General features: G+C 42.1%; 1 long non-coding RNA gene across 2 annotated transcripts in view; it reads right to left on the reverse strand.

The window, feature by feature from the left end:
- Window positions 1–143,838: 143,838 nt before the first annotated feature.
- The window catches only part of LOC125179966 (uncharacterized), a 6,180-nt gene continuing 5,839 nt past the window's right edge, over window positions 143,839–144,179 (reverse strand). For both annotated transcript variants that reach the window (XR_010830930.1, XR_010830931.1), the window contains exon 5: window positions 143,839–144,179. This exon is cut by the window's right edge and continues 1,446 nt beyond it. This is a non-coding gene — a long non-coding RNA (uncharacterized lncRNA).

Raw genomic sequence — 144,179 nt, forward strand, 5'->3', positions numbered from 1 at the left:
AACTTATCTTCCAACTAGAAAACTATCCACAAAACAACCTGAGCTGAAGCTGAATGTTTCCTATGAAAAATTTTAATGAACTTGTATTTTCTGGCTAAAAAAAACAGTTTTCTAAAATACTAATTTTTGTATGGGACCTGAAAAAAAGCCATTGACATCCTTTTCCCTGGGGATCATATAAACAAAATGTGTTAGAACAAGACAAAAATAGAAACACAACGTGGGAGAAACTCAAATATTTAGGTTTGTTTCTGTGAGAAATTCAGAAGAAAAACACCATTAATTTTCAGTCCTTCATCTCTGGACGTACAACATTCCTTACTCCACCTCTACACAGTCTTTTGCAGAAGATCAGATCTTGGCTCTTGGTTCTGCCATCATGCACTCACTGCAAATAATGTCAACCTCAAGCGATGTCACAGATTGCTGTGCTGTTCATTTTTGTCAATGGGCAAAATGTAGACGATGGCTGAGAATCGTTTTGGAGACAGATTTTCTAGGGACAGGAGTTAGAATTGAGATGTCCTTTCAGAGCCTGCAAGCTCCACCGACCCCTTCAGATGGATTTTTCATCTCTCTCTGTTGAACCATGTAGAGGGCCATTAAAGCACTTGCCAGGTTTCTGGCTACCATTTGGATTTCAAAAGTTATTACTCTTTTTAACTTTTAACTTATTAGAAAATAAGAACATAGTCCTTTCAGACAGAAATTCCATCAATATGTGAGAGTGTTGGGGGAGGCCTACGTGGTCCCTAAGGCCGACAAAAGCACAGAAATGGTCATCTACAAAGGGACTAGGGATGTGACATTGCAAAACACTTGAGGGCAGTATGATGTTTGCCTCTTGGAAATAGGCAGCTTGTAGCAAATACTCTTAAATGATTGCTTGCACCTTATTAAAACATGTTAATACTTGCTCCATTTCAGGTTGAAGGAGCTCAATGTTTTCGTTGTTCTAGATCATGATTACCATGATACCCAAATTCTGATTGGCATTGTGACCATATCTCCATCCAGGATCCAACCCCAAAATATGGGGCTGAGTGCCAGGCTGAAAAAATGTTCAGAAAAAAAAAAAAAAATCAGCTGGTGGTTTTGCTGAAACTTGCAAAGTAAAAACATTTATCAGTTCATGCTTAGTTGAGTCTGAAATCAAGTTCAGGCCAAACTTAGTAATTGCTGAATAAGTTTTTTTTTTTTTTTTTTTGTCTGTTTGTCTTAAATTTACTTTGCAATACAAAATTATGAGAGAAATCAGATTGTTTTAGACAGGGTGTGTGTGTTTTTCTTTCATGCTGTTAATTTTGCACTTTATCCAGATTTTCTGGCTACCTGAGAACCAGGTAACTCAGTGATTCTGTGGGATCTGGGCAGTTGCAGCTGACAGACTCTCCCTTGAGCTGTGCACACAGCAGCTTGTATCAGTATGACATTTTTGAGTCTTGCAAAAACTAGCGAGCTGATCTGGCATGCTGCTCACTATCTTACATTTCTAGTTCTGCTATATGACCCAACCCTCTGTATCGCTTACACAATCCCCTAACTGATATTCTCCTCTGCAGTCTGGCCATCCATTCCTCTTGGTTATCAATGTCTGTTTCTGCGAGAAGACTGTTATACTGGAAATATACTTTAAAAAGTCAAATTTCCTGATGCGCTATCTTTGTTTGCCATTATTTGTTTTATTGCGATATCCTGTGCTCTGTTTTACCTCTTATAAGAGTGAGTATGCATGGGAAGTTGTGGTCCTGAAGGTAGATTATCCTTATTCCTCTGTGATTTTTCATTCATTTGAATATTGCAAAATGTTTTTTGTTTTGTTTTTTTTTGCTGTACAGCTTGTATGTTTATTCTCTAAGAATGCTGAGCTTCCCCAGACATGTACAGTACATACATTACTATTTTGCCCTTCATCAGTTCTTGGACTCATAGCTGGAGGCAAGGATGTTAGGATTTGCTTGAGCTGAGCAATACAATATTTTTGTTCAGCTGTGAAGTTGATTAATAATTTGGAAATTAAATCAATATATTCTTTGATTTTCATTACAGTAGGGTTTGCATGTAAAAGTTTTGTACTGGCATTCGCATCCTGAGTAGTGAAACATGGGGAAATTAAGTTAACAGGTTTGGTATCATCTTCCCTGTGACACTGCAAAAATAAAATGAAACTCCAAGGATTAATAGCTTTATGATAACTTTTGCTGTTTAACTTCCTTGATTATTCTTGATAATCAAAGCAGAAAAGGTTTTGCGTGCTTCCAGTTGCAGTGTCAAGTATGAAGCAATTTACTTATTACAAAATTACTGAGGCCTTTTTTATCAGATAATTGGGATCCTTTCAATGGGTCATGAAAAATACAGCTCCAAAATTCAATGTCTGACACAGCTTTTTTTTTTTTCATATTTCCTGCTGCTCATGCTTTAATGATACAGACATATACCATTATTTAAGAAGTGAGCATACCAAGAAGTCACTGCATGAATAAGAGCTGACTGTATTTTCAGAGCATCGTATAGAACTATTTTGATATTTTGGTAGGACACCTAACCAAACTGATATAATGCATTTCACTTGCACCTGCTTTTGTGCCAGCAATGTTCAGGATGCTCTTCAAAGTAAATGCAAGGGACTGCAGCATTCTGATGTGCCAGCTAAAAGCCTGGCTACAATATGTAAAGCAGTGAGCAGTGTCTAAAATGAGGTACTTTGTTGTCTTTGGATGGATAATACAGGCTGGTTCTTAGAGTCAATGTGTGCTCTGATTGTTCAGCAACTCTGGAAAAAAAAAAAAGAAAAAAGAAAAAAAATCTTAAGAATTCCATCCAAAACTCCATTGAAATCAATGTGGAGACTGTACGTTTCAGAAGACTTGTGGTAAAGTCCTATGTACTTGATTCTAATTAAAGAGGCTACAATTAAAGGCTTTGACTTGAAATTTTTGGTGGTGTAATTTACACAGCATGCTTTCTGTACCATTGCAATGGGAAAGCCCTTCAGACCTTGTAAACATTGTATGCTCTCAGAAGGATCCTTCAGGTTTGAATCAGACATGAATTCCCTGTCAACAGCCAAAGCTGGGACAGTCAAAACTGAAAATTTCTGCTGCTCCCACTGTTTGTTTATTTGTTTTTCCTGCTGCCTTTCTGTGTTTTCAGAAATGCATGGTATGGAGCTAACCTGGGTACACAGCAAAAGACATTAGACAAGCTTTGCAATGTACTTTACATAGTTGACAAACAAAGTTTACTGCAGTCACTAAATCTCACAGTCCCTGAAGGACATAGGATTAGGATGCAAGATGTACAGGCACACTGACAGGACTGACAATATTTACATCCAGCTCTGATCTTATTTGACTTCTGCTTATATGGCATTCAGTGTAACTTTAGTCTATATTCAGGCTTTAAAAGTATCAGATTACTAGAAATCCATTAAAAACGCTAGCCAGTCTTTTCAACTTTCAATCTGAACCCAAATGAATGTCCCACTTTCTCTCCCATCAGTTTTCTGAAGCAGATTATGAAGTTCAGGAATTGAACTTCCAGCTCAGCAAATGGTGGTCTATTTGGAGAGAGAAAACCAGAGCTGTTTCTTACACCATGATGCTATTTCCAAGTCCCACCAACTCCTTCAAAACTACCTGTGAACACTGGGATCTGGCAGTTTTCCTACCTTTTGGCCCAAGAAAATACTCCAGTTGTACTCTAGCTCCATGTTGGAACAAATTCCAGGGGAAGAAATGGGACTGCAGTATAGACCCTTAAGAAGTCATTGATTTAGAAGACCAGGCCTCTTAACCCAATGTTTTTGTAACATATGTCATTTTATATATATGTTTGTAAATACCCCTTCTAGTTCAGATAGTGCTTTAAAAAAACTGTGTGTACAAAGCAACCAAGAAAACTCATCTCCCACTTGCCTCTGAACACAGCTATAAGCAACATCATCGTACAGATCTACATCACTCATTCAGGTTCTGCAACCAACCAAGAAAGCCTTTTATGAGACAGAATCTAAAATAAATTTATTATGCTTGGACCGAAGTTATTCAGCAGCATCAGATGCGCAATTATACTTACTTTTATGAAAGTGCAAATTTCTTAAATGTATTCTAGCTTATTTCCAGGCACTTTAGTGGCCAGAGCTACATATAGAATTAGCAGTATTTCAGATGCTGCTCCATCACAACATACTGAGATGTTGCTTTGCCAAAACCTTGTTTAAGTACTTTGTTGTAGAATATTCCTCTGCATCCCTAAAATTAGTCCAAAGTACACCAGGAGCATCAAAAAGAAATGTAAAGCTGCAGTGTACTAATTCTCAAATGTCTCTTAGACATTTGAGAATCTCTTAGATGTCTTAATTAAAGTCTCAAATGTCTTTTAGACATTTGAGACTTTAATTCTCAAATTAAAATGTTGCTAAGTTTTTCCCATAGTAATTCATCCTCATAGATGTTTATGATAGCTGAGAGTTAGCAGGTTGAGCTGACATTTGCTCTCCTCTCTCTATAACCTTATACTACCAGACTGAAAACCCAAAAAGAATATTCAAGGCTGCATTTGGATGATCTAACAAAATGGATTTAGTTGCTTAATACAGTAGGTAAGTTCAAGAATGGGATAAATAATTCAAACTGACTCCATATCATGGAGCTTTCTATGCAATAAGATGAATCCTGCCTAAGGAAGTGTGAGCTGTGCTATATTAGCTACTTCGTTGGCCTACCAGTTGAACAATGAAATTACTGTACAGGTTTGGGAGGAAAGAGTGTGCCAGTAGTCTCTGGGTAAAATAGATTGATTGAATCAAAGGAACCAGGTTATTTTCAGATTTGGGATGACTGGTTAGATTAGTCTGACAAGCTGAGATCCTGCTTTTATTCTCCTGTGTTTATATTTCACCCTATCTCAGCTGTTCACTTAAAGTAATCCTTCCAAAATGTGAACAATACAATAACATTCAAGGTAGGATTGGTTATATTTACAAATATCTCTGAAATTGATTGCCAGTTTGCTTACCTCTTTGGCTTCCTCCCAGTGTTCCCTAACATGAATATCTTCCATCTAGAGTTTCTGCATGTTTCTCACTTATTGTGCTAATAGTTTTCTCTTTCATTTGGGTGGCTTCTTCAATCTTCAAGTCTCCCTCTGCTCACATCATCACAATCATTCAGTCAAGAGAAGGTTGATGGGTAAATGGTGTTTGTTACTACTGATAGCAAGCAGACTTCACCAGAAGTCCATCCAAAGAGTTCTAGGTAGGGCCTTAAAATTTAGGCATAATAGCAAATGAAAGTATATGTGTTCCTCTTCTTTTTCTTAGGCTTTGATCCTGCGCTATGACCTCCAAGATCCTTCACGGGGGCAGCCCTCACTGTGCAAAACACAAAGACACTCCTTACTGAGGTCATTGCTATATTATAGTCCCCTTTTTATGCCTTGTCCAGAGGAGATTTGAGGCTTACAAGTCTCACAGAAGTTATCTGGTTCATGCTGTAGCAGCTCAGCCAGCTCCCTGTTGTAATCCCCACATTTACGTGAGACGGTGGTACACACCATGAGAAGCCAGGGGATTGAGGATATTGATTTTTAAGGGCAAAGGTGGTATCTTCGCATGTGCGTATGCAGAACCCAGCGCTACGGGGCTTTGATCCTGAATGAGATTTCCAAGTTCTGTTGTAATACAAACAAAAAATAATAATAGAGAACGGGTAAAGGTAAGGGGGGGAAGTCATGATTAATTTTTATCAGACTTTCTTCAGCTTTCCACAGTGCAGTTCAATGTGAAGTCAAAGTTCATTGACACGTTCTCTGTAGTCAGTGGGATGATTGTTTTATATTAGCCATTGACTTGGCCTGCATTGATCCTTGAGAATGTATCGCACAAATCATTTTGCACTAAACTGCTGAATCAATGAAGAAATCTCCTGGAAAATTTATATTAAAAGTCGCTGTTTGCCTAAATGAGTTCCCTGTGCCCCATATTGAATATTTTGCTGATGAATTGAATGAGTTTAAATTTGAACATTGCAGACCCATTAAAGAATGAATTCTTAAATCAACTTCTGCCATTTATGATTGAAATGAGATTTCCCCTGCAATAGACTAGCTGTTATATAAATCAGTTGTGCATTTTATACTGTACCATAAACAAGATATAATTCTTCTAAATACACAACAGGTGCCTTAAATCTTTTGATGCATCTTGTATTTATCTGATGTTGATTTTAGTATATTTACAGCAGGTAACTAACATGGGTTTATAATAGAATATAGTTTCTGAAGGTTAAAGAAGCCATAATCTTTGTTTTTAAGCACAACTGAGTTTTCAGTTATTATACTCTACATCACTGTTCACAGCTGAGATCTAAATTTAATCTAAAATAAATAATTGTCCCTTGCATTATAAAAAAGCAAGCCAAGATTATGATTAGAGCAAACCTGACTTTTAGTGTGACTTAGAGGAACATTTTTTTCTGCTATCTAGTTTTTAATATTGCAGTGAATAGTTGAATTCCTTCCCTTTATACTGGGACTCTGCACCTTAGGTGACCTCTGTATTGATTGGAACAGGTAGATGACTTAGGCTAGTATCAAAATGTGTTCATGCACTGGTCCATGCACATGGTAAGTTTTGAAGTTATCCCAGAAAAAAGAGTTCTACTGACAGTTTGCTGGAGTTATTAATGTTAGAGAGCTGGTACTTCACTTTCTCTACAAATAAAAGCTTCTTACATAGATCGCATTCAGAATGAGAGCTGGTTGCTTCCTACTTGAGCTCCATGAGGAGGTTACTGCTGGCGTCAGAGTTGATGAGGATGTCATCAAGATGAGGATCTCGCAGGATGTTCCGTATGTTTTAGCATTTCCTGATCTCAAAGCATGTTCCTCGTGTTTCAGAGTTTGGACCAGATGGGTCACAGAGGAGCAATAACACTTCAAATCATTCTTCTACAGGGAACAGTTTCAAAGATATGTAAACCAAGACTGTGAGGGTCATCAGCAGCTGGAGTAAATGAGTGCATTTTATGTGATATCTAGGAATAGTGCCAATGGGGGCTTTATGTACTCAGCAACTTTTGAATAGATGATAATTACCAAGAAATAACAGGGAGCTTCAATGAGCTACAAGTGAGGAGTAGCAGCTGCATTGTGGATTAGTGAACAGACAGGTCTGGAGGTTAATTTGACATTGCTCTTTTCCTATCTAGATAATGTGGTGCTTAGAAGAGCTCACAGTATAAAATAGGAAAAAAAATGCCAGACCTAGATGAGAGACCATAATGAATATAGGAAATTCAATAAAATCTGGAAGCCAAATGAGAAATTAATGTTTTGGCCATCCATCACGTCAGGGTAGTGTATTTCTTCATTGATGTTGTCTCAGACACACCCTACAAGGCAGTTCTGGGCTCCAGTGCATGGACAGAGATGAGGCCTCCAGACTAACCCTTCTCCAGTGCTTGTGTAAACCTTCCTCAGCCCACAGCTGAGCACTTGCTGGATTTGCCCCGTGGACTCACTCAGCAGCCATGTCCCTGATGACAGGACAAAGTCATACTTCAAGGGATGCTGCAGCCACTTCTGCTGAGTATGGATCGGACCCCTTTCCTACATGCATGGCACTTTCCCTCTCTGGGCTGGAGAAGGAGTGGGTACAAGGTACTACTTTCTTAGAAAAAGAAAACCTTCCTTATGTTTGTTCCCTTCCTGCCAGTAACAGGGTTCAGACACAGCTTTCAAGGTAAAGGTATCATTAAATCACGGGTCTGGGAAGGGCTGGAATCACTCACTTTAACCAGGTTGTAAAATCTCACTATTGAGGCCATAGTAACTAATGTTTCATCCCATGGCTGCTAATGTTTTCATGTCTCTGTGGGACTCTTTCAACCAAGGACAAACATCAAGGGTTTTATAACTATCAGTTGATCATTTCTGCTAAAGTAGGGGAGGTGGATTCTCAGTAAGATAACAAAGGTGTTATCTCTATCCAGGGAGGATATAAAGGATATTGGGAAGATAACATCTAATTGAAGATTCAATTTTCCAAGTGTCAAATTGTTTTGATGACTAATTGATTTACATAGTCTGAATTTATCCACAAAGCAAATATTTTTTAGATCTTTCTGTCTTCTTCTGTGTCAAGAAACAGGAATTACTGTTCATTAAAAAAAAATATAGTGTAAGTTTGGCATAGATGATGTTCCTGAGTTTCAGCTCTTTATCTTCTAGGCCACAGTAGGTTGCTAATGTCAGTAAAGGTGTGGTTTAGTGATCCAAGCCCATGCCTAGAAGCCAGGAAAAGTCAGGATCTAATTGCTCTGCCTTGGTGCTGAGAGACCAAGAAAAAGAACAGAACACGATGGCCTCAGGCAGAGCTCACAGGACCTCTTTGGCTCGGTTTTAGAAGAGGTATAATGGTGTTTACTCACTTCCCTCTGAGGGATATTGTGAGAATTAATTACTTAATGCTGGCAAAATGTGTGAAGGTCAAAAATAATACATAGTGAGAATGCAGGATGAAGTGGTGTGAAAGATAAATTGGGATACATTTAGGATAGCTTTAAAAGTGAGATCTGACAAAAACGGTAATGAATCCTGCTGGAACATGCGGTGAAGCTGTTTGCACCCCACCTCAATAAATTGTCCTGTCTTTAGAGGCAACATTTTCAGAGCAGTTTCAACAAAGTCTTTTTAACAGGGATTCACTTTCAAGTTCCTCTGCCAGTAACACCAGGACACTTTTCAGTCCAAACTTAAATGTTGCCACAGCCAGCAGCACCTTTCCTAGCACCTTATCATATACCCGTATGCCACCCTTGTGCACTGTATGGATGATCTCAGCTGGGGACTTCTGCATGGAAGGGTCAGGTTCTTGGTGTTGGCTTGATTTTTGTGCCTTGAAAACTCTGCCGTTATTTTTTTTTTTCTTCCACTCTTTTATTTTGGGGCAAGACACTAGTGTCAAGATTCTTCAGTAGAAGGAAAACCTTGTTTGTCCATGTTGGTAGCACCACTACTGCTTTGCTGCTCTGAGAGGTGTAGATGAGACCTTAGTCTTGCTCCTATACTGTAACAAAGACCTGCAGTTCTGTTACTGCACCCATCTCTGAGCACTGAAGCAAAGTAATTTTGCAGTGCACATTTGGGTAGTGTCCTTCCTTACGGCATTGTGCATGGTAAAGTGTTTGGTACGACTGATAGTTTGCCTCGATTAAAATACATATAGTTCAGAATATATTTTTATACGTCAAGGTTTCAATAAAGGAGATTTGAGCCTTATCCTGGAAAAAAATGGTGAATTCAAAATACCTTGAATTTTCAAATTTTGAGAGAATAAAATTTTTTTGATTTTTTTCAGACAAGGAGCTCTTTGAAAATTTTCAAGCATCAAAATGTTTTGATGGAATTTGATAATTTCTAAAAATATGGAATACCACTACTGCATTTTCAAAAATATGTTATGTGTTATGAATTTTGAAAGCTGTGCACTTAGTTGATCCTGTTCAATTTTACCCAACTCTGCCTCTCTTTTTCTAACAATTGCTCACCCTTTATCATTAAATAAATTATATACTTATGGTATGAATGACATTTCTCATTATTGGTGCAAAATTAATTTTTAAATGTTGATTTACTTTTCACTGTACATATCGGGACCATATTAATGGTCACACAGGAAATAAATTTTCCATGTACCTGCTGTAGTTGGCAGAATCAGTGTGCTTTACATTTGCACATTTTCATTTTAATTGTCTTGTTCTCACAAAAATATTGTCATGTTTCGGTATAACTTCCATCAAAAGAACGTTCCTATTTTCATCATTGTAAAAAAATTGTTTCATCATTAAAACATTTGTGCTCTTTCATAGACTTCTGAATTACTGACTGCATGTATTATGATCACAGATCTTTAGTATCTCTGTCTTTCATATTTTTATTAGCATACACAAAAAAATAATAGTGTTTCATTTTAGCTTTAGAAGAGCACATTTCTCCAAAAATAATGAAAGGACATTTTCAATTTTTGAACCTTACATTTCTTTCAAACCTTAAATACAACTGCACCCTTTAAAAATATTTTCATGAGAGTTGTTAGGCACAGAGCTATAAAAATGATACATTTGTGTAGAGACAGACTTGATGAAATTGAGCATTATAATGTCTTCTTCATTTAGCTGTAACTAAACTGTAACTTATATCTAATGTCTTGACCAACAGATAATACCAAGTGTACCAGTGGATGGTTTGGATGGAGATCAGCTGAGGTTGGCTTGAGGCCACAATGTTCATTTCATTTGTAACCAAAAAGCTACTCAGCCGAAAGTTCCTTAGAAAAAAAGCATAGAAAAATCAATATGCTCGTCCCACTGATGTTCGTACAATTTCTGCTTGTACACCAGCTTATGTGTTTTAGTTCCAATTATGCACTTTATCTTTGTTTGCATTTTTCAATGAATTTTTACACTGGAGAAAATGTCAGAATATGATAAGAGTGATAGTGTGTCAGTGTGACACTTTTCCAGTAAAATAAAACGCTTTTTTTTTTTTTGGTAAGTTTAAAGAATTTTTTCAGTTACTTTATCACTTTCTCAGTGCTAATTATAGAAAGAAGATGTGTTTTCAGAAGGCATGGCTGACAAAATTGCTTTCACAGGGTAAACCTAGTATTTTTCCTTTTGCCATTTCACGTTTCAAATCATTTTACATATAGAGAACGTTTGTGTCTAATTGGATGAAGGATCTTAATTCTTGTTAAAAAAATACTGTTAAATTGATATTACTTCATTGATTTTAATAAAGCCTTTGAAGATCTGAGAACAAAGGGGCCTATTGGTTCTTTAATTAGTAAAGGATTTATTCAATAAGTTATCGGACAAGTTAATTTACAGGACTTAATTTTGCTATTGAAAGGTTTAGCCTCCTTCCCTCCAAAACTGGGACGATGGACCATTCCAATACTGTGAAGGTGATGACCTTGTGATAACCTGTGTGTTCATCAGTCAAATTACTGTCCCCAGTAATGATAATGCCAAAGCTCTGGAACACTGGGGCAGCTAATCTGTATTCAAATTACACTCAATGAAACAGCAAGCACAATTCGAGTAATAACTCACTAGCACTGAGAGGTGAAGGGAGATGTTCAGACCCCTTCATGCAGATTGGACATTATCATACATTTCTTAGGTGTTGGACAGGTCTGCATGAGAGGGTTGTTAATGAAAATATCAATCAAAAACTCTGCTGACTTAATGGTCAATTTAAATTAATTAATTGGAAAGGAAAAAGTTGAGAAGGACAGCATTGATTGTTTAGCTCAAAGCAGTTGGCAGGTGAGGAGAACGAGGTTGCCCAAATAAGACAGTGTTTCCTTGTGTCAGCTGATGCTGTGTGTAAAATCTCGAGTCTGAAAAGATGGGGAAAAACAGTAGGGATGCTGTAATTTGAACACTTTGATACTTTGAATCATGGTTCACTGGGTTTGGGGATGGGGTGCTGAATGTAATGGTATAATATCGGTCTGGGGAAGGAAATCTTCACGAGAGGTAGAAGTGGGTCAGTATGCACCAGCTGAGGATTTGACCGTCGCTTTGCAGTCACACGTAGGAATCCTTTCATTCATGGATTTTTTATCCTCACAGTTTGTAATTTCGAGCTCAGAACATGTTCGTTAGTTGTACCTTAAAGGCTGACTCTCTGGAGGTCACTGGAGGACTCTATCGATTCAGGGGAATGAAAATTTCAGGCTGCATCTGCAATGGGTCTCCTCACAGGTAAATCTGTGTTTCAAGAAAACATTTAATGCCTGAAAACATTCATAAGATTTTTCCTGTTAATGAGAAAGGAAAATGATCTGATGTTTTCTGAAAGTGATGTAATGTCACAGATGGGTAAAGTATTAAAACTATATTTTTACTTTATATTTTGAAAATCAATACATTAATTGAAGATACTTCCCATACTTATGTCTGTATTTATACCCATATGTGTAAATAAATATCACTAAAATATCACAGGAAAAAAAAAATCCAAGCTATTTTAAAGTACATTTTGTTCATGGCATAAACAAAGGTTATAGCAAATTGGTGTAGGAACAAGCTTGAGATCAAATCAAGATCTTGTATCAGATTCTTGTGTTTTGTACCCAAAACTCAAAATTGTTTTTGAGCTCAGTGCTAAAGAAATACAGCAGGGTTTAGTAAGTCCTTGAAATTTTAGCTGTCTGAAGCACAATCCAAAGTTCCTATCACCCACACCAGTTCTGATGTGGGTGCAATATAAGATCTGAGGATTCATAATATTTCCTGAGATTCTGGGAAATCTAAAACCATTAATCCAAAACTTGTGGTACCCAATCACTCTGTCTTAAGTCCATATCTACCTTCAGCCAGCTGTTTTGTTTTGAATTTGTTTCCTAATTCTGCTGTTTCTAAATCACGCATTGTCATTTGCATCAGAGCAGAATATAGACATCAGCTCCAAGTATAATGCAGCAGGAAATAAATGTGAGATGCAAAATGAAATGTGTATGCAGCAATTTTATTGTGGGAAGGGTCTGATAGGCAGCATTGGAGATGTTTCTGTTATTGTTATCATCCTTTTAACTATTGCAAAAAAGATGTAGAACAGTAAATTGGCCTAGTGAGACAGAATGGAACCAAAATAAGCAATTAGCCACTAACATAATATGGTGATTATATATTCAACTAATTAACAACAAGTGGAACAGTACATGACACATTTTATGGAAAATAAACTAGACTGACTTTCTATTCTTTCTTGCTCCGTCTTTTATTCTATTTTGTTCCTCTATCTATCCTTTCCTTAAAGTAGTATTAAAGTGATAACAAGGAACTCAACTAAATGTGTTCTCAACTAAATGTAACTTGGTCCTCTGTAGACTTCAGGGGCAGGTCTCCAACTGGATTTCATACCTGACTTCTAGGAAATGGTTAGCACAATGGATACACAGTGGGTCAGGGCTGCACTGCTGCTGAATGTGCTGCAAAGAAAACATACCAAGGCTCAAAAAGCCCCAAGGAAACCATGGTTGTGTTAAGACAATCACCACAAATCTCCCCACAGCCGCACTGGAAATTTCACTTTCAGAAGCACTGAGGCCCTTTTTTAGATCTATCCAGCAGCCAGCACTCACCTTCTCAAAGCTATCTCAGGGAATATTTCACCCTGGTCCCACGAGAAAATGGTAGGTGGAATCAGCTCTGACACTGGAAGGGCAAGCAGCACACCAAGGAAGGCCCACGGTGGCATGACTTTTTCAGCAGAGCAACTCAGCGTGGCCCAGACCTGATGATTCTGCAGTTTTAGGCTGTGCCTGGTTGAATCAGCTTCTTTCTTGCTGGACTGTGTTAATATAACGGCCATACAGCTAAAATGTAATCTCGATAAATGGTGTTTGCTGCTTGCAAATGTCCTAGCTTTGCTTTCAAGTCTGATCTCCCACTAAAGCCATGCAATGTGGCTTTGACTACTCAAAACCCTAACAGCAGTTTAACCCCTCTGGGCATGGTTCTTCTACCCTAACATTCAAGCCTTCCATACAGTTGTGATTATATCCCTATTGGGTTATATAGCAGCAGCTACAGAAGATCTTCTTTGTTTATAAGTGTATGAGTGGCCTTTATGCAGATGTAGCTACGTCTACCCCTGTATATACTATACTGTTATACCGGTGAAGTATTTTTATGTAAGAATGAAACCTGTCTTGAAGAATGTGAATGAAGAATAGGTCAGAGAGTATATTCAAAAACATGGCTACTGGTACCTTCATCCCAGCTCTGTTACAATTTTCTCATTTAAGAGGTAAAGACAATAACCAGACCACAGAGAGTTTGCACTTCTAATCCCAGCACTGATTCTTTCTGTGATTCTGGTCAAGCCACTAAGGATGGCTACATCATTTCACCATCTCCAAGAGGGAAATAGCACTATCTAATGCTCTCACTGTTCATAGATGTTCAGACTTCTTCTCAGGACCAGCTGTCTTGTGTGCAGTGGAAGGATTGGACAAATCTGCCCCTGCATTGCTGAGTGGTGCCTTGCTTGGGGGGATGGATTCCCAAGCAAAGCCCAGTAGCCTTACTGGAGCAATTAGGGTTGTCTATGGGATCTTGTGATAGGTGCCAATTTTTCCCTTTGGAGGGAGAGTAATGCAAAAATGTGTACAAACTATTTTTAGGTGGGCTTTAAAGAGGGAATTAAGCTATCAGAGGATATAATTAGAACACAACCACTGTTCTAAATTTGGGGATTAGATACTATGCCTGTGTAATTAATCAGGATGAATCAAGTCATCCTGGAGCATAATTACATGGACCATTTTATTATTCTTCTGTCTCAGGGTAACAGATTCTGTAAGTACTTACGAAGGGCAAAATAGTGTAGTGATGGGATCGAGTCAGGAAATGGTCACGGGCACTACTGGAGATGCCAGGTGGGTGCTTGGCCCTGTAGCACTAATATCACCCCCAGCTCTTTAGGCTCCATAAAATCTTTACCCCCTCTTCTGCAGAACCTTACACCTCCATAATATTGCCCAGCACAAAAGGCAAAGCAGGCACAAGAGCTGTTAGAAAAGATGGTCTTTGATACAGACCTTTGTATCAGGACCTGGCCATGAGTGGAAAGTATTAATACTGTTTGGTTTTCTTATGAATAACAATAAAATATCACACTGACTGCAAGCTTGATGTGAGAGCTAGTAATATTATTGCTCTTGTAGTATTTAGTTTGCATGTATTTTCCCTTGACTCCAGATGGATTTTAATTTTGTGTATGGTAGCTACACAGTGTGCATGTAAAAGCTTTAATAAATCTGCTTGTTCAAACTGAAATAGGCATTTTGTATTATGAGACTGCCTTGCTCCAAAACAAATCCACATGATTAGAGTAGTGGATTTAACTAATTGTCCTCCAAGCAGCTCCTATGGGAAAACAAAATGTTGTCTATGTTAATAATGCCTCAAACAGGAATCAGTCCGGATCAGCAAAAGCATGGTATCATGTGCTTTAATATTGTGTTGTTTACCAGCTGGTAGGAGGATAATTTACATAAAATCATTATCACTTGCTTTAGGGTAAATAGCATAATAAAAGCTGGTATCTGAACTGAGTCCAAAATCCCAATATGTAACTACTGTTGAATTTCTAGAAAAGTGCACTTTGGCATTTAGGTTCCAGAAATAAAGCTTTGGATTTTGTCCTGAGTGATATCCTGAATTGTGAGGGATCTGCTTTCCAGACTACACCCCAATGCAGTTGTTCATGTGAGATATTACACTGACAAATACTTTTCAGAGACTTCTTCTCTGGAGGCCAACAATATCTATTATTATTAGCAGCAATATTAACTAGATTATTCCTAATGACAACATCACCAAAAACAAGTTGTTGAAACGTGAGAACAAATATCTAAAACCGTTCAGATGAGCTGTGCTTCAGAAATGCCTCATGGACTGCAAGGGGAGCCCAGTGTTATTCGTTGAGGTGCAGATGTCTGTGTGCTTTCTACTTAAAGGTAGGTGACACAAGTCCAGCTCTCGGTGCTTCATTTTCTCACTGTAAATTGAGAAAAACGCTGCTCTGTGTGAACTCTGATGGGGAGATACCATGACAGGAGAAAAGGCTGGGTCATTTCCTCCACTCACTCAGTGCTTGTTTTCAGCAGGGATAAGGTAGCAGCATCACTGGAAGGATTACTCCAGGACCACTGTCTCTAGCACAGGCTGTTTATCTATTTTAGAAAGGGGTCATCTAAGTAAGTTTACTTTGTTTGCATGGCTGACCCTTCACATTGAGCGGTGCAAAGTGTCAGGACACTGAAAGGCTTGTTTTCATTAATGGCATAACCATAGGCAAGGAAAATATATGGAGGCACTGTTAACTAAGAAACTCTCTGGCATCATGGTGAGAATTGCTGGCCCAATATTAAAGTAGTGTGATGAGGACATGCAAGGTGAAAACAGACCCAGCATTACTGCAGAACCCGTCAAAGAATCACCCAAAAGTATCTGGGAGGGTGCAAGAGAAGATAAATGGCTCTGGAGATGATCAACAGAGACTTCTGTAGGTCTGATCCTCCCATAGGCCGGAATAGTGTTGCTGCCTAAAATCAGCGGTCTCTATCCACTGGTCCTATACGCATTACTGCATAATCCTGCTGCTGAGCTGACAGGATTAAAGAAAGATATGGATAATTTTGCCTGCTGTGCTTAGTTTCTAGACAATTTAAGGTTATGAGTCTCCAGGGCTATTAAATTGCCATCTTCTGTGATTACTCAGGCCTCCAGGGATGGTTTTCTAAAGTACCTAAATATCTGAATTTCACTGGGATTTGAGAATGCTATTTTGTGATACTCCTTTGAAACTATGTGCTTGTATTAACACTAAAATTGCAGAGACAAGCAAAATTTTGTACATTAGTTTTTCATACTCTACATTGGTAGATACTTGGTATTTGTAGGTCACTTTGCATATTCTGGAACGGAACAGGTAAAACTAGTGTGTAACACACTCCAATATCATGTACTCAATGACCACTGAAGCAAATTGCAATTCACTAGTAAAATTTCCAAATTAACATTTTCTTTTTCTTTCTTTTTCAAGAGTTATCACTGTTGGAAGGAGGAAAAGCTGTCCTTTCTTTCTTCCCTGAGTCTATCACCACTTACATTTCTTTCCAATACAGCTCACTCCACCTTCACTTGGCTGGCTTCAACGTTATGTTCCTGTGTCCTTATTGCACTGATTATCTCTTGCTCTGGAGTATCTACTGGAAGAGTGGTCAGGGTGCTGCAGCACCCATATTGTGCTCATATCTTGCTGCCAAACTGGTGGTTCCAGTTAATATATATCGGGTGCCATAGGTAGGTGAAGAGCAACGAATGCAAGCTCCAGAGCGCAAATATCTAAACAAAAAGTCTATGTATGATACTGGAGAGCGTCTAAAAATCAGGGGAAAACCATGACAAAATTCCCTTGGCATCTAGGGTGAGACTCAGCTGATCTAAATTAGAGTGTGGATAGCTAGATCTGAAGCAGTCATCCTAGAGTGCCTCCACAATCAGCAGAGATACAATCAGAGCTGACTCCATCGATGGAGCTGTTCCCTCCATTAACTAGAAACCTGGGAACCGTGCAGGACCCTGGAGCACCAGCTCAGCCACAGAATCCTACTTACAGACACCTCAGATGCTGTGGTTGAATCCCTCCCAAAAGCCACCCCAGTGTCCTATTTAGGAACCCTCTGTGAATAGAGATAGTTTGTCCAGCCAGTTTTCATCACTGGCAGTTTCCAAGTGGGTCATTAATATGCTACGTAATTCTGAACTAACTATTCTAATGTGCATTGATTTCGTCTTATGTGGGAAAAAGTGCTCATTGCTTAATATTGGTTGTAATATATCTCCATGGAAAAGGTAAAAGCTAGCCGCTGGCCTCACACAGATGCCTGTTAGAGGAGTTGGCAGAGCTTGCTGGAAAAGGAGCATCACCACTGAACACCTTCCAGCATAGCACTGGGAAGGAGCAGGGCAGGATGAGCTGAATTAGGGGAAAAATGTGAAAAGAGCAACAGCCACTGGCTGTGCATGGGTTTGGTGGTGGTGCCTGCCTACTGGCCCAACGTTGTGATGGGTTTCTGGGTGTAGGCACCAGGAAGGCTTTTCTGGGGTTTCTGCAGTGACAGAAAGCCTCCTGCTACTTTTCCATGGCTGCCAAAAAAAAATCATACAGCATCTGGAAAACACCTCTGGGATAGAGACCAAGAGAGTCACAAATGTAAATATAACAGTAGAACACCATTTTCTGGATCCTGAATATTGTCTTTTCCATTAACTTACAGTCCTATCGTTGGTTTTCTTATGCAAATCCTTTCTTCTTTTTTTACGTCATATCAATTTTTATATTTTATGAGATGCTGCTATTGAGAAATTTTATAAGCTCTTCTCTGTGGAACTCAATCCTGCCTAAACAGAACCACAGGTTTTTAAAGCAGTAACTTATAACCATAGCTGATGCCTTATGTGGACTTTGGGAGCTCAAAGAATTTTGGCATGTGTGGGCAGAAAAGTAAGGACCTGTGAACTTTCTGGACAACTTCACAGACAATTCGTGTGACCATTCGTAGGTCACCTCCACCCACATCCCCTGTTCTGCCAGGCTGGGAGGAGAAGTCAGTCCCAATGTGCGTGGGTACAGCCTCGGTGCTTCAGCATCCACATCTCACCACTCTTCACAAATGCTAAAAGAGGCTCCATGTAAAAAAGCCTCCTTGTACCTCCGCAGAAAACAATGGAGAAATACAAAACAGAAATAATGATGCCAGACAATATAATGTAAAGTAACCCGCATGGTCTTTGCAGGGTTAGGCTTTTGACCTTGCAGGTCCTTCCATGACATGTGGCCCACATCTTTTCCCACCCCACGTACAGTAGCTAGCATGCCTGCAAGGCTCTTTTCAGACTAATTCCTGCTAATGTCATGCATGGCTAGTTAACCTCCATTTGATCTGTCTTTTAGAGATTTATTCATCAATAAAGGCATTATTACTCCTTTGATGATAGTTAGTATCATTTATATGAATTGTCTATTGACGGACACATTTAACAAAGGGTGTTTATGTGCTGAACAATCACATAGTTTATTTATCCAATAATCACATAATCGATTTGAAAAAAAATTCAAGTTGAAGGACTTCTTTGAGATTTAAAGATTTCACAGTTTCCGTCTGTGTCTAAGATGTTTAATCTGTGTTAGTTCTGTATTACATTTTACTAGCACTGTTCCTGCAATGGGATCTTATAGATCAACTTCTGACAGCTCTCAGGTAAAGACTGAACCTGGCTAGCTTGTTTAAGATGATTGCTTGGGTATTTTTAATCACAAATGACAGTATAAAAAATCTGAAATACTGTGTCTTGAAGCACTCTCAGAGAAAGTTACCACTGATCACAGCTGCCTTCCAGAAAAAGTACTGTTGCAGCACTAAGACTATCATCTCTACAGTGGTTACAGATATCCACTGATGATTCAAAGAGAAGAAGTCTATTTCTCTGACAACTTTCCTTGGCTGATGTTGTTATTACATTATCACAAGGCATAACATTGTTCATATATACTCAGATAAAATTCCAGAGTGAATCAGAAACCTTTCTCGTCTAGTAAGTCCTGTAGGGCTCCTGTTGCTCTCGAGTTGAAGCATCGTTAGCTTTTGTGTGGGAGGGCAATGCCAGCCCCCAGCAGGGGGCATCCAGTGCTCAGATCCCCTGAAACCACCAGAACTGGCACCACAGTGTCTCTGGGAAGCCGAGGAAATGAGCTTGGTCTTGAACACTGGACCTTGGTTTCTAGTGACCCACATTTATATCCCAGTGTTTCCCAAGCCCTAAGGATCAGTTTATCCATCACCATATTATATCTGGCTCCTGATACAGGTATTGCAAACATTCAAGGAGTGTCTGCCAAGGTTGAACTCATTGGTGTAGATGGGAGAGTCTGACGTTTGCCTGAGTTTAAATGGAAGATGTTTTATTTTCTAAGGTCCTGACCCTGGCAGTTGTGGTCAGTGTCAGAAACCACAAGCTTGCATTAACTACCTGCAGGCCCACAATTTTCTATAGGTAGGAGATGAGGCTCGGCTTTCATCCCGCAAACAATTTCCCAGTTGTGCTTGCTTGGAAGCCCACGATTTGTTCTGGAGGAGTACAGAGTCCATTAGATGGGATTAGTTTTCATGGGACCTGGGCTGCACTGTGCAAAGCCCAGCAGGGGCCTTTTAGAAGACTGGCTCACAAAATTGACAACAACTTTTATTTATTTATTTATTTATTTATTTATTTTGGTCAAAAAGCTTTTTCTTAAGGCAGGGAGCAAAGACTGCAGGCATGCAAGAGAAAAATCCCAAGGAATCCAAGGATCACAAGGCTGTTGAGCAGTTTCAGAAATCCTATTTTTTCACCCTTATGTGCCAAAGCAAGCAAAAACTGAGTGGTCCGGGTTTATGCTGGGACCTTATAATGGGCAGGGAGGCTCTGCTTCTGTGATTAGAGCCCAAGCCCACAGAAACACAGTCACAGTTCTCAGCTCAGGGATGTCTAGCTGTGGCACAATTCCCTGTTAAAATACCTTCATGCGCAGGAAGGTCTAAAAGGGATTGGTTTGCTATTATTAGCTACTGGCCAAAAGCTTCTGCACTCTGGTTTGAAGGAGTTTTTGATCTTTTGATTTTACAGGAGACTGGAATTGATAATCCGGGTGATTTCAAGGGCTGCAGTTTCAATCAGACCCCCCTCCCTGCTGCCCACCCCGGAGACTCTGACCACAGGGAAGGACAGGTCCTGGGATTTGAAGGTTTAAGCTGGGGCCACCAAGTCCCCATAGCTTGAGCACTACCAGTTTCGTAACAGCATGGGCTAAGCTCTGGGAGCATCAGTTTAGCTGGCCGACATCTCTGTTAGATGTGCTTGCAGGTAGTAGAGAATAAAGCCCTGATCCTGCAAAAAGTGGTAGCTGGGGGCAGATGGCTTTCGGCACTGAAGCAGTGTGAGTAGAACGGTGAATGCACCCCTGGAAGACGACAGAGCACATCTCCTAACCCTGCTTCAGTCCCACTGAAATGTGGATTTTCTTCTTTAGCACTGGTTCAGGTGTACTTGCTCAGGAGGCACCTTGAAATGCAGGTAGTCTGACTTGCTGCCCACCAGAATTAGGGTTAGCTTGTCCCCCTTTCCTGAAAATAAATGCCTAAGAAAACTTTCCTTGAGAAAGGCAGGAGGCAGGAACTGGTAAAGACAAGACGAAGCCAGATGTTACAGGCTCCTCCCTGCCCTCTTTGCATGGTTCTGAGCTCCCTTCCCGAAGGAGATGCTCTGAGCTGGGCACTGAGCTCAGACCTCCAAGTCTGAAGTAATTTTACCTTCAAGTCCCTGTGGTATGGCTAAAACCTGCTTTAGTCCCATACTCTTAACTAGATGTTAATTTTCAAATGATTTATATGTGTTGGGTTTTTGTTAATTAATTCTCTCTCTTGAGTGAAAACTGAGTCATGTTGAGATTTTTTTTTTCAACTTTCTACTTTAGAAACAGAATTCTCTTGCTCAGGTGCTCTGGTAAAGTCTGCAAATAATTTGAACAATAACAGTGACAGCAAAGAGAGACCTGAGACTGCTGGGACCCAAACCTGGGCAGTCACGAGCTCATCGGAGCCGAGACTCAGCACCTGCAGCTGCAGTTCATGTTCCCTTCCCAGGAAAAGTGAAGAAACTTCACACCTCAGCAAGCCGCCAGGCTGGAAGTGCAGGGCAGTTCTGTCACCAGAGACAAAGCCAGCACTGTGTTTTATATATTTACATATTTATGTTCCTGCGTGCATTATATATTTCTGCACATGCATGTGTAGGTGTAGAAGCATGTACACATGCTTGTGCATGACTAGCCATGTACACGGGGTGAATAAGCATGAGCATATCAATAGTGCTGTGCAGGTGTTTCTGCAGTACCAGCTTTGCCTTCATAGTGACTGCACTTTGTACACAGAACCGTGCAATAAAAGCGTTATTAAATGCATGAGTTTTTTTCATAGGAACCAAAAACACAAAACAGCTTTTTGGGCTGATAAAGATATAACAGCAGAAGGCTTCCCTGTATGACATTTTCTTGGCCTTGAACATACCTCAGTATTGGTGCCAAATGTGCCTTTTATGTCTGGGACCATGAGAGCTGGTATTTGTGATGAACTTCTCCAGCTCAGTATGTTGCAGAAAACTTCGTAAAAAAAAAAAAAAAACAAAGAAGAGATCACCAAGTCCAATGGGGTATCTGAGAGCTTACCCCAATCACTCAAGCTGTGGAGGAAGAACAAATTCCTTGGGCTAGTTATTCCCTAAAATGTATTTGTTCAGGGCTATGATGGCCCTGTGTATAGGACAGGGGTTGTCTGTACTGCCCAGGGAGACAGCAAGAAGGAAACACCTCTGCACTGCAGACTTTGCGGTCCCTTTTCCCTTGCTTCTGGGAAGAGCTGTAGATCTACCACCGGGTCACCACAGGCAAGCAGGACACCACAGCTCCAGAAGAAGCACAGAGCCGTGCTTGCTGGCAGGATCTGAAGAGCAATGTCAAGGGCCAGAAATGGTGATGAATCCAGCTTTTCAGAAGGCCAGTGCTGTCATGGACAATCCAGGTCCTTTCAAAGAACAAAATGGATCTGCTTTTCCCACTTACAGCCCATCTTTGTACCTGTGCTTTCCTAGATAAATAACCTGTTGTCTGGGCTTTAAAGCCTGGAAGATTAGAGCTGTATCTCATGATGCTCAAAAGCAGGGTCGCTCCTTTTCTTGCTCCCCCAAAAGTCACATCATGGTCACAAAACAGCTGATGGCATCTCCATCTGCCTGATCCATACCCACAGCTAATGAGTGAGAATGGTGGGTACTGTAAGCGTCACTTCTAAACATGCGTTGGGACTAAACTGTGCTGTGTTTCACTTCTACAAAGGTAAGTGGCTCCTGAGAAGTGCAACCCAGTCCTTCACACAGACGACTAATGGAGCACGGAGGGGAGAGTGAAGAAAAATGGAAACTCTCTGACAGGTGAGAAATCCCACTGCCAGCTTCTGAGAGAGGTTTTGTGAATGAATTCAACACTGATTCAGCACGGGTTGAGTCCTGGAGAAGAGCTGACGGACACCACCTGTATCGCTCTCCCTGAACCTGATGCTGGGATACCCGGGTCGCTCCCCGGTGTCCCCGGGTGCTGGAAGGGTGCCGGAGGTGTCTGGCCGTGGGGGCAGGATGCCAGCACCCCGAGCTGATGCTCTCCCTCCTCAGCCTCAGCCCCACCTTGCAGCCCGGAGGCCTTTCCATGGGCTTTGGTGCCATCAAGTGGCTGCGGGCTGCAAGGAGAGCAGCACTCGACCTTGGCTCCTGGGAGATTTTGCAAGAGGAGCCTGAAAGCGAGATTGAGGTTTTTTTCCCAAGTTAGTATGAGACAGTGTTAGTGCAGGGGCCAAAGAGATGAACAAAAACCCTCAACACTTCTAACGATGTTTTAACCAGGTAGAAAAGTCATCTTTTCTATAAAAAGGGGGAGGCATGGCTTTGGGAAATGATTAATACAGCTGGCACCACATGTGGTGGAAAATAATGTCAATAATCTCCAGACTTTTAAGTGTGCTGGGACCTGAGCCAAATAAAATAGCTGGGTCCTCAACTTGGGCAAACTACTGAGACACAAAGTCAGTGGAGCCAGACTGATTCTACCAGACTGAAAGTGATCCTAAAAATTTTAGCCTAATCTGAAATGCATAGGGCTTTGGTGAATTGCATAGGGTTTGATGAATTGTGCCTTTAAAAACAAAACAAAACAAAACAAAAAAGTATTTCAACATAGCTTCTGTGAATTAATCGTTAAAGGGGATTCGTGGAGTTCACGTTGTCAGCATATCAAGTGCATCAAGTCCTCTGCCAATAGCCTGCTTGGCTCAAGATTAGCATGGCCTGAGGAAGATTAAGAATAAGAATTTGCTTCAATCGCAAATTCTTTCTTTGGATCTATAAAGGGATGGAAAAGCAATGATCTTTTCTTCCTATCTCCCAATAAAAATATCTAGCTAGGAAAAACAGATTGGAAAAACATTAAGTAACTGGTATTTGGGTGTTGTTTTTTTTAAGTACTTTGCCTGCATATCTCCTACTTAAGTACAAATTTAAGATTTGTATCCAACATGTCTCAGCAGTTTATGTTTGCCAGAGCTGAATAAAGGTAGCCAAATTGTTGTAACCAGGACACAAATAACTAGATTTTGGCTGTGGGTGAGAGGCAACACCCTTGTACCCGGTGGGCCTATGTCAACAGATTTTACAGAATGCACATGCCAAGACAGTTTGCCACTTTGGGATATTTTCTCCCTGAGTTCAAGGAAACTCTGTCTGAGATTGCATGTCAGAACTAACATCCCCATGCCAATATTGCTTTGCACTTTTGCCATCATGCTGCAGCTCAGTGGGGCTGTCAGTTCCCCAAAATGATGACACCCCATGCTGCCTTCCCCTCTCGAGCAGTACCTTCAGGGTAGCACAGCCCAATCTTTAAAAGAGAGATTACCTGGAATCCCAGGGGCTTTCTGTTCTGGCTCCCCATGTGTGCCAACACCAGCTCCTTGATTCTGCTGTCAATGCTGCCAGATTACTTTATTGCAGGCTGTAGTCATACTTTTGTGATGCAGCAGAGCTATATACAGTGACTTTCCAGGGCCAAAAGTGCTGCTGAATCTCCCCTGTTGCCTCTAGGCTTTCTGGCTTGTGTGCTAGCATGTTGGCTTTCAAATCCTCTCTCTCTGTATTTTTGCTTGTTAAGAGATTATTTCATCCTTAATATTCCACCACTGGAGCTGTTGAAAGTTAGCAGGGGATTTTTGTTAGAAGGCAGCTTTTGTGGAATTGAGCTGGCAAGCTGACTTCCTCAATTATCAACTGCTGAAACAACAAAAGCCCCTTAGACTTTCACAATTTTCTCATCAAAGGCGAATTTGTTTAAGATGTCCCTCAGTGTTTGCCTTCTCTCCCTACATGCTGAATATTTGCATTGCTGTAATTTGGAGAATCACCAGAAACACAACAAAGGCTGCAGTTTTTCCAGAGATGGCTTTGGGACCAGCAGGCACGCAACAACTGGGCAAATCACTTTGTGAATCTCTTCATCTTGCATCAAAGCTCTTTCCCAAATGTCCTGTAAAAAGCAGAAATGCAAAATCTAAAGGCCCATTTACCTGAGCAGCATTTCCAATGCTTGCATTTGAGACCATTTCTAAGAGCATCACTGACACTTAGTGGCACGAGCAGGAACTGCACATCCCTGTTCCAGATGTGCAAGATGCCTTTACCCATCACTGTCCCTGCGCTCACTCAGGCTTCTTCCAGCTTCCCAGGATGATAAACCAAAGCACTGGAGCCAGAACTGGTGGTTCTTTCTCTGCCTGTTTCTATTTCTATCCATTGTCCTTAATTTGAAGGACATTGCTAAATAATTACATGACAGTTATTCACAGAAGAATAAAGAACCTTGAACTAATTTTCTAGAAGGAGATAGTTGCTCAGAGCCTTCCTTCCAATTTGGGTCTTTAAGCTTCAAAAGATAAAGGAGATCCCCAATTCAGGCAGTGTAATATCCTAATCTCTGCCACAGTGGGCTAGTTTAAAGAGCAATTGAGCACATCGGAGACCAGCAAGCTCTTCTGGAGGTGTGTATTTATCTCCACGCATAAAATGAACCAACATCAGGTAAATATCTAAATCTGGTCCCTTTGTTAGATGCCTCAGATTAGGTAAAATGGCTGCATCCACAGAAGGTTAGGCTTATTTCTCAGCTTATATATAGATGTGTGTGTAAAAGAAAAATTTTTTTTTTTAAAAAAAGAGAGGTTCAATTCTCTGTGTGTGAAGAGCAGAGCACTAAGAACATCTTTTATGTCTGCACTCAGAATTACAAACAAAGTAATGGGCAATGGCAATAACAGTGACAAGAAATAAATCCATAGTGGAGTCCCATAACCATCAACAATTTGGCAAACACTGTCGTAAAAGCAACAGCAGCTAAAAGATGGAAAGGATATTATTGGACTCAAGGCAAGGGGCAGTGGTGTGGAAGTGCACAGGAGGTCAGGCCAGATGCTTGATGCTCTCTCAAAATCATTGAATATCTGGACCCTTTAAGAAGGACCATGTAAACCCTGTCTAACGATAAGTAATATTAAAATTCCCTTAATGTTTTTCAGAGGATTTATGAGCTTTCCATAATTTGTCCTCTCCACACAGCTGGTGTAGCTTTTCTCCCAGCCAGGCCCAAATCAACCTTGGTGGGAACCATAAGTTTTGTAATTATTAGAAATTAAATTACGGGTCCCAAAGATTGAATGCAGCTAATATTCACCCTACACATGCCTGGTGGAGGGTTCACTGGACAGGAGTACCATCATAACAAGGGCAAGAGGAGGAAAAAGTCTTTGGGATCTGTCAGTTAAGGATCTGGCCTGCAGCTCAGTGCTGTGGTCCAATTTTTTCTTAACTTGCATGTGTCTCTGGCTTGTATCCTCAATATAACTTTACATATTACAGTCTTCTGTAGGTCTGTGTTTCCATTCCCCAGCTGCAAAATCCATGCAGCATTTTTTTATTATTATTTCTTGCCTATTTTTCCCATTTGCAACATAGCCGCTGCGTAAGCATGCCTTTCTTCCACGAGATATGAAAGCCCCTTCAGCTGGAGTCTTTCAAAGTGACAAAAGATAGTGGCTTTTACTACATGTGTGGTTCATAGGAGACCTGACTCTCCATGGGAACAGTTCAACATCATTCCGAAGAGTTGGCCACACTCATTTCCCTTCTAAAACAAACACAAAACTCCACCTAAGTCTGTTGTATTTCTGCCTGTGTGACAGTTTCTTGTGTTCACAGCAAGAGAGCACTCGGAAGGATTAGCTTTGCTTCTGCTCTCTGCCACTGGCAAAGTCTTGTGGTTTTTTTATGCTTTATGAGCAGCAGCTTTGCTCTGTAATCTGGATTTGCAACAGAAAACACAAGTGCTAGATGGCGTGCTTTGTACCAAACGTTACAGAAGTTGCACTGCTCTTGCTAGCAGTCATATGGCAGCAAAAGGCAGATTTTAGCTGTCATGGCTGGTGAACAAGAAGCCAAAATGGTGGTTTTACTGTTGTGGGGGATCCTGGGTGCAAATTCCAGAAAGATGGAGCTGCAGCTAGTGCAACAACTCCAGGCAATGGTTGTAACTGAGGAAGAAACGTGCTCTCCGCCACTAAAGCAGGGGGATTTTCAGCTCCTCATGCTTCAGTTGGATGCAAAGAGCTCTTCCAGCAGCTGCCAACAAAATGGGAAATGAGTTTAATGGCCACAGGACTGTTAAGCATAAAGTTGAGCTTTATGTTCACCCAGCAGTGATAAATGTTACAGACACTCCAGCACTTTCTCTGTACCATGAATACTCTAGAGCAGTACCTTTCACCTCTCCCAGGAAAACACTCATGTTTAAGAGTACTGCAAAAACCAGCCATCTTCAGAAATGCCTCAATTTATAAAAAGAAAGAAAAAATTATTTTCCTTCAGCCTGAACCTGTCTGGACAGTGTTTCTTTCATTTAGAAATGACTCAAAAATACTAAATGCTATAATAATAGTGTGTGATATCTTGTTTTGTTACTGTGTTGTTTTGTTTCTTTCTTTCTTTCTTTTGCCATCTAGCTTTCTAGAAACGAAAAGAAAGAAAGAAAGAAAGAAAAAAAACCCACAGGTGCATATCAGACTTCTAGGATGAGAAACTACTTTCAGTATCAAACTGATAAGGATTTTAAAGGTGTTAGTTCTACTTTTAGGATCCTAGTTTGAATTTAAGTAGATCTGAGTATAAGTCTTACCTCTTGCAGTGGGTTTCTAGCCTATGCTTGATCAAATGTTTGTAATAGTATTTCTGAAGTGCTCAGCAGTGACCTAACATTATTTCCTTTGAAGTCCAGAGGAATTTTTCCATTGACTTCAGTGAGAGCAGAGTTTAGAGAAAACTGAGATCTTTTGAAAACGGTGTGAAATTGTCCATCCTTCTCTCATTTTTGAAGCTCTTTGCTTCCTCCACTGCTTATTTATTTAGTCTTTTTATGTGGTCAGTCCTCAGTGTCTTTTCTGTCATTTTGTATGTTTATATAGTATCAAGTGTGGCGAACTTTGACACTGGTTGATGGTCAGGAGGTACTACAGCAACAAAACCAATAACAACAACAATAAATGCCCATGGTCAGGGCTATTGCCCATGATTTGAGAGTCTTCCTCTTATCCTCCGTACACATTCAAAGCTCCTTTTATTTCAAAATGTCTCCTGACATGGAAAAAAAAGAAAACAAAGCTGGAAGTTAGGCCCCATCTGGGAAGCCGCCTGCAGAGAGTCTTGTGGCAACTAGTCTTGAAATGAATGGGATGTCCTGGATTGATGTGGAGTAGATAGACCTGGCCTACAGATGACTGGGAAAACAGCAGGAAATTCTCCAGTTGTGCAAGGCAAAGAGCAGCTCCACCTCTTTGTGCTTGAGGCTCATGGCTATGCCTGACTGCACACGGAAGGAATTTGCATTGCCAACAGGAGCTGATCAATAGGAGCTGTCTGGGAAAGCGTCTTGTTACTTTTAGACAAGCAAGGGGTGGCAATGAGAACCGAGTGGCACGTGGTCTGGGTTCGTAGGGAACTGTAATGGGTTGCTTTGTTTTGACATAACTGTAATGGCCTTTTCATGTGCAGCTGTATGTAGATAAGACAATGCCAGGATAATACTGGACATTCAGATGCAAATGAATTGCATATGTAACTGTACATTGAGTTATCTTTTCTTACAAGGATTTTTGGACGACTTTTTCCCTGAGAGCTGTACTTCCCCCCAGACATGTAACCTAGCTTGCAGCTAAGATTCTCGAAAAGAAGATTCCTATTTTCAGGTTCTGAAACTGTGACTACCAAGGAGAGAGCATTAACATTGAGTCTTTTTAACAAGTAAGACATTTCCAACATTTCTTCCTCTTTGTGAAGTTTGTTCTTTTGTTTGACTCAAGCTGATGGGGAAAAGGAGGAAGTTCTGCATGGTGGAGGTGGGATTTCATATCCACACAATCTGAAAAACTTGTTGACTTCACTGGGAAGCTTGGGAAAGGACATGGTAGGAAGGACAGGGAGTGAGAATGCTGGGGTGATGTCTGTAAGGATGCTGTAATGTTTTAGATTTGGGGCAATGAAGCCACAGGCACTGTAAGAGGATGAAGAGAAGAGATCGGGGTTAAGATTAGCATGGGAGACGAAATCAAAGCTATGCCACAATAGCAGGAAGCTTCTCAACGTGTTACCTCAGGCTTTGTATGTCTAAGAGTGACTTATTTCCATCATCTTGCTGCTGCAATACTTACTGTAAACCACCACAGGGCTGATGTATCTTAAAGGTACAGCTCTGAAAAGGTGGGAATAGGTAAAAGCCCCTCCCTTCTGTTTTCCAATACATCCATAAGCACACACACTTTTTGGACAAAAACAAACAGACAAAAAGAACGCCTGGGTTCATGGATTTTCTGTCAGTTTGACAGTTTTAATTCCTTAGAGGTCTTACTACCCCATGAGCTGTCTTAAGTAGACCTATTGCGGCTGACAGTCCAAGTTGTCCCATCATCCACAACCCATAGAGACTTTGAAATTACTTTTTTCCAGGATTTTTGCTGCTTCCACAGGTGGGAGCAGGGATTGGCAATGAATTCAGATTTTATTTCAAACAAGAAAACAGGAAATAAAAGAAATCCTTCTCACCACCACGTTTCCATGAGTACAGTACAAGGCTCTACCTGGCAAGGCATCTTTCTTGAAGGAATGCTGTCAATGCATTATTTTGAGACATCAGGGAAGAAAAGCATATTTTTGACAGAATAAGGCCATCTGTATATGACTTCCTATCCAGCTTTCCACACTTGCCTCCTTGTGGTAATGAAGGTGACCAAGACCTTGATCCAAACCCAGTGACAACTTTTTGTTTTATTCCAAGGTCACCACTGACCTGGTCATCATCTGAAATGTGGAAACCTGAATGATGACTTTCTGTTTCAGCTGGTTTTTATGGCTTTTGATCTTCTCTCCCATACAGGGCTTGAAGAAGATGGAGGGAGGCTCAACACAATTACTACTTACTCCTTTACTCCCAGTTTTCACTCTTTCCTTTTGTTTGATCTACTCACTTCACATCAGGCCTGATTCCCCTCTCACCAGCAGTGGCTCAAAGCAGGAACAACTACTCTGACATCATCTACCAGATTTTTTCTTTAATTTGACATCACCTACCAGATTTTTTCTTTAATTTACCCCAATTTTACTACATTGTTCTTTAAAGAGTTGGAGTTTGTCCTTTTAATGGCTATTTCCTAAATAGCAGTGTGATTTCTTTTATTTAAGTATTACTGATGAACAATCTGATGCACATTTTTAAATGGAAAATTTTCTTCAAAACACACAGACAGCCCTCCTCCTTAAAGCCCCACTTTTCATGTTCCAGACAGTCCCGAGTGCTATTCACATTGCTATTCAATCCTGTCACTTGTTGGGAATAAAGCTCTTCAGAAACAGAAGCATGATTACAGCCTTACTAAAGAAACCATGAGACCTGTTTTCCAGCAAATATTTCACCCAGCTGATCGGCCAGGACAGAGAAGCCTTTTCTGTGTCTTCTCTTTCCACCTTTGTTCCTCATGACCAAGCACTCTGCTGTTAACACTCAGCCCAGCTCTCATCCTCCTCTGATGATTGAGTCTTTCAGCATCCTGCAGACATATGTGTTGACACTCTGCATGGTCTCTGGTCTGCACTACAGCCCTGCTATGGAGGAAACGTCTTGCACTATGTCATTTGCTCTGTTTTCGGTGCCAGCTCCTTTCTGATGTGCAGTGGCAGAGAGATTGATGGCTCTTGTTCTGGCATACGTGAGTCTACAGTGTGTTCCTTGTCTTGTCTCCTACAGGATCCAGGGGCTTGCCAGGTCTCTGAACAGAAAGAGTGTGCTGAGGCTCATCTGTTTTGTGGCACGTCGCCCTGGGAATTCAAACAGTCAGGCACCTGTGAAGGGTTTTTGTGGCAGCTTATGCATACCAGGAGCATTGCTCATTGCATTTACACAGGTGGCCCAGGGACCAAGTCTGGGTGATACAACGAGGGACACATTGCTTGTCTCTTGCAGACACTTTACTCGTGCAGAGGAAGGTGCACAGGGTCTTCCCCACTTACATCCCCTTGCCAAGGTGAGCACAGTGAGCGTCTTAAAAGCCTGAGCTTTTTGTCAGCTTCTGAGGCATCTTTTCTGATGTAGATGGGCAAAATGTAAGATGGAGATCCGAAGTTCTGCTTTGCATCATGGCTTACCTCCTGTGATGGTGCCCAGAAGGTTAAAAGCAGTAAGAGCTTGCCTAAGGTGAAAACAGACCTTAATTCAGGTAGTGACAGCATCTGAGGCTAAATGGACAGTGAACAAGCATTGCTTGAGCGGTGTTGTTGGGTCATGATATTTCTTCAATACATTCTGCAAGTTGGCAAAAGGAAGCTAATGTAAGCTGTAAGAAATGGTATGTTATTTATTCCTCACTGCGACCATCCTAGCACAGAGACCTTGAATGCACCTGCTACAGAAAAGATAATTTTAGCCACTGAGCATGTTGGGAACAAAGAACAGCTTCTTCCTCTTGTGGAAAACACCTGGAGCCCACTTCCTTCTCCACAGCACCCAGGGACAGTCAGGTGGAGCTGGCTGTCTCTATAGGAATAAATGAAACAGGCCAGAGCCTGCTCTGGCCCTGGGGAGAATTGGCACCACACGGCTCGTGTCTGCATGCCTCAGCTTTCTCTCCCTCCAAAATACGATGTCCTCATCTGCAGAGCTTATTGGGAACAGGCTGTTTGGGAGCAGCCTCACCCATGCCGTCCCTCAGACTGCGCTCAGGCACGTCTGGGGCAGCATCGTTCGGGTCAAAATGGCAATTAAAGAGCATGGGTGATTTTCAGGTACTCCTCAGGCCCATGGCTTGATCCTGGATATTTCAGTGGCATGTAAATAAATACTATGACCCAGACAGCCTGAAAAGTGTATAAAACGGATCTAAGAGTTCAATATAGTTAGCACCACGTAACAAATGTGTCAGTCTTGATTATTTCTCCCAAACAGGAATCAGCACTAATATGGATCCTGCCCAGTTTTTCCCTGCCACGTGTCAAAAGTAACCCCTAGACAGGCTCTAATCGTGAATAGAGTCCACATCCCCACCACTACTCTGTTGTATGGCTGGCTGCCAAAACCAGGCTAATGTAATTAAAAGAAAATTGCATCTCTGTGGGTTTTCACTTCCTTGGTCGCAGCAGGTGCCTGTACTGGGTGGCAAAATGCAAGTGCAGCTGCTACAGCTGTTACTCTGGCACCAGAGCAGGAGTCCAGCTAAAACCCAGGAAGGGTAAACTGTGTTCAACTTGTAAACCCCGGACAGCAACTTGCCACCATTTCATTCCAGGGCATTTACTGAAATTAGCATGTGGTGGCTGGGGGCTCTGTTTTTTTTTTTTTTTTTTTTTTTTTCAGTCTTGTCTTTCTTTCTTGTCTTTCTTTCCTTCCTTCTTCCTTCTCTCTTTCTTTCTCTCTTTCACTCTTACTATTTTTTTTCCATTTGTTTTTTTTTTTTGGAAGGGTAGAATGGGATTGTTTTGAGGGTTTTGTTGCAATCCACTATCTGAGGAAATTATCCAAGCGAATGGCATTGCCAACTATTCTCCCTGCAGAGATGGCTCCTGGTACAGTGTGAGGTAATGAATGACACATGCGAAGAGCACCCGCTCACAAAATACTGGGCCCACTGACAGCAGTCAGGCATTTGATGTAATTAGAAACCAGCTCGCTGAGCTAAACGAATCGTTTGAGTCACCTTTAGACAGCCAAGTGCCAAAGCACTGTCTACAGTGTAATTTGCTGGTCAATATTTTTCACAAAAAGTTCCCCCTCGGTGCTGCCTCTCACTCCTTTGTTCGCTGATTATAACTGCTAGCAAGTTGCAGTAGCCTGGCAGCTTCTTTGGCATCCAGTGATTTGCTCTGAGAAACTTGTAAATCCATAGCAAGGCTTCTGGTTTTCTTTCAAATTGTCATTCACTGGGGTGATGAGGGGCAGAAACAGGGCTCTGTTGCAGAAAGAAGCTTCTAAAGACCTTTAATGTTGTAAGTAACTGAGATTATATAGAAAGAAGAGGAAAGAGAGAGAACTGGTCTATCGACAGTGCTGGAATAAAGCCAGTTTTGAAGCATAATTTCCCTTTGAATAAAGAAGCTTTTGCCCTCTACACCCTGCACTTCCACAGCCATTGAATCAACAGTTGCCATTATACAGCAGCAGCTTTTTTCTCCATAATCAGTGCAGAGATAGTTTTTAATACTTAGCATTATAATAGTATCTCACCTGTCTCGTTCTGATGCATTGGTTCAGCTTGCCTGTGAGCTATAGTCTGGGAAATGTAAAAATGTGAAATAAAAAGATAATGGTCAGGTCGTTGGCTGTGACAGCCCAGTTTCTCTGCAAAAGCTGACCAGAAATGGAGAAAGAGCAGTAAGAAGAACAGCAATGGTAAATGAGAGCTCTATTGACCTCCATATTCTGCTCTTGCAAAGAGGAAGAGCTAAAATGTCTTTTCTGTCAAAATAAGAAGAAAAGAGAGCAATGCTGTGCAAAAGCAAAGCCAGGGGACAGAGGAACCTTCAGCAGTTGCGACAGCTGTGCCCATCAGGAGTTGGCTTCATGGACAAGTCCTTGTTTGTAATTATATAAAAAATGAATTACATAAAAAAGAAGGCCTGTCTTTGGGTTGGGAACAAGATAATAGAACTACTCCATAGGAAACGAGAATCTCAGATATTGTTTCTGTGGGCATAACACCAACTGCGTTATAGGGGTGGTCGTCAATGAAGGGGTAGGCTGGTTCCTCTGAACAGCATACTCTTTCAGAGATTTGTGCCCCACTTGTGTTGATCTGAGCAACTCTGGTTTTTGGTAGAGGCTGCCACTGAAACCTCACCCACTTTCTGTCGCTGAGTCTTTCTGAATGCCTCTTGCAGGAACAAAGCCCCAGTTCTTCTTCCATTCCCTCCAGGGGGTTTCTGGAAAACTGTCTTTGCCATCCCAGGGAGGAATCCCAGATAGGATTGTTTGGACATCTTAAATGACTCCAAGTCCCTTATGTTTATGCAACCTTTTACTAAGTTTAATATTTGGGCTTAAAATCTGAAGTTAGGAAAAAAAAAAAAAGCTTGGGAGACTAATGTACTATTGGTGCCTGAGGTCTCATTTTGGTGTTGTACAGCTTGAGCATTTGTTTCCTGGGCTACTTCCCCGAGCAACATGTCGTATTATTTCAATTTGGAAAATGGTTTCTAAAGAGTCCTGCTGCTGAGTGGCCACATTTACTGACGAGAGCCACATTCTCAGAGCTAAATCTCTAGATGTGACATTGTTTTGAATCTATTCATCTCTGTAACCACACATCTCTACTTGAAATTTATTAGGGAGTTGCAGGTGGATCTTACAGAATGCAGGTGGGAGTATCATTTGCTTAATTTTGTTTTCCAGCTGTCCTAGAAACACTGTCTTTGTGTAAAAGAAAATCCTGTACCTTTTGTTCTTTCCCTGACAAGGACTAACATTGCATCTTATGAACTGCTTATGTGCTGCTTGCAGTATAGACATACACACTCTGTTTGGAGCAAAACCTGTGAAATGTGTAATCTGACTTCACACTTGCAAGTGAAACTTAATTTTTTTTTTTTTTAAACAACCTTTCGTATTGAAATCTACCTGTATGCCTTCCAAACAAGATGAAATGCTTAATATCATGTTATCTTTTTTATGGCTTTTCATGGCAAAAATGGAGATGACTTCTAGACCTTTGTGATTTTTTTTTTCATGGCTTGAGACAAATGAGAGATGAATTTAATTGATGGTCTGATTTTTTTTGTATTTGAAAAAAATACATAAATACCTCTATTTATAAATTAAAAAAAATCAAAGCTTTCACAGATAATTTACTTGAACAATTAGAATATTTTTGCCTAGATATTCTGCTAATCTGCCTTACAACACACTGTAGACAGTGATCCAGAACTTTAGTTTACACAAATTACTGTAGGTCGGAGGACATTTATTGAGCTACTTCAGTGTGCTCCCTTTGGAAAGTTTCTGGCTCGTTCTTAGTTCTTGGTCCAAGTAACTTTCTGAATATGTCCCTTAAATATTTCAGAAGTGGGCTATAAAGGTTTGGTTTATATATTTAGAACCACCATTGCATAGCTAACTTGCAACTTCTCCAAATAAAACAAAGTTCCTCTTTCAGGTTTGCCCAACATTACTCAAAAGACACATTTTTCTCTTCCTGTACATTAGTATCAATGGGACTTAACTGATATCAATTGGATTTTCATGAATCAGGAGCTGAATTTTGGCCTTTGGAAGGTTGGGGTCTAAGGTTATGTTATATTATGTTACATGTGATTTTAATTTTGCAATAAAGCTCTAGATTTTTATTCTTTTTTTTTCCAAACTATAGATGATCTTCAGTGTGAATATACCACATATTTCATTCAGAAATGTAAAAATAATTTTCTTCATCAACCATTCACATAGATTTATTTTGCTGACTGAAGGAAAACACCTTAAAATATCTCTCCATATAAACTGTTTCTAAAAGAGTCAATTGAAATTTCCTTTCTTGTATTTTTTTGTTTGGAGTAACCATAGCATTTATTTTTCTGATATGTTCCAGCCAATTGTTGTAATCACCGTGGTCTTGTTAGGTTATTTCCTTGAGAAAACGGCTGCTCCCTTTTTTCCCTGTAGAATTCTTAGAATGAAAACATCATTTTACTGTCAGCAATGTGATGTGTTTCAGGGGAAGGAACTAATGACAGGTCACGACTCTCTTCAAGAAGGAAAAACAAGCCTTTTCCAACGTACAAAAAGGCAAGCTGATTGCCTATTCAGTGTCTGGGGATATTTTCTAAAGCCAAAGGATACGTGGTGTGGTTGTCATATTCTTGCAGTCATGGAAACGTAGAGTGTCTTAAAAACAGTGACCTTTTGCTCTCCATTTCCCTCTGAAACAGCCTATAAAAGACAGCCAAACTGAAGGAAATCGGTGCAGAATTCTCCATGCCTGATCACTCTCTGCAGCACGTTAAAGTTTGCTGTTCTACATTTCAGGGATCACATTTTTCAGATACAACTGTATTTTTTGGCCTGCTGCTAACCTTACTTTCTAAGCATAATATTTGCAGCGGCTCCTCTTCCCTACACACACCCACACACGCTAATCAAAATTAGCAAGGTGCCCAGCACAATCTGACACAACACATCACACATTTAGCCAACAGAATCGATGTATACTTTCAAAAATGCTGCAGCACCTGCATGGGAAAATAATTGTACCGGAGCAATGAGACTTTGGCTAAGATACCTTTAAATCTGTCTGAAAGTCTGATCAGAGACCATTCTCTGGTCAGGGTAATGTAAATCACAACAGTGCAGGACTCACATCTTGCTGATGGCCCAAGCCCCAAGATGAAACACAGCCAAGCCCTGCTCCCATAAATGTATTTCAACAAGTGACAGAAGTTGCCGTGGGAGGAGACAGCGTGTCTCCTCCATCCGCCATCTGTTCCCTCACCCATGGCCATGTGCACACCAAGCAAGCTCATTCCCGCCTCATTTCACCTCAGATGCAGCAAACTTGCTGTCGGTGGTTATTTCTCATGGCCTCCATCATTGCAGGAGGTAGTTTGCTGGGGCCTGGTGGAGCAAAAGTGAATTAATCTTATAAAATGCATCCTACAGACCCATCTTTGATAAACATATTCTGGTCCAAGAACCAAGAGGTGATTACGAAAGAACTGCTGCAGTTCAAGAGTGTTTCTGTTGTTCTTGGTCCAGTTTCAGAAGAGTCTGCCTTGTTCAGATCGGAATGGGGTTTGTGTTTAGCAGTTTGACGTTATAATTTGATGAGAACATTAACTGTTTCTTGCTCACTGGAGGAAATAATGTATACCCTAGACTGTTGCAACAAAAAGAGAGTGAGGTAGCCCAGTTACCTCCTTTCCGTAGTCTCACTGGCCAACTAAGGGATGAAATCTCACAACTGGTCAGCTAAGGGGTGGAGGGGGCTCACAGCCAGCACAAGGTGGTATTGCCTTCCACCGTGCCTCCTGGACCCATGTTGTCCCCATGGCATGTATCCAGCCATATTTATGCTATCTGCACGTCTGCTGGCCAAAATACCAAGAAGGATGGGAAGAAAGCCCTTACATTCTTCCAGTTATCACCCATCTTCCCCAAGGGACCTACAGCCACCCACAGCCCTGGTGCCAGGGCAGGTCTGCAGGGATTCTCAAGGTGAGCAACCTGTGATTTGCAGGGGACTGCATCCCTTCCTAAAACAGCCTTGATACAGAACCAAATCTGGAGCTAAAAGCACCAAACTTGTTGGCATTTTACTGAGTGGAGAAATTCCTTCCTCACAGAGCAGTGCAATGAGATGGGAACACCTCTGACAGCTGTTCGTAAACTCATTCATGCCGCTCAGTCTTTCCACTGTGTGATAGAAAGACAATGTGGTATTTCTTTCTGCCTGAATTCATTTTTTTCTTCTTTTCTAATTCTAGAAATCCTGATCCCTATTACCTAACGTCACATAGCAGGAAATACCTCATGGCAATTTATTCATTGGCTGCTTTTTTTAATATGTATTTGGGCTTGGTTATTTAATTTTCAGCTGTTGCTATTTTATTTTATTTTATTTAACTAAAGAATTGACCTACATTTTTTGTAAGAAAAAATCAGAGTTGGTGAATGTAGTAAAAACCATTAAAAAAAAAAAAAAAGAATAAAGTTCTGTGAGACCAGGGAAGAATTGCCATGTGTTACCACAAATTGGTAAACTCTACCTCCCTATCTAATGTCCAATTGCTCCATTAATATCCAGCAGTAAATAAAGTCAAAGGATCAGAAGATTCAGCTCAGATGTTTTTTTTCTGAGCTTCCCAGACTATGCAATTTTCTTACACTCTGCCTTTATGTCTAGCCGAGGCTCAGGTTTTAGTTGATCCTAATCTGTTAATTATTCCAGATTACGTGATGGTTGTGTATTACGTAATAAAAAAGCAAAACATTTCTGCTTGCTAGCTTTGATCTGAACTCAAGTTTCTTGAGGGCATAAATCAGACTGGAGCTGGTCACCTGTTCCCCAAGTTATTATTTTCCTAATTTAGCTATATATAAGGCATGAGTCTATATCCATGACTTCTTGGCAATAACAGGGTAACCTAGAAAGAAAACAAACAACCTACTGTCTAAAAATCTCTTTTTGTTACAGACTTCATTTTTTTCCTGAAAAATTCCTTCGACATCCTTTCTGGTAGGGAAATCCTGTGCATATGATTTATGACTTTTCCAAGATCAATTTCTTCCAACTGGCCAGACTGACTGACAAGAAGCTTTGTCCAAATCTAGCCGTCGTCTGTCTCACATAGTGGGGAAATGCACTATAAAACCTTCTTTCTGGGGGTGGATGCAATGGATTTGAAACTCAGGTTACCCTTTTTGAAGTACTGGCAGAGCGGGCAACTCTTTAGTTGAGTCTAATCAGTTTTGTGTAACCCAGGGTCAATGAAATGGGAAATTTGAGTTTTTTTGTCATCCAAGTTGACACTGAGCAGTTTCTTCTGAGGTAGAACTTGAGGGTCAAATCCACCTTTGATTTAACTGCAGACTCCTAGCCCACATTCAAACAATTCATTATTTAACTCTACCAAACAGAAAACATTCAGACATACATGGTGAAATGTCATGACGTGAGTGTGTCTCAAATGCCCTTTGGATATGCCCCACACACTGGCTGTCCATCAAGTTGAAATTTTGCCTGGGTGATTTACTAAGGACAGACATAATCAAGGGCCTTCAGCTCAGTTTATGCAATCTCTCTCAACCCCAGTGAATATCCATAACCTCAGTCCACTTTGTTTGAACAAGTATTGCTGTCCAAAGAATTTTTAATAATGTACGTAATAAAGTTTAATAAAGTATAGCAAGCAAACATGTTTAAACGCGTTAGCAGTATGTTTAAATGAAGTGTTTATATTTTTGTGTGTCCAGTATTGCTATTCCAAAAAAAAATATAAAGAAAAAATAGGGAAAAAAAGACAAATACGTGCCTGATACTATTCTTTCTGGAGAAATTACTTGGAAAATATGTTTCTAGTTATGACATTAGGTTTATATTGTGAATTACAGATTTCTGTGCCTGTCCAACAAATGTTTAACTCCAAGGCACTTCCACAGAAGTTGTGTGGATTTCTTCCTTGTTTTTGACAGGATATCTGGTAATAAGAAGTCCTTGCCTCTATATCCAACATAAAGAAAAACATCAACTTCAAAAATATAGTCATGCTTCCAAATTCCTGTTGAGAATCATGTTTCCTAGAATGATTCTTAGAAACAGTCTTTTTTTTTTCTAAGAATAAAGTCAAAACTAATTGCAAAATTCAAGGTTAACACTAGACTTTTGGGACATCTAGACTGTTTTTGCTCCTGCTTGTTTTTTTTTTTTTTTTTTTTTTTTTCCCAATCCCTTTATTTAGTATGACTGTCTCTTTGGGCCATACTCTGTTTTCCAATGTCTCTTCAAAACACACACTTAATAGTATTCAAAATAGCAATAATTATTGTGACACTTTTTTTGCAAAATATCACCAGTTCCAGCAGGAACTGGAAAAAAAAAAAAAAAAAAGACTTAAGGTACCTTTAGAAATGAATAGTTTAGTTTGGATAACAGCATGGATATTCATCTTCTAGCATTTATTCCAAACAGAGAATTTCTCCTCGCTGTTCCATAAGCCTGCTGATTTCTGGGCAAGTCCTGAGGACTGATGTGGTTGGTACATAAACAGTCTATTCCCCTGTTCATCTATCCTTGCAGTTGAGAAATGGGACCTTCTCTTTTTCATTTCTTCTGCACTCTGGGCCCTAATTCCCTCTCATCGCCAGCATACATTAATGGAAATAAGTAGACAAAGGAATAATAATGGCAGAAGTGAGAGCTTTAGTTTTGTTGCCTGATGTGTCTTTCTGCCTTCAGGCTCCTCTCAGCTGCTGCTGTGCCTGTGCTTGGCTCACCCCATCTGTCAGGGACCTGAACCTCCCCTGCTTGGACCCTGTAGTGGCAACAGCCTTAGGAGCTCAGGTAGATTTACTTCTGTGGGTTGTCATGCATGGGTGTTAAGGGAGATGGCCTCCCTGTCACCTTGACCTTGTGGTGGTTGTTTGTATGAATGATGTTCAATCCTGTGGAAAAGATCACACCATAACCGACCTCATCCAGCTACCAAATAGATGGATTGTCCAGCTTTGTGTGCAAGGTGGTGAATCACCCAAAAGCCTTAGCCAAATTATGAGAAAACAAAGCAATTGCTTACCTCATCTGTATTTTGGACATAGCCAGAACAGTGAAAACTTTTATTTAATGCCAAATAATAGGTGACAGTCTATTCTACTAAGGTTTTGGTACTACATTCAAAGACCTAATATCTGGAAGATCTTCATTTAAAGCCACCTCAAATTGTTGGCAGAAAACTTTGCGTTATTGATTTTTAAAATATTTTTGTTTTCTGGTAAACAGGATGTTTTATTCTTAATGAAGCTTAAAAGCCCAACTAAGCAGACACACTGCAAACAAATGTTGCTAAAATGATTAAGGAACACACAGATGGCTTATACGTTCCTGTGTCAAAGAGACGGATTTAAAAATGAAGCATGTGTGATAACTATTTATGATTTATTAGAAAAAAATACTGAGTGTTTTTTAAGGAAACATGCTTTCAAAGAAAAACATAGACCAACTCAATTAAGAGATTTAACATCCAAAAAAGCTGTCTAGCCCAGATGCTCGGTAGCAGCTGTAACCTTGTGAAAATTGACCTATAACATAGCCACAGGGTTCTTGATTCCAAGAAGAATCTTCTCTTTAAGAAAATTGATTTGCTTTACAAACCTTGACCTCTCACTATTTTTCATCCTGAATCAGCCCCTGGGGCCCACTGACCTCACTGCAAGAAGTCGCACATATGAGACACCCCCCCTTCAACTGAGTGGAAAGCTTTCCATGTAGGGTTTGTTGGGCCAAGGTTCATAGCAACAAATCTTTCCTTGTTCTGCTGCAAGATTAAGTCAAGATGACTGACATAATTGGCCAAACAGTTTTCTAACTGGCTTTTTACTTTTGAGATGACCTCTGTTTCTCCCATTCGGCTGCTGATTACAGGTCAATAATACTGTCAAGGAGAGATAAAATAATTTTGTCACTTAGAAATATTGTAATGGGATAAACCCCCTGGCTTGTCATATCACTAAATTTGAAAAGATAATTGACCTGTCAATTTAAATATCAAACGAATGCCTCTATGCAGACAGTGTTAATAAAAGCCAAGAGGCAGGTAGGGATAAGCTCTGCTGGCAGGTGAAGGGGGAGGAGAGCAAATTTTGATGTCTGAGAGCCCAGAAGATGGGATAATTTTTTAAACTTACTCTAAATTAATCTGAGCTTCTTATGTCTGAGACTACACTGGGTGCATTTATTTTGTGAATATTCTTTCATGCAGTCCTTGAACCAGCTACAAGTGGGAAATGATCTTTATTGAGAATGTCATTTCAGCCTGCCAGCTTCTGCACCTACTAGAAAGTGTGGAGACATGAAAAATAGATTTATTACCAACTCTTTGTTATATCTGTCTAGTGAATATTCCACCCAAAGGTTGCTAGCTTGTCCAGATGTCATCAAAACAGGGATCAACATGCATTCCATAATGCCTACTGTGATGTTCATATGTAATGCAAAGTTTGCTTCCATTGCTACAGAAATTATTACTCCTAATGGACTAAAATGATTGACTGCAACAATGAAGGCCTGAGGAAAAATGTGTGCACTGGGCTTCAGTTACTATTTGCTATGAGTATTCTGTTCGCTGTATTTGACAGTCTTTTGCATTTATTAACTGAGTTCTGTGATGTGCTTAGCCCACATTTCTGCTGTTGAATTGCTCTCAGTTCTCCCTGGTAGATCTCAAGTGTTACACTGGTATAAGGGAGAAGGACTCATCTGAGGACATCCAACTGTAGTGAGATCACACAAGGAATTCTTAGCTCTGTTTGGTCATCCAATCTCAACTGGGAAGATGCACTGCTATCATCAACCATAATCAATATAATTCAAAAGCAGGAACTGTATGGTGAGAATCATCTGGTATATTTGAAGACTTTTATGCCTGGACCCAAAGGTTTATAAAAAATATAAGTTCAGGGTTGGCCACAGAGGTAGCGACATGGACTAGGAAAGAGAGGCCAATGTGTTTGTCTCTGTGGAGTGTAGAGAGAAGAACAAATTTACATCATAGGACAGCCAACATTTATAAACCGAGCATTCAAGCCATGGCTCATATGAATGAATTATAGCCTGTCTGAAAAACAACATCATTGTACAGAGGCGTGAATGAAAAGGACTTTTCTTTGTGGAAAGAGGAAAAACAGTACATCGGGATCTACAACCATGGAAGAGTAGACAGCATTTATTTAAGGATGGTGATACATACGAGTAAACTCCACCAATTTCCATGGTACAAGATGACTGCAGCCCAAAAAATATTCCTGATCAAATCCCAATCAACAGCAGGTTCCCAGAAGTCTTTACATTTGAGAAAATAATCAAATAGGGCATTTTCACTGTATACGTATCTTCTTCACTTCCATATTCAGCTTTCAATGCTGGGGCAGATTTTAATCAGTGGTTTTACAGCTCTTTGGGACACAGAGGCTTTTCTATCAGTTCATGGATTTTATTACACAAAGTTTTCTTTGTACATTGGAAGGCTGTTGAATTGGCTCCATGTGAGCCTGTTGAGTTTATAAAACCTGTAAGCACTAAACTCTGTTGGCTTTCCTATGAAAATAAGTGAGATCCTGGAAACCTATGATCCTGAATGAAACAGAAAATAAAGATATATAAAATCATCTTGAAACAGGACTGCCCCATCCAGCCTTCGTTCATATAACTCAGTGGTAAACACCAAGCATTCAAAAGTCTTAAATCAGCCTCCAAAACTGTGAAATTATCCTTAAAGTCATATTCTGTCAAATAAGTAAATAAATAAATATGGGTTTTTTTTGTGTTTTTTTTTTTTTTTTTTTTTTTCTGTTTCTGGGTCATTGGTGACCACACTTTCAAATTCTGCTCTTCAATGAAGAAATCTATAAACATAGTCTTTTTAAAATAATAGCCGAGTATCTTACAATCAGGTGACTCAAGGAGCTGTGGGTTTCAAAACCCATGACATGCCAAGCCTTGCCACTCATTCAGATTTGCTTGCAAAATTTACTCAGGGAGCAGGATGGATGAAAAGCAGATCCTGACCCGCTCAGTCATGTAAACAATTGTCTCTTCCTCTCCAGACGTTAACAGCTAGTTGAAACAGGAGAGCACTCACCCTGAAATACTAAACAGCTTTTGGCCCTGAAATGGTTATTGTTGTAACATGTGAAACTGCATCAGAGCCTCAGTATCTCTGAAAGAAATCCAAAGTTTAAATCCTCCTGAGTACAGCCATAGCTGAGGGGACAGATTAAAATACTTCAATGGACTGAAATAACATTGGGTTTCCATTGTTTCTGCTCAGTGAAGGATATCTGTGTACTTATCCTCCTTTTATCTACCGGTATATCAAAACTACCAAACAATGGCAGCTGTTACGAGGACTGGTGGCAATGGTGTTGGGCTGCGGCCTACCCTCGATTCCACAGGAGTGTTTCCACGCAGCAGCGTGGGCCTAACCTGGCCTCTCCCTAACCTGACTGCTGTGCAGGCACGTGGCCTGCTGCAATTGCGTCACTTTCCTTGCTGAGATCCAGACCTTCCTGTGTGACCCTCCTCCTGCCCCAACTGACTTTTCAACCTTTGCAGTTTATATTAATTTATTTGGGTGTTTGAAGCTGGTAGTTGTTACCCAACTGTCCTGGTGAAGGTGCTTTCACAGTGGCTGCTTTGAACAACATGTTGGAAATGGCACTTTGTGCTGCTTATGCATCAGGGGCTCGCTGTCAGAAATACCCAAAATAAGAACTTTAAATAAATAAATAAATAAAGATGTACTTATATATAGCCTGGCACTCTCTCCCCCACCAAGGTTGTAAAGACCTATTTCCAGTCATCTTCAGATCCTTCTGATTTCAGCAGCATTTACGTGCAGTCAGCATAACTGAAAGTTTGGCCCCAGTGTAGGTGGCAAGCTGGTTTCAAACTCTTGGCCTCTGTCTTATGGCTTTTCTTATACTTCAGTGTGTAGTCACAGCTGCCTTACCTTAGGAGAGAAGCCTTTTACCAAGCAAACCACAGAGAAAATTAATTAAATCCAAATGAAGTCACCCCCCCCCCTTTTTTTCCCTTCAAGCCCACTCACATCTTAAAGCTGCACAGTGAAGTAATTAAATGTTATAGGAGTTGCAGCTTCTTAAATGAAGATTTGTCGTATTAAATACAGCAGGGATAAGCATTAATAAGGTATTAGCTTGGTCTGAAAGAGCCATGGGAACCAGCAACCCCTAAATAATAAGCTTGGTTCTAATACTGATAGATTTTTATAGCCAAATGATTTACCTTCTTTGCCTTCATTTTCTCCTCTGTATTATGAATATTGCATATTCAGTATTGCAATGATGGAGTCACATTCTTTTGCCTGCTGGAAGGTTGTAGCGTCTTGGGAAAAGGGAAATAATGGTCTGAGAAATAATGAGAAAGATTACTCTTCTAGTGTCAACTGCCTTTCTTGTGTGGGAAGTTCTTCTGTCACCTCTTCTTCTCAATGTTATTTATTTTCCATATATGATCATATGCTGGTCATACTGAGACTGGCTTCACTTCACTTAAATTTAATCAACTAAAAATGAACCATCCAGCTCAAGCAGGTATCCCAAGCTCTCTTTAGCCAAAGGAAAGAGACAGACAACTGCAGAAGCTCTGCCTGTTTTAATCACCTGTTGGTGAAGTGCCCTTTGGAGATGGTTATAGGGGAGGTGGACCAAACACTTGTCTTTTAGATGGCCAAAGATGAGTTCCCATTTGAAAGCCTGTCTGGAAGTTTTCTTGATTTCTCCAAGCACTGAGCAGAGTATGCAGCTTTGTAAAAGATAGCAGTGTCTGATCAGGTTCCCTGGCTTCTTTGCTGTGATAAGATAGCATTAACTTCTCCTCCCAAAGAATCAGTAAGAGTTTCCACTGGTCTGAGGCAGTGCAGAGAATGTGTTTGGCTTTCTGCATAGGGACAAGTTTCTTTCACCATGAAATTAAAGACAAGAATTGCTCACATACCCTCACACACACAAGCAAATTAAAAATGGACCTTGGATATATAAATAGCAAACACATTTGCCTTTCTAGTGACGGAAATAAAAGAGGACTCAGGGTACAGGGAAAGTCCGGGAAGCTGGTCAAGGCTCATAACCCATATTTCTCAAAGTCAGCAGTTAGCACTCAGCCAGTCTAGGAGATGGTGAAAACTCCCACCATCTGACAGCTGCTTGGCAGGTTTTGAGAACTGAGTCATCAGCCTTGACCCAATTTCTATCAGACAGGTGCCCCAACCACAAAAACCACCATCACAGGTGTCACTGTTGTCAGTAGTTTCAGCAGAGGGACCACTAACTGATTGTGTAGCACTCAAAAAGGTCATGGAGCTGCACTCTTTTATCAAATATCCCTCTTGGGCAGTTTTATGCCCAAAGCCTATGCTTTACTATGGCCAAATCTGGTTAAACCTGTCCAGTTTTCTCTTCATTTCCTAAGGAATACTCACTAGATTATTGGTGTGAAAGTCCTAGAAGGAAAATCCATAGACACAGAGCCTGTGAGTCTTAATATATTAAAGTAAACTCTGAAAATAGCCCCTCTCTATGGACTACAAGAAGGAGATTATTACTCACAGAAGCTCCAGGAGTTAACACCACACAGCAAGTGTGGTGTTATTGCCCTGAAATGAAGTGTTTCATGTTAAGAGCTGTATCTTTGCCTGAGTATTGGGAAGCAAATGACATTTACTCATGACTCATCTGAAATCTTTACTTAATGAAAAGCTGTTTATCATCGCATATTTCCCTGCTCATAGCTGGCACTGATTTAATTGCTGTCCAAGTCGGCACAGTCCCGCTGAAACCAGTGTCCCTAGTGGCAGCCAGAAGTCTGATCCCAGAGTTTTAATGCATACATGGTGGGGCTCTGGCACTGCTGTCTGAGCTGCTTGAGACTTCACACATGATTTGTACATAAACCACCTTTTCAAAGACAGGCTTTCTAATAAAACAGCCACTGTTGACACAAATAATCCCAAATCTCTGATTTGCATAACCTCTAGGAAGCTAGATAGCAGAGGAAATAAGCAATAATAGCAATGTAAATGGCCTCAGTGAAAGCATATCAGTTATAAAGTACCAGTTCAGTCTATGAAGTTCAGTTTATGCTGGTGGAAAAATAAGGGGGGGCATTATGTCTTCATAAAAGCTTGACCTCAAGTGCTTCAGCAGACAGAAGAGACTACATTCAAGGCAAAACAGACTTTCTGTGCACAGTTATTCTTTAAGGGACTTTGCTAGGGTTACACACACCCTTTGCTTATGAAATGGGAGAGGAAAGGAGCACCTAACAAACGAATATGTGTAGCTCAGCAGCCCCAGCTGCCCCAGTTCCCAATATATTTTGTTTGATAAACAGCTAATCCCTGAGTATAGTGTGGCTTGCATTCCTCCAAACTTATCATTAATCATGGAAAAACCCAAGTTGTCCTTGCACTGCGTGAACGCCTATGAACAGCTCCTTTGATAAGAATGTTTTTACATGCCTAGAGGGATTTAGCTTTTTGGACCTCCATCCTATAAGTAATAGGCAGACCTTCCTTTGCATGTGAGCCTGCTTTCATTGCTGGGTTTCAAGCCACAGAGACTTAGCAGGGATGTCTGAAATGAGAAGTTGTACTGTGCTCATGTTCCTCCATTGTATTTGTGCTCTTTCATGCCATTGTAGCATGGTATAGTATTATAATTTCGCACTTTTAGTGGCCAGAGAGGCGACAGGGCAACAGAAAGAGGAGAAAATTTCCAAATGGAAAAAGGACAAAATTAAATGCTGGCTTTTAAGTGGCAAAGCATTTAGTCCCACAGTTATGTTTTTTGTTTATACATAAGACTAATAGAGCAAAGCAATAAATTATTTATTGTCTTGTAATTGTCCAAGCAATGGGAAAAATAGCTGCAGATCTTTTCCCCAAGTATATAGCAGATGGATTGTCTTTACCATAGGTATAATTGAAAATAGCCATAAAGTATATTGCTTTTTTTCCCATAATTATAGTGCACACATCTCCATCACATATCAGACAATTTGAGTAGTCTGGACTCTGAGCCAGGGTGGCTTATTACAGGCACCTGGTCTGAACTTGGGCATGGGAAAGACAAACCATGACTACGTGATGGAAGCCCAGTGACTTTCAGCTGATATAGCACCTTTTGAAAAGGTGAGTCTGCCCACAGTTGGAATGGGCAAACTCTCACACCATTAAAGACACTCTTTATTAGTTTAAAATATGCAACTGCAATAGGCGGTTACAGAACTGAAGAAAAAATTCTAAGAACTTTAGTAGAACATAGTCCTAAGATTAAAAGGGTCTTAAATATGGGCAAATTTTGTCTTAAAGGCTCACTACCAGTGTGAGAAATTTGGCAGGCTGACTGCCCAACCTTTACTTACATTGATGAACTTTTATGCAAGGAAGGTTAACGAGGTGGCATCTCAGAAAAAGAGGGCTTATGGCATGTCCCCAGTGATCAGCCGCCCCTCTCCATGCCCTCACATACCCGCAAAAGCACGTACTCTTGCATGGGCTATTCAGCTTGTGAGCAACAGAGATGAGACAAAATAGCCGCAGTTCCCCAGCTCCATTCCCACAGCAAGCTAGGAGCAGGACAAGAGCCGTATCAAGTGAAGGACTGTCGTGACTTTATCCCTCCTTGGAGAGCATGTGAAGCAAATATGATACTGGAATTCTCTGAGGTCCCAGGGCCAGAGCAGTTCCTGAGCAGTGTGAATGCAGGCTGGCCCTTTCACATGGTCATTCTCTAATGGCTCCAGAGGTCTTGGCTGCAAATAGACTGTTTAAATAAGACATCAGGGCTGGTGACTTGCATCTTTTAGAGTCAAAGCAGAGACAAAAAACAGTAGAAGGCAAGGGAATAGGTAGTAAACAGGAAAAAGTTACACAGTAAAGGGAACACTGGGTTTATCCACTGTTCATTTCCATATATATGAATGCTTTGGGATTTGTTTTTACTGATTTTTTGCAAATAAATTAATACATGGCTTGATGTTTGCTAGAATTATACATACCATCCAGTTAGCTTTCCTTCCTTTTACATTGGTATTTTGTCAGGTGATATGTGGTCAGGCCTGAAAAATACTATTTTAGTGAAGCCAGAATTAAAACAATCTTTCGAAACAGAAACACTGAAAGGAAAATGGATTTTTTCAGTGCATGTGCTAATTGTAATGACTTTGGTCATTATAATTGGAGGAACAAAGACATAAGTATTCAGAACCCAACACTGTAATTCTGAAGCATTTTCCAAATGAAAACTCAGTTACAGAGAGGCAAAAAGTCTCCAAAGGTTCTGGTGACAGAGACAGACATCCGTCTGCCCCTGTGGTAGGTCTTTTCCACTACAGAACTATAGTGACTTCCCTTCTGCCTGGGAGAGTGGATGGTTTATGATAGTTATCTAAGAAGCTGAACTTCAGGATTATTTTTAGTGTGATAATTAGTGGTATAAACATAAATGTCTGAGAAAATGCATTAACTGTAGTGTTTTTCAATTTGCCGAGTACTTTAATCTGTGATAAGGGAATGCAGAACAGCACACCCCTTTGCTGCACCACACAGCAACTTAATTACCCCTTTATAACACTGTTCTAACTAACAGAGCTGCATCCTTTGCCACAAGAGCCACGACTGGCATAAAAAAAATAATTTTGAAAAAAATTCTCAACTAAGATGAAAGTCCACTTTGTGCACAACAGCAAGCAGATGTGGGTTAATCCCTGCTCTCAGTTTCATCATTTTTGGGCAGTGTTCTCTGGCCTTTTGGAACGGAGCTGACCAGAGTATATATTAGTTCCTGGGTATCTTGGAAGAAAATAAAGTCAGTCTCAGAAGTATCCATTTCCTCTGGATTAATTTCTGGAGCCTGGTAGACTCCTGTCAGCCAGTTCCAGGCTGGAATTGCCATTTAAATTTCTCTTTAATTTTAGGAAGTGCTGGAACTTGGGGGTTGGAGAAAATCAGGGCATTGCTTTGATTTCATGTCCAACAGGACAGCTAAGCAAGTGAGCAAACTTGTTTGGTACCAGTTTGGATACTTAACAGCTTACTGAAGACAGTTCAGGTTTTGTTTGTGCTGCTGAAATGTGTAGGAAACAAAAGCAAATCTCCACTGCTCACAACCCAAAAACTCTTGTCTGTGACAGACCAAGGATGACAAATCAGAGCACAGAAGAGGAACTAGCAAATGTGCCTTCAATGTCAGCCTCAAATTTGCTGCCAGTGAGCAACCGTCAAAAAGTCATTATAACATACCACTGCTTTTTACCCCAGAGTTCTCAGGAGAGAGTGTAGCACTCCTGGCAGCACAGGGAGGTCCTTGGGGGAGGATAAAGGCCCCAGATCATTACAGCCTATTGACATACACCTCTTTCCAAGCATAGCTAAAAAAATCTTGGATGTGGATTTACTGCTGTGAGGAAGAGCACTTTTCTTAGTGCTTTATCAGTGATTTCTTTTCTTATATATTTCCACACACACTTTACATTCTACATATTTATTTCATATATGTGTACTCACAAATCTTTAAGCATATACTTGTACATTACATTTGTTTATATACATTGTAGTCACGTGCACGTGAACATCTTCAGCTTGGCTTTCTTCCTATTATCCCTTTAAAAGTTGTCAACAGAGATGGGCCATGTATAAACAAAATCAAATGCAAGGAAGCTAGTTAGAAGAATAAAAACAAGCAGAACAAATTCTGACTTGGCTACCAGAGTATAAATCCAGAGTGCAGTTTTGTTGGTGTAAGCGTGTGCTGAATTAGTCCCCATGTTTCTGAACAGAAGCAGAAGGGAAGCTAATCAAAGGGAACAGCTATGAAATGACTGCTTTAGAATTAATTTAATTTCAGCATCCAGAAAATAAATACGTTTAAATTAGCTGAATTTATAGAAGTTTGTCAGTATTTCATGTTAAAAGGAAATAGATAAGTAAGTATATTAGAAGCTATCCATAGTGTATCACTTAATAAATACCCACATTCCAGATGGTGTTGCAAGTTCAGAAGCTTAGTGTCAGGATTCAGACTACCTACTGTGCATACGGTACATGTTAAACTGTGGGACTGATTGCCACGAGATGTAGCAGGAACCAAACTATCTCCCAAAAAAAGATTATACAGCCTTACAGAGAAGTAGTCTTAAACTCAATGGACTGGCTAGACCCCAGTTGAAGTGCCCTTAAACTCTCACGGCCAGAAAATCACTGTTTTAAAGGAGTATTAGTGGACATTTAAAGTACTTTCAGATATATAGTCATTCTTGAGTATGCTCCAGATAGCTTTTATGTTTGCACCTTTTTTTCTCTCACTGCTAAATCAAGTGGGTCTTTGTAGCATATTTGCCTTTGGCTCCTTATAGCTACTGGATGCTGTTGGAGTGCCCCATGTTTACATCTTGTATCCTACATGTGTCTGAACTCATGATCAATGCTTTATAAGTAAATAGCTGTGATTGGAAATTAAAAAAAAAAAAAAAGTCTAAATTTAGGCTTGTAAACCTGAATGTTGGCACCCAAATAACTGGCCAGCTTTCCAAAAGCCAAGCCCTTGGAAATTTCCAGTAATCACAGTTGCCATACCAACGGCTGTCAGCACTCTTGCAAAAGCAGGTCATGTATTTAGGTGCCAAAATGTAGCAAGAGGGGTCTAATTTCAGGCTTTTTTTTTTTTTTTTTTTTTTTTTAAGAAGATCTGGCCAAGAGCACTGATGATAATCGAGAATGGCTTCACCTCGTGCTGCCAATCTCCAGCTGGAGTCACAGGACAGCTGTGGCTGTGCAAAAGGGCAGATGTTTGGGGAAGTGAAGCACGAGACATTAGCACTTGCTGCCTCGTTCCATCCTGGGGTGCAAGCTTTGAGCTAACACAGAGACACCCCATGGTCTGATTTTGGGGCTAACAGCCAAAGCAGTGCAGGGATCAGTGTAGGCTCGTTTCCTCGGGCATGAAGCAGGGTATGGCTCAAACTCCTGGCCAGAGGGGGAGTTTTTGTTTGTTTGTCTTGTTGCAGCAGTGAATATGGTGGAGGTGCCATGCAAGCGGGCATGGGGCTGGGTGCTCACCCCCACCTTTGCCCAGTACTGGCCTCTTCCCTCTTGTAATCCTTCCAGCATTGTTGGGATCCTGCACTGCCCCACTGGGAGCTTGCAACCCCTCTTACTAGGCACCAGGTAAAGTCCCTAGGAAGGCAAGGACAGACGAGCCCCCATTTGGCCCCCCATCTCTTGAGGGTTTTGGGCACGGCCCCTGTGCTGCCTCTGCCTCTGAATGCCTGCCTGCCGACCTCATGCAAGTCAGTTAACCTCTCTGTCTTTAAGGCAGAATAAAGATAATGCTACTACTTCCTTCTCCCTGCATTTTGTCTTCTTCAGCTCAGGTGTAAGCTCCTAAGGGCAAGGTTTGTCTCCTCTTCTCAGCGTGTTCTATGCCTATCAAAACAGAGCCTTGATCTCAGCTGGGGCCTTGAGGCATGGCTGCAGCACTGTTATTAACATTAATAATAATAATAATGAATGCAATCAGATCAAAGGCAGTGACTGTATGAGTCATTTTTGGGGTAAAGTTAGTCATTCCAAAGACCAATAGGTATATGTAAACTTCAGCCAACGCCAAGGTTTCTTCTTTTTCCCAGCCCTTAAAAATTCACCCTTGGGAGTACGGCTGAGCAATATGATCCGAAAGGTCTCAGCCCTGCCGGTGTTTCCATGTGGATAGGCACTTGTGCTCACATGTCGACAGTTGCAAGGTTAATGGTGTAACTTTCCTCTGTATAATTCAGCTACGTAAATATCCTGTGTGGTTTTTTGGATCATAGGTGAAACTCCTCTCCATATCGAGCCTTCTCTGAACTGACTGCAATATCTGTCATTGATTGCTTTTGGTTGGAACTGGGTCTGTAGAGAAACCAGAGAATAGCATCAGGTGCCAGAATTGTATTTTTTGTGTTGATTGTTGATTTTTTTAGTTGTTTGGTGTTTTTTTCTTTTTCTTTTTTTTAAAGTTGAATGAATCACAACAAACTTGTCTTGAAAAGGAAAAAAGAAATGTAAAGAATGAGTTATTTAGTAAAGGCATTTAAATGAGATTTTTCACCTAAGAAGAAAAGGCCTGCAGCCAAACAATAGTATTACACAGGTGCAAAATAAGACACAAGAGGGAGCTCACATAATAAATAATAGTGATAAATAAATAAGATTTTGAAAACAGTTAACACCTATGGAAAACTGAATAATAAATTAATACATTCTACATTTCCTATTTGCTGTTGATCTTCCCATTATCTCTACAGTTATTGCCACTGGCTACAGGCACATGGTCACAGAAAAGGATCTTTGGTCCATACCAATGTACCAAACTTTGCCCACAGAACACAATAGCAGAGCCTTGCCCAGTCGGGGAGTATGATAAGGGGCACCCAGACAGGAAACTGCAAGGCTGCACTGTTCTGGCAGATAGAAAGTGATCTGAGTTTAGAGCTGTTCCAAGAGTTATTGTCAAATATTCAATGCACTTGACATTTTAAAATACATTTATATATATATATGTGCATTTATGTTTTTTGAGAATGACTGTTCATATTCAAGAGACAACTGAGTCTATAGAAAAAAAGAGGGTTTGAAACTGAGTCTGTAATCTAACAGTTGCATTTTGTATGTGGGATCAGGAGGTGCATTTCAGTGCCTGCAACCTTAGTTCACTCCAGCAACTGAATTTCAGTTTTCTCATTTCTTAGAGAAACCATTTTCTTTTGAGAAACTCATCTTCATTTTTAAGTCTAAATCTGATCGTAAAAGTCTTTCAATTCCTAAAGTTCTTGTAAAAATAAGGAACTATATTGGCCTTGATATGTTGGCAAAGGTCTACTCTCTCTTCAGTCAGACATGTTTCCACCATGTTGGACCCTAGATCTTGCATCTTTCTGAGGTTGCAACTGCATGCCTCACTACACATCTCAGCACTTCTCCAATAAACTGATGAAAGAGTAGAATGGCTGCAGGACTGCCCTCTAAATCAGGCCTCCATAATACAACAGATGTGGCCTTGCATCTTGAATACCACCTGACAGGATGTTGGATAGCCATCAGTGGGTCACTCATTTGTGGGAACCCACACGCAGATCTGGAAGATGAACATTACCCTTTGATATCTATGACCCCTGAACAAGCAAGTGTACCTTGGCCATTGTTGTTGGGATTGGAAGGGCTATAGTCCACATATTGGTGTTGGTGTCCATCACAGTATCTCAGACATCTCCCTCCAGAAGAGCCAGGGACATAAAAAAGTTGTGTATTTCTGTCCAGAGTCCACAATTAACATAACTGCAAAGAGCGTACCTTCTTTCATGCTCTGGTCTTCAGCATCAGTACAACAGCCACAAACCTTAAAGAGGCACTCTGTACCCTTCAGCTGATTCTTATGCTATATCTGAGTCCATGGTATGAATGCATCCACCCACATAAGCAATGGCTCTGTTTCTTTCCTCTGCTCCTATAGTGCAAATGGGCTCTTCCACAATAGTGCCACTCATGGGGAATTCAGCAATGTGTTCAGTTCCTGACAGATGTTTGTCAAATGGCCCATTGAGTAGCTCAAGACCAACTGGTGCTACTTATAACATTGTATTAGCCATATGACCGTGGGCTGTTGTTGACTTTACAGTGTGGTATTCCTCAAAGACCATCCAGATACCTGTATCAGGAGCTCCACAGACCAAAGAACCTAAGGTGAATGCGTAGGATCTGACAATGGCATGGGAGCCCTTAAAGTGTGACTAGTTGGAAGAGACATTGTCATTGTAGGCATCCTACATCTATATCGATCTGTCATGTGCACACTACAGAAGGGAATAATATAGCTTCACCAATTGAAATATCCCGTTTGTACTGACAAGTCTAAACCCTGAGATCCTTCCTTATTATGAGACTCCAACATACAATGTTCAGTCTGTAAAGCCACCTTAATGCTGGATACCCTGGATCTCAACATAGGGAATTACTCTTTCCATTCCTTTGAGTGAAATTGTTGAATTCTTCAGCAGGGAGGCTATTTTGCAGCCAGATTCCACAGCTGTGGAATTGCAGAAAGCTGGGCCCTGGATCCTGGGCTGCCAGAGACCTCTCTCACAGTAGGTTTGATGCATTTGATCTGTAGAGAGGAAGGAGTACATACCCAGCATGGCACCCTGGCCAGCTGGCTTGGGAGAAGCAATGCTGGCTTTGACTGTGCAAGCAGGTGCTTGCTTCCCCTCCCCATCAAATGTGGAGAATGAAGGAACAGCTGTAAATGGAACAAGTTTTTTTTTTAAAAAAAAAAATCAAATATTGGAGAAATAGATTTTTTTTAAAGATAAACAACAACAAAAACTTCTCTGTCTGGCACTGGAAACTTGACATGCTTTTCAGCTACATTAAAGAGAAAGTTGTGCAAGTATTTCTGTAGTAAAACAATTGCCTAGTACCAGAGCCACACATTTTTGAGAAGTGAGAATGAGCCATATGTCTCCCATAAAAACATACTGATACAGTTCACCCCGTTCTTTATGCTTTCGGGTATTTTTTTTTTTTAACAGGCCATGGTTAAAGCGAGCAATATTTTTGTTTGCCAGAAAGTATTTACAGTACTGTGTTATCCTTCATCTCTACCAGTTTTCATTTGTTATCATTGACACATGGTAAAATTGCTTTAATTATCTCCAGGCTCAAGTACAAGGAGTTTTTATAATTCAGTTGGGTCTATTTCACTAACAGTATCTAAGCTACCATAATGAAAATGTTACTCAAGGTTTCTTCTTCAACTCCCCCCCTTTAGATCATAATAAAGACAGCTCACTTGAGCAAATAGTTCCTTTGAAATGTTAATCCTCCTCAGATGTGTTTTTTGTTAGATCAGCTGCACTGTTAAAATACTTTCTATTTTCCCATTAGTTTCAATGCAGAATAACACTTATTAGCCATATGGACACAAAGTAGCTCGTTGATGAAGACAACTGAATTAAAGCCCCATGTTAAACAATGAATTAACTGTGATACAGGGTGCAAAAACCACAGTTACATAAAACCGGGCAGTTTATCCCCCTCTTATCCAACACAATCTCTCCTTAAAGGAAGAAAAAGAAATATATTCCAGACACTGCCCCCAGTGCAACCTAAAATCCATACAAAAGCCTAGAAAGGAGAGTGAATGTAAAAACTTCCAGCAAAGGGTCTTATTAAAACATTCTTACTGAATGTATTGTTTTATATTAGTCTTTAATTGGCACTTAAGGCATGAAATCCCCAACAAGCTAAACTTTTCCTTCAGAACCACATGTGGAAACATATCTCCAGTGCAGAGCTGGCTTTGTGATTGCTCCTTGGCTTGAGACCCTGGCTTAGCTCAGGTGTGATCAGGCACAGCGTGAGATCGCACACTTGGGGCTGTTCCTCCCTCCTTCCCTGCCCACGTAGCGAGCCTGACGCGCTGCTGCTGTGCTTCAATAAAGAGAGCAGTGCTGTGATTGCTTTTTAATGAATTGTGGGGGAATGTGTATGTTTTCCCCGGGGTGTAGATAGAAATTTAGGTGGGTCATCAGCATTCAAATAGCACCCATGCAGGTTGTGTGAGGTTAGTGAAGCTAAGGAAGTGGAGCCAAGGGATGCTAACCCAAACCTCCATGTAAATCAGGTAGCAGAGGAGAAAAGCTCTGCTAGGTTCAGGTGAGAGGAATCTGTCTGCAAGGACTTTAAGAATACCAGAAGGTGAGAACCACATCAAGTAGTTACTGAAGACATCCTCATGTTTCAGCAGACTTCAGTAAATATATTTTCATTTTAAAACTCTGCCTGCAATCTCAAAACAGGAGACATCTGAGTCCTTGGGAAATTTTGAGTCCTAGTCTGTACTTCATTGAGATTTCTGCCCTTCTGAAAATATATCCCTCGTTATTGTTCCTTGATTTAAACAATTTGTGTGTCTGAACATGCATGTATAACAATTATGCAATAAAAGCTGGGGTACATGAGGCATCGGTTTACACGTACAGCTTCCAGAGGGACAGGAAGCCGGTATTATTTGCTTAACCAGGAACAATAGATCAGTTGCAGCTGGTTGCTATTCAGCCTGCATTTCCATTGCTGGCATGGAGGGGTGCATCCATCTGCTCACAGCCTCAGCTGCACCCCTACCTGCTCCCTGTGCTGACTCTAGCACTTGGTGATGCTTTAGCAGCAATCAGACAGATTTCCAGATTCCAGCGACTGACAGAGAGCAAATTTGCAAATGTGCACTGGGCTAACGTGATTAGGCCTGCAAACATGCAAATCCTTTGAATGAATTTTGGTTTTATGCAACTGACGTAAATAAAAAGGATCCTGTTTATGTACTGCCTAAACAGCCGCCGTACAAACTGGACTGCCAGAGATGATTTCATTCACCTCTTTAGTGAAACATACAGAGAACCACAGTGCTGATACCCCCAGGGTGTATTTTTCATGATAATCAAAACATAGACACACTGTACAATAGTTTACAGCCAGAACGGAAGGCAAATATCTAATTCTAGGGAAAAAGGGAAGTTTTCATGCATCTAGAACATAGTAGCTGCTCACCAGGCCCCCACAGATAATGTTATCGTAGGATTTTGGGGAGCAATAAATGACCCTTTTTAGATAGACCCAAGAGACAGTACCTCCAACAGCACTGAGGCTGTGACTGAGTTTTGCACTCACACAAGCACTCTTGATCTTGTGTTTTGGCTAGGATCAAAACTTGGAAATTTTATCTTTTCACGTATCTTTGCTATTTGTTTGACTGATGCGTTCACAAGATTTTTCCTTCAGCATCCCAGCGTGCCTCTGGTTTGGGAGGACAGTGCTCTGAGCAGAACAGCCCTTAGACAAACTTGTCCCTGTGAGTACCCCACAAGTTACCTTGTTTTGCAGCTTGTTGCAGTGGAAAACAACCAGAGCTTCATTCAGCAAAACCTCACACAGAGATCAATCAGGTTACTCTGGTTAATCCCGACTCTCTCACTTGGCTGTGGATTATAACCTCTCTCATAAGGTAATTTTTAATTCCTCCTGGAGAAAGTAAGGTGGATTCCAACCACACTTTTGGCACTGGCAACAGCAGGCAGAGAACAATCTGCTTGAGTTTTCTGCTGAGAGGCTAAAATATCGTGCTGAGGTCATGCTAGGTTATCCTCAATAGGATCCTCAATATCCTCAATGGACTTGTGACCATTTTACCTGAGAAAAGAGAGTGAGGAAGAGGTGGTCTTCCTGAGTAGATGGAAACTATCTGCAGTTACATTATGGATGAAATCCACATGGGCCCTGTTTAGGAAGCCCTTGATTAGAAGACAAGGTATTCACAGAAATCCTTGGGTCAGGGACCATGGAGCATGCTCTTGATGCTGATAATATAGCTGTTTCACAGATGCAGTGAAGATAATCTCAGTTAAATTTTCAAGAGAGAAAAAAGCCTAACTTTTATTTGAAAGCCAAGATATCATTAAAATTGAGAGATATTTAAACCACCAGGATTTTTCAACAAAACCTGAAAACTCTGGTATTCTTATAGTTCACTTTTTTTCCCTGATCCTTTTTATTTTTCCCCATTCTTTTCTTTTTAATTTTTTTTAGTAGTAGAATGAGAATAGAGGAAAAAAAAAAAAGGCTGGGGTGGGACTAGAAAACCCATATTTAGAATTTTCAGCCAGCAGAATGACAACAGGCCAGCTGACTTCTTTTTAAATTACTTCTTCTCCCCCGTGTGACTGCTGTGAAGCTCAGGAAGAACCTATGAGCTAATGACGGTTGGTTGAATTGATATATCCAAACAAGCATAGCTGAGGTTGGAAGGAACCTCTGGAGATTGTCTTTTCCAACAATGGCCTGCTCAGAGCAGGGTCAGATAGAGCAGGTTGCTCCGGTCTATTTTAAAGTAGTCCTTCAGCTCTTTTTGCTAATCCAGCCTCTCTGGGTGTTTGTTCTTGCTTTACTGTATCCTGCAGATCTGCCGGCCACAAAGAGCTGCTGATTCTTGCCAGTGAGTGATATATTCAGCAGCTTTTTTCATCCTGTTTTGCACTGCATGATCTTTCCCTTCCAGCACTGCATAGAGGATGCTCCCTACTATTCACCAGAAAGCAATGTCACTTGTTGACTAGCAAATTTTAAATTAGCTGAAAAAGGGAAAATTAAAAGTACTCTCTGTCTGATTAATAGAAAGTTACCTGTTACCAGCACATTTCCTACAGTAAAGCCAGGAATTTCTCAGGGAAAATACCCAGGGCACACTCTCAGTTGTTTATAACAGTTTATTAAGTGCTACCAAGAGGCATTTTGTTCTAGGGTGATCTTTGTGGTGGCCAGCACCAGGTGTACTTTAGGAACTGGTGCTCAGTGTCATTTCTGGGGTCCACAAAGTAAGAAAAACATGGACCCATTTGAGCAGATCCAGCGGAAGACCACAAAGATGATCAGAGGGCCGGAGCACCTCTCCTATGAAGAAAGGCTGAGAGAGCTGGGGATGTTCAGCCTGGAGAAGAGAAGGCTCCAGGGAGACCTCACTGGATCTTCTCAGTGTATAAAAGGGGCTTATAAGAAAGATGGAGGAGGACTTTTCACCAGGGCCTGTAGTAAAAGGACAAGGGGCAAATGGTTTTGAGGGTAGATTTAGAGTGGTTATAAGAAAGAAATTTTTCATGATGGGGGTGGTGAGACACTCAAAGAGTTTGCCCAGACAAGCTGAGGATGCCCCATCACTGGAAATGTGCAAAGTCCAGTTGGACGGGACTTTGAGCAACCTAATCTAGTGAAAAATGTCCCTGCCCATGGCAGGAGGGCTGGACTAGATGGTCTTTAAAGGTCCTTCCAATCAAAGGTCCTTTCCAAATCATTTTTTTTCCCCTTTTTGAGTCTCCAGAGCAAAATACAGCTTTTAAATATCTCAAAATGATCATTAGAATTTATCACACTTTCTCTCTGAGAAAAGTTGAGCCATTTCCAAAGCCAAACCTTCAGTTCTGAGCTCTTTTAACTGCATGGCTCTTTTGTTAGTTCCAATGGGGGGATATTCTAAAATTTCCCTAATTTATATTTTAATGTACTTTCTAGGCATACTGGTCATTCTTTCAAAGGAGCATAAAGTAGTTATTGTTAATACATACATGCTGGGTAACAGCAAATGTTTCTGGAGTACTGAGCTTTCTGTAATGACATTAAATGAAGAAAAAAAAAAAGGAGATGAAGTAATACTGATCTCTATGACAGCCTCTGTCTGTAGGACAAGGATTTAATTCAGAATTAAGCCACATTAGTGTTAAAGAAGCCATTACTCACTTGCAAATTCCCACCCCCCCAAAACCATTTCATTGCTCAGTGCAATAAGCTGGTACATTTATCCACAAACATTTGATGACTGATGCTTTATTTTGCCTTTGAATGTTTCTTTAATGAAATCTGGGTGCTTAAAAATATCCAGTAACATAGTTAACCATTTTGCTTTCACATTAACAGAGCAGTTATTCTATTGGCATTTCTCATTGACTTGGCTTTGAATTGTGACCCCTTTAAAGAGAAAAACAAAAATCAGGTATCAACAGAGATGAAAATCTTTTATAGGATTTTACTGAATATAAATAGATGTGTCTTTTTGTGTAGCTTTTTTGTCCGTCATTAACAGACATAGATTTACTTATGTTTTACATTAGCTACAGAAAACATCCCTTGAGCTTTATCAAACTGCCTTGTTCTGAGAATGCAAAAAACATCTTCCTTCCAAGTCTGGGATATGCTTTGTTCTCTTTGAAAAGTTGGTGTAAATTTTCTAGGGGACATTTAGTCCAGTAACGCTGAGAGTCCAGCAAAACTATTTATGGGCTAAATGGTCCTCCTGGTCTCCAAGGAACATCTCCAGCTGACAGAAATCCCTGGGACATGTGCACAACCCTTTTTCCCAGGCTGGGTTGTGTTCTAGACCAGTAATGTGCATATGTGTTGATAAAAGAGAAGATTAATATTATACCACCTGAAAATTGCCTGACACTAGCTGAATCTCTCCCATTTCTGGTTTCAGTGGGTATTACTGCAAGGTGAAGCCACCATAACAAGGAGTTGGATTTATGCAGGCTCTTTCTGAGTTAAAAAGGGGGAAATTTCATGTGCTGAGCTCTTTCCTTTTGCCCGCCCCCAGAGCGGGGTCACACCTGTCTATCGGGGAGAAATCTGAAAAGAAGAAAGCCGAAAGAGAAGAAAGGTGCAAGAGAAGAAAGCTGCAGGGCTTTTCCCAGAGGAGCCAAGCAGGCTGATGGAGGGTGGCTGCTGCCCTCAGCTCACCTCCCCACAGCTGAGCGCTCTTGCACGAGCGTGTTTCGTGATCACCATCCTAGTTCTGCTATTTCTTTGAGAGTCCTAAGCCCTGCTTATTTGAACAACTGAAGCCAGAAGACTTTGTTTCCTTGACTGTCTTCTCCTGAGTACAAAAAAGTCAACGAGATGTTTCTAAGGAAAAGGATGTTGTTGTCTTTTAAAATGTATTTTCAACTGATTGCTGTCTTGATTTAGAGCTTCAGCTTCTGCCACCCCTGCCATTTGTGAGTTCCCTCTCCTGGCACCAAACAGTAGTTTAAATCTCTCCAAAAAGGCAGAAAGTTTCAGCCCTGTCTCAGCTTTGCAGCAGCTATCGGGCCTCTAAAAAATGTTGGAGACTGAGGTCTTTTGAGATCTTTGTTTAGCACTTGAAAACGGGCTCCAAGCACTTTTGAGAATCTGGTTATCTAGATGGGTGTGTGAGAAATGCCAAAGGATGGGCAAGATGAGTCACACACAGGATCCTATTTTCTCAGAACAAAACCTGGCAGAACTGCCACTTTAACCCTTACTTTTCCATTTCTTAAAGCTCTTCCCTTCCTTAAAGCCTGTTCATTTCATTGGCCTTAAGAGTCTCTTTTGTCATGTCCTTTCCATATATACCATTGGTTTTTTTTTCCTTTTTTTTTTTTTCTTTTTCTTTTAGACTCACGCAGCTCGCTTCTGAGAAATTCTGTTTTTTAAGGGTTCTTTGCCCTTTTGCAGCAACTGTGCTCTCTCTGTTGACGTGAGCCCTGCAGAGAATTATCGCTTGGACATGCACATTGGTGCCAAGTGGAGATAATGCCGTTTTTTCAGACTGAAGCCTGCCTGTAGGAGTGTTCCCAGTATAATTTTCACAGTCATAACTGCAGTTAATCTCAAGCTTGGCATGCCCTTCCTTTTTTATGTAATGTTTTATAACTCTTTCAGGGTGGGAGAATGCTCGGGGTTTTGCGGTATTGCATTCACCTTCATTCTTGCCAGGCTGGTGCTTTTGACTAAGGTCCAGCATAACAGGCAGCCCTACCATTTATATTACAGTGCAGGAAGTTATCTGCCTTTTCCAGCTAAACAGCACCGAGAGAAAGAGGAAGCATTTTTCCGAGCAAGCAGGAGGTGCCATGTAGCACAACGGTCAGTAAATATGTGGATGCAATTTAGAGGGTTTATTTTTAATCCAGGACCTGCGTTGAGAGAATGGCATGAATTGGGTGAATCAATCAGACTGTTGCAAAGCAAGCTTGAAATGAAAGAGAAGTCAAGGAGGAAGCGGTAGATGACACATAGGACTGCTTGCTTCTGGGCACAGTTAGGGCTTTGGGTTTAAAGAGTAATTACCTGGTCACACCTCACCCCTTGCTTGTGTGGGATGTGCAAACTACCTGTGAAAAGCCCACAGACAAAAGAGATTGTCCTTGCTTTTGTTAGCAATTATTTCCTTCGTAAGAGCCTGTTTGTGCCTGGTTTCCTTGAAGGAGCTGGAAAGTGTGCAAGGTCCTATCCTTAGTCCACCTGTGAGCCCCAGTCTCTTTGCACCAACGGAGAATTCACCTGCTCAAAATGAGGTGGGGGGAGCAAGAGGAAAGTACCTGGAGAGGTGATGCTTCTGCTCTGAGTTAACCAGGCTCTGTCACAAAGCCAGGATGCAGAAATGAGCCCCTAACATCATTTGTGTCAGGCTGAGGACTGTCTATGGTGAGCATATAAAGTGCCCCTTATATTCCCAGGTGACAAGGATGTTAGGTGACACCAGCGGGACATGCTTCACAACTGCACAATGGGATGTGAGTCAAATGCTGCATTTGCAAACTTGGTCACTGTTACCCCCACTAAGGAAAAAAAAAAATGGTCACAAGGTCTGATACAGACAAATTGAATCTGCCTGTCCTATTTATGGTGAGAGACTTATAACTCAACTTCCTTGAATAATTCTGGGTAAATGAAGGGTGAGTTTCACTCAGTCTGTCCTTATTAAAAGTCTGTTACAGATGGAAAGGACAGAGCCTTTTCTGTAGCGTACAAACGTAGACATCTCCACCCTGCTAGGACAATAGCAAAAGGAGGTCTGAAATTATATGCAGTAATTCCATGCTTGTTTGCTTGCTTGGATCACTGCTAAACCTGAACATAGCTGGGGAATGAATGTGCTTTGAATAACAGCATAGTTTGAGACAGAGGGCTTCAGAGGTGAGCCAGGAGAGCTGGGCTCTGGTTTTACCTTTCCTGTAGGTTTTCTCTATGTTTTTAAGCAAACTGGTAGTCTAAAATTTTCAAATGAAGCTTCCTTTGGGAAATTTTCAGACAAAGTTTGTATTTCCTGAACAAAACAATAATTTCTACTATGCAATAGAGACCAAAAGTAATCTCTATCTCAAACCATCTGTAATGCAGACCAACCCACTACAAGTCTCCTCTATTTCTTTTACCTGCATCCTCATTGTCTATAGATGTTAAGGCAGATGTGCAGTCTAGAAGTGGATGCTGCTAGTTCAGCATATGAGTATCACCCTCAAGAACACAATAGGTTCTTTTCTTCATTTACTTTTCTCTCCTTGTTCTAATGTCTCCTGTTCTCCATTCGTAATGCTTTGCTTCGTATTCCTTCATCCTCTGCTACAATTCCCCTCCTGCAATGTGACGCTGCTCAAGGGGAGCCACTTGGGTTGGGCCATTTTTATATGCAGGAGAAATTGTGTCTCCAACACTACTTCATCTTGGGACTAGAAGAACTGGATGCCTTACTGAATGCTTGGCTGCACATGGAGCCATTTGCTGAAAGCAACCCAAAGAGACATTTCCTATCTTCTCTGAAGGGGAAGGGATAGACTGGATGCACACGTGTCCTGGACCACTGGTTGGACCATGCTGAGCATCCTCTGGGATGCAAAGCACAACATGACCACAGGCAATCTCCTGTCTCCAGTAGTTCTCCTGGTGCAGTATATTTCCCAGTTGCTAAATAAGGGACAGAAAAGGCAAAATCAGGCTGTCATTGTTCATGAATCTGCTTCAAGGAGCAGCTTTCTGTCAAGAGACAGGTAGTGAATGCTGAAAGGCGTCTTCAGTTGCGTCTCAAAGGAAAGAAAAGCTTAGGAAGGAAATGGCATTTGAGGGTTAAGGAGAACCATGAAACGTATTGGTGTGAAATAACCAAGGTATTGTGTGTACTGGTTGCTCTGGGAATCAAACATAGACCTTTCAGGTTTCCTGCTAGTCCTGGAGCTCCCAAAGCTGAAATGCAGATTGCCCTGAGCATCCCTTTGGCATGTAGCAACTATCAGGCAGAATCAGTCTTGGGCACATAGAGAGCAAGTGATAATTTCACATCATCCACATATGTGAGTGACACACAGGTCACATTCACATTGGCTCCAGCCAAACTGGACAATGGGACTTGCATTTGTATTAGGGCTCTCCACTCTGGGATTTGAATCAGTTTTCATCTGCTTAGAATATCAGGTACCTGGAAGTGGACTGCAAATGACCTGCACTCTAATTACCCTGCATCAGCATGAGCCTTTCCATATAGAGGTTGACTTATGCCAACCAAGCAAAAGACAAAGTATACATATTTTCTTAATAAATTCTCCAACTTTCCTTGGGCCTGAGCTTAAACCTTCTTATCTATTATCAAGTAATTTAAGCATTTTTAACATTCTAAAGACAAGTTAATCCTTTCGTAGGGAAAAGTCAGAAAATGGGCTTAGAAAGACATTTTAACAATGTCTATGGTATGTTAAGCCAAAGAAAAACTCTAACAGTGGTCTCAAACATTTTTGAATAAAATATTACTGTGGTCTTAAAGCACAGGAGAATATAATTATTATACCAAATTTCTAACTATTTGTCAATAATGTAAAATGCTGCATATTCTACCAACACAAAACACTTTTTTTCCCAGTAACTTCAATTCTTAGATATGTTTTTAGTGACATGACACATATAATATGACTCTTAATGTGATGTGGTTTTAGACTTGCATCTGTTTGTCTCCTATGATCTTCCTACTTTTCCCAAGTAAGTTTTTCTTCTAAGTAATACTTGATTTATGCATGTTTTCAGAGCCTTTATTTCCTTATTTTTTCTGTTTTTTTCAGTGCAGTGATTTCAATGGTTTATGCAAAAGCTGATGAATGGACAGTCCTGAACTCACCTGTTTGCACATAGAGAAAAAATAATATTAGAAGTTTAAGTGTTGATTTGTCCAATAAATTCCTCAGTAGCTAGAAACCTACCTTAAAGGCTCTCTATTGGAGCTGGCAACAAAATTTAAGGAAAGTTCCTTATTTTCCTTTACTGTTTTTGCTCAGTGTCCAAAGCAGCACATAGATTAATATACTTGAAAAGCACGTTCCTCTTCAAATGTTGGCAGACTAACCCACAAAGCCACCACATACTCTACCATAGATCATGTCATTTGAGAGCAAAGCTTTCCTGACCATTACTAAACCCATCAAATGATCCAAATTTTATGCATATCTGCTATTTAAACATCCACCAGAGTGCATCTATTGTCTGAGCTTGGGAACCACTTCTATGTTATCAAAATGCTGATCCTATTCCCGAAAGCCCTCAAGCACCCACTTGCTCATTACCCACACCCTGAGCGCCTCTCCCAACAGTGCACACCCTGGAGCTCACTACACTTGGTCTTGGTTTGTTTGCTTTTTCCAAGGCTGGTTTGCTTTCTAAGTCTGTCAATGAAGGGAGTGCCTTCATGGAGGAATGCAGATGTATGTTCTGCTCTGTTCTGACTGAACACAACTGGAGACACCCTGAGCTACCTGAGATGGCCACATGCCTAGATTAGGACCTGTAGAAGACCTGTGTCCACCTGGGACACTCTGTGGCATCTCAGGTGGCTCCACTGGCCTGCCTGCTGGAGCTGAAGGGAGCTCCCTGGAGTAAACCAATGAGTGAAAACAGCATGAGCTACCTGTAGCCACTGGGTGGAAATGGAAGATGGGACTAATTCAGGTTTGGAAATGAGCAGCCACCAGCTGACAGGCCTCAAGCACAGTCCATGTTGCTCTTTGGGAATTGATCTCTGCTGTCCTCAAAAACAAGGCAACCTCACGGTGTGGCAACCTGCAAGTGTGGCCTCACCGAAGCTAAAGGACCCACTTTGGTACATGGGGGGAGCCTAATGAACATGACTAGGGGGTTCACACACTATTAACAGACCTAGCACATCACCTGCATGCCCAAAGACAGGAGAGTCAAAAGGTGTGTTAAATTTGGAGCCACATATTGCATCTATGAAGCAAAAGTCCCAACCTCTATTCCCAGCTCAGCCAGACCCTTCCTTCAAGAGCTGCGGCACAAGTAACTGAATTTATTCCATTTTCACTCTGTCAAAAGTATAGCTCACACTTCCCAATTCTGTGAGAGATCTGTGGAGAAAAAAAAATCCTTTCGTGATGTAGTGGGATCAGATACTGTGAGGAAGAGGCTAAATAACATGATAAAAAATAAATGACTTCTCAAATCTGCATCTCTTTCAGGGGCATCACCCTAGACTCCCATGCCTTAGTTCCAAGATCAGCACATCAGTTCTGGTTTGTGGCATCATATTTTTCTTATTTTAAAGCAAGCAGATAGGATATTCCTGGTTGACAGTTGCAGAAGGGGCAAATACATGTCTTTTAACACCTTCTACATCACCCACAGGAAAAAGGCAAGAAAACAACATACAGCAACCCTTCTGAAACAGCCTGAGGCAACGAGCAGAACAGAAAAATATCTTAACTTCAGCTTCTACCATAAACTGCCTTTGGTTTATAAATGATCCCATTCTTTACCAGGAAACATACCAGGGAAGTTTAAAACTTAAATTCACCTCTCAGTCACTAAAATTTCAAAGGAGGGGGAGAAAATTGCAAAGTTATCTACTGAGACCTTTGGTGATTAGCAATGAAAAGTGTTTGATCTTCACCTGACAGTAGCTGAAAAGAAGCCATCCTCAGTCCGAACTGCTTAATGAAGGAAGAATTGCAGAGCTTTCGCTCCCCTATGGTTCAAGATTAGCAGCAGTGAACAGCAATTTCTGTTTGTTTTTACAATAATATCCTGTTTTGTAATCCACAGGAAAAGGAGTATGAAAGTAGCAGCCTTGGCAGCAAGTAGGGGCCAAGGGACTGTTCTCTGAAATCTCAAAGCTCAGGAACACAAAGGCTTGGAGGAATTTCCAAGTACAGCGAATGCCAAATGGTAAAGAAAATGTCATGACAATGAAAGAGTGGAATTATTTATTCACCTTGTAAATACATTCTTCTTCCAAGGTCATTTTTTTCTTCTTCAGTGATCAATTGACAGGCAGTGACTTCTAGCACCCACTAAATGTTTAAGGCTTGCTAAGTTGTTGTTGTTGTTTTTTTTTGTTGCTGTTTGTTTGTTTGTTTTTTCCACCAAGGATGAAACAACAGGATATAGTTATAATAGTAATAATAAAAATAAAAATGTGAGACTGTAATTTATCCCCAAACAAATGAATAGCTGAAAAAATCCACATAACACAGATACCCAGGCTAATAATGATGTTATTGAATGGACTAACATGTAACATTTCTGTTCAGGGTTTACATGGCAAACTGGCAAACAGATTAGGTTGTATTTTTCTCCACAGAAGGTAGTAACTGGTGAACGTATCCTTGCAGTTCTGGTTCAAAGACTGGAAAGAATGCAAGTTAGGACTAGAGAAGACATTGAAAAAAGCCCAAGTCTGTCAGAGCACTGTTTCAAAGGGCCATAAGCTAGAATAAATATTGACACAGCAAGGAAAAAATATACAACAATAGCAATTGTTCAGAACGGTAACAACTTAGAAGCTAACAGATCCACATTGACCTAAATAAACCTGGCCAGGGGCCAAGGCCCAAAATTTGGAGTTACTTTTGGATTTTAACTTCCCCTGATTTCAGTAAGAACTAGACACAGAAAGGCCTTCATGAATCTTGTTCTGAATTGCTAACTGTGGTCGTTTTTGACCCATTTCCCAGCCACAATCCTTTGCAGTTATGAAGGAGAAGCTGAATAATATGGAGGAGATGAATCCTGGGACAGAAGATGTCACAGAGTTTCTCTGCCTCTCCTATAAGGCTGTTCTGTGCCTTCTTTCAAGTCTTCAACCTGCATTTGTTTTCTTTTAAGCTCATTACTCCTATTTATACCCTTTCATGCTTTTCTGAATAGTCTGTCAGTTCTTTCTCTTCCGTCTGATCTTCTTCAAATGCTCCTCTTTAAGAATTAGGTCCCCACATGAGTCAGGCAGCATGGACTGTACTGTTGGAGCACGTCCCTGCTGTTGTCTATGGTATTGCACAGTTTTTACTAAAGAGAAGTGTGGTCTTATATGCTGGCTCAAATGGTCAGCAAAGACTTTAATAATTTTTGATGCCAAGTACAGGTCATTCCCAACTCAAAATCTAGATGGTTTTTCCCAAATCTTGTCTTTAGCCATTTTCATTTCTCATTAGCCCAATAACCTACTTAATCAGTCATTGAAAATTATTTCAGCAATGTTTCTTTGCAATTAAGGTTTCTGACAGAAAGCCCATCCAAAGCAAAGAAGAATGGTTCATTTCTTATTCTTTCTTCATTCATGCAAACTCCAGTTCAAGTCAAAAAGACTGAAGCTCTTCTCACATCAATATTTCACTGATAACTTTTTAATGGACTTCATTGGAGCTACTGCTTGCTTATTTACCTAGAAATATTCAGCAGAAGGATCTGGTGAATTTGCCTTGGAAGCAGCCCAGCAAAACCCACAAAATTTGGCTAGTTGCTGTTAACAGCAGGAGAAAAGAGTTTATAAAGTTTTTAAAAAAGGTTGATTTTAATCCACTACAATATTAGCTATCTGGGCCTAGAATACAGTTAAATCAATGGACTTGCAAACCAGCACTCATTTTAAATGTAAGAATGCTAGGAAGAATGTATTTAACAATTATACTATTTTTTTCTAACACTTTAAGCAATTTACTACGCTGAAACAATATTTTCATATTAGAAGGTTCAAAATTCCATGACAGATTTTGCATTCTGCAGATAAAATGTGTCATCATGGTTTCTGATCAACATCTATTGGTCACAGTGCTCAGAACATATTCATCAATGTCCTTGTTGAGCAGTGAGGTCATTTTAATTGTGCTGATTTAATTAGAGAGAAGAGGAGAAAGAGTTTCAAATCACTTTGATACTTTTATTGCAAAGCCAAAATGCAAATGTGGATTTGCTAAATGCTTTAGTAGCTGCTAAAAAAAGGGAAGGTTTAAAAGTGATGGCATCACAAATATGCCTTTTTTACAGTTCACAGAGGCAGCTCAAACTATCTTAAAATGAATGTGTTCTTGTAAAAAGCTATTTTTCAAATGGAAGCTTGCAGTGGCAAAAACTTTTACTTTCTTTTTCCATTTTATTTTTTTACTGATTAATTTTTTTAAGTGAATTCTTGAAGTACCTCTAGTCTCACTTTCAGTGATGATTGGAACGTGTGTCTGTTAAGGCCTTATCTACACACTAACATTGTGCAAATAGATAAACCAGTAAAACCAATTTTGCGTGCAGTTACAATGCTTGCAGACCAGTTTTACTTTAGGATGGAAAACTTGCAGCAATGGACATTTTTTGAGTTGGTATAAATTTTCTTGCTCTGGAGGATGGACTTTGCTGACTGAAAAACAAAATTACTGTTTCCCAGAACTGCTATCACTATAATGAACCTCTGTGTAGAGCAGACATCTATCCCATTGAAACCTGCTCTTGAAAATGGAACTCAGAAGCAGATATAAGGTGCCTTAGGACAAACATTGTCAGATGGGATCCTCACAGGTGCTTTAGAAGTTATCCAGTAGTTACCCACAATACATGTCATTCAGCATGGAGGGTACACCCCAAAATCAAGACTGCAATACAAAGGAAAGCACCTGAAAATTTTAAATACTGTTCATGAAAAAGGGGACTTGAACGTCTCCCTCTGTCACAGTGGATAAAGATGCTCAGATTTTTTCCCTGAAAAGTGCCTATCATGCTCTCAGTTAGCCACAGCGTAAATGACAGAGTTGAGGTGAGAAAAACACCTGGTCAGCAGCATCAGCGACGTTCGGACAAAGCTGCATTGTACTGGGTTAGGAAGGCTTCTTATCTTTCACGTACTGCATTCCTTGTTCAAACAAGGAGCTACACACATTGGAATTATGGTTCCTGATAGTCCTCCTCTCTGCTTTCCCAAACTGGTTTATCCCCTTACCTCCTTCCTCCTTACAGGGGTAGAAAAGCTAAGATCTGTTGAAGACCAGGCACTGGAAACAAAGCCACAAGTAACTTTTATTCAAGGAAATTATATTTTTCCATCCAGCAACATATCAAAGGGTGTCTAAAGTTCAAATGACAAGAAAAAAGAGAGAGGAAAACTTCAAGTATTTATAGAACATCACATGGAGAAGCATAGGTGCAAACGGGAAGCATGGCATGCAATGGGAAACCCTACAGCTTAGGGCTCTGTTACAGCCCTAACCACAACCCCAACACACAGGGAAAACAGGCTAGTTATGATTCTGTGGTCACGTTGCACTAGGAAGGTATCCTCTAGGGCAGAGCTAGACACGTAGGGGTGTTTTTTCTGAGCACGCCATCCTGGTCCAGCAAGGGCCATCAGCCTGGCTCTGAACCACAGACACTTATCAGGGAGTGGCTAGCACCATCCGGCTGTGATGGTTTGGAGGAGGATGGCAGCTGTATGGGTTTGAGATCCAAGCAACAGTCTTTACAAGTGTTCAGGTCCCGTAGTGCTTTGCAAGTTGTCCTGCCTTTTCCCTGTCCTGGGGCTGGATGCTAGAAGAGTGAGGAAAAGTGCATCAGGGGAGCAGTTATAAGGAAAATGCAGCAAGCTGCAAAACCTCAGCCAAGACTGGTGTAAGTACTGGACTTACAGTACAAACTGAGTAACTAATGACAGTCAGTTTAATAAGCATTGGGTGCTGTGACAATTATTTCACTGGAACTAGAGTTGTTCAACACTTCTGAAAAACAGAACATTAATTTGAATACAAAAATATTAATTTACGTGCTTCCTGTTAGGTTCCCTCATTTGAAAATGTGGGGCTAGGCATTCACAAGAATACACAAGGAGTGGTCTATGTGGACAAGAAAAAGGCCTTGGGATCACATGTTCCAAGGCTGGATATAGCCTAAGAAAAAAAAAAATAACCCTTCCATCTTTAAATATTATTGTTTTCCTAAATTAACTCTGGGAGATTTTAATCTAGATCTTGGATCTCTGCCAGGGAACACACACCGCTCCCCACATCCCTGAGAACATTGCGGAGCTGTGTACAGTCAGCTGGCTTAATAATGAAAGAGCAGGCAGTTAACTCTATCACGTCTTCCTAAAGGCTTCTTCCCTAATGCCGTTCTTCCTTTAACTCAATGTCATTTCCCAATTAGCACCCTATGCCAGGGGACACAAGTCCTGGGTTGTCTTTTGAAGGGTTTTAAGGGAGGTCACGGAAATATTTAGAGAAACTAAAAGAAGGGCTTAATACTCCAGATCACTTCCTCCAGTTCAAAGGGTAACCTTTCGATAATATTGATCAGCAGCTCAGGCTGGATCACGGAAGGGTTGCTAGGATGCCTTGAGGTGGTGCCTAAGAAGGATTCTTGGTGAAGAAAGAGGCAGGGATTTATGGCTACAGGAAGATCTGAGAGCACATTGTTTGAGCCTGAATTCAAATGGGGCCACAGCGAAAGCAGGCTGGTCAAACACAAAGCAAGTGGAGTGCAGACGAGATGCTCTTCAGGGTATGCTCTTGCACTGCATAAAATGAATCCTTTAGCTTGCTTTTTGTCCCGCCTAATTAAAGCAAATGGAGATGTTGCTCATTGCTTATAGACCACTGTTTTCAGTCCTTGTCAGGGAAAATTGTCCCAGTGAAGCCCATGGGATACAACCTGAATAGGGGAAGGAAGGTGGAGCATGGAGTTTTGCCAGTGGACTGTGAAACTACATCTGGGTTAGTTTCCAATGAATCATCGCAGCCATCGGGGGAAGGCAGAGGAATTCCCTCACTTCTTAATCAACCTATCTGTGTTTTAAAAGGGGAATATTTTTCAGTAAGATGCACTGTGCGTATCTGGCACTTGGCCTCTTGTTACTGCCAGCTGTCACTCTGATAATGTGTTATAAATGATGGCACACCAAGCAGACAGGGCTGCAAGCCCATGTGATTGTATTGCATTATCAAAGTGACAACCAGAAAGGAAAAGAGCTCTGGCTGCTGAATTGGTCCATAAGTGGATTTTGTGTTGTTGATATTAGTATTTATATACAAAAATGGGGCTTAGACATTTTTAATATTTCTCCAGCAGGAGCCAGAACATTGTTAGTGCTTCAGTATGTGGAAATCTAGGGTAAGGCACAACATAAAACTTGTTTAAAATTCTGTTTTCATAGGCTGAAGCAGGCAAAACAATGATTGTTAACAACAATTATTTCAAGTATATACTTCTAATTTCACATTTGTAAGCACAGGAGTCTTAAGTGATGTAAACTGACATCATTCCCTCAGAGAATCTGTGCCTACATTATCAGATGTTACAGAGATACTGCCTATGATCTACATATGTGACAAACAACATGATTGTCAGGCAACGTATGGAGATTCAGGAGGAGCAATGCACATATATGCATGTGTATCCATGTGTGGAACACATTGATAAAATCTACTGCAGAATCTGAGTTGGGGCCCTTGGGTCAGTACAGTTGTGGGGAGTCTCCCGCTGATATTCAGGAGATACCATCACCTTCCAGCATCATGGCCGGATCTGCTCTCCCACAATAACTGTGGTGGCTCAGGAACAAGTTCTTTGTATGTGTGGCTGGGGGAAAGGCTTCATCAAACATAAACAAACTCAGCACGAGCAGGACTCAACCCAATTCTAGTCTGGAAACCTCTTCTGGGGCTTCTTCACTCTCCCAGAAAATCAAAGCAAAAGTCCAGGTGAAGGTAAAAGCAGTTTGCCCTAAATGCATGCTCTCTTGATTTCATCTGAATTTGGAATAGAAAGTAATAAAATGCTAAATTCCAAATTTTTAGGTTTTCTATATTTGGTCTGTGATGATCTTACTCTCACAGCAGGCATTTCTGCATAAAGTTAAAAAGTCTCAAAGATAAAGTGAGAAGTCTTTATTTTTTTTGACCCATAATTTGTATGATATGTACAGGGTTTGTCCTACTGATGAGGGATGGTGGAGGTGGATAGATAAAAGAGAAAAAGCACAAGAGGAAACAGGAGGAAACAATGTGCTTAATCCAACCCAGGAGTGGATTGATGGAGGGTTCAAAACAATCATGGGAACAGATCCCACTACAGAAGGTTTCTAAAGGACCTAATGGAAATTAAAAAAAAAAAAAAAAGCTATGCACTTGCCACAGATCAGTGCCATAAATCTGTTCAACAGTCAACATAGTCTTTGAACAGAAATTTCTACCATATGAAATGACAAATTTTCATGAATTAACACTGCTCGTGTCATTTGAGGTAATCACTCTAAAGACAACTGGAAAGAATGTTTCAAAGCAAATTAATGCTAAGGGTATTAAATGATGTGAATATGTCAAGAGATATAGACATGTCATCTGATGTAATTATACCAAAAGGGACATTTCTACTGAGCAAAACGTAAGGAAATGGTTAAGTATCTGTAAGAAAACCTCACAGAAGTAAAGTTACCCAGTGAATAAATACTCCCTGCTCCATATCTTTACATCACAGTGTTGTTGTTGGGCAGTACACTCATATTGCTTCTAGTCACTAGAGTCGTACCGGGTAAATGGCTTTGCTGTTATGGACTTGCTCAGGAATGCAGTTTAGTCAGTGAATTCAAATAGATTTAGAAATCTGGAGGGTCAGAAGGGGAGGTGATGGTTATCTTGTGTTATGTAGGAAAAAAAAAAAGTTATTTAGCTATTTTCAGAGTGGGAGGATGGATGCTTTCCTATTATAATACATGTGAATTCTACTGAGACCACAGCCAAGGCGGTGAGGTTGGATGGGTGGAGGGCTGGTGCTGGTTCATGGTAACTGCAAATGACCGGTTGTGGTTAACTCTGGTAGAAGCAGAGCCAGAAGATGCCATCAGTCTCCAGGTCGAGCTCTCAATGACATGCTTTAGAAATCTTGCACTTGTCTTAGAGAATCATGATGGGCCAACCTCACTGGGTGTTATCTCCCTCGGCTACAGATCTTCCAGCTCCAGGCACATTGCTGCACATCTTCAGTGTTGTTTGTTAGGAAACCTTCTTCCTTTCTCTTGCCTTCCCACCCAAGTATCTTCTCTTTTGGGGGGACCATTCAAAATCCACTCAAGGGTATTAGATCAGACCTTCAAGTTAGAAACGCTCTGGTGGAGAAAGGAAAAACAGAAGAAAAGGGCTCAGAGGAAGCAGAGGAAGGATTGTGTCTTCTAACAGGTTTTTACATGATCTTGAACAAGTCTTTGATCATGACGGAGAGCTTTGGTTGCTACTGTAGTACAAGTGATAACAATATGCATTAGCTGACTTATGCTGTAACTATGCGTGTGTTTTCTTGCTGAAAACAAGGGAAAATTGGCTGTTTAGTAAGTATCCCTGGAAGCTTTTGTCAAGACAATTTTTGTCTAGCCAAGCTATTCCTCAAAGCAAAGTGACAAACCTGTATGTCTATAAATACAGCGTACTTAAACTAAGCTTTTTTTTTTTTTTTCTCCCTTACCTGATATACTTTTCTCCCATGATATATGTCAGGACTCATGAAGAATAAGATTGGCCTTTGGTCAGAGTGATTGTGAAACATAAAAATCCATTTCAGGATTTGGTTTTAGTTCTTTAATATATTGATACTTCTGCTATTCCCAGTTCTTGCTGAGAGGTAGGTTTTTTTAACTTAATATTCAGAAAGATCACACTCAGCACCTAACCTGACCTTAAAAATCCAAAATTCAGTCAGCATGGATTTTGCATCCAGCAAGGTCTTATACTAATTATAGCTGTTCCTAATTCACCCAACAAAGCAGTCTTCTTGCATTCCACCAGGCATTTCGTTGCTGGATCATTTCACTATAACACATAGGCATCCTTTCCCATCTGGTCCTCGGAGCTGACAAAATGGCTCTGGGGGCTGTGATCAGAGGACACAAAGAGGTGCAAAGTGCTCCATTATGTTTCGAGGACACATTTGGTTTCAAAGTGTACATCATTTACAAGTCACCTTGCTCTAACCATCATTACAGAGACACTGTTCAACTCCCGATGCAGCTGTGCATCAGCATTACCCAACAAGGTAAGCATTTGTAAATCCCACTTATCTTAACAAAAATGCTAACCACTGTCCTTTAGGAGCTGAAAAAAGCACCATAGAAAAACATTTGATATGGGAATCTGACTGAGGATAAAAAATCCATTTGATGTATAATCATCATCAACAGCAATAAAACCTGATCAGATTGATCAGATTTTGCATTAGGCTGAAAATTGGAGAAATTCAAGGAATATACCTAAACAATCTGCCTCAATCAAGCTAGCAGAATAACTGCAAGCAGAGCTGAGACCTGTCTAATCCCTTAGCCACTGGACAGAACAGGCATGCCTACATGTTAGGTGACTCAACAGCACTGCCTTGTGCAGTGTAGACACGCCAGTTTTGTGCACAGGTTTCCAGGAGGAGCTGGGAAACTGCATGAACAGTTTGTGCTCCTTACTGCATTTGCAATCTCCCCTTCCCCATCCCATTCCATCTCCTGGGAGTACCTTCTCATGGTGTAGCTGGCTTTGGGTACCCTCCTTTCTTTTATTGCCCTTGTAGCTATACTTGTTATTGAGCTATCGTCACAGTATATCCACTCTCTGACTTTAGGAACAAGATATAAGTACCAAATAAAGTGTGAGTGTGTAAAGCCATTACTCAAGAGATTGTCTTTGTAATACAGGAAGCACCACTCCCAGTGGCTGGCATGGACTTAAAAGTAGACTTAAACCTGTAACACTCAAGATGGAGGATATTTCTCAGGAATTTATGACTAGCTGGGGGGAGTTTGTATGGCCAGATGGAAAGTCAAAGCTCTACCCGTCAATTAAGAAACATCCTCTGCTGAAGCTGTTATCGCAATGCTACAATCTAAAGCAATGGAAATAAATATATAAGTATATAGTGGCACTTATTGTTCGTGAGCAATACATTGTCAATTATTATGTTCACAGCAGTTTTAGATGATTAATGCCCAGGATACAGCCAACCCATAGGCAAAGTTTCCTCTTAGATTTAAATTTGTTCCATAATAATTTCTTACTGAGGAAGCATGATGATGTCACAGATGGAAGCTAGCATTTATTGAGGAACTGTTTCCGGAAACGAGTTTTAGGTTCCTTGCACAGGAACAGTAGTAAGTCTACGAGATGACATCAATGTGTCTTCATGACACACTCTACTTCCTTCCCACCCTTCACCCGTGTGAATACTCTTAAATGGCCATTGGAGTTTAGAGCTTGCCAGTAGACAGCCCCTCTGATGTGATGCCCTCAGGGACTTGCTGTGGCACCTTGGTTATGTCTGCTGGTCTGACCCACCATCTGTGCAGCAAGCAATTCCTGCCTGGAGACAGCCCAGACAAGGCAAACTCTGCAAGTCACTAAAACCCTACCCAAACTGAGGGCTTGCAAGCTCTGGGTCCCAACAAGACTACCATGCCAGATGGTCATGGGACCATGACAGGATGGTCTGCCACACACAGCAAAGCAAATACCCTGCAGCTTGGACTAGCCAAGAAATAGCAAAGCCTTGACCATTTTTGCTCTGAGGATTTTTTTTTTCTCTCAGCTAAATATCTCAACCCTGGCAATCTTAAAAACATCCAAAGCTGAAGGTAAGTAGTTATGCAGATGTGAATTAGTTTCACAGGTCTGGAGTACCTACAGCTTCAGTTTATCTAACTGGGATAAACATTGGGACTGCTCAGCATTTTGAAAGATCACTTGGTTTATGCCTTCTTGTTTACAGATTTAAATCACAAGCTCCTTTTAATAAATACATAAATTTGAGATAAATTGTTAGACCCTTAATTTAGGCTGTTTTCCATTTTTCCTTCTAGAGGCCTGGTTTCAGACACCCAGCTTTGAAAATATTACCCTTAACTATAACCTACATCTCCATTGAGTCCATTTTTGACACAAACGTGATTCCCCCCATCCCAGAAAGTATGCAGATATCATGGGGAAAATTCATACTGCCAAAAAAAAAGTCTTTCTATCCCTGAAAATAATTTCAATGGAAATTTTTCTGCCAAGCTAATAATTTGTAAAAGGTAATAAAGAATGAAAGAAATGCTTCACCACTTCTATGTGGACAGAGCCAAGCTATTTAAATTCACTTAATTTTCTAGTTTATTTCATAGTACCTACTCTTTGATGCATAAAACTCTTATTAATTTGTTTAAAAAACAAAGGAATGGTGTTTTTATTTTTACTGGATGCACTCATTTTTCTCCGTGACCTCCAGATTACCGACTGCAAACCTCATTTGATTTTTTTTTTCCTATTACCCGGTGAAAGTGGTTGTCATAATCATTCTTCAGTCAGTTCGCTGTCAGCGGTAAGGAACGGAAAGCAAGAAGGTTAAATGTTGAAGCCTGTTAGGTCCAACTGACTATCTGCAAAATATCTATAAACCCCCAGGCTAGGGCTGTGCATCCTGGGTTTCATGCAAGGGATGAAAAAAAAAGAAAACCCGCAAGGCTCGATGCAGAAAATATTGGCCAAAGTTTTGCAGGCTCTGTGAGGCAGGGCGTCAGGCTGGCGGAGCCACCGGTCCCCCAATCACCATGAATGATTCACAAGCTGCACCGCCTGGGTTTTCTCCTGCATGGCCACGGCCGCTCTGCCAGGAGTGATGGGGCCGGAGCTGCTGCAGCTGCTCCCCTCCCTGCGCTGACTCACCGTGCATCCCTCGAGTGCTTGAGTCACCCGCTCACAGCTCCTTCACACGGGAACCGAGGAGCATCAGGGGGAGTCCAGCCCCAGGCAGGGCCTGCTTTGGGTTTTCCTCTGCTTCAGAAGTGCACTTGGGCAGAACGTGGCCTTCAGTACCTGGGAGGGCTTTGGGGAACGCCATGGCACCTTGCAGCCAGACAGTGATGGTCTGCCATGGACAATGTCTGCTGTGGCAGCAGCAAGTTGTAGGCTCTGGGTGATATTAAATGGCCTGAGAGCATGGTGCTCCAGCAAGGGACTATTTCACTGTGTGGTTTGCATACAGCATGGTCAGCGGGATGGCCTGATTTGGCACTTGGTTAGAAAGGGCCACCGGACAGTGGGAAAGGAGGGCTGTTCCAAGATGCTTGCTGAGAAATGAAAGGACAGTAGGGTACCATCTCCCAGCTCCTTGGCTAAAACCGGGTGTCTCATGCTCCTCTCTGATGTGGTTTGCACATTACCAAAAATTCTGCTGCAGCTGCTGGGCCAGGCAACTGTTTTGGAAAGGAGGAAATTGAACCCAGACCATGCATATTTGCAATAGCATCTCGCCATTCTTGCCTTTTTTTAGGCAGTGTCGAGCCACTTAGGGATCTTCGTTCGGAAAATCATTGGTGGTTCAGAGGAATGCATGAATCCCCTGCGTTTTGGGGACTGCTGGACTGACTGCAAGGGGCAAACTCTGGTGGCCTATGCATGCATCTGCACACTGCACCAGCAGACTGTGCTAATGGTGGTAGGCAGACAATCTGCTGCCTATATTGGAAAATTTTATCTGCGGTTGGATGGTGGTCTCCACACAGGCAGCGTGCTGACATTTGGCGTCAGGCTTTACAGGTTGGATACAACCACACAGGGGGTCTAAATGTTTTGAAAGCTACAAAGAAGAGACAATTTGGGGTATATTACCTAAATAGAAATGATCAGAATGAAAAATATATCTTGAGTCACCAAATTCAGTATCACGGGAACATAATCTGATTTGGGTTAAAATCTAAGGAATAGAAATATTAAAGTTCCCCTCAGGACTGCTGATAGTGAGATGATGCAAAAATGAAACAGAAGAGAAATCCTAGATAAGAACAGTAATGAGCTTTATAGGTAGCAGTAAACCACAACTAGACCCATAATGTGTGATTCAGACACATTCACCGAATTCATGTGCCTCGGCTGGGAAACTTTACTCTTTTCTCTGGCTCAAGCCCCTGACTGAAGCAAATTAAAACTATATTCTTGCTTTAAAGAAAAATGTGGTTCTTACACAAAAGTCAGAGTAGGGCGGTGTGAACTGTCATGCAGTGAGGAGAGACTGCGCTTGCACACACTGCTTTTGCCAAGAGATTATAAGTTCATAGTAACAGCCAGTGCCTTTACAGTTTTCCTGGAGCTTAGCGAGGCAAAGCTACAGCTGCATTAAAAATTAAATGGAAAGAACAGTTGTAACTTGTAGGCAAACACAATGAGCAATAATGGGCTAGCCAAGTCTTAGAGGACATAAATCTTTCCGTCTGAGGCAGCCGAAGGACTTTGTAACCATATGATTAGCGCTGGTGTTTTGGTTGGATTGGAATGCAGTTAAGGATGTTGTGGGTTCACGTCCACTTGCTGCAGGTTGTGAAAACCAGAATGAGCAGGATCCTATGCAGCTCGGGAGCTCTTCTAATAGCCAGGAACAAAATGGCTACCAGGGCTCGTACACCATTAGAGAAGAAACAGAGGGAGACACAGCTTATAGCTGGGGGCTAACGTGGAGTGGCAGTGAATCCACCACCCTCTATTTGTACTTTTTCTTGTATTCTCAATATAACACCCCCCAGCTCACACTACGTCCCTCTCTCTCCCTTAAAACTAGTTTGTCGCAGACATGGCAATATTAAATTGCAATTCAGCATCAGCTGAAGGTGTCCACCAGTCCCAGCTCCGGTCTGGCCCGGCTGTAACCCACATGGGTGGCCAGAGGCTGAGGAAGGCAGAACTGGTGTAAATCCAGTTTGCTCTCCATGGCTCTAGCTCAATGGCCTCAGGACAACTCTGAACAACAATAACAGTCATGTTAATAAGATCATTGCTAAGACCTGAGGTGGCATATGAGAAAGTGGTAAAGGTTTTTCTCTTAGGAGAATTGTAACCAGCTCTTCCCTTGTTCATTTAATGACAAGGTGTTTGGCATATAATTCATTACAATGGGCAAAGATGAATGAGAGAGACTTTTCCTATCCTTCCAAGGCACACACTCAATTAGTTAGTTTCATTTTATAGTGCTTAAATATCTGGAAATCTCTCTATATAAACATGGACAGATTGTGGACATCTAAGCAACAGCACTTCCTGGACTAAATTTTCTATGAAGTAAGCTACTGTCTGTTACCAACAGGGACTCCTAATTAGCTGAAAGAAGGCTGTAAATTTTAAGAAAGTACATAAACTTAAGAATTAATATTCTGATCAATAGCAGATGGCTGATATACAACGCGTCATAGCTGTCTTTATGCACTAAGGTAGACTATTTGCTGGTGTTCATTAAATTAGTGGAAGAAAATTTAACTAAACAGTGGGAAAATACTCTGCACGTGTCTATCACTTGTTAAAACCACAGTCAGAAGATCTGGTAGGGGAGTCAGCAGGGAGCCTGCTACAGCCAAGGCAGTAAGAACAGTGTGAGCTCATTTCAGCTGCAAGTTTCTCTCTCAGTTACTTTCCATGATTGCTCCTGGGCATCAGATAATTTGGGGTGCCAGAACTGTATGTGTCCCAACTCATTTGAGACTGCAGATGTTTCCTTGCCCAAAGTTTGTCTGAAGCCGATGTGGTAAGACCTGTAGTACTTAAGTACACGGGCTTCATAGCCTACAGCCCAGAAGGAAGTGCAGGAGTTTGGCATCACCCCTGACTGCCTGAATCTTCCTATCTTGATGAACATACCTATTTACATGTGGATCAACTGAATGAGGCCCTCAGCACGAGTCAGAAATGAAGGAGTCCAAAATGAGGCTCAGATGTATCCGTGTCAAACTGTATTTAGACACAGCTCTAGTGGGGCTTTTTCCTTCTTTGAGAAAAACTGATTATTTTTAAGACAATATAATCAGCTGCTTTACCCCAATCTAATGTGGGAAAGTATTTTTCCATCAGCACCCAGAAATACTGTATGTTTTTCACTCTTCATTGCCATAGGAGAAGCAATTCTAAAACATCCAGTCTCCAAGAGTGTGGGGAGATGGGAATTTTATTTCCTCAAAAGCAAAATGTCATAAAGCAAAGAGCAAAGAGATCTTTATTTGATCATGCCATCCTGATCTGTCTGCCCAATCTGTCACCCTCAAATCTCAGCATCTCTGGCAAGTCTTTGATGCTAAGTATCTCACTATGTGCCATAAATAAATAAATAATAGGTTGACATCAAAAATTCCCAAACTCTCCTAATGCTGAAAATCCGTCCCATTATATCTGCCAGTTGCAGAAGAGACAAGATCTTCATGTAGTTATTGGAGTTCTTTATTGCCTGCGTAGCACTCAGACGATGGTAGAAACCAGCCACTTTATCTTCTGAGCATCAGTGGCTTGACCCTCTGGCAGTGACCTTTATAATCTAGTTATTTTTAGTCTCTTTTTCCTTTCTGGCTAAGATCTAGCGCAGCATCTCCCATGAACTCTGAGTCTCTACCAGAGGCCAGCCAGGAAGCACCTACTCTCCCTGGAGCCCTGGGCTCAGGTCACAGCTCAGCTAGCTTATGGTTTTTGTTGTTGGTCTGACCTCCACGTGGTCTGAGAGGGCTCCGCAGGAGGGGGGACCTGGACGTACCCCAAGAACTGTCCCAAAGCATTGGACTGTCCCGTGCCTCTTTGTGGCATGTCCCTTCATCTTCCTTGGTCAGCCCAGCCTTGTGGGGCTGTGAACTTACCTTCCCCAATCCCACCTCTCCAGGGACTCGCTCCCAGAGGTGATAAGGGATAAGCGTGGGTACTTCCTGGGCGTGGGGAGAGTCGTTGGGCTCGGTCTTTTCATGCAGGTGCTAGAAGGGAGATTCTTGTCTTCTTTGGAGCACAGAGTAGCTGCAGGCACAAACCAACCGCTTGTGTGGGGAATGGTGGGGGATGATCTTTCACACAGGCCCTTCAAATGGGATGTCCTCTTGCTGTACAAACACGTTGGAAATCAGTTGTGCGTAGGGGTTTTCCCTGTGCCCTATCAGGAACATTCCCCCCCTCCCTTCCAGCTTTGCATGCCTCCTGCTGCTCTGCCTTTTATCCTCCAGCCTCCAGGTAGCTGGATTCCAGTGGTCTCGCCTCTGATGCACTCTGAGATGAGAGGCTCTGTAAGATAGTGAGACTGATACCAAAACTCACTGCTTTTAGGCAATCAGTCTGGGTACAGGCTGCTGTATGCGACAGCAGAATTAGATAATAGTGCTAAAAAGGTAGGGTAGTGAACATTTAGTTCTTGCAGTCTCCTTGGGCAAAAACATTTTGCAAAAGAAAATCTTGCAGTTATTATCCTCTCTGGCATGCTCTTGTTTCCTTTTTTATGAGGTACCTGTCAAAAAATATTTCTGATGGGCTGCTATAGCATGCCAAATTTTTTTCATATCTGATGCTTTAAGTTTAACTATATTTATCTTGTTTACGAAAGCTGACAAGTGATGCAGCCATAATAACGCCAGCAGAAATTGCACAGCAATTTCACTCTGGTTCTTTTCAAGTCAGTGGAACTGTTAAATGAGATTAGTGCAGTAGAAGGGTTTATTGCGGCCATGAGAAACCAGATAGACACATATCACAGAGAACCAGTGATAGACTAAGAGGATCACATACAGAGACATTGTGCCAAGGGGGGATTGGCAGGATAACATAAGTGCATCTTTTAGCTCTGCGGAGCTGTGTCTTACTGTATTTCTGATATGGTTCCCCACTCATCCCAACAGCTGTCTTTTCCTTCTCCATCACTCCATAGATCTTGCAGTGCCTTATTCTGACACTGGTCCTGCTTGTAGCTTGGAGAGGATTGTAAGAAGTAGTGGGGACCTAGAAACAATGGCCCCGGTATTCTTGCAACCCCTAGAGAAGCCCTGGAAAACCTGTGTCGGTGGCTATCGCTTTCTTTTGTAAGTTCTGTTTTCTCTTTAAAGAAGATACTTCAGCAGAACTGTAACTCACTGCTGAAGTCATTATCTTCACAGACAAAGAAATCAGCAGCTTTCCTTATTTGTGCAAAGTGCTGTTGTTACATATGTACTATATATCACATATATTTTTATATGTATGTTATTATACCTACAAGTACATGTTGGCCACCATCAGGGACAGAACCAGAAACCTCTGGAGAAAAGAGCATCTTGTTCACGCTTGCCAGCTTAGCAGCAGATTGAAGCAGGAGCTCCCATTCTCTCTGGAGCAGACACAACTAGCAGAAGCCCACATAAGGGGTCATTGAGATGTTGCTAGGAGGTTCCAGCTGGGATGCAGTCCTTTTCTCCCCGACTGGGTAGGAGCCCAGCTCCTGCTCGGCTCATTTCCTAAAGCCTACTTCCTACATGCCGTGAAAGGCTATTCACATTTCAGCCCTGATGACAGGCAAGGAGCAAAGCTAGAAGCGTGTCCAGCTACCAGGTGGAGCACACAGCTAATGCAGCTCCGGTAGCTGTGCAGGCTGATAGACACCACAATGAAGATGTAAGGAAGGGAGGAGCAGCTGGGCAGTGGACAAAGCTGAGAGCTTTCCAGCTCCCTGGAACATGGCTTGAATTTGTTCCAGCCATTCAAGATGGTCTTTCACTTCTTGGCAGAAGCTCACAAAGTTTCTTAGCTAAGCAAAGAGAGCACAAGTCTTCATTGTGCATGGATACAGACAGACACTGGTCATTTGATTATTGTTGTTGAGAATATAAATGAGTGCAATGTTGCAAATGCCACTGGAGGAAGTGAGAGGCTCCCTCATGAGGAGGCCTTGGATGCTATTTGTATCCAGAAGCATCCTGAGATGAAATCATCATTCTCTGGCTGAGTGACCATCCCTGTGCTCTAATGTGTCATCTTTTAACTGCACTCAGGAGGCTACTGATGAAAGCTAAGCATTTCCTTGCCTCCCTACCAATGTATTTTCCTTCTATGTCTTCAAGGTTTCCTTATGGATACATGTGCTTTGCAATGATGCTTACAGGCCTTAGGAAAGGTCCGTACCCACACCTAATAAGTTGTTTTTCATACCCCAAGTAGCTAACAAGCTAAACAGAAGAGGGATTATTCTCCAGACTTTACAGATGTGGAACAGAGGCACAGATAAACTACACAACTTGCTTGTGGTTATTCTGGAAATCTGTAACAGAGCCAGGCCTTGAACCGAAATTTCTGGTGTCCCTGTGCCAGACTGCAACCACAGTCTGGTCTCTCTCTCTGAAGGTACATATTTGTAGGGTTTTAAGGTCAGAGGAATGATCACCTTATCTAGTCTGATCCCCTCTGTGTCAAGTCCAAGAATTTCTTAGATCAAAGCATGTTTTACAGGATACTATACAGTCTTGATTTGAAGACACCAGGACACGGAATAATTTTACATCTTCCCTCAGTATTTTGCTCCAATGTTTAGTGATCTTTGCTAACTTATTTTTCATATGAATGAGTCTGGCTTTAATTTGGTTCCTGTGATGCTTCTTTTCTGCTAGATTAAAGGGCCCTTCACTATCTATATTTTCTTCCCTCTCCTCTTCACAGGCAGTTTTTTTATGTCTTTGGGAAAAGCAGTCAGGTTGACAAGTTACTTGCTGCTGAACCCTGGGCATGTTTTTTCTTTCACCTTGTGTCTATCTTTGGCATTTCCCCCCCTGTTTCACAATGTAATAATTAGGAAGCTTCAAAGAAAAAAAAGAGGGGGAGAGTGAAGGAGGTAAGCAAACGATATTCTTCACTCTTCTTCCAGGTGTAATGGGGGTTATGTAGACAAAGCAAGAGGATTGATAACTCTGATGCCAAATGCTGTTCTCATTCATATTTAGAATCATGGAATCACAGAATGGTTTGGCTTGGAAGGGACCTTAAGGATCATCTCGTTCCAACTCCCCTGTTATGGGCAGGGATACTTTCCAGAGGGTATGGCCTCAAGTTGCACCAGGGGAGGGTTTAGGTTTGAAATTAGGAGACATTTCTTCTCAGAAAGAGCATTCAGGCATTGGGATGGGTTGCCCGGGGAGTTGGTGGTGTCACCGTCCCTGGGGCAGTTCAAGGAAAGGTTGGACGTGGTGCTTAGGGACATGGTTTGGTGGGCGACATTGGTGGTAGGGGGATGGTTGGACCAGATGATCTTAGAGGTCTTTTCCAACCTTAATGATTCTATAATTCTACTAGCTCAGGTTAATTTAGCGTGATACCATTTGAAACTTGATTCTGTTTGGTATCGCTTCTGGAAGCTACTTGGCATTACATACCAGCAGAATACCTACTACAGGATAGTGTTTACGTGGGACTCCAGTCCTGGTTTCACAAGCCAGTGTTGCAATGAGGCTTCCCATTCTGTGGTTTAGAATATGTTGTGGACTGTTTCAGATAAGAAGAAAGTCCCAGGACCACAATTCTCATACCTTTTCCATTTACTGAAGCCTAGATTTAACAACAAACCTTTGATATTTCATGGCAAGCATTTTCTTGTGGGGTTGGTAGTGACCAGATGGGTGGCATTGGAATGATATGAAACACACAGTTGGGAAAATGCCCAGGAGGATCTGTGAAAGTGAAAAAATGTAGGAACTAAATCATAAGTTGTATCTTTGTTTATAAAGCACATGTGTAAGTGCCTAAGGCGTTAAAAGAACATGTTTTCCAACATGGATGTTATCTAGGTTGAGGTGATAATCTGTGGTTTGTGTCAGTGGAGCTGAAGGCCTTTTGCTTTGTCCAGAAAATAGTTCAGATGTATAGGTTGCAAGAAAATCCTCTGCTTTACCTGTGACCCAGAGCCCTTCAGTTTGTATGTGAGAGCACACAGACCACCTATGCGTGCAAGGTGTGAAAGCAGAACACAATGGTGAGAGGTGAGTCGGTACTGATTAACCACAGTGAAAAACAAAGATGTGATGTCATCAAACCTTCAGCTAGAGAGCCAGACACATCGGAAGACATAAAACCTTAAGCAAAGGAGCAGAAGGGAGGAAGAGGCACAAGCTCATCAAGGCTTTGCCTGTCTTAAGGAGCAAGAGGGCAACATTTCCCCACTGACTGACAGCCTCCTATCCAGTGGAGACTCATTGAGGGGAGTGCAGTGCAGCGGCACATGGTAATTGTTATTAGTGCTTAGCCTACTAACGAGTTAGTCCCAATCCACTACTGCATGTTTTGGCAATAAATAGATAAATTTGTGGGTTTGTGCTCATAAGTTATGCACTACTTTTAAGCTTGGTGAAAGGCACCCAAAGAAGAGTGACACAAAGATTTGAGGGTTATTCAACAGCCCTGGTGATGTGGAATTGGGTGAAAGCCCCTGTCTTGACCCACCAGGTCTTAACTTTTTTAACTCTCTTGTGACCTGCTCCAGCAGCACTTCCTGCAGAGGTTCTTTGACTGTCTGTGTTGAGTAGATGTCCTTTCTCCTTTGTCCTTTCTGTCCAGTTTTGTTTGACCAGACTGGTTGGAGAGCCTCTGAATATTAGCCTGCTGCAGAGGGAGGATCACCAAGCACACAGTGTAATCACGAAGGAGGCTAATGCTTTTACTTTAGTCTTATCCAGCATGCAGGTCTACTTTCCTCAGCAAAATAATTTCTCACAAGGCTCATGTTTTTCCCACCATGTTTAAGGAGCAAAAATATCAGATATCATTCGTCTTTGCTAAAGATACATTTCCAGCCTGCATCCCATACCACAAACACAACTGCTCCCAACCTCCACCAACTATCTCATTGGCCCTGATAGATTGACCCCAGTTTGCTGAGTGTGTGAGTCAGCCCAATACATCTCCTCAAAATAAAGGGCAGTGCAACTGCTATGCACCAGCAATGGAAAGACACAAAGTCTACAGAAAGAATGGGATGAAACGTAGAAGAGACAGTTTCCTTGTTTTCACTCATCTCCTTGATCTTGCTTCTCAACTGTTTGTGGTTGAGCCTGTTATTTGCACTGTCAACAACCATTAAGGTTCAAGGTGACATGCATGGTGAGTCTTGTGCACTGCACAAGAACAAGATAAGATCTTTTTAAGGCTACCCTGAACGTTAATGTGTTTTATTTTCATCCTGCTGCACTTTCTGATCTCTTTGCTGTTTGTAGTTTGTGGCAAGGGTACATGTTTATGGCAGTTATGAATCTGGATCAAAATTCAGACTGCCAGGCAGGTTTCTCAGAAGACACCTGCTCTGTTTTACAGCTGCAAATGCAAAAAGTGAGTCCTGGAGAAAGTGGGCTTGAAAGCAAAACTTCAGCCTCTTGTTTTCTCAGGGAAACAGCACAACTATTGGCTGCAGCAGTGTGGCATTACTTTTGTGATTTCAGTTTGCAGGTTTCAATACCTGAACCTTGTACTTTACAAAACATAAGCTAATAAATATTCCAAATCAGTTAGTCTAGGAACAGATAAACCTGTACTGCATTGCACGAGAAGGGCTTCTCCATTGTGTGCAACCACCTCAAAGGTTTTCACCATTTCTTGGTTCTTCTTAAATACCAAATTCACTACTTATCACAGGCTTAGGCCAGGCTTTTCTTTTTCCATACCATGAACTTATATAGAAAAGACATTTAGAATTCAGGCATCCCAAATGATACAAAACATCTATTTAAAGCACTAAAACAGGAAATCCTCTGCAGAACATGTGTTGCTGAGAAACCCTTCCGTGCATTTAGAGTCATTATTAATGCAACTTTTTTTGCCCTTTTCTTTCCCAGAATCTTTTAAATCTAAATCAAACTTGGCTAAAAGTAAGAAGCAAATGGGAAGATAAACCAAGTGGAAAGCAATAGGAAAACAATGAAAATATCCACAGCTCCATAATGTTCCCAAAGCTCTTATTATATTGCATTATCTAGCAATGCTATAATCTACGTGATTCTTATTGGCTGAAAATAGGGAAATAATGTTAGGAAGGTCACTATACTGTCTGAGGAAACACAAAATTTAAAACATACAAGAAATAATTCCCCTAAAAATGCATTTCTAATCCAATTTCTGCTTCTGTGGTTACTGTGTTATCAGACAGATGAAACCTATCATCTGCAGAAACCAGTTTATTCTTCAGGGGGGAAGCAGTTCCCTCCCAATATGTATTTTTAAGGTGTCAGTTGGAAAATATGGTAGATGCTTGCTGCCCTGAATAGGAAAACCAGAAGTGGAACTGAGGAGGCATTTTCAGGGTGCAGGAGAGTGCACAAGACACAAAGGCACTTGGGGACCTTGGGCTTAGATTCAACAAGATATATCTTACAGTTAACTTCAAGCAAAATTTTGACTTCAGTAAGACTACTCCCATGGTTAAAGATGGACACAGATATAGGGACATCTTTGCAGGCACTGGAGCTAGAGTTGTACATAACCAGCATTTAAGTTTAAAGATGAAAAGCAAAAAAATATATGAGGAGGAATTAAAGTAGTTCAGTGAAAGTTTTGAGTAGATTTTTCCTACTCAGCACAATTGGCTTTGGGGAAATCTTCTTAAAAGTGCCTCTGATATAGGTATCTCACTGCTGTGGGTGTTTCTTGGTTTGAAACAGAGCAGCCAGAAGCAGAGGGACACTGTCGGAGCAGAAGTAGCCACTCTTGGAGATGAGTTTAGGGTCTAATAATCCACATTTCTGTAACAAACTGTGACCTCATATGTACTTCACTGCATTTTTCAAGAGTCTGAAAGACTTTTGAAAATAGGTTTCACTACTCCTTTTAAGGAGAAATGCTTATGGCCATGGCCTCACAAATTATAAATAGATTTCAGTGGAAGCAGCGGGCTAAGCTCAGAGCTGACATCTAAGGTGCAATTTAAACTTTTGCTGATACTGATAGAAGCTCCTTCCAGTGGGATTTCCTTTGTGTGACCCCAAATTCCTTCATCCATAAGGGAATAGCAAAGAGGGAGGGAAACAGCTCACTGTAACTTATATAGGAGAAAATGGAAATAAGATGTTTGAGTACCTTAACCAGGTGAATTTAATATATATATCTATATTTACAGTTAAAATCTACCTCTTTGTGGAACTCATTTCAGCATCAGCTGCTTTGGATATGGAGAAAATCTAAACAAACACATTGCTGCCTTCCGTCATGGGTTCACTTTCTATTCAGGCAGCACTGTCTTACTGGGTGAAAGTAAATCAGAATTCACCCTGTGTTAATCAAAAACATATCAGAATCGGATCGAGTATCTGCAGAGATAAAGCCAATAGCCTGTTCAGATCCCTAATTAGGCCTCTTCTCTTATTAATTGCTGCATTTTTTTCTGGGAAGCAGAAATCACATCACAAAATCCTCCAGGTAACAAAGCCTTGCAACTCTGTCTGAAGCAGGAAAGATGAAGAGGTTACACAAGGATACAGCGAAGCCAAAGGAGGTCACTGGATGAGTCATTCGCAGACTCAGGTATTTGCAGCTACCATTTCCTGGTTCCCATCACTAGACAACACTTGTCTTAGCACATTATTCCCAGGTTTCTAAGATTTTATTTTAAAACCCAGAATGCAGGCTTTGGATGATCACAGACTGCAAATCAAGCTCTCGGAGGCAAAGACTCACACAGCCCGGTGAACTCACTGTGCATGTCCTCCTCCTCCATTGCTTTTCCTTCCTATCAATACGAGTCTGACATGACATGATGTTAAATGAGATCAGGATAACAACAGCCATGGGAGGTCAATAAATTTGTATGGTATATAATCAAATATGTGCCTTGAGCAGGCAGATTCTCTCTTTATGAGATCGTGGGAGGTAACTTTCATTTAGCAGAAATAAGTATTCAGCCAACTGAGGCCCTTCTCTTTTACATACAGATAGGCTCCTCTGTTCATCTGCATTCTATAAAGCCTTGTTATTCTTCCGTGTTTATCAGATCTGTGATATCGAGGAGAACAGAAAACGCATGTGATATCCGCCAGCTGGATCCCATCTGTCTTTTCTCTGCAGAGATGGAGTTTCAAAGGCTACATCCTATCTACCGTCACACCCTCTCCCGACACGAGAAGCTAAGTGTAAAGTTTGGCCAAAGTGATGGAAAAACAGTATCTCTTTGGTACATCACAACTATTTCCCTACCTACACAGAAGTGGCATTCTTCTTGTTCTGGCATGCATGATGTATTGTTGTACTGTATCACAACTTTCCTATTAAATAAAAGGAGTCTGGCCAAAATGATTTCAGAGAAAGTACACTTTTTTTTTTTTTTTAAACTTGGACTCTGTGCGTGTATGCGTGTTGGTTTGCGTACCGGAGCTGGTGCAGGGAAATTATGATTGACAAGTACAAAAGATACTGTTTGATTACAATAGAGGATATGGCCTCATAGCATTTCTGGGAGGGGAAAAAACACCTACCTGAATAAAAGCCCAATTTTATTTCTCTTGAAGTGATTGAGGCTTTGCCATTCACCTCACCACAAGCCCTAAGGGACTGAGGAATTTCAGTTTCTCAGGATAACACCCAGGATGGAGCAACAGCATTGTAAGTCATCAAGATTCATGTCTTCTTGCCCTAACATCTAGAGCTCTCTGTTCTTTGGGTCCGGCAGCTGCAACATTTCTGTTAAAGGGCAAACCACATCAGAGGGGAGCACAAGATACCCTGGTTTTAGCCAAGGAGCTGGAGGTGCTGCCCTGCTGTCCTTTCATTTCCCAGCAAGCAGCCTGGAACAGCCATCCGTTCCCATCAGAGCCACTCTCTTCCTCAAGCCACAGAGCACTGAAATGTGTGAAAGGTTGGGGCTGGTGTCTGAGAGCCCTCCCTGAGCCTCCTTTTTCTCTCTGGTGTGGGGCAGAGGTATGTGCCCCACAATTCATGGAGCAGGGAGGGAGCAGGAAGGACCACCATGGACATTTGGCTCCAGATCTCCCCAGTAAGCTGTATTTCACCACCCTGGAGGATTTTCCAAATATCTTTGCAAACCTTTTATTAATTTACCTGCCCACCATTTCAGCATGGAAGTGTGCATTCTTTTATGTAGTTCATGGATGAAGGTACTTGTCATGTGGTTTAAAGTACTTGCCGAGGCGACCGGCTCCGGGGCAGACGCGTGCTGCAGCGGAGCGCGGGATCGGGACAGGCAGGGCTATTTTTCGGGCATCGAGCCTACGTGAGGGAGCCGCCAGGCACCGGCAGCCCTCGTGAGGGAGGCTGCCGAAGCGTAGGCGGGGCCAGCAGCGACAGCGTCAGCTCCTCCCCCCGGCCGTTCAAAGGCAGTCCTTAGGGAGCGCGAGCGACCAGGAGCGCGGCGAACAGGGCCGGCAAACAGGGAGTGACGCGGTGGGAGTGACGCGGCAGTTAGCGAGGCAGTTGGCGCAGGCAGGGCGGAGCGCTCACACCCGCCCTTAGGGACAATTCCTCTAACGGCACTCTCCTGTCAGCTGGGCTACAATGGTCTCCACCAGGCACGGTGCCTTCTCTAGGAAGTCAGTGCACACCCAGACCGACTGCCCGTCCAAACATGCGGCAGTTCAGGTCTCAGGATGCGGGGAGTGCCTGAGCCTTTTGCTGCCATCGGCGGGAGGCAGGGAGACTGCTTGCGTGAGGTGCGAGCAGGTGGACGACCTGGTCCGCATGGTGGCGGAACTCAAGGAAGAGGTGCAGAGACTGAGGGATATCAGGGAGTGCGAGCGGGAGATAGACTGGTGGAGCAACTCCCTGCAGGAGCGGAGGGAGAGGGACCAGGGTGAGACGCCCCAAAGGGGGGTGGACCCCCTGCCCTGTTGCCATCGGGCAGAGGGAGGGGACCTGCGAGTTGAGGAGGAATGGAGACAGGTCCCTGCTCGACCTCGCAGGAGATGCCCTCCCCTGCCGGCACCGCCTTCCCAGGTGCCCTTGAACAATAGGTTTGAGGCCCTGGGGCTCGAGAGACCCGTGGGTGAGGATGAGGTAGGAAGCCTACCCGGGAGGATGCCTGAGGTGAGGAAGTTGACTCCACGCCTCAGGACTGCCTCCACCAAGAAAGAAAGAAGGGTGATTGTTGTGGGCGGCTCCCTCCTCAGGGGAACGGAGGGCCCTATTTGTCGGCCTGACCCCACACATAGGGAAGTCTGCTGCCTCCCTGGGGCCAGGGTCAGAGACGTTACCAGGAAGCTTCCAAACCTGGTTCGCCCCTCTGACTATTACCCGCTTTTGATAGTCCAGGCTGGCAGCGATGATGTTGAAAAGAGAAGCCTCAGGGCCATCAAACAGGACTATAGGGGGCTGGGACGATTGGTGGAGGGAGCGGGAGTGCAGGTGGTGTTTTCGTCTATCCCTACGGGGGAAGGGAGAGGCACGGAGAGGACGCGGAAAGCTCATGTGGTTAATAGGTGGCTCAGAGGCTGGTGCCAGCATAGAAATTTTGGGTTTTTTCACCATGGGGAGCTTTACTCGGCACCCGGCCTGATGGCCCCAGACGGGTCTCTATCTCCAAGGGGAAAACGGATCCTAGGCCAGGAGCTGGCGGGGCTCATAGAGAGAGCTTTAAACTAGGTAAGAAGGGGGACGGGGCTCAAACAAGGCCTGTTGGAGCTGTGCCGGGGGAAACAATGGCTAGGCCGGGGAAGAAGGCGATGGCCCAGCTGAAGTGCATCTACACTAATGCACGCAGCATGGGTAACAAACAGGAGGAGCTGGAAGCCATCGTGCAGCAGGCAGGCTACGACTTGGTTGCCATCACGGAGACGTGGTGGGACCGCTCCCACGACTGGAGTGCTGCAATGCCTGGCTATCGGCTCTTCAGGAGGGACAGGCAGCACAAAAGAGGTGGTGGCGTGGCTCTCTACATTAGAGAATCTTTTGATGTTGTGGAACTCCAGGCTGGGAATGATAAGGTTGAATCCCTGTGGGTTAGGATCCGTGGGAAGGCCGGCAAGGCTAGCATCCTGGTGGGGGTCTGCTATAGACCGCCGAACCAGGATGCGGAGACGGATGAGGAGTTTTATAGGCAACTGACAGAAGTTGCAAAATCGTCGGCGCTTGTCCTCGTGGGGGACTTCAACTTCCCGGACATATCCTGGAAACACAACACGGCACAGAGAAAGCAGTCTAGGAGGTTTCTGGAGAGCGTGGGAGATAGCTTCCTGACGCAGCTGGTCAGTGAACCTACCAGGGGTGGTGCCCCGCTAGACCTTCTCTTCACAAACAGAGAAGGACTGGTGGGAGATGTGGTGGTCGGAAGCTGTCTGGGGCAGAGTGACCACGAAATGGTAGAGTTCTCTATTCTTGGCGAGGCCAGGAAGGGGACCAGTAAAACTGCTGTCTTGGACTTCCGGAGGGCTGACTTTGAGCTGCTCAGGACGCTGGTTGGCCGAGTCCCTTGGGAGGCGGTTCTGAAGGGCAGAGGAGTCCAGGAAGGCTGGGCGCTCCTCAAGAAGGAAATCGTGATGGCACAGGAGCGGTCCGTCCCCACGTGCCCAAAGATGAGCCGGCGTGGAAGAAGACCGGCCTGGCTCAACAGAGAGTTGCGGCTGGAGCTTAGCAGAAAAAAGAGGGTTTATAATCTTTGGAAAAAAGGGCGGGCCACTGAGGAGGACTACAAGGATGTAGCGAGGCTGTGCAGGGAGAAAATTAGAAAGGCCAAAGCTCATCTGGAGCTCAATCTGGCTACTGCCGTTAAAGACAACAAAAAATCCTTTTACAAATACATCAACGCGAAACGGAGGACTAGGGAGAATCTCCATCCTTTACTGGATGCGAGGGGAAACCTAGTTACTAAGGATGAGGAAAAGGCTGAGGTGCTTAATGCCGCCTTTGCCTCAGTCTTTAGCGGCAATACCGGTTGTTCTCCGGACACCCAGTGCCCTGAGCTGGTGGAAGGGGATGGGGAGCAGGATGTGGCCTTCGCTATCCATGAGGAAATGGTTGGCGACCTGCTACGGAGCTTGGATGTGCGCAAGTCGATGGGGCCTGATGGGATCCACCCGAGGGTACTGCGAGAACTGGCGGAGGAGCTGGCCGAGCCGCTTTCCATCATTTATCGGCAGTCCTGGCTATCGGGGGAGGTCCCGGTTGACTGGCGGCTAGCCAATGTGACGCCCATCTATAAGAAGGGCCGGAGGGCAGACCCGGGGAACTATAGGCCTGTCAGTTTGACCTCAGTGCCGGGGAAGCTCATGGAGCAGATTATCTTGAGGGTCATCACGCGGCACTTGCAGGGCAAGCAGGCGATCAGGCCCAGTCAGCATGGGTTTATGAAAGGCAGGTCCTGCTTGACGAACCTGATCTCCTTCTATGACCAAGTGACGCGCTTGGTGGATGAGGGAAAGGCTGTGGACGTGGTCTACCTTGACCTCAGTAAGGCTTTTGACACCGTTCCCCACAACATTCTCCTCAAGAAACTGGCTGCTCGTGGCTTGGACTGGCGTACGCTTCGCTGGGTTAGAAACTGGCTGGATGGCCGGGCCCAGAGAGTTGTGGTGAATGGAGTCAAATCTGGTTGGAGGCCGGTCACTAGTGGAGTCCCCCAGGGCTCGGTACTGGGGCCGGTCCTCTTTAATATCTTTATCGATGATCTGGATGAGGGCGTCCAGTGCACCCTCAGTAAGTTTGCAGATGACACCAAGCTAAGTGCGTGTGTCGATCTGCTCGAGGGCAGGAAGGCTCTGCAGGAGGATCTGGATAGGCTGGAGCGATGGGCTGAGGTCAACTGCATGAAGTTCAACAAGGCCAAGTGCCGGGTCCTGCACCTGGGCTGCAACAACCCCAAGCAGAGCTACAGGCTGGGAGATGAGTGGCTGGAAAGCTGCCTGGCCGAGAAGGACCTGGGAGTATTGGTGGATAGTCGGCTGAATATGAGCCAGCAGTGTGCTCAGGTGGCCAAGAAGGCCAACGGCATCCTGGCCTGTATAAGAAGCAGTGTGGCCAGCAGGTCGAGGGAAGTGATTGTGCCCCTGTACTCGGCTCTGGTGAGGCCGCACCTCGAGTACTGTGTTCAGTTTTGGGCCCCTCGCTACAGAAAGGACATGGACGTGCTCGAGCGAGTCCAGAGAAGGGCGACCAAGCTGGTGAGGGGTCTGGAGAACAAGTCTTACGAGGAGCGGCTGAGGGAGCTGGGCTTGTTCAGCCTGGAGAAGAGGAGGCTCAGGGGCGACCTCATCGCTCTCTACAGTTACCTGAAAGGAGGCTGTAGAGAGGTGGGGGTTGGTCTATTCTCCCACGTGCCTAGTGACAGGACGAGGGGGAATGGGCTAAAGTTGCGACAGGGGAGTTTTAGGTTGGATGTTAGGAAGTACTTCTTTACCGAAAGGGTTATTAAGCATTGGAACGGGCTGCCCAGGGAGGTGGTGGAGTCACCATCCCTGGAGGTCTTTAAAAGACGTTTAGATGTAGAGCTTAGGGATATGGTTTAGTGGAGTACTTAGTGTTAGGTCGGAGGTTGGACTCGATGATCTTGAGGTCTCTTCCAACCTAGAGAAATCTGTGAATCTGTGAAAGTACAGGACAAGTAGTCTGACTTTGGCCAGCACATCCACCTCGTTTTAGTGGAAACATAATTTCTTCAGGTTATTTTGGGGGCACATGCATTCTTTGATGATTAACCAGGTAATATAATGTACATGCCCAGACATATCACACAGGCAGCCAGTGGACCACATAAAAGCATAAAGGCCTTTAATACCTGCATGTTAGATACACATCTATGGGTATTGCTAACTCTATGTCCTGGCCCATCACCATAGGAAGTAATATCTACCCAGAAAGTGTAAAAACTGAAGACTGCGAGCAACTTTCATTGACTTTTCCACTGAGCAGCCTGTGATGTTACAGGTTCTTACTGAAAAATGAGGCCTGCATAGGAATGTGACTGCACACACAGATGTATTGCTTATTTTGAAACTCAGATAAGTTAAAATTACTTTGGCTTTGTTGGGTACTTGTTAGGAATTTCTATGCACACATTTTTGGATCCACAAGCACTCTTCTAAGTATACATAGGCAGGGCTTTCACAGCCTGCCCTACTGTATTTAGGGCGGGACTGGATTCATTTCAGCCAAGTACAAATAAACACCTATCCTAGGTGAGCTCTTTGACCTCCCCATGGGGCCAGAAGAGGGCTATAGCAATACTTTCATTTCACCCCATCCTGTTACCCTTCTCCTAGGTATCCATCTCTCTAGACTACTGGATTAGATGTCTTTCAGATGGTGGGTGTTGAGATAATTAACCATCTGGGGCTAACACCTATAAATAACTGCCTGATGATTTAACTGGAGAGTTGGTTAAGCTATATCAAAATGCTTCTCTGATCTTTTCAGCCTTTCTACAATACAGTGACATGATATATGACATATCTTGGTGTTAGCCAGGCAGCCTGATGGAATCTCTCAGTACCAAAAGAAACTAAGCTGTTGACTGGTTACTGAGCTCAACTTGCTCACATTCAGTCCCCATGGGCACAGGAAAGAATCTGCAGTTCTCTATGCAAATCATTATGTGTTGTGACCCTTATATAGCCCTATAAGTAAATTAAATTTGTCTTGGGAGGGTTTTATGGTCAATATGAAGTCTTCAGAGGTGCTGGGTGTGGCTTAAATGGTAAAGTCTCCTCTGAGGTAGGACTCATCTAGTCCCCTGACACCTAAAGTCAAACTGTCTGATCCTGAAGTGTCACTACTCTGTTCAATTTGATTACTAACACACCATATTGCCAACACTATATCTTTCTATAAATCTTCTAGGAGGAGAAATTCAACAAAAGTCCCACAAAAGTATAAGGTGTTGATTCATGTATTTGTGGTGGAGGATCAAATGACCTCTTCAGAGACGGGGTTATGTGCTGGAAGTACAGGAGGTCAATGTAGAGTGTTTGGAAAGGATTCCCACGGGACCTAGTCTCAGAGGCATAAAAATGCAAACAATCCTTGAAATAAAAGATGAGTCAAACAAGGATGGAAATCAAGCTGAGGAGCACAGATAGCTCATGAGTAGTTTAAGCACATGCCAGGCCCAGAGGCAACTCCTAAGTTGCCAGCACTATTGCCTGCAGATTTTGCAATGGATCCTACATTTTGGGATAGTTAGAACTCTACCTTGGATTTGGATCTTATGAGAATTGCTACCGAAGGAATTGCTTACAGCAGCCTGAGGCACAGAAATGACATCCAGTCTCTATCAGAATTTGTTCTTAAGTAGATAAGTCCTGGCCTGCCAGCCCTAGAGCATGGTATACCATTTTTATGAACAGGTAGAGTGTGAGCATTGGCATGGCAAGCCCCCCTACAGTCCCCCCATCTTGCCTTAAGGCAGCAGTTCTCAGTATGACGAGTTTAGCCTTCCTGCTCCTTCAGGCTTTGGCTCCCCTCTCCTCTTTGCTTAACAAAGGTTCTGGTTCTGGTTCTGACGTCTGTGAGCTATTCCAACACAGTTGCTCCCAAAAAGTTCCTCACCTGACAGTGGCCTTGTGATGCCAGCCAAGGCACATCACAAGGATGTTTCCTGCCTCAGAGACTTCACAAGCTAAATAGACAACACAAAGAGTAGGAGGAAGGAAGGATTATTATTAAAGGGTGAAGTGATGTACCAAGAGATTGGCAGACTCCCTCCCCGATTGTGTAGGAAGTCTTCAGGACAGCTGGGAGTGGTGTCCAGAATTTCTGCATCCCTCTCTTGCTCCTAAATACAAACATCTTTCGTCTGTTTTCAGTAACACAAATGATGTTTCAGTAGCAAGGGTTATTAAAAAAGACATTGAACATCAATCAAACAACATTCTTCAGTTATTATGGACCTGGGTTAAACCTCTCACAGCAAGCTAGAAAGAGAAACTGAGGAATATTGTATCTCAGTAGGTGGGAAGTGCTGGAGTTTTCCCCATAAAAGGCAGTGCTGTACAGGGCCACCAGAAGTAACAAGGAACGGAGGCTCAGGCTGACCCAGCTGAATTCCTAAGTATCTTTTCATAGTGCTATACAGTAAAAATTAAGCTCAACATTATGACACTTAAATCTACAACGTAATCTAAGTCTCCCAAAAAGGACAATGTTCCTCTAAATGCAGAAACATTAAATGGTTCTACTTTTCTGTGTGTCTGTAAATGCATTCAAAACATTAACCCTAAAAAATTGACCATGGCTACAAAAGAAATTTGCAGTAGAGCTGGGAGTGAAGGTCTGTTCTTACAAGTCCCGTAGGAAGTTCTAATTGCAGGATTAACCAACCCATCCTGATCTTTTTTTATTTGAGATCAAGACAGCACCTGTCCCACTCTCAAAGCCTGACACAGCAACTTTTATAATGCAGCCTGGATCTCAGCTGTATCCTTAGTTGTATCTCTAATATAAATAACAATGACTTAAGTTTCTAGTCTAGCCTCTTAAAGCAATACCCAGTTAATGGATTGAAGACCTGGGGAAAGACAATGTGTTACTTATTCCATTATTTTCATCAAACCACTTTTGTAAACAGTCATAACATATGCAATAAACAATTACCTTTATATCCAGAGCCAAATGTTGCATCTTGCAACTCAAACACCCAGCAAATACAAACAGGCTCTAACAAATTCATGATGCTCTCATTTGACATGCAGTACTCTTCACCCTCTGTTCGTGTAGCATTCACCAGCCCTTAGGGTAGCATATGGGTTGTCCTCAGTGCCTTACTTCAGTTTTGAATAAATTTTCCTTCCAAATATATTGAGAAAAAATCATGTCTGTTTTACACAACTCAGTCACCTGCTTCTGGCACTCTAGACCATGGTAAGTATCACTTAATCTCATGAGTAGCACTATTCAGCACATTAGAGGAAAAGATCTCTCAGAAACACACTGTCTAACTTTGGTGTAAGATCAACCCCCTCCAGTTAAAAATATTCTAACAAAAATGACCCATATTTTCAGTGGTATTTAGTCCCATTTAGAATAAATGCATATACTGAGTTGACAACAGCCATCTTTCTCTTGCTTTTTTGAATATGTGCAGGAGCTACAGAGGGATTTTTGTTTTCCCTTTCTCATGTCCTTACCACTTTCATTTAATAATGCAGATCTAGTGTTGATCAATGTGAACTCATGTCGATAAAGGCACTGTGTACAATGGACCACTCACACTGGCCATTTTCTGGTATTCTCACGCAATAAACTGTTCAGCTCTAACTAATTGGCCCCTGGACAGAAAGGATGTTGAGCCAAATCCCAGAGTTCAGTTACACTCTGCATGCAAAGGCAGTAAACGCAACAGCAAAAAAAAAAAAAAAAAAAGAAAGAAAAAAAAAAATCAGCCATAAAGGCAAAATATCTGCATGGTAAATGGCTAGTGTGACCAGCACATCCAAGCACTTGGTTGTTCATTTAACCTTAGGAGTTCAAGTTCTCCTGTCTTTCCCTAGGAGTGACAGGGTTCCTTTTGTCATTTCTCTGGGAGGAACCGGAATCCTCCAGCCCTTTGCTATTGCACTCCCCACAAGCAGCCTTTCCTTGCAAGTGACCAGTCTTTTCAGAAAATCTGTTCTTCCACTATGAAATCTATGGCCTGAACATCAGTGCATGGGTAGCCAGAAAACAAACCTTCCAGAGAGTCTAGCTTAGTTCTGTGGTTGTTATCATGAGTTAATGTCTCTGTCGTGGTATTTTCATTGCTGGTCTTAACCTGCACAAGCTAGACCAAAGCAGGAGCAACAAGCCCACCTCCCTCTTGCTGTGCCAGCACTTGCCTAGGAGTCTCTCCAGGCTGTTAAACCATTAGAGTCCTCTTCTTCCACACAGCAATAATGAAAAGGAAAACTAGCAGAATTTGGACTTGGGTTTAATTCAGGATAAAGATGCAAATGTTGGAGCAGCAGGGCAGGCAGCCAAGGCCTCTTTCATAATTGGGTGGGTACAGCAATGTATGTGGGAAGAATAGCATGCCTCAGACGTAATGCGGTGCAGAGCACATCCAGCACATTGTTGGCTCAGCCCGTGCCAGCACCATGCTATGGCTGACATTGTTTGTGGTTCCTGGGTCAGATGCAGTGCAGACAAAGGTCCTGAGCCACCAGCCCCAAAGAGTGGGTGAACTCTGCGTGCAGATGTGCTGAGCTTGGGCAGCTGCACGTTGCGGTTGTTAGTTGGTTGCCCTTTGATGTGAATGTCCAAGCACGTGGTTGCAATGGCTCCTGGCCCATGTTCCTTGCTTCCTTCCTGCCCATCAATGTCCTCCATGACAAAACTTTTCCATGTGCCACTGAACGGGAGGGGAGGGGAAGAGGGAGAAGGTGTTTGGAGAGATGCAGAGATGGTTGAGAGTCAGCTCTCCATGGTCCAGGTTGCAACTTCACCTCCTGTTCAGCTGTGAATTACACACTTTGGGGTGGTGGGATCTGAATGGTGCAAACAACAAAATCAGGGAGGAAACAAATGTTGTTTAAGGGCAGTGGAAAACCAGAGGGACGAGGCACTTGCATGGAAAAATGTTTTTATACACAGCACAGGACATGATGATCCTTGATAGATTTATGGTCTATGTTAGCTTTTCTGTAACTTTCTTGCTCCTTTATGGGAAGAGCTTGTACTCATTAGACCTTGATCCTTCAAGTATACCCTAATCAGAAGAAGTGACTAGTTTTTGCACAGAGATATCTCAAGGATGACTTTAAAGGCATGGTTTCAGAAAGTTCAATTCTCTTTCAAAATTACATAAAGTTAGAGGGATCAAACAGGTGTAAAGTGAATATAAGGGGAAAAAAATATCTTGAACAGCCAGAGGAGACCATTATGATTGTTTAGTATGACTTCTTTCATGAGCTATAGAATTTTACCCGGTAATTTGTGAGGCCAGGGAACACTTTGATAACAAAGTTCAGACCGTTCCCAGGCCTGACAGCACCGGGTGCCAAAAGAGAGATAGGCACACCTCTTCCATAAAACTTTGCCCCAGTAATAGAGCCCAGAAAACAAGAATAATGGCATCTCATAGCAAAAAGTACAGCCTCTCAGCAGTGTACAGCCCTGCTTGTGGCAGAAATGGAAAGCTGGAATGGCATCCTTGGATACAGCCTACATATCTAAAGGTTTCTCCAGCTTGAAGAAACCAGAAGCATGTCTCAGGACTACCCAGAGAGCAGCCACGAGTTCACAGTGAGTGCATGAGTTAGAGAAAATGCTGTTTTCACCTAGCCAAAGGAGCTTTGCTGGGAAGACAAAGACTCTTTGGCTTAAGCTGGGATTTAGTTCAGTCGTCCTTAGCTATCTAGCCTTAACCAGTCATCCAGTCTGTCTGTAGACCATGGGGAAAGAAAGGTAGCGGCTTAGATATTTCTTCTGGGATAGGATGATTTGCCATCTGGGGATGTCTACCTCTACTGCCCATAGCAGGACTGTACGTGACTAGGTTATGTTGAAGGGCAAATGCTTAGACAAATAGAGGCAGGGAGACAATTTCCAACCTGAGGCTGTACCAGTATAAGTTCATGCCAGAACCTATCAGGATACTGCATCATTTCTGGTGAGATTTCAAGCAAACTGGAGGCTGACGTAAGACTCCACCCCAGAATGGAGCCCTTACAGCCATGGGTTTCCCTCACAACCTTGGGAAAGTCACATTATGGAGATTATTAGGACATTAGGACATCAGATAGGATCACAACTAGGGCTTCAGCCACCTTGTAGTACAGTTACCGTCAGTCAGCTGAAGAGTACTGCTGCTCATCTGAGACGTAGCAGCACACACTCCTCAAGGGTACAGTAGATCCATTGTTCTTTGCGGGACCTGTCCCTCTTATTTGCAGAATGACTTTACTTTTTAACTTGGGAAACAGCAGGGAAGAGAGATTGTGGGAGTCCTGGGTTCGGTTCCCAGCTCTGCTGGTGTGGGTTCAGAGCCCACATCCTCGGAGAGTGGCAGGCACAGGCATGGCTGCATTTTGGACCCGGCATGCCTTCCAATGACCTTGTGCTAGTGTGTAACGAGGGACCGCAAAACTCACATGGCCAGAGAGATCCTGTAGCACTGGGGTTAGGGTATTACTCTGGGGAGGAGAACCTGTGTCCAGCAGGCTACCTGCACATTCTGCATTCAGGTCCTGGGAGCAGGGGCAAGAGGGCACCCCATGGTACTAACCAGATCCCCTTTGAGCTAGACCTCACCATCAAGATCAACGGCAAAGAATGAAAGCTGCATGTCTGGCAGACCCACCTGGGACATCAATCACTAACCCCATGATTTAATTCCCCATACTAATGTTTCCAAAGAGGGTCGTGGCTCTTGCTGCAAAAGCCTCCACAAGCTGTACCAGAGTCTACTTCAGACAACTCAATAAGCTTACAGTGCAGCTCATCACCCTTACTGCATGATTTTATTGGCTTCTCTCCTACACAAACAGTATTTTTCCTACACAAACAGTACTTGCCCTTTGTACTATTTATTTAGAAAGAAAGATTTCCTTCGTCTTCAGCCTATTTAAACCTGACTTCCCATGCAGACCTCTAATCTGAGATACAGGAGCACACAGACTTTCATGCACTGCCAAAGAACTAAAACAAGAGCACAAAACAAGGTGTCTCCGTATCGCAGAGAGGGGCAGTGTGGGGACAGGCAAATCCACTTGGGCCCTTGAGCTTACACAGCATAAGAGAGTTTAATTCTGTGCAGTCTGCCTACCAAACTGTACCATACAGTATCTGTATTTCATCTTTAGCTACAGCGTCCTGCTATTTCAGTTCTAATTTCATTATGCTCGGTTCCTATAAGTAAAACAGCATCTCTTTGCTTGCACTGCTTGAAATACGTGAAACAAAATGTTCCTTAGGAAATGGAATTAAAATTGCAGAATTAACCTCACAGGTGCTGTAACTCTGTGAGCTGTGGGAAAAGCAGGCTGAATCAAACAGCAGCAATAACTCCTGGGTTAGGGCATGAGAAAGACCATTGAAATGGGCTCACTGAAAGATGTTATTGATTATTTTCCTTCTAAAAAATATTATTCCCATCAAAATACTTTACATTTTTGTGTATATTTTACATATGGTGAAATAAGTTAACCTCCTCCATTGCAATCTAAATGCATTTGGCACATGGGGGGGGTCATCTGACACTTATTTTAACTTTGTTTCACCTGATTATAAATTAAAGATAATAGTTCTTTTCTCTCCCCTCTTTTCCTTGTATTTCCCATGCATTTCTCTTTTACCAAGTCTGATTTTTCTCATTTGATGGCTTTCAGTGTTGTCAGTAATGTTTCACTCTACATACATTCAAACAGGTCTGATAATACTGGAGGGTGTCTGTGGCTGCTTTTGAAAGCTTTTTTTCCCTCTAAAAGGCCCCATATATGTGATTACCTTCTGCCTGGTCACTGCGTTCAAGCCAAGAGCTCAGCAGTGTGGGAGTGTGACAGTCTTGAGACATTTCCACAGCACCCTGGGGCAGTAAATTAATGCTGACATGACCCACCAAGCACATGGCAGCTCCATTGTCAGAGCTCGTCTAACAGGAGAGATTGAATTTCACACTGCGTTTGATATTAAATCTCTCCGTGCACAAGCCGACCTGGCTGGATAGAACAGATATCCAAGGACCAGCAGTGAGGGCCTTGGCAAGGAAAGGTGCTAAATATTCACTGCCCTCATTTGAAGCACTACTTCGCAATCACTGCCTGAGCTCAATGGACAGCAGATACTGTGATTATGTCTGCCTTGTCTTTTATAACTGTCCCACTGCAAACCAGCAGCTCCACCGTGTCCCTTACCTCATTCCATTTCCTCTCACTGACGTCTGCATGCTCCCAAGATACCTCTAGCACCACCACCCCACCTCTGCTCACCTTCTACAATATCCCATTTGTTTTACTTGTTGCTGAGCCAGGAGAAGCACATGCATTTTTGCTGACCATCCTAGGCTCAGTGGTTGGCCAGAAGATGCTTGGAAAGTGGTAAGAGGTCACCTTTCACTCGAGCCAGCCGTCTAAATAAGTCATCCAACCTCTTCACTGGTGAGACAGAAAATGCTCTTTGGGATGTGGTGAGCGTCTTCTCACAAGCATACAAAACTCAGTGCTCAAAATATTCATTCAAATAATCTTTTTTGAAACTGAAATGGAAAACTAAACTGAACCATTCCATCAGGAACTGATAGACTGAAAATTAATATAAACACAATCACTCACCCTTGCACTCTCCTTTACAGCCCTCATGAAGACTACTCTGTAAACTCTCACATCTCTTTCTAGTTAGAAATCAACAGCTTGATTCATGGGTTACCCTAATTACATTTGACTAGTAGCTGCTTGATTAGTGGTTTACACTGGGTATCTCTAGTGATGATTTCTAGTTCCACCGCACTTGGTGTGCTCTGGCAAATCAATCTTTCATAGACATGTTTCTGTCTGAAGATGTGGATGTGCCCTTAGATTTCTTCACAGTCTTTGCCAATATCTAAGATGACAAAATTTGAGAAAACTTGTTAGCCCAAAATGTTCAGACTGGAAACTCAAATAGTACAGCTTGAAATAGCCCAATGTATAATTTTTTCACAGGACACTACGTTTCTCCCAGTTATCTGATACTGAAGTGAAGAATTTTCACTTGTGCAATACCAAAGTACATTATTTTCTCTATAAAGGCCACCGATCTTCATCTGAAGACAATATGGGATGGAAAAATATCTGTTTTTCTTGACAGTTTTTGTTTCAACAGTTAGTGATCATCACTTAAAATTCATGCTTCATTTTCAGTTTGGAACAAGCTGGCTTCAACACTTGGACCCTCATTCTTTTTACACCTTTCTCCACAAGCTGAAAGAACATTTTTCTAAGCTGGTACTTTCTCCATGTGGAGGCATGTAGCTGTTGTAACCAATTCACCTATTTAATTTCCTTTGGACTGTCTGAACACATACAACTCTGTGAGCCCAAATGTGCTGTTTCTGAAGACATTTTCTTTAAACCTCAAATCAAACCTGGTCAGTTATAGCCACCAGAACTGAGTATGATCTTCCATTGTGTAGGTAGAATTACCTCCATACTAAATGCAAGGCATTTTTCGATTCATACCAACCCTTTGACTAAAACCATGACAGCAGCACGTAGGCTGATTTCTTTTTCCACAACCACCTCTGGATAATTCTATATTAATTTTTGTTCTCTTTGCTCTTGGATATACTGCATTTGGCTCCATTACAATATATTTTATGAAGACATTCTGCTTCTAGTTGACTGTCCAGTTCTCATTCTTGGCTGCACTACCAATTACGGTGCTTTCCAAAATCTTACCAGCAATTTTTTTGGATTTTTTTTTTCCATTTCACTGATAAAAATGCTGACAAATACTCACATGGTTCATATATTTCTGTCTCTCCCTTCCAGAAACACCACTTCTCAATAATCCCCCATTGACAACAGCTTTTGGGTTAAGTCAACATGAGATGGTTCTTACACTTTATAAAGTGTTCTGACTGCTGTGTGCCCATGATTTTCAATGATCCCAGTGGAAACTGGGATCCTCAATCTGGTCCCCAGGAATATATCAAAGAAATATATTAACAATTCTGCTGGATATTAAAAACACATTGCCCAGCTTTGTGACCTGATTGTAAAGTCTGATTGGCTAAGGTTTTCAGGATATTTAGCATACTTTTCCAAGTAATATATATATATAAATATATATATATATCCATTTCATATACGTTAAAAATCCTTGCAAAGTGCCATAGCACGTGCCTTAAAAATAGGACCAGTACCATCACACTATTAAATATGAAGCAAATTCTGCACAGTCCTCCCTTTCTGTAAAGATTATTTTAACTGGGTTTTATCAAAGTAACCCAAACTATGCCATGCCATTGTGCTCCTTTGGAAAGTCCATGTTTTTTGGACAGTCTCTGTAATGGGGGTTCTTTGGGAAAGGCTGACAATATCAGCACCAATGCTGTCACCCTCTTACAGAGCCCAGAAAACGCCTTACTGGGAAAGCAGTTCTGCTTCACCACAGCTTATAGATGTCTGAGACCCACTTTTTCTTGGATACCAAAAGCAGCTTCTGGGCTGTGTCTGTTCACTCTAGGCCACCTGGCAAAGCACTGAGGAAAGAAGACTGCAGATGTTTCAGCCCTCCATGATCTGAGACCTTCTGTCTGCTCAGGAAGCAAATCAAACTCGCAGAAGGATAAATTTAGTTGTATATATGTTTTATATGACTAAAATAACTGCACAAATGTATAAAGAGAGAGACAAGCGTATATACAAATACACTCATAGTCTGGCTTATTTCTTTCCTTGAGGCACGTTGTCAACTGATTAATTACCAAATAAAGGCTGTGCTATTTAGTGATTCATTTCTTCACATTTGCAAGCTGTATTCTAGCCTGAACTTCCCCAGGGGTCCTACATGAGGACTGGATTACTCATATTTGCTCAGACACCAGAAACTCTTTAGCACTCTGTGCACAAGGGAACAGAAATATCATGCTCAACTGAGGGATCAGGAAGGTTTTCAACAGCTTCCTCACTGGTAAGCCCAGACTGAGTATGAGTTAGTTACATTTGCTTAAAGTTGACGGAAGAAACTACTTGTCACATCTTCAGTTGACAGAAATCTGTGCAGATTTGCTGACTTTCGATTAGCTGACTTCAAATGAATTACATTGATCCAGGTGGAAATGTGATCTTTCAAAATGAGAAGTAAAAATGATCACACATCTACAAGCCAACCCTGTGCAAAACCTTCACCGGCAACTACCTCCTGACAACTACATCCATACCATATAGCTCGCAGTGGCACTCAGAAGACGACAGTGACAGAAGTGACCCTTTTCTAGTGAAACACAGGCCACTGAGACCCATTTTTTGTTTCTATGTTTTTCATATAACAGCTCAGTGGCTGTTTGGTAGACTACAGTTCCTTCCACTTTCAAGTATGGCTTTGTCTACAGTACAAGATGCAACTCTTAGCAAAGATGTATCAACAGCAATTAGATAATTACTCATTTTCCAACTACTGGCACCCAGAGATAGCCTAAACAACCTATCAGTGCTGAAGAGGATCAGGCAGATGAAGGCAGCTCTACCACACCACATTCAGGTTCACAGGTTACCTGATTATCAGTAACCCTCTTGTAAAAACAGTGCTGATTTCAGACAACTGTAAAAGAGTAACGCAACCATTACTAGTACCAGTCGTAACACCGGGAATATGTTTGCTAGAAAATGTACTCAGAAGTCTTGGGCTATCTGAATTGATTTGTTTCATCATCTTTAATGAACAATATTAAGGATACTACAGCAAAGCTAGATCAAAAAGTTAAAAAAAAAAAAGGGTGTATAACTAATCATTACTGCTGAGACTGCCTTTGCTTCTCATCTGTAAGTCGCATCACAATAAATGCGGAATAAACCCCACGTAACTCAGAGAGAGCAGAAAAAAAGAAAGGAAGAAGAAAAAGAGAAAAGTAAAAAGAAACTCTTGAGCTATGAAACTTGGGCTGAGAAGTCCAACACTGCAAGAACAAAAAGTGCTTGATACGTGTCTTCATTGAAGGCAAAGCTGACATGCCAGGTCGAGGCTGGGACTAAATTCAGACACTAGTTACAAACAGTGCCAATATTCAAGGATGCTAGAATCGGTGTTCTGCTGAGATTTCATTCACAGAAATGCATTTCAAAGTAAGTACCCAGACAGCGTGCTGATGAAAATCGGTAGACCCAGTACAGTTTTTTCATTGACAGAAGTCCATAGCAAAATAAGTACCCAGACAGCATGCTGTTGAAAATTATTAGACCCAATGCAGTTCATAAGAAGTATCTGACCGAAAAGGAATATTACTGGCAGGACAGGGTGTCAGCTGGGTCTTTTCATTTCTAACTGGACTCCTTCAGACTGGCAGCTCTGCTGGCTGGGCTTCATGCAGGTGTTTTTCCACTTCTGGCTGCAATTTTCCCCATGAGGACAAGGGCCAGACCTCCCTAGCTTCCCTGGGCACAAGGTCAGATCTGGACGGGGGGTGAGGAGGGGCGCACATGGGGATGCAGGGGGAGACTTTTATGCAGCCAAGCAACTTTCTGGCCTCCAGCTCTTCAATAAAGTTTCCACTGTCTGCCAAGCCCTTTAAACTGCCCGAACAGTTCGGAAATTACAGCATCTCATGTTGCTGCCAATTGGGAAATATGCTTCACTGCATCAGCTGGCAGAAAACAAAACACACCTTTTGGGTGTAAATGAATATTTTTGTCTCATTATTGCAAAAAGGACAGCATGTTTCTCTTTGTGGGTTATTTATGTTTCAAAATGGGGCATAAATACCAGCTTTTGCATATCGCAGTGGTGTGTTGTGGACAAGGAAACTGCTTTCACTACTTACTGTCTAAGTGCAGACTTAGACACTGAGGATGGGAGTGCAGTGTTTCACTGAGGACTCCCCATAAGTGTCCTACCAGGACTACCCAGAGGCAGCACAGACACAGTTCTGTATTTTTGTCTAGGCTGAACACCTACATTTATATGAACTGTGGGGCTTTGGCTAGTGTCTTCCACCCACAGCTAGCATTTTTACTGATTAGTTTTCTCCCATCAGGGTTATTAATGCTGTCACATCAGGACACCTGGTTGCCGCAGTTCTGTCCCATGGCCTGAAGGGCCCTTATGCATCCCTGAATTAAAGCCCTTCAGGCAATAAAATAGTTGGGCCCTAAGGGATTTCTTGGAAATGTGCTGTGAATGAGCAAACAGAAAAGAAATTAATGCTGTGTTGATCCTCTTGGCTCAAAGATCACCTCTGGTTCATTAAAAACTAGTATGCACTAATGGGAAGTTAAACCAGCTATAAAATGCCGATGTCACATGATTTCTTCTAATATACCCAGTTAGTATTTCCATGGCTAGTGTCTCATCACGACCAGTGACTGCCTCAGTGAGTGTCCTATGAAGGGGATGAACTGTTTTAGGCACACTTAAGACATGTTTTCTTCACCATCCAGGTTAGAGAAATACAGGTTTAGGATCCATTCTAAAGGAGCAAACTAACCACAGTTGCCATATGTTGACCCCATGGATAGAGCAGAATAGCAGACCAATTATTTGGGCATTAATAAAATCTTCTTTCCCAGGATAGGAGCTGAATGCATAGAGAAGATCGAAATATGCCTAGTTTGATAGGTGAGGGAGGAAGACAAGAGGAACCAGCTCTCTAATCTCAGTTCATCTGTCCTTGGTTTAGGTGTAGGAAATACATACACATCAGTATGCATGTCCCTGTGAAAAGCAACAGTCTGAGCAAAGAAAAGCCTTCTTTTCTCTCTAAATATTATTTTAGCTCACTAAGATCTGAGTCATAGATTCGTCTCTATCTTCATTTATTATAAAGAGACCCTATGGCAAATTAATTCCTAATTCACACGTTAGCAAGGTGCCTGTGTTTATATGGGCATATATAAAGGATGAAGCTATATTTGGACTATAGCCATGAGTCAGGTAGGAACAGGCCCTCTTATGTAGTCAGCCATATAGCATATAATTGTTTTTCTTGTTCTGAAGAAACATCCAGCAACAGTGAAAGTCCTCATCACACCAAGCTTCAGTTTTCAAAGGGAACTGAAAAATCTTTTTTCTTAATATGACTCTCTAAACATACAGCCTTAACCTCTCTCTTGCTGAAATCAATTACAAAATGTACAGGTTACTTTCTTGGAGGCTACATGAGGCCCATAAACTGCTACACACAGCAGGGAGCTCCTAGGGCACTGGCTCAGTTCAATCATTTCTCTCCCTTGGTTCACAAGGACTGCTAAGCTCAGAGAAGTCTTTAACAAGCTGACGCCTCTGAATGCACATTCCTGCTTCCCTTGCCAAGTTGCTGCTCCCTATCCCTTGGTCTTGTGAAGATAATTAAAAAGAAATGTAAAGGAAATAGAAGAGAGCATCTAGGCCCTGAGGGCAGCAGTAGATGTGAAAGTCCACGTCCAGGCTCTCCTGGACCATCCACACCCCTGCCTGAGGCCCAGGAACCCATTTCAGCTCAGCCATCAATACCTATCATGTCATTTTCCATGTGCCTTAGGAGGGTTTCCAGGAGGATCTGCTCCATGATCTTGCTGGGCACAGAGGTGAGACTGACTGACTTGTAGTTCCCTGGATCTTCCTTTTTTCCCCTTTTTAAAAATGGGGGTTATGTTTCCCCTCTTCCAGTCAGTGAGAACTTCACCAGGTACTCAGCCTAGCCCTAGTCTGCACCTCCTTACTGCTGTGTTCTTTGCAGGGAACAGGAGACAAATTCCAAGTTAAAGCAGCAACTGGATTTCAGAAGGCAATGAGTAGAGAGGGCTAAAATATAACACCCAGCTCAAACCCTGTGTCTTTTCTAAGAATAATACCAGAATATGCCCATGAACTACTGCCTGGGCTGCGCAGCCTCAAGAGATACCAACACCTCCCATTATACCATGACCACATTCAAATATTTCCTGCAATTTCTCAGTGTCAGCAGTAAAGTATCTACCCTACACCACCTGAGGTGATTAAATGAGCCTTATAAATGTCAAAACACTTTCCAGCATAAATCTTCAAAGGTCTGCATGAACCTGTGTTTAAAACTGGTTCCTTTCTCTTTTTGCCTTCTTCAGCAAGAAAGGAAAATGGTAGCAGATGTTATTGAATTTCAGGCATTTATTTCCACTGATGGTAGAGTACAAAACTAGACGGAGGTCCTATTGTGACATATCAAAGGGTATTTTCTAATCAGCTCATGCACACCTCTCTGTTAGCAATGACTAGTCAGGTAAAAATGTCCTGTGGCCTCTGGCCTGCCTGGAAAATCCACCTTACTTGTAAAATCAATGGGAAGTTGTATCTGGTAATCTTTGGATGAGTTAATCTTAGGGCAGTGTTTTCTTGCATAGAAATAAGCTGGCTAGGAAAATATTCTACTCTCCATAGGGTCATTCACTCATATGTACAAAATATAACTCATTCTTTTATGGGAACAATTGCCTTTAGAAATGTGAATCATTTAAGGGTGGTGCCTACAGTTTCAGTCTTGAAAACATTTACAAGGTGAGAAGGTCCTGGGCTGAAATGGGGGGTATCATATAACTAAAACAAAACACATCAAGTGATGATCACCATACATTTAGTGGGGACAGAAATACAGCCCCATCGGCACTGCTCTGTCCTACCCAAGTACCCCACAGCAGTTTGCATCCTCATGGAAAAGGTGTGAGATGTTTAACCACCAAGCACCAAGCTATCTGTGGTGACCTACTGCCTAGACTAAACCACTCCTCCCCCTGTAAAACTCGATTCCTCCTCTTCCTCATCTCTCACATCCCCATGCTCTCACACCCCATACTGCCCATCCACTTAAGAAAAGACCGGCCTAAATTTTAAGGCTATTTAAAGTTTTCCAAAGCTGAATAACTTTTGTTACTCAAATATGGTTATTTAAAGCCTTTTGTGTCAGTGAACTGGTTTCCAGTTCATTTCCCATGAAATGTAGATATAACAGACGGAGAGGGAAAAATCTGTGCTCGGGGAGACCTCAACTGCTTTTGGCCGTAGTTCTGAACAATACGTGCTGTAGGGAAGTGACACAAGATGCTGAAAGAAGGTCTGGAAACAAGTGTTTTCCAGGTGCAGCCAAATACAGGCTGGATTAGTTTGTACTTTGCAGCTTTGTGCAAAATCAGAAATGGCCACGGAGCCAATACCATAGCCCCAAAATATGTTATGATGACACCAAGCTGAGTGGTGCGGTTAACAGTCTGGAGGGAAGGGATGCTATGCAGAGAGACCTTGAAAGGCTCGAGAAGGGGGCCTGTGTGACCCTCATGAAGTTCAACAAGGCCAAGTGCAAGGTCCTGCACCTGGGTCAGAGCAATCCCAAGCACCAATACAGGCTGGGCAGAGAATGGATTGAGGGCAGCTGTGAGGAGAAGGACCTGGGGGTATTGGTTGAAGAGAAGCACTACATGAGCCAGCAATGTGCTCTTGCAGCTAGAGGAGAGCTCGAAGATGACCAGAGGGCTGGAGCACCTCTCCTGTGAAGACAGGCTGAGAGAGTTGGGGTTGTTCAGCCTGGAGAAGAGAAGGCTCCAGAGAGACCTTATATAGGCTTTCCAGTACCTAAAGGGGCTCCAGGAAAGCTGGGGAGGGACTCTTTGTCAGGGAGTGTAGTGATAGGACAAGGGGGAATGGCTTTAAACCAAAAGAGGCTATATTATGTATTTTGAAGAAATTCCTTACTATGGGGGTTGTGAGGCACCAGAACAGGTTGCCCAGAGAAGCTGTGGATGCCCCATCCCTGGAGGTGCTCAAGGCCAGGCTGGATGGGGCTTTGGGCAACCTGGTCTGGTGGGAGGTGTCCCTGCCCATGGCAGGGGTTTGGAACTAGACGATCCTTAAGGTTCTCTTCCAATGCAAGCCATTCTGTGATTCTATGATTAATAAACCTGAGAAACCCATGCAGGCATATCTCTACCGTGAGATAGTCCGGGAAGCTCACTTCTACCTTCTTCAAGAGTTACCCTTGCATAAGTCAAAAACTTCAATCCATCAAAAGAGACTTCAGGGTTTTCCAGCAGCCCTGGTATTTACAAGAGCAAACAGCATTAAAGACAAACATCACCTTTAGCATGCAGTTATGTGTTTCAGAGAGTTCATTTCATAGATGTGCCTATATCCAAACCACTTTCCACTGGGAAGCTGCCGCACTCCCTCAGTCATAGGGCATTTGGAGGGCCTGTACAGAAACCTGCTTTCTATAATCAGAAACCATAAGGAGAGCAAGCCCTACTTTATCACTATCTGCCTAAATATATAAATAATCCGAAATCTGAAGTGTGTGTTGGACAGTACCCTCGGGCTATCATTTTACACCCAGCTGTTATTCTCAGAGGATTCTCAGTAAATCCAGGAATAGACCCAGCCAGGAGTCGGGAACAGGCTCAGAGGAGAATGTCACCATATGGCAGCTCCTGACTGTTGCATAAATATATTGATTAGCTGAACTGGCTTCAGGATGTCTCTATTAAGGACAGAAAACTCAAGAGGAGATGTAAAATCATCAGAAAGATGAAAGAGTACCTGAACTGGCCATTCTTTTCCACTTAAGTATCTTGTCCAAAGTATGACACCAACTGCTTGAGAAAATTGGTGAATTCAGTTTAAAACTGAAGAGTGAATACAATTCCTAAATAAAAATTGAACAGAATAATCATATGTTATTGCTATGACAACCCAGAATAGCACATTAGCAACCCAAATGACAACATTCTTCTTCCTGTTACATTGACAAGAAAAGAAATGATGCTGGATTTTTTAATACATATTTTCAAAAGGGAAAGATGTGATCGTATGTTAAAGCCCACTTGAGGGCAGAAATCCTTGAAGACCATTTTCTTCACATGTTTTGGCAGGTAGGTTTTGAACTCTGTGCATTAAAGCTGAGAGGAATTTGCTGTGATACCTGTTCTCCCATTCGCTTGCTGTGATATCTCATTCGCTTGCTGTGTGACCTTCTGCAAACCACTTTAACATCACTGCTTACATCATCAGCCCAAGGGGAAGAAAAGCTACAGGCTTCTGCTTGGTCTGGTACCCAGGAGGGTCTTGTTGTGTCCAGTTTGGTAGCAGGTGGCACCCCTGGAGCAGTGGGTGACACCAAGGGAGGGCTGTGGTGGGCCAGGTGGTCAGTGCAGGGCACTGGAGCTGGAGTGTGTGGGGCTCCTACAACAGTACCCTCCAGTTTGGTACCTTGAAGGGATCCTGCCATGCTCTGACAGCAGCACCCCGTTACATATTGGTCAGGATGTGAATACTAGATGCCAGTCACTGAAAGCCAATTAATGAGAGAGAGATTTGACAGGACTGGGACAGTAGAAATGCAAGAAGGAAAGACAGTTCGCGATTTAATTAAAAAATAAGACAAACCTCAAGCTATTAGGCTGCTTATTCCCCACCCTCTGGGGACAGCCTTTCTCAAAACAGCCCTTCTCAAAGGGAAGAAGTGCCCTTTTTCTTACTGCTGCTTCTACCTGATTAGCGTAAATGGGTCCTGAGGACACAGAAAAACTGTATTTGTCCCTCAGCATTCTGGGCATTACTAGAAGTAAAAGCAAAGCACTCTGCGAGTCTATAGCCACGTACTGAAATCCGTCCTTGGCACAAGCCACACTCCACAGGAAAGCCTTAGAATGCTGCCCTGGAATTTACTCAATCAGCTTCACAATAACAGCAAAAGGATACATTTTTCTCCTCTTTCAGTGTGCTTGGATGGTTTGCTTACGGTATTTTTCTGACCGTGAGGTAGGATGGGGTCTGGGTTGTTTTTTGGGTTTGGCTTGGGCTGGCCTTCCCTCCTCTGGCATGCAGAATGAATCTCCCAGCATGGCACTAGGACTTCTATGGTGTGGCTGACAACATGCTCCAGATGAGAAGAGAAACCCAGGTTTTCAATAGCTTGTGGCTGTAGTTGCTCTTTTGCACTTCTGAAAAGACTGAAGCTACTCACCACGAGACCAAGACAATTTCATACCTGGATGACAACTGGAGAATGATAAAACAGCACACAAACACATCCTGAAAAGTTTTCTGTACTGAATTTTTGGGTTCAAAATGTTTGCAAAGAAAGTTCTGTTAGTTTAGAGTGGTGTTGGATGAAATGGATACATTTTCCAGGGAAGTCAGCCAGGTTTTAAAGAAGACCAAATCTGTTTCCACATGGAAATTGGCTCATTTTTTGAGCAGAGATGAGTTCTGCATAAAAATATATTAAATTCCTTCCCCCACTCACAACTGTATATACTTTCATATATCTTGGTGGTAGAAATGCTGTTCCATCAGCAACAGGGAAATGCAATTTGAACAAGTGCAATATAATGCAATTAAAATGACAATCATGTCAACAGGTATGGGACAGGGAAAAGAGAGAAAAAAATCTGAAAAACAAAAATTATGCATTTCAGTTAGCTCTGGAAATGTTTTTTCAATCTATTTAAGCGTTCCTAGAAGCTGCACATAGGTACAGAGCACTTCCACTTTCTAGTTTTTTAAAAAATAATCAAAGCATTATTAATAGAAAACAGAAGAAAAAAAAAAGCTACAACAAAACTATTAACAAACACATGATACGTTGACATTAATTAACAACAGGCCAAACATAAAGCTTGTACAACTGTAATAGCCATCATCCTGAGTACCTTTGAATAGTTTGCTCCAAGGAGCAAACTGTAAAGCTCCACACACCCCTCAAAGAGTATCATGGAAAAAACAGACATGTTTTTTAATACATACTGTACTGAAGAACCAAGATGTGTCAAAAAAAAACACACACATGGCATGTACCACTGCCTCTCTCTGAAGTGTCTGCCATTTGGAATATTGTCATTTAAATACTTTGCCTATTTAGTCTATTTTGAATGGCTTCATTATAGAACTGGTGGGAAATTCTCCAATGGAACGGGAAAAATATGTTTTGGAAAGCATTTAAGATTCAGGATTGTCAGAGTGCCCCATTTTAACCTTTTCAGTGGAAGAAGAAGAAAATGATGCTCTACTTCCTGACAGTATTTCTTTCTGCAACTGGTGATTACTAAAAAACACAGTAAATACACATAATACACATGCATATATATTCTACAGTATGTATCTTTCAAATATATAGCAAATCAATAGCAACTTGACTCACAACTAAGATTCTTGTAAATAATCAAAGTAGAAGATTTTAACTGGGCTGCATTAAATACTAGAGGAATGATTCAAGTCAAAAAATGTCAAAATCTTGGCAATTTACATGGGCTGGCAATTTCCAAGCCTTGCCCTCCTGTAATCTTACACATCTCTGATCAATGGTATCTTTAGTAAAGGAGATCCTTGTGCTGTCCATCACTGACTGACAGATGCGAGGCCTCATGCCAGATGGGCTTGACACTACAAGGATGTATAACCGTGGCACTTGTGTCCAGGCTGGGTATCTGGAAGAAAGCTGTGCACACACGTAGAAATCTTAGTTCAGTTGCCAACTCATCTCTTAGGGAGAAAGGTCATCGTTTCATTCAGGTATTTGCTAAATATAGGAAATGCTCAGGAAGCTGAATGCTTTGATCTTGAAATACTTGTAAGCTTGGCGCTATGAAAGGATGAGGGAAATATTTAAAATGGATCGAGGGAAACAGATGTTTGGCTTCTTCCATCCGCTATCACTAAATCAGGCACTGGCCCCAACTAGTATTTAGCACAGGTGATTTTCCACAAAGCTAATCCTGCTTTCATTCAGGATATTCTTCTTCCAATAATAATCCATCTGCTTGCATAGCTTCAGACACCAGCATAAATTATAGCTCATCCAAATGGGTCTTTCAAGGGGGTCTCTGCACCAAGGCTGAGAGCCACATGTTGCCTGGTGAGAAATAGCAGAGCTGCTTTCAGCTTGAGCTGCCTGAGTCACCAGCTGATGAGAAACTTGACTTTTTACTCAATTTTTCCTTCTCTTTTTAAAGTAAACTTTAAAAAACAAATAAACCCTACAGGCAAGCAAACAAACTTTCTCATTTCATAGGCACCCCCTCCCTCTCCACCATGGTTAAACACACCACAAAATCCATTTTCTCATGGATTTTTTAAACTTATTTCCTGCCTGCCTCCTTTTGTTTTTTCCACATGCATTAGCATCATTTTCTCCTCCTGCGCACAGGCTGTGAGCATTTAGTTCATCCTCCACCACATACACGGCAAAGGACTACCAGCCATTACACACCCCAGCAACTGCATCCACTTGGCCAAACAGAAGCCACAGAGAGGTGGCTTTTGCTAAAGGAGGGTGATAGCAAGAGGTTTGGCTCATGAAGTTTCAGAGCAAGGGCATGACTGGAAATCAAATCAGCCAGGTCCTGGCCTTGAAACTTCACAGGGTTGCCTCAGCCCTAAGTCAGAGCTCACCAAAGCCCTCCTTTGTCAGTCTGAGTCCCAGACTCACAGCTTTCAGCAGTCCCCTCCTTCACAGCTTCTCGACAGCTTTTCATCTCTCCTGGCTGGTAAAGCCCTGCAAGTACTAGAAACAGAGGCTTATGGACCAGTCAATAAGCACAGATAATTGCTTGAAACTCCATGCAACTGTCCAGACAATTATCCACTTATGTATTTACATCATTCCTATTAACATTATGTTTCATCAGCTTCCATTCATTAATGGATTTTATCCTCTGCAAAACCCCTGCAAGTGCCTATCACAATAGAACAATAAATAATGCTTAAGTCAACATTTGACCCTAATTTTCTTATAAGCGAGTGCCAGGTTCTTCTGATCATCAAAATAGTTCTTATCTTGAAAATGCTACAAAAAAAAACCAAAACATACTGTCAACAAAAGCAAGTCTATACTGGAAAGTTTACAAGTTCAACAAACGTAATTCAGCTGCTTAACAAAACTGTGATTGCAAAAGAACTCAAAACATTTATTCTGCCATGAGTGTAATTTAAGGATATTCAGCTTTTGCTAAACCTTTTACAGACAAAATGGTGTTTCACCTTGTGCGTCATATCAACCTTTAAGTTGCAAAATCAAGTGAGGGATTAGCAGTAAAACTGTTATGAGCACTCAAGTTGTGTTACAATACTGCAGCTTTACAAACAGATAAATAATTTCATAGAGAATAACTTCTGTAATTTTTTGAGCCTTGTTTTTCATAAAGGTTCATTGCGAGATGTAACTTAATTAGCATCAAAATGTAGGATAACTTTGTTTACACCATGTAATTCATCTGCACATTAAACTTTATGGCCGGCATATATGACAACCATATACTACAGCAAATAAACCAGTGACAAAAGCATTGGTCTTTCTTTACGTAATTTCAAGTTAACCCAGATTTTGTGTAGCAAGTTAGGGCAATTCTTGTAGATGAGAACCAGTAGAGAGCACAGACTTCTGCAAACTAAGCTCATCAAAGCTTAGTCAGGATGAAAAACGTGTGAGGACGTCTCACTTCTCTCCAATTCTGAGAGAATTTTGGGCAAATGCTCTGTAGAGACTTAATTCTCCATGTAGATGAGAAAATTCACACCCGGTTCAGGGTGCCAGAGCTTTTCACAGCCTTCAATTAAAAAAATGCACGCAGATCTATAAAACACCAATCTTTTGAAACAAACGGCTAAATAAAAATCAGCATTGTGATACATAACTGGAATCCACATGTCTTTTCAGCTTTGGCTTTCCTTTGGGAAACTCTCTGCTATGTGATTACTGGCAAAATCAAATGAGATTTTTTCCTTTAGCTTATGGGTAATATACGCTGTTCTGTTCATGGCCTTATGGACTGAAATTAGAAGTGAGAGTTGTTTTGGGCAAAAGGAGTATAGGGCTGATGTATTGCTTCCATTTATTATTTGATCCCATTCTATTGTGTGTTTCCTTATGGCATAATAAATAGGCCTGCAATCATGGGGAACAAGATAGAAAGGGTAGGGCAAGTATTTTATTTCCTGCCTTGGCTGGTGCATAATTTTTATTAGAGCTTATTTTGAATCACAACTTTAAAATAAGGATCCAGCATAAAAGATTAGGTATACCAGGTTCTGGAGTTAAACCTCCAGGTTTTTTCTGTGTGTGTTTATAAGCAATATAAAGAGTTAACACATTGTCCACTTTTTTGTAGCTGAAATATGTTGAGCTTTTGCTTAAAAAATAGGAAATGGTACAGTGGTGCTTAAAAAAATTGTTTTTCCAGCTCCTTTGGTACAACAATTGTTCGATATAAACTTGCATGACACTGTGAGCTTCCTCTCTGCTAATAGCCCAGGCGTTCTTTTTCCAGCAGGAGGAAAATGACTGTGTCCAGGGTGAGATCACACTGACTGCCCCAGAGCGAGCAGTCCCACCATGGTGCCAAGGCAGGTCTGAAACACACGCCCAGCACATGTGGAGCTTGGCACGTACAGAGGATGGAGGGATGGCTATGTGTGTGCAGAGGTTCTTTTTCAAAGAAGCCACCTACAGTGTAGCCTGTAAGGGAGAAGAGGACATGAGATAGAAAATGAACTTCAGGCATTTGCCTATAAAGGAGAACAAGGTGCATTTTGCTGGCCCACGTTCCCTGAGTGCTGGAGTGAAGATGGAGGGGTTTGCACCAAAGTGCAAAGGTCCCACCCAGCTGAGGGCATGAAGAAGGGGCAGCCTCCAGTTGAGAACAGGGCTGATGGCCAGGGGCAAAGTCAGCAAAAGGTTCGGGATCTAGAGTCCCTGCCCCATTCCCAAGAAACTGTGTTCCCACTGCAGGGATGGACGCCCTCAGATGCGGACACCCCACCTCTGGCCCTGGGGCTAGGCAAGGCAGAGGGCTGTATACCCTAGCAATAGGTTTCCAGAGGCCAGAGCCATGCTTTCATCAAGATGTCTCTGCTGACTTTTGGGAATTAAGCCTGAGGAACTGAAATAAAACTTTCAGTACAGCCACATGGCTCTTGAAATAATAGAAACCACTTGAGAAGCTGCAGGTTAGGACAGGTCTGGAGATTTCAGAAGTTTTCAGTAAAATCTTCAACTGCTTCTTGAGGTAGCTTGTTTAAGCGGAGATCTTGCCAGGCTGTTACTCATAAAAAGAGCTGAAAGATCTCAGAAAAAGGTCTTGCCTAAAAAAGCAGATTGCATGAACTCGGGTCATCCAACAGCCTCACAGCTTCAGCTGCCAGCCATGGAGGGAGGGGCATTACTAGCCCCCAGCTGTACCCTTTACGCACATAACACCATATGTGTACAAGAAAAATACATGATGGACCCAGACCCGAGGAGATGCAGGGCCTCTCCAAGCCCTTTGATGCAGGTGGAAATGTGTGCCCCTTATGACAGGCCTCTTCAGGCTGGCTCCTCCCTCTGGTCATGGCCACAATGGCAAGGGCCTTGCCTGCAGGGTCCGTTTCCCAACCTGAGATACCTCATGGCAAATCTGCTGCAGGTCCCCCTGTAGGATGAAGGGTCACAGCCCTGAGATCCTTCTGGGACCGGTCCCTCCAGCAGGGGTCTGCAGGGCCTCCCAGCAGCACGGCCAGCGCTCCCTGCCTCCCCTCACGGAGCAGGAGCAGGAACGGGCACACCAGCGCTTATCGCACTCCACAAATGCCCTGCAACACCCCGACTTGCCTTCAGTTAACCACTCCCTGGATTTCTCACAGCGGGCGTTATCCAAAACCACAGACATTTCAAACTCGAACGCTTTGTCTCGGTCCTTTTGCTTCGGTAGCCCTCGGTGGGCCTGTCGAAGCAGACGGGATGGCAGAGGTATCGCAGCAGTAAAATGGCAGAAAGGGCTGAAGCTCCTCCACGCCAGATGTGCAGCAGTTAATTTGGATGGCAAGAAGCCCACAGTGGCCAGTTCCTGTGTCCTGTCCAAGAAGCGATGACATTCTCTGATTGCAAACACGATCCTACGCACCTCAAAGACAATTTTAGTCACAGACTAAACTGTATAAATCTGCTTTCATGAAAGATAAAATCTTCCTTTGTACTTTTTTCCATTGCTCAATTAACTATTGTTTTGCTCAGCATGTTTTAATCATAAGTCTGTTCATTAATAGATGTGCTCTTTGGAGTCATGGGGGACTCTGTGACATGATGGCATTAATCTTTTTGAATAATATCATTAATATAATTTACCCCTTAAAGGCACCCACTATGTCCCCCAGGCAATTGTAAGACTTTGTTTCATGGTACTGAATGAGCTCATCCAGCTAGAATGACTACAATGCATGTACGCATAATATTGCTGTTACTTGCATTCTATTTATTTATAAGACTCGTCAGACCCTATTAGAACTTGTTTGTGAGCATATTTGTCCTTTTGCTGTAAAGCCACCAGCTCAGCTGGCTGCTCTCCACCTGGCTCTCAGGAGAGCTGTTCTACAGAAGGTCATGAAGGAAGAAGGAGCTCAAGAAATCCCTAAATTAAGAGGTTTTGGTGATTCTCTTCAAGGTTATCTAGGAGTTGTTCTGCAGCTAATGCCTGGCCTGGTTAGAAAGTTTCCCCTGAATTCAGTAGGGTGGGGGATGTTATTGAACCCCACCATCATCCCTGCCAGCCTACTGAAACAAAAGGCACAGTTTCTGGGTGAACAGGCACTTTTCTCCCCATCGCTGGGAAAGGTGGAGTTGCAGCATCTCCACTCAGTGAGAGGCTGGTCCAAGTCTAATAAAAACCCCAGCTCAGGACATATATGAATATATATCTTCATATTCTCTATACAGCTACTTAGATCTTTCCATCAAGGAGTCAAGATTCAAAGAATTTGGGCTTATTTCTTAATTATCATACTTTTTCTTTAGTAAAACAGAGACACAACTCTTCTCTCCCTTATAAAGCAGCCTGAGAACTATAGATAAAGGTTCCTATACAGAGGTGAGATACCTTCGTTTTTTCATGAGTGCACTGGATAGCTGCTGTGTGCTTTCAGCAGAGTAGCAGAGTCTGTGGATTTGCTTTGTTTATTTTGTCCATATTTGGATGGGAAGAGGCATAGGCAGGAGATGAAAGTGGTTCATATAATAAAACTGGGTTTGGATGAAACTCAGCAGTATATTACTGTTTCATCTTAGCACTCCTGAAATAGTAAGGCCTTGTCAAATTCAGTCCCACGGGAGAACACCAGACAGATTTCAGTTTCAACATGTGCCATATAGTTGCACTTTGCCGTATTTGCTCACATTATGGCATATATGTGTGGAGGAAAAGGAGAAGATTTTCCCTGTTTCTAAGCTGTAAAATGTCTTTCAACACCTCTGTTCTTTACTGGAGCTGCAATATATCATTACTGGTCACAGAGCGGAGCAATTACATGAGTCCAGCCATTCTATCTGCAAACATGGCAACCCAAAATGTCCAGCTCAAATTTAGGTAGGAGGAATGAATGTTTTCCACTTAAATTCCCACTTGTATCTCAAAAATAAAACCCTTGTTGCTACCCCATTCACTTTCAGCTATGCACAAACGCCTGAATATCTAACCACAGCCTTATTCTACAGGACTTTTGACCAGGGGTTTGCCTGGCACTCCCATGGGCAAGATGCACTTTCAGGTGGCAAGTAACATGGAAAGGAGTGAAAAAAAAGGAGCCTTTCATTAACATGGACCTTTGCTGACCCTTGTGAATGAGGAGGAGCAGTGAGATTTTATCCACTAACAAAGGACAGTGCTAGCTGCAACTCTGGATGCCAACCTTACCTGGTGAAGGGGAAGCTGATAGTGATGTCTGAAGTTACCTGGTGTCTGAAACCAGGGTAAGGGGCATCAACCAGAAATGTCCTTTTACCCAGGGAAACCTCTGCGCTGCAAATGCCCCCTCTATAAAGGGAGAACAACATTTCTTTTCTCCCACGCCTGGAACGTCGGAGCTAGTTAGCCGTTCGGGCAGGGATTTCATCTGGCTGCCTCTTGCAGATAAGAGCGCCCAGTGGGAGCCCTGACCTCAGCCAGGGCCTCCAGGCACAACAACACGAATGAGCAGCAGCGCTGAGCGGCCGGGACAGGCAGCAGCCTTGCCTCTTGTCCAGTTCACATCCCGCACATCAGGGCTCCCAAATTTCTCTCCTAGGGATATCTGCCAAGTGCCCACAGCCACGGATGCTGCTGCACCAACAAAAGGAGGACAAGACAGGATTGCATCACACCTTCTTGCTTGAATGCCCATGTGGAATATTACAGAAATAATTCCTCTGCTGCATCTCAGGCACATGCCAGAGCAAAAGCTCTGCTGACTGCAGACCTGTTGCAGAGGAAGTTGCCTGCTGGCTCTCAAACAGCATATCTAGTTTAAACCTACTTTCTGTGCCATCACCCAAATCTTCCTGCCAAAGCTCGGCTCTCTCCACATATCTGACTCCTCTGTCTCCTGCTCCCTCCATCTTCCTTCCCACAGCCGTGGGAACGGACTTCATCACTTGAGAAAAATGCCCTGCTCATACCCCCCGCTGTTCCTTGAAGCAGACAAAAAAAAAAAAAAAAAAAGTCTTCTTTTGAGCAGAGAATCCTTGTCAGGACAAGAAATAATACTGACCTCAGTGAGTATGGCATGTGCCGCCAGAGAGGTGGTTCAGGCTGTGTGTGCTGCAACCAGATGTCTGCACGACTACAATGCAGGGTAGAGTATATGGAATATAATTTCCCTGTCCATTTACATTCAATACAATGGCTTTGGACCACACATTATAAAAAAGGAAAAAAAAATGTCTGTGCATTGGGCTTTCACTAATGGCTTGTTACTCCTGTAGCACTGTCTCTTCAGTGCAGAATGACAGTGTGATTTGTCTCTCTCCCATTGCCTTCCCTAGCCTTCTTCCCTACTCTGCCTGAAATTTGCTACTTTTTAATAATAATAATACCTCTATACAGCAGTGGGAGGACTGGACTCACATGGGTGGTCTCTTATAATGAAGATAGAGTATCTGAGAACAATATTTTAATGTGTTTTGCTTTTAATTGAGTTTTTCCAGCGTTTGGAATAATTATTTCTACCAATTAGCCCACTGGTATTGTTAGCTGGAGGCAACCAGTCCTTCTTCAGGCCTCTGACAGAGGTTTACAGTACACACAATGGTGCATAGTCCCCTTTATGAGAAAAAAATTGCCCCTCTGCTCCCAAAAGTATGGGAAAGGATTCCATTGTGGGACAAATATTTCCCATGAAAATTGTCCTGAGAAGCCTCACGAGGGTCCATGTTTCAGATAAAAGCAAATGCATGGGGGTTTTAAAATAAGGCTCAGAAAATAGGAGGCTGTGCCTGATTGGGGGAGCAGCACAGGAGAGGGGAGGCAGCGGAGAACGTGTCCAGGCATCGGATGGCTTTGGGCCATACCCTGCAATGGCACAGACAAGATGCTAAGCCCCACGCCTCCAGGACCAAGCCTATCCACAACGAGACAACAGATCAAGGTTTAACAAGAGTAAATTCATTCAGAGTGAATTTCAAGCATTTCTTTGAAAACATAAGCACTAGATGCTTGCTTTTCCTAATGAATTAAATCTGAATGATGATGCAGTTGCACAAGTGCTGGAGCAGTGACCTTGGCATGAGTCTGCAGTGGCTTTGCCTTACATTTAGTCTTGAGAGAGAAACTTTTTGGCAATTTACAGTAGGAATCTGTTAATGCTGGGGAGAGAGGACTGGCAGGAATTCTGTGCAAAGGCCCTGTGGCAAAAATATATAATTGTTATAAAGGCAAAGGACAGTGAGGAGTAGTGCATGGGCTGGTAACAAATAGGCACAACACTGGGGAGTTATAAGACAAGTCTGGTGGGACCAAAATCTCTGTCTGGGCAAAATTCAGTCAGTGGAAGCAGAGGAACTTTTCAAGTCAAAGATGAATGAAGCCTTTACATACCCCAAAATGCAAATGACCTGGTGAAGGTGGCCATATAAATATGAATTCTTACCCACATTAAAAAAAAATAATAAAAAAAAAAATCTGCAGCTTTTTTTTAAGAAAGAAAAGGAAGAAATTGTGATTATAGCAGATGAGGAATTTCTCAGTAAAATCCTTTCCATGAGAGAATGCTCATTCCCATTTGTGGAAGCAGAGGAACCTTAGCAAAGACTGCATTCGGGATAGAGCTCGTGGGTCGCCCAAGGCGATTCTCCCTGCTGGAAACCCCATGTGGTAGGCACATTTTTTCCATTGCCATTACATGACAATCTCAAAGGACCACTGCTGCATCTGTACAACGTGGAGCTGTTGCCCCTCCAGCACAGCCCTGGTGTGGGATGGAGCCACCATAGTGCTCAGAAGCCAACAGTGGGCATTGCCAGGGGGTATTCTCAAGGTTTTGCCCATTTAGGATCTGTCCCTAATCATGCACTTGCAGTCTAATAAAACTTAGATCAACATCTATTGCTGGTGGAGGAAAAGTATGAGAGAAAACTGACGGAAGCTTGTTGTGAAATCCAGCCACAGGGAAGATTTTTACAAATGGGAAAGAAACACTTAATGCTCCTACAGCAGGAAAGGAGGTACAGTACAATGGAATGGGATTTTGAAGAGAAACCCTGTAGAGATAAGTCATTTTATGAGCTTTTTAATGAGCTGTCTTTTTTATATGTGTGTTTTTTGCCTTTTTCCTCCCTTTTCCTCCCTTCCCTGCAAATCCTCCCTGCACTGGGATGGTCTCTGAGTTGCTGTTAGCAGTTTCAGTGCTTTAGCAAAGAAGCAGAGAATCTATTACTGAGATGAAAGTCCCAAACAACCTTTTTAGCATGTGCCAAATGCCTTGGCAGTGAGTCCTGTACACAGCAAATATCTCCATACAGAGCCAAGAGGACTGAAACTTCAACAGGGTCACTCACACGATGACTAGGGAGGTAAGACACAGAGATTTAGACTGATCTCCCTGAGGATTACAGAGCCAATTCATGAAAATATCAAAAATACCAGTCATCCTTACCTATTGCTTTCACCATGAAAATTCTTTCTTTATTAAACTTTTTATAAAACATGTAAATAAATATCTTAAAGGAAACTACTTCTACTTGACGTTGCTTTTGCATGGAAGCAAATGCCCCCCCATTTTTCCAGGAACTGAAGGTCCTGTGGGGAGAAATCAGCTAACCCATTTGCCTAAACCATTCCTGATGGCTGTCCATCTGTCTGACTTATTCTATAAAACCTGCAGTGATGGAGATTCTGCAGTATCCCTTGTTAATCATCATTTCATTTGAAATGTGAGAAAGAAAGGGTGAGCATCTTTAAGGCAGACATGGGTCCAAAGAAGGTTTCCTATCCTGTACAAATACTGTTTGATCTTTCATTCACATTGCCACCTATCCTATATATTTCAGGCCAACAGTGTCTAGTGTGTGGATCTCAGTTTTAACCATCTCAGACCAGTTTGTACTGGCTTTTACAAAAGATAAGCGAGCTCTATCGTGGCTCCAGGTAGGAAAGGGTTTTTACTGAGATCACACCATAATAAATTGCCTGGTGTCTGTTCTAGCAGAGATTTAGTAAACTTGATGTAAAAAAGATAAAATCCCAACTACAAAATCTTGAAGCAATTCCTTAAAAAGAGAGGTCTGTCTCAGATTATAAGGAAGTCCCACTGGGACTTCCCACAAGCTGCTACGGACAGACTTAAAACAGTGAATCGGGCAGTAGTCAACAGGGACACCCTGGATCAGTCCTAATGCACATCCATGCAAGACATTTTTTAACATATAAGCCAGCATCAGAAATTCATGCAGCTGTGGGATAATCTGCCTGCCAGGACAATTTCATCCTAAATCTTTATACTTTAGGACTTAAAACCTAAAGAATGAGTTCTTATAATATTTCCAAATCTCTAGTTTTGTTAGCTCTAGAATTATAGTTCCCTGTGCACTTACTATCAATATAAAATTTCCAATTCCTATATCAACCTTGCTAAATCCTTTGCATCAAAGAGCCTTGGTTTCAACAGTCTATCTAGAATTCATCAGTAAAGGGAAGGAGAAAGAAAAAAACTTTGCAAGTGCCTTGGATGTCAGAACCAGCTCCAGGAGAATATAACACTGGGAAAGATAAAGAAGTATAACTTCAAAGGGTCAGAGAGCAAATGAATGAAGCAGCTGAAGAAAAGCCATCTCTCACACGAGATTTAAGATAACTGGCAGAAGAAGAAAATCGTTTTTGAAGATTACCTGCTTCCTCCATGCAAAAGCAGGTTTTCATTGGTAAACATGTTAAATCAAAGCTGTTTAATATCACTTTTGCAACAGATGTTGGCTGCATTTGCGGAGGAACTCCAGGAAATGGTTGAGGTGGATGCAAAGAATTGTGAATGTAGGTACGTGGAAATACTTTGTAAAGTGCTGTAGCTTTCCTGAAGGCAGTGGAGCTCCACCAGTTGCACAAGCTGAGAATCTGGCCCACTCATTATAGGTTTCAGGTCTTTAGGAAACAAGGTAGGCATGTGTTCAGAGTTGGTTTCCATGACCTAAAAACCCAAGGAGAGAGTAACAGAATGGAGCAGCGCATCTGAAAATCCCCTAGGTAACTATAGGTCGTAGCTTAAGAGACACACTGACAGTCACATTCAGTTCTTTCAAGGAAGAAATTGTTCAAATTTCTGGAGGGTATGCTGGAAAAGGGATCTTAATTCTGCATGTCTTTTTAGGAGGCAAAGAAGGGCACTGTTAATGAGTCATGGGAGCCCAGCTTCTACTAAAGATGTGAAATCAATCCTGGAAATGTCTGGGTAAAGCAGAAGTTGGTCTAAAGTATCAGGAGATACTAAGAGATACGTATTTTTAGATTAAATTACATGCAATCTTTCATTTCTCATTCCATACAAAAATTTCTGGACAAAAAAATGTGCAATAAGGCCTAAAGAGACCTCTCCAGGTCAGGACACTGCCCTACCTAGTCCTATCCTCACCAATAACAGTGCCTCAGAGGAAACACGGCTTGTGTAGGGCAAGTATTTCCATGATGTACCCTCCCAACCAGCAGCCATCCAGGGATTTACACAGATGGAAGAACATCGCGTTTAATAACTGTTCATGGACCCTTCCTCCTTGAAAATGCCTTTTTGAACTCATTTGTAATTTTGGCCTCCACATCATCCCTAGCAATGATTTCCACAATTCCACTGGGTGAAAAATTAGTGCTTTGGTATCATTTATTTTTAAACCTGACGGTTTGGCTGGGTGCCCTTGAGTTTTTTGGGTTGTATTCACCTTCTCTGCACTGCTCAACATTTTATGTGTCTTCAAAATCTTTTTGCCTTTCTTTTTGCTGGTTTTCTTATATTTTTTTCAGAATATAAGTGTGGCTAGGATTACACTTTGTATCCAAACTAGAAGGACCCAGCAGTGTGTATGTGTTCTCTTTTTTTTCCCTAGAAAAGTGCATTTTAAAACAAGATAATACAGGATTTGCTGAGATCTCTGTAAAGCCTCATTGATTTTATTGTTTCTTCTCATGCGCTCTCCACACTAAACCAGTTTTGCAGGACTGTATCCTTAGATCCTATAGACTTGGCTCTTTTTCTAATAAACTTCAAAGCAAAGCCCTCGCTTTAGCAGGCCCTTTTGCTTTTGCACTTGCGTTGTGTAATTGTTCAGCCAAAACATCCTGCCTCAGCGATGCCAGGCACTTTAAAATGAAAATACGCAGAAACTTGGAAAAGCCAAATAAGTCATCCCAAAAACTGTTGGCCTGCCATGTTCTGCCTGATACATTTTAGTGTTGCAGTGAACATTTGGTGTGTCCCTGGAAAATCCAGTGCTCTGGTAGGCGTGCGCTCCCTGCTCTTGGGCTCTGTAGCAGGCACTGGAGCTGACTACAACACGAGCTAAAGCTCCCAGGAAATGAGCTTCCCAGACTCACTGCTGGAGCAGGATTTGCTGGGAAAGATGTTGTGCAGAGGCACGGATTTCAGAGCATTTCTTCCACGTCATTCACCACAACAGAAAATCACGCTGACTCTGAGTTACTTCATTCCTCATCCATCTCGTTTCTCCTCATGCTGTTTCTTTGGGTTTCAGGGTGTAAAGTCTCATGGTGTGTGTGTGACCCCCAACTTTGCTGCCTCGTAGTGGTCCACCTACCCTTCCTCCCTGCCTGCATCCTACCAGGTCACTCTGGGCAGGCAACTTTTGTAGTTGTGCTGGGAGGCACTGAGGAAGGACCCAGCCACCTGCCCAGGATATGCTCCCAAGCAGGGAACACCACAATGTCCTTTGCCAGAGGCCCTAGAGCTAATGTAAAGTGGTGAAGATGATCGTGCACAACCAAAGGTTTGAAGTGCCAACTGTTTCCACACAACAAAAGGGATGGACCACATTTGTTCTGGTCCCTTTTATGTGCCCAGTCCCAGGGACTGTGGGATGAACCCTGGCAGATCCTTAGAAGAAACTCACTATTCAGAATGATAATAAAGAATCAGTTAGTGGATATTTACTAACATGCAAAGTTGCCGTGTTCAACACACTTGGCAAACGGCAACCTTCAATTCATGCAGGATCAGACCTGTTTAATCCATTAATCCGCACATGTTGAAGCAGCCGGGTTTTATTGTCCTTACTCTGCAGAAGGGAAGAGCTCATGCAGCGAAGCCGGGTGACTTTAGCCACAGAGAGGATTTCTCCTTTAGTTCTTCTTACTGTTGCCAAAGATCCCACCTTTTCTTTAAAAAAAAAAATAGGGCTTAGTTGTAAATGCACTGAAGCCTGCTCGAAGACAGGCTGCCTTTGCATCAGTCTGGGTTCAGGAAACGGGGATTTACACCACAGGTTGCACTGCAAAGCCTCTCGCTGCACCTTTCGCATGGCAGTCAGTTCTCACGCTCACACCCTTGTTTCATGGCTTTCAGGCAGATTTAACTCTCTCCGAATAACTCCTGGATTAAAAGTGCAAACTCATGCTCAGCCAGTGCTAAATGCCTCCTGTACTTGCTGCAGGAGGAATGGAGTGTACTCAGCTCAGTAAAGTGCATAAGAACTAAGCATTATCCCAAAATAGGCCCGGTGTGATGAGAACCAGCATTTCCTGTGGCAGTAATTGCGCGTGTGCACTACAGAACACCTTTCTTTATAACATCCAGGGCTGCAGGGCTTTCTTTTTTGAAGAAAGCTTATATTTTCAGAAAATGATAAATCAATAAAAAGCATTAAACAAAGTTCACAGTAACAAGAAACCAATGGAAATTTACGACCAATCAATCCACTTAACTCCGCCAAAGCCATAAACCACCACTGGGGTTATAAATTGTTGAGCTGAGTTTGCAGTTTTAGAATGTCATCCAAAATCAATTGCTCCCCCAATTAGGCCATTAGTTGTCAACAACTTCGTTAAATAATAAGCCAGCGGTTCACATCTGCTTGGGAACAGAGTCAGGTTTGCACTGTTTCCCTGGCTACTTGAGCTGAATTCACGTCTGTTAGCATGAGTGTGGGTAGGAAAGCGAAAACTATGCTGGAAGTGAAATCAAGTTCTCCTCCCACTGCCCAAAGCACATAAATCTTCCAAGTTAACGGTGCCACAGAATAGGCCTGATTGACTTCAGTGGGGTCGGGGATGCATGAGGAATGCAGGGTCAAGCCCCACGGACCACTGACCTCTCCGAGGAGGTGTGTGTTATTGCAGCCTCCACCAAAACCGCTGCCCAGTGCCCATCTGACATCGTTAGTATCCATGTATGCACAGTGCTGACAGCCCCTGCAGACCCCCTGCTTGGCTTCATTGCTATGCGAGCAGCAGTGGGAGGAGCTGTGCTGTTAAGAGGACCCAAAAGGATGGGAAATTAGGCTCCTGCCCTTGGCCTTTGGGGTCAGCGGACACCAAGCATCAGTGTGGAGATGGCTCCTGTGTGGGATCAACTTCATTCCTTCTCTTCTGGGGTAGAGTTTGAGACACCGCATGGAAGTGGGAAGATGAGACTTGTGAAACGTGGTCATGCAGAAGAAGAGGAAGAGGAGGAGTGTATCTGGTGGACATCCAACCCTGGGATGGTGGGCCACCACCAAGCATGGCCCACACCAGAGAGTGCCCAGTGTACTGGGCATCTCTCTGGTGCTAGCACCAGTGTTACATTTTGGCACAGCTTGGCACATACTTAGCTTCCCCGTGTTCCTGTGGTGTTGGTGTATTGCCCACCACCAGTGAGGATGGACACTGCAATAGCCTGATGTCAAGCCACCTCACTTTGTTTCTTCCAGTGGGATCACTAGGAGTCAGGGTCTCAGCAGGAAGCAAACTTCAAAAATTAAAACTGATACATAAATACAACCAGCAAGACTGACAGAATTCATTATCTTCTCGTATCAGTTTCATGCTGTTGACTCTCCAGGGATGTCAGTGACATATCTCCTGGGCATGCAACAACATCAGCAACTGTATCAAGCATTTTGGTAGCATTTTCACCAGTGTCTAAGCAGATAACTGCCGTGCTGGAGCTATGCTTTTGGTAAATGCATTCAAGCAAATCATGAAGGCAGCTACTCTGTTGGGAAGGGTCTACAGGAAGAGCTGAATTTGACGGCTAAAGCACAGTGTCATGTGAATACTTTTACCTATTTTGAGCACCTTTATCTACGTTTCAAGACAGGACAAAGTCAGTGCTACCTTCACCCAGAGATCTCAAAGCAGAGACTGGCACATCTCCTGACAGCCTTTTTGCTTGCTCTTCCCACCATGTTACACGTGTGAAAACCATCACATAAACATTATTCAAAGCACAGCCCTACCCTTGCACTGCTTTTTTCTCTGAAGCACGTCCCGTCCTCCTGTGTGCAGTTATTTATATTTCTTCATGCTGTCCTTTCTGGGAGGCCGTTCTACTTAACCCCCCTGAGACGAGAATTCCCAGCAGGACCTCTCTGCATCAACACTGGTTTTAACCCTACCATTATAATGACCATAATTTAGTGCCATTGTATTTCTCCCCTCCAAATGTTAAACATTAACCTTGGGCCCACCATTGGCTGCAGAAGGCATCTGCTGCAATCATATGGGAAATATTGTGCTTTACTTGGCTCTTCAGGAGATGAATGCATAGAGTAGTCCATGCTGTGTTGTTTTGGGAAGAGCAGAAAATGTCTCCGCAGAGCTAATTTTAAAATCAGCCTTTAAATTGGGCTTTCATAACTTCTCCTTCCAAAGGTTGGTTCAGTGAAGCACTAAATCTTTTCCACAGCCCTAGGACTCAAAAGGCACAGAGATTTCCTTGATGATCAACCTTGTTAGCTCCAAGGACCTATTCTTTTGGAGCCCTCATTGTGTGGCAAGCAGAAAGAAAAAAATGAGTTCTTGCAAGTAAAGACCCTCCTTCTGTTCAGGTTTGAATAAAGAAAGGGTCACTGCCCTTGGAGGCTTGCCTCTCTCTTTTCCCTTTCTTAGACCACATAAATAGAAGAGTAACACCAGCCCATAAGCTGAATACATCAGGTTCTGATCAGTACACCAAAGCTTTTGCAACACACGAAACTCATATATGCAGTCACGTGCGTAGTGTGTCACATGCACTTTAATCCTACGCAGGATTAAATGTGCAGATTCTTGTCTTTCTGTGGTCTGTATCTCCTGTTGCATAATCCTCGAACAGCGCTCTGCCCCTGGAATAAAAATCTGAGAATGTTTTGAACTTTTTTTAACCTCCAAATAGAAGGCCAGTGGTAGGATTAGTAGATACAGATGGAAGAAGGACTAGGATTACAAGTGGGAACCCTAAAAACCATACCCTTTTTCTTTATCATCCTCAAAGGCTCTCACAGCTCCCCCTCTCCCTTGTTTCTTCTCACCCCAATTTACCAACAAAATCCCTCCCACCACATTGTCATCGACTTGCAGCCTTCGTTTATTTTTTCAGTGTTTGGAAACAACTTCCATGCTTAAAAGCAAGATAAATCTAACCAAACTGTCCTCTACTCTCTCATTAATCTTGCAGTAGGAGAGTGGAAGCACCCCACAACCAGGGCCTTTCTGTGAGTACGTCCAGTACCTTGCATATGGGGACACCCATCCCTATTAATTGCAGCTGGGGACACCTAAGAATCCCGTGATGGTCCTGTCTGCAGACACAAAGGACAAGGCAATCCAGGACTCAAGCTGTTTACACACAAAGGAGACAAAATCTCACTGTTCCCTGATGTAAAATGGGATGTAAAATGCCAATATTTGCTCCTCAGCAAATCCAGCTGGGTTATCACTGTATTGAACTCTAGGTAGGTACAGAGCTTTTTGTTTGTTTGTTTGTTTGTTGTTTTTTATTTCAATGCTTTTGGCAGCAAGTGCTGGGGCTGGCTGCTCTACATAACCCTGGTTCACCTCTCTCTCTTTTTTTGAGGACAAAGATTATATCTGCACCCCTGCACCCTGCTTTGCTTTGTAATCTCTGTTGAATATATTCAGTTTAACTATGTTTTCCCTTGTCCGCTGTTTTCTTCTTTAATCTTGTCTCTTGCCTCCTTTATATCACAAAGAAACTTCTTTTGTTGGAGGAAACTAAAGCAAAAAGACATTAAATATGTTGGTCTTCTCTAGGTCACCTGTACCTCTCCTGTTCCTCATTAGGTAATGGGTTTCTGCCTGCTGCTGTCTTTCTCTTACTTTACTGTATTTATAGCACCTTTCTCCTTGTTTCCTAACACTCCTTGGTGGTTGTAATTCATTTAGCACGGCAACCTTTCTGCCCTACATGCTTATTTTATTCCTTGATCTCATCCTCAGTAATGTGACCTCATTCTCCTTTTTAAAATGATTCTTTTGGGACTCCTATCCTTATCCTACCCTCTGGCTATCTGCAGAGGGTAGAGGTGGGTCTTCTACCATGAGCTTTGTAGCCTGGCTCGAGCGCTTATCACCCACAAGTGGAGCTGCAGCTCCTCGCCTCCGGCCACACAGAACGAACCTGCCAAGTTGTGGAAGCTCGCTCAAACGGGGGCAACACAAGTCTTTATCAACCACACAGCACCCACATCACTCCCAGCCCTCCCAGCACCCACAGACAGGGCTATGACCCACATCTGAGCCATATCAGGGATATGGCAGATGAAATCCTCTTATCCACATCCCATGTCGCTGACATGTTTTGACAGCAACAGGTGGGAAATGGTGGGCTCCCTCTTCCGTTCCTCATTTCCACCAGCAAAGGACAGGGGAGCATCCAGAGGGAGGAGGACAGGGCACTACAGAAACATCTCAGCCCCTCATTACTGAGGGGAAGCCATGGCAATTTCCCTCCAGTTTTAAAGTCTGTTTGACACCTTAGCATCAGCTAGAGGCTTATTTGGTCTTATTCTGCAGCAGAGATGAGCATTTACATGTGCAGAGCCTCTGTGGCAAGGTTAAAAGGAGGCAACCTTCTCTCCTCCCCACTTCCTACTGCACACAGGAACTGACACCTCCCAAAACCACCTCTAGAAAGTCTGCAGTGAATTAACATTGCCCTGGCAAAAATAAAGCTGTTAAAAACGTTTATATCTTTAAAACATCTATCCCCTTTGGCAAAAACATCTGATATAAAAAGCAAAAGCAATCACACAGTACAGATAACCTGAACAGAAGTGCAGGGGATACTTATTCTGTCCTGCTGCCTGACAAAAAGAAGTTTGCCCACATTTAACTTCCCCAAAGCTTCATCTGTTCCTGCTATGATGCACAGCACCGCAGCTCCCGCGCAAAAATCCCTGTGCTTTGCTGTACCCATCAGCAGGCAGAAATACCTGTTGAGTGGTGGTGGGGTCCAGCCCCACTTCCTATAACCCTGCCCAAACTGTCTTTATTCAGACAAAGAACTGATCACCACCCCAGTCCAGGTAGGACATCAAAGACTTCCCGTGTCCCATTTGGACTTGGTGAAAACAAGAGTGACTCTGCCAAGAGCTGACTTGGTCTCACCAAGAAGCTTTCCCCCTCATCAAAAAAATGACAAATAATTTGCAAAATGCTTGCATTTGCATTGATACATGCTGACTCTTCTGGGCGAGGATGTTTTTGGGGCACTACCTAATCCCAGCATGTACCTCTTCAAAACCCTTCTTCTCTGGGATTGCAAGGACTTGGCATTCAGAAGCTGAGGGAAGAGATTTCTGTTGTGATTTCTGAACCAGCAGCCCAGGGTGTTTCATTTCAGCGCACCCGGAGGCCAACAACTCCAGAGAGAGTCATCTCCTTTATTTAGAGACCACAAACAGTTATTGCAGGGCTAAGAGAAGAAGTCTAGAAGCCTCCCAGGCTGCTCTTCCAAACTTCCTAGATGAAAACCTGATTTTTAAATATTTTGAAGAAGCATTTTAACACTCACTCACACATACGTCTAGTGCACCAGAGCATCAGTTATAATATCACAGAAGCACTCTCCTATTGCCATATCTGTAAATGATCTCAAACCTCTCTTTATCATGGAAAGGATGCTTTTTGTTGTTTAAAACTTAATCCTTTAAATTGGTGGAGACTCCAAGGAGCATCCCAAAGTCATCCTAGAGCTGCCTGCAGTTAGCCCAGGAGGAGATCAGCGGGGCTGGTTTATTTTCCAGCCCGCAGCTGACCCAGGCCCTTGTTGCTGCCGATCTCACCCCATCCGACCCCGGGGGGAAGCAGCCTGGCCCCAGCAGCTCCGTATCAGGTTGTGTGAATGCAAGCTAAATACAGTAAGCAGCCCTAATTAATGCTCCTCATGTTTATTTGACTCACCGAAGATACACGTCAATCTAAGTAGTAAATCTCATCGTTGCATAGGAACTATAGGGATCAGTTCATTCCTGAATGTGTCCTGGATAGAGCCCAAGATATCTAATACTGTGGGGAAAACACATATTGAGTGTCAAATTAAAGCAACAGCAGCTCTGCAACAAATGGCAACTTCCTCCTGGAGGAGTCAAAGATGGCTGTACGTGCTGGTGCTTTTAAATGTACTTTCAGAGTATTAATAGAGCTGATCTGTTTAAAATAGTTCCTCTCATTCCAGTTCCTGCTTTAACTCATACCCAACTGCAAAACAGACTGTGGCTTTTCCTGCTAATACGCTCCCTCACAAATCACAGCCATGCACAGGTTCCCTTTCAGTATTTTCAATTTACTTTTTTAATGGGAGACAAATGTGTCTGATTTGCTGACTGCTTAATGAGTCTTAAAGACTTTCCAGGCGTGCAATGGGATGGTGCTTATTACAGCTGCTTGCATGTTGTTTTATTTGCTTACTGTCTGTACACTAACATCTACATCAGTGTATTAGGTAAAAAAATAGAAACTTCAGTGGGAGTATTCCCGTTTACACTTGACAAGAGTCAGAAACCAGCACATCAAACTGACAAGATATACATGTAAACAATTGCTTCACTTTCATAGTTGTGGAACAGCTACTGCTATCTGGCTTCCCATCGTGAGCCTCCTGTAGAAGCACATCAGGGGTCTGATCGTGCCAAATTCAGGTCTAGGTTTAAGCACCTAGGGTTTATTATTGATTACACAGAGGGACTCATTGTTTTGGTGGCCATGCAAAGGGAAGATATCTCTTAGTGGATTTATTCATGCATTTGGAGGTTGGATTTATTTATTTATTTTATTATTTTTAGGGTGACAACTCCATCAGTTGCCTCCAGCGCAATCTTGCAGACCTAAATATTTATATTACCACCTGCCTTTCCACCTGCTTTCAGCCACTGGGCCAGAAGTGGGAAATGTGGCTTGAAGCCTGGGGACAAGGGGAAATGCAGAAGGGAGAGGAGGTGAGAGGGGAGCCCAGGGCAAGGATGCTCAGGGCATGAGAGCAGCTGGAGGAGATGAGAGACAGTCAGGGTAAGAGTCATGGGCAGGGGTTGAGGGGGCTGTAAAAATAGAATATAGAAAATATAATTTTGGTTAGGGTGTGAGCAGGTTTTCAAATCTCTTGCTGTTCCTCTCCCTTTTTTCACAAAGGGGTTTGTGGGGTGCTGGGATTTGTATGAGCTGTGGGTACGTGGCTGTGCACACTGCAGAGCGCCTTTGGCGACAAAGAGCCAGATGCAGTGGGTTTTATCAGTCGGATAGAGTTTGGGGAAATAAAGAAAAAAAAAACCACAACAAAATAGATGGTCATTGGAATAGAAATAAAAAGAGAAATTGTACATTGACCCTGAGCTCATCTGACCAAAAAAAGGAATAAATCCCTCATTTTTCCAGCATAAAAACCTATGTCATTTTCTAGAGACTCAGAGGCCTTAGATCTTACTGCTTTGTCTTTCCTACTGCTAGTAGGGCATTCAACCTTAAGAAAACAATTAAGAATATGTTTTCCCAGGGTATCCCAGGCTTTTTACTATTCAATAGCAAGAAAAAAAAATGAATTAATATTATTCTGTTGGTTTCACAAGCTGAGAGAGGACTTAAGGATTTTCCCCTTTCAGAAAAATTTTACTTTGCAAGTCTCAACTGTACCATATTAACCACATTTGCTGCAGAATAACCCCTTTAAAGTTTAGCATGCATTTGAAATACACAGGCACGCCAGATGAAAACCAGCAGTATGAAATTAGTGCATCAAGAGAGAAAGGCAAGGATCCGACCCAATCCTCTCAAGCCGGCCGCTGTGCATGTGTGCTTTCCACTTTACTCACAGCGCCCTTGATTTCTCAGGCTGTTTTGAAAGACAAAAAGAAAGTTGGTAATCATACACCGACAGATGGTTCCTTGGTTAGCTGCTCTTTATTTAGAGTGAAGCAACTGCGATTCATCAGATATATATATATATATATATATATATGGTTACATATATATATATGGCTACATCGTGGTGAACTTCCAACTCAAATCTATTTCTAAGAAATACTGAGCAGCAAAAGATCTATTAATAACAAACCCTGGGATGACTGTGGATTTATGTTTTCAACACACATATTCCATTGTTCATGATGCCTTCATCCAATTTTGTTTCACTTTTCAGTGACAGAGATGTCTAGAAAGTTTTCCAGTCAATGCCACATTAAATATATTGCTTTTAACACCAATAATTAGGAATTAAATATTTCTTTCTTATTTTTGAACTGTTTTTCTTTAACTTCACCTTAATTGCAAATTGATAGCAAGGGAGCTGTTTGGTGTTTATTTTGATCCTAAACATTTTTCATTGGTTACTTTGGGGCAAACGTTATTTTTTTAGCACCTACCCGTATGCACATCAAAGTTAAGCTGCATCAGTGAACAGTCCTTTTGAATGGAAATTTACAACACTCCATATGCACTTAAAGTTAAGAATGTCCCTAATAACTTGACTAGATGGAGGCTTGAATTGAAAATTTGGCCCATTGCCTTGATGCTGGGAAAGTGTCTCTCTGCAGTAAATAGAGAAAGTATGTTACAGTCCAGCTCATGCCTAAGGCTGCATGTTCCTTTCGACCCTTCTGCATTGATGTAGGAATTCATTGCACATTTTAGAGCCACAAGAACAGCAATTTTTCCATGATACCCTAATTAGGGGAAAATCCAATTTAAAACAAACATATAAATTTAAAAAATAAATAAATCAGAGACTCTTTGGGGGCTTCTGTTTCATGTTTCCTACCTTAGCAGACATCAGTACAGACCTGCCCTAGAATTTGTGAATGCAAACAAGTGCCCGCATGAAGCAGTGTCCAAGTTTTCTTTTACAGATGTGAAGAATGCTTTTACTGATTGTTGTTTTTTTTTTTTTTTTTTCCTAGCAACACAAACTCTGACCTAAAATCAGAACTAATCACTGTTTCAGGTACTGAAGTGGGTTGAAGGAAAAAAGATTACAATTTTGACTTTTAAAAAATACATTAAAAAATATTTAAGATTTGAAAAACAGGGGACCATCTCTATATTTAGCTACCACAAATAACTTAATATAGGAGTGATCATTTAACTTTAAAGAATTCCTCTGAATTTTGTGAGGGAAAATCCCAAAGATCTCTAATCTCCAGTATGATATCTTTAATTCTAAAAAAAAATCTGATCCAGGCATGCTCTAAATTCTTTTATATTTAGGCCTGACATTTTGGGTTAGTCCACTACAAATCTGTAAAATTCAGATCTACCTCAAAACCAGGCCATAACTGTAGGGATCAAAGCTCATTTCAATACCATTTCCAGGTCAATCAGCACTATGAAAATTTAATATATTTTTTTTAATTCTTCACTTTTTTCTCAGGTTATTACCACTACCAAGTATTGGCCTCAAGGCTCATTCTATAATATGAAAAATGAAAGGAACAGTCCTTTTCTCATAGGTGTTGCACAGATATACCACATTCCTCGCCTTCTAGCCTAAAAATGTATGTATTAGTTTTCTCTGAGGAACGTCATATTGACACTAGACAGGATAACGGGCATGAATGACTCACTGCCTTGCAAACCATGTCTTCCTCATCTTCCTTTTGCATAAAACTCCCTTCTTATTCATATAAATCAGTAGACAAATGGGCACTTCTTCTGGTGTTGTGTTCTCAGTTCACCTGCCATGCCTTGAGCTTGCCCAAGCACTGCTGAAATGCACTAGGCTGATGCCACGTTTAAGACGCCACAAGGAGATGCAATGGGAGGTCCCTTAGACACATTTATCCAGAGGCCCAGGAGAGCCCAGTGTAGGCCCTTTGGTCCAGCCAGGAGGGCAGTCCTTCCCTGTCTCCTTGCCGTGAGAAACAGGCCCATCCTCAGCACTGGGCCCTGCAGGCACCTTCCTCCTTCCCTGGCTCTGCGGACCCCCTGGCCGCTGTTCTCTCCTCCTCCCCCCCTCTTTGGCACAGACCTGAAACCCCTACGGGTCACACAGTGGGCAATGAGATTAGGGCCCGGATTTGTAAAGATGATGCCTTTTTAGACAGCTTAACAGGCCAGATGCTCATCTGAGGCTCAGGCCATCTGTCTACTCAGGGCCTACCTGTACCAAACAGGTTAGTGCCAGCAGAGCAGTTAAGAGAGAGGGGGAGATGATCACAAACCCCAAACCCTGATACCCAGGGATGCAGAAGGACCTCCTGACATGGAGCATGTGGAAGAGAAAATGGGAGATGACACTCACGGCTGATATTGTAAGAGGGAGACAATCCCAACTGCTCGCATGCCGAAGGACTTCATCCCTCTTTCAGCACATATAAAGGAGTCCAAGCATCAGTAAAAGGCATGATTATAATAACTTTAAAACCCTTTGCACTGCCAGAGTAGTGTGAACTGAGCCTCCCCTATAAATGAGAGTCGGGGCTGGTCTCCTAAGCCAGCTGTTCCTTTAGTGCAGTGATCTGTCTCCATGCTTGCTGATAAGCAGTCTGTGCCCCGTGACTTATAATAAAAGGGAACGATGGTCCCCGAACAAACCCAGAGAAGAGGTATTGATTTGCAAATAGTTTAAAAGAATATTCAAGGGTCATGAGCTGACCCTTTTTCAGCGCTGACATTTTATATCAGGGAGGATCCTATTGAGATGGGAATTCATATCCTAGACATTGTTTTGTCTTGTTTCATAAATAAGTTGAATAGCTTAATTGATTGACACCCACTGCACTTTCCCAGCTTCCTCAAGCTCAAAAGTACACTGCTGTTTTCTGCCATAAATAATATGAACTTTCAATCAGTTGCCAGGCACAAAAAAGAACTGAAAATTCTTCATACAATAGCGGCAATCTGGCATATGAGGCACTGCAGGTCTAAAAAGGAGAGCGGTATTTGATATCACCAGGTATTCATTTTCTTCCTGTGGCAGCAATAGCATTTTCCAACCCAAGTGACCTAAACCCTAAACAAGAAATACCCAGGGGCCCCTGCAGGGAGGAAGGCTATTTTGTCTCAGCATTTGTGTTTGTCCCAGGGCGCTGGGAAACTGGTTTGCAATCCTGTGAACATAACACGGAGAAGGATATGCTGGACCACCAAATACAGTCCCTTGGAGGTGCCAGTGCTGCATCCCCTTGTCCCTTCTGGACTCTGATCCAACTCTGTCTCAAACCAAGCAATGTTATTTGCTCCCAGAATCCCCACTTGTCTCCAACTTTCAGTCCTTTGGTAGTTACAAGCCTCCTAATTTCCAGTCTATGCTTATTCATGAGATCATGAATTAACGTTAATTAGTTAATTGAGATCAACCTGTTTTCATGGCAGGTTTATTCTCTTACTTAAATAGCTCTTTTCCTCCCTGGGTGTTTAGCTCCCCTGATGGATTTTCATTTTTCCTCCTCAGCCTTGGTCTCACAAAGGGAAATAAGCCATGCACTTCGAGTCTTTTAAAGGCAATGGAATGAGCTTGTCAGCAATTCTGGTGACTTTTGGTGAGCTCTTGGGTAAGCTAAAAGCCCAAGTTTTCAAAAACTAGGCACAAAAGTGAGTTTGAAAGTGTCAAAGATTTCCTCTTGAGGGAGAAAGGTGTGGATGTAAGTGCTTACCTTCAGCTGCCCAGCTTGAAAAAAGTTAGCTTCTAACCTCCCTGTGTTTTAATTTCCTCATCTGTAAAACAGAACAGACACCACAGGGCTCAGAAGGTAGTAAATAGGGTTTCTAAAATATTCTGATATCTTTAAAAGAAAGGTTCAGTTCTAAATGCGAAACTCTTCTGTCTGTTGTTCTTGTCTAGCTACTTTTTAAGGTCTGCAAACCCTGGGGAGGTGACACAGAGCCACACTAAAGCCAAGGGAATCCTTCCCTATTGATTACAGTGGAAAACTTCTGTGCAAGAAGTTACAGACAGGGTGACAGGCATCAGTTGATAAGACAGAGTAATAAAAACTGGGAGAGAAAGAACACTGATAGAAACTATTGCAAGGCTAAGTGCTAAGATCAGTATTTTTTTTTTCTTTAGAAGTAGCAGCAAACAGTTAAGTCCATTTTTCTTGTTTTCAGAAGAAATGTCTCCAAGGATGACCACCATACACATCTTCATCTGTAATTAATAAATGCTTGGAAGGACACTTTCCCACTCAACATATGAAATTATAGATGATCCCTTAATTCCCTAGACATTTGCAAGCCTTGTCTTGTCAGAATTGAATTTACTACAGCTGATTACCCTGAGAATGCACTGACCTTCTTAGCTCCTGCTGTGGTCTTTATTTTTTCCATGGCAAATAATATGGGGACCAGAAACTGGGGACTTAGTAGTAGGGATTATGTGATACTAATGAGACAAAGCTTATTGTTGATGTTAACTGTTATTACCACTAAAAAAAGTACACAACTCCAGACAGATGGACTTCACTTTGTTACACCAGGAGGGAGCAAATGCATTTTGACAGCAGCAGCATCTATTTAAAATCTGGATCACATCTGGTGCCTCTCTGAGGCAGACCATATCTGATCAACCAGAATTATGGCTCTTCAGTCTCCAGATGAGTTAGAAGAAATTCATTATCTGTTTTGAAGCCTGCTTCTCTTTCATCTACTAAAAATGAAATAAGATTCATTGTCACTGGATCCATTTAGCTACTGAAAGAAAAAAAATGGACAGTAATTAAACTAACTAGAAGGCTCCACATCTGAAGACATGATTAATTCTTTAAAACACTGTGCGTGTACATACTTGGCTCTCACTAGGATTCAGTCTTAAATGGTTTCTTAGCTGACAAAACACTCTAAGACTGCATCTCAATATCTGGTTATTTGATGAAGTCTTGGGAACACCCATGTGAATTTCTTCAGGCTCTGTCAGAGGCTGATATCTGCCATTCAGTCACATTTATCCCTTGCCTGGGCATGAAGCTTGGGAGATATCAGCTTGGGGACAGCGATGTCCCCATGGTGCCCCCCAGGATGTTCTGGCCATCCTGTGTAACCCTTTCTAGACCAACAGTTTTGAATGCTGAAAACTGATGCCAAAATGCTGGGAAATCTTCCCCACAGAAGAGATCTGCCGAATTAATACATCCCAAAAGATGGTGAGAGCCTTGGTTAATGAATGACTAAGAGTAGAATATAAAGGGATAAATCCTGCTCTCTGTCACTTGAATTTCTTTGTATGATTTTTCCGATTACAGAGGGATTTTTTTTCTTGATGCTGTTGATGGTAACAAGAGTCACAGTCATGAGTTAGCCCCTGAAATTCTTGTTACTGCTTCCCTCTTTACCATGTGTTCTCTCTGGGGTCTGCAAGAGCATAGCTTAGAGAGAAGCATTTTAAGGGTAAATGGAGTTTTATTTCTCTCATGTACAATTTTTAAAATAAAATATTGAAAAGATAAGGCATTCTATAGTTATCAAACTTAGGGGTGGTAAAAGAAAGTGGTATTTTGGGGACAGGGAATCTCAGAGTTTAGGTTCAAAATTTTAACCTTTAAAGAACAAGTTAAAATGCTCATCAACAGTTGTGAAATATTTTTCAAAATTAATTGTCAAATTGCTATTTTTGATCTATTTGTGCTAATGAAACCCAGAGAAAACATCTATGTCCCTGAGTAGGGTGAGGGCAGTGACCATAGCCTTTCAGTGGAGGATCAGGTGTGCAAAGGAGACCATGGCTGGCATTTCCTGTCAAACTGAGCTTAAATTTCTTCTGTAGCAGTGATGGCTCAAAAGCAAATGCTTTTGAATACTTATGGATCATGTCCAAATGGGTAAAAAGGAGGTTAAAATAGCTGCCTCACCAAACTGCTAAACCACTCTCTAAATCAGGTGGGGCAGTTCCAAAACCATTTATCTGTCATGCACACAGTAATGTCATGGAAACTTCACTCTGAATGACATATCAAAGATGTCCTTCCAGCAGTACTAACTTTTCTGGAATTTCTACAAATAGTGGATGACAATTTTCTAACCAAGAAGTAAAAGTTAATGGTAATGAAGGTGGAAGTGATTATGTTTGATTCCTGTCCAAGCCAGTTAGAAACACAAGACATTTCAAGACAGCCAGCTTCACAAAGCTGTATCAAGTACAAGCCAACTATAAGGCAGGATTGAAGACTAAAATGCGATGCCTGTTTTGAGTAGCTCAAAATTATTTACCTGGATGTAAAAAGAACTAATCAAGAACAACAAAAATAACCGTGTAAGCAAGAAAGCATACTGACATGGTTCAAAAACAATTTAGGCTAGAAAAGGACGCAAAATGAGTACTAGTAAAGATGAATGACTGGATGCTTAGAAGATAGATGTTGTAAACACTGAAAATACCTTAAAATCTTGGAGCTACAGAAAATTACTAAAAAAGCAAAGGGATACAGGAAAATACATATGGCCACAGAAAAAGTAAGATGTCTGAGCTTATTAGGAACAATTGTAACCCTACCAATCCTATTAGCCCATGAATACTAAGAACATCAAAACAGTCAGTAATAATACAGAAAGTCCAAAGTGTTCAGCAAATACATCCATTCTTTGTCTGGGAGAAAAACAGATATTGTATTCATCTCATAAGTAAAGGATGAACATTTTTGACTCTAGCCATAATCAACACTGATGTAAAACAGTCACTACTACAGTAACATGTTAATATGAGTACATCCAGATACCTTGCAGCAGGATTACTAGAAGAGCAGATTAGGAAGCTCTTCTGGAGGCTGATTTAAATCACTTATGTCCAGAAGTGGCAGAAATTTGAGAAAACAAATATCATGGGGATGTGTGGACATGGTAAAGGAGATGATCAAATAAGTATAGGTCTGTCAGCCTGACACTTACTGAGGGTAAGAATAACAGAAAATTTGATACAAGATTTAACCGCTAAAGAATTCAAGCAGGTACTGGAAATAAAAACGTTTTGTAAGAATTTATGGAAAATGGAGCTTCTAAAAGTTTCTATCCTTTTAATGGAATTTCAAGTTTGCTTGACAAAGGTCCTGGGTCCATAAATGTAGATTTTTTTCAAGCATAGTTGAGTGAAACCTCTCAGCAGTATCCATACCCAAAAACTTAATCATTGCAAAAGACAGAGACAGACAGGACCGATTGCTTTCACTTGTTCTCATCTTCAGAAAGGATGTGAAATGTTCAGCTTTATCCCCCAGAAAAGAAACATTTGTGGGTAGGAAAATGTGGCACAAAATTCAGTCTTATATTCCTTGAAATAAATATTTGTTATCAAACTTAGAAGGATGGAGGAGGTCCATTGAAGATTACTAGCTCTAATCTGTAAATTTTGAGTTAGCTGTGGTGATGCAGTAATAGTTCTTTTGTCAGTATCGTATTTTAGGAGTGGTATAAAGCCTTGAAGCAGTGTGATCCAGAGCAGCTGCAGAAATCCATAGTTGATATGAGATACTCTTCTCCCCTCTATTTTTATGCACACTTAGATAATTAAACTCCAAAATGAAGAAATAAAGCATCTGTGAAAAAGTAGAAAAGAAACTGCCAACCTCATCTAATCTCTACTGAAG

The sequence above is a fragment of the Anser cygnoides genome, chromosome 4, assembly GCF_040182565.1.
Source record: "Anser cygnoides isolate HZ-2024a breed goose chromosome 4, Taihu_goose_T2T_genome, whole genome shotgun sequence".
NCBI lineage: Eukaryota > Metazoa > Chordata > Aves > Anseriformes > Anatidae > Anser > Anser cygnoides.